This window comes from Cryptomeria japonica, chromosome 1, assembly GCF_030272615.1.
Source record: "Cryptomeria japonica chromosome 1, Sugi_1.0, whole genome shotgun sequence".
Classification (NCBI taxonomy): domain Eukaryota; kingdom Viridiplantae; phylum Streptophyta; class Pinopsida; order Cupressales; family Cupressaceae; genus Cryptomeria; species Cryptomeria japonica.
In genome coordinates, this window is record NC_081405.1 from 231,364,383 (window position 1) to 231,508,561 (window position 144,179).

At 35.1% G+C, this 144,179-nt stretch overlaps 3 protein-coding genes and 2 pseudogenes across 3 annotated transcripts; all 5 read left to right on the forward strand.

The window, feature by feature from the left end:
- The first annotated feature begins 52,577 nt into the window (after positions 1-52,577).
- Positions 52,578-54,794, forward strand: LOC131035363 (exocyst complex component EXO70A1). Its single transcript, XM_057967036.2, has one exon. It carries the CDS (start codon positions 52,684-52,686, stop codon positions 54,577-54,579), a length of 1,896 nt encoding a protein of 631 aa, XP_057823019.1. The 5' UTR covers positions 52,578-52,683; the 3' UTR covers positions 54,580-54,794.
- Positions 54,795-73,699: 18,905 nt separating this feature from the next.
- LOC131857143 (exocyst complex component EXO70B1-like) lies at positions 73,700-118,966 on the forward strand (annotated as a pseudogene).
- An 11,346-nt stretch (positions 118,967-130,312) lies between these two features.
- LOC131857145 (exocyst complex component EXO70H1-like) lies at positions 130,313-130,852 on the forward strand. Its single transcript, XM_059209291.1, has one exon. It carries the CDS (start codon positions 130,313-130,315, stop codon positions 130,850-130,852), a length of 540 nt encoding a protein of 179 aa, XP_059065274.1.
- A 26-nt stretch (positions 130,853-130,878) lies between these two features.
- LOC131856035 (exocyst complex component EXO70B1-like) lies at positions 130,879-132,009 on the forward strand. Its single transcript, XM_059207158.1, has one exon. It carries the CDS (start codon positions 130,898-130,900, stop codon positions 131,663-131,665), a length of 768 nt encoding a protein of 255 aa, XP_059063141.1. The 5' UTR covers positions 130,879-130,897; the 3' UTR covers positions 131,666-132,009.
- Positions 132,010-142,538: 10,529 nt separating this feature from the next.
- On the forward strand, positions 142,539-144,121 carry LOC131035347 (exocyst complex component EXO70B1-like; annotated as a pseudogene).
- Positions 144,122-144,179: the final 58 nt, after the last annotated feature.

The following is a 144,179-nucleotide window of genomic DNA, read 5'->3' on the forward strand; positions in this document are numbered from 1 at the left end:
CAAATGTTGGAACCTCACTCTATTAATGGAAGTTTAATCCTTAATGAACGAATCTCATCTTATTAGCCATACTTTTAATATTAAAGGATGATATCAATTGTGGATGGATACCTTAAACCCAAATGAATGAACTTCGTTATATTAATCGCATTGGACCTTTTGGGATGCCTCTTAAATTAATTATGATTTAAAGTGCATCGAGTAAATAACCTCACAATGGCCTCCTAACCACCCAAAGTAAATGAACGCTTCCTAAAATTCTAAGATGTCATATCATTGAACATATATATAACCATTTCTTATGCATTATCTCGTAATTAAGATATCCAACTTATCGAAACATTTGACGCAAGTTGAGTTAGGTGTAAGGTTACGTAATCGCGTTGGGAAAATCCTTAGGTTCATTTAGCCTTCCGCTATGTTATCTAAGTCTTAGATAACTCCAAATTATCTTAATGTTGTAACCTATGAGTAGCGCTCGTAATTATTATTATTATAAAAAAAAAAAATATTTACACTCTAATTGAGTGTTTTTTAACTTAAACGCTTTGGGGTTTCCTGGCGGGGCATTACAGATATATCAAACTAAATACCTTAGGTGGAACCCTAAAGAGGTAGATAAGTTAATTAAATATGTACAGGGAGAAACTTCTAAATCACAATCCACTAAACCATCATTGATCAATCTTGAGTCCTCACATGTTGAAAAGGTTGTTGAATGTATAGAGTCATCTAGTACTATTCCAGAGGTATTAGCTAATGAATCAGATGAACTACCTTTAGTCCCTGATCAAAATCCTGAGACATTTTATGTATCTTTATTTATTAATGGTTATAAACTTAATAATTGCATCATTGATTCCAAAGCCTTAGATAATATTATGCCTTCTACAGTTGCTAAAGCATTAGGTCTTTCTCTCACTAAAACCTTTGGTAAATGTTATTCAATGGACTCAAAGAAGATCCCTTTGCTAGGTCAAATCAAAGATTCTCAAGTTTCTCCGGGAGTACATCCTAGCAAAAGAGTGAAATTGACTATTTTGGTTGCTGATATTCTCGCAAGCTATGGAATGTTGCTAAGAAGAACTTTTCATAAAGATCTCAGAGGAGAGAATAAGATAGATTGGTCTAAGGCAATAATTCTTATTAGCAAGCAAAAACTTTCTCTCCAACCCGAACCAAAATCCAAATATATAGTTTTCCCCTCTAATGACCCAAAATCCCAAATATCATATCAAGAATGCGATTTTGGCAATTACTTTCTTTTCTCTGATGACATGAGAGAAACACCAGAAGATGTGTTAGACCCTACTGTAGGCCTATGGGTAATGGAATTTGATGGAAGTTATGCATCGACTGGATCTAGTGCTAGACTAGTGCTTATGTTTCCAAAAGGTGAAAAGATTCCTTTTTCATTTAAGTTAGAATTCAAAAACACTAATCCTATTGATAATGGGATGGACGACAACTAAAAACCGATACTATCATCCATTGGATGAGCATGGATCAATGACTTAAGGTGTATTTCAGGTCGAATGTGGGATCTCTAAATTATTTTGCAAACTTTCACCAGAAACACGTGTCATTGAACATCGACAACAAAGAAAGGTTATGGCCCATGGGACGATGAAGTGTTAGGTGATGTGGCATTTGGGTGGTAGAAATCCTATGTATAATGGGACCCATGACAATTGACAAAGGATATCATCGTTCGTTGGATGAGAACAGGTCAATAGCGTAAGGTGTATTTTGGGCCGAATGTGGAAATGATAAACTTTTTTTACAAACTTCTAACAGAAGACTTCCTTAAATGATAAACATTTAATTAGGTATAGTTAAATTCTAAATTTATAATTGTATACTTAATTAACTGTAAAAAGCTCTATTTCGAGTAGAAGTTGTAAAGGATTAAAAAGTCTTCAAAACCATTCCCGAAAAGTGACTCATGTCTGTTGGTGTGGCCGAAAAGTGGCAAAAGTCTCAGGACCCACGATAACTAACAACAGATACCATCATCCGTTGGATGAGCACAAATCAATAGCTTAGGGTGGATTTGGGCCCAAATGTGGGAAGTAAATGCATTTATGAGAACTTCGCCTGGACTTGAATGTTTTACATTTAATTAACTGTAATTAATTCTAAAAATCTCTATTTCGAGTGGAAGTTGAAAAGGATTAAAAAGACTTCAAAAACAATCCTAGAAAGTGACTCGAGTTTGATGACGTGGCCAAAAAATGGGAGAAGTCCTGGGACCCATGACAACTGACAACAGAAACCATCATCCATTGGATGAGCACATATCAATGTCTTAGGGTGGATTTCGATCCGAATGTGGGAAGTAAACACATTTTTGAGAACTTCACCCGAAATTGAATGTTTTACATTTAAATAACTATAATTAAGTCTAAAAAGCTCTATTTCAGGTGGAAGTTGAAAAGGATTAAAAAGACTTCAAAAACAATCTAAAAAAGTGACTTGAGTCTAGTGACGTGTCCACTATCCTTAGAATTTAGAATGAAGTAATGAACATTTTGTCCTTCGGCGACAACTAGATATTAATAATAATTTATAAAATTACAACAAGATTCTAGAAATTTTGCCCTTTAGGTATTACTTTTGAACTTTTTCAATGTTTTCAAAATAAGTGACTCATAATCATATTTCATTTCATGGACAAACCAGTAAATCCAGGGAGATTCAGAAATGGCTACTAGATTGAGGAATGCAATAGAGTCTGTCTGTGCCAATCTAGTGAAATAGAAATTTCGGGTAAAATCTAGAACACCTACATCCCATATTTTTTATTTTTTTGTATCTCGTGGTTCAATTTGAGGGTTAGCATTTTCAGGATTTTGTTTGTATCTAGCATTATTTTGAACCATTAATAGTAACAACGATGGGAAACTGGAAAGCAGTAGTTCAACAAAAAGCTAAGTTGAACTGAATAAAAAAATATACCTAACCGAACTGGTTAAAACCCCAGGTTTAATTGATGAATACCATGATATTTATGACCTTGCTATCCATAGTAAAAAGTGTATCATAGAAATTATATATGCATTGTCTAATAAGGTGGGAGATCCAGACATGACAAAATTTACTATTTTCAACACAATGTTAAAACAAAGAACAAATAAAATTGCATCGTGGGATGTTGGATTGGGAAGCATGGTGTTACCTGAAGTATTCCCTTGCCCTTAATTTGTCATGGTTTGTGTTGAAAATTATGATGAAGATAAAAAAGTAATTATCAATAAAAATATAAAAGAGGAAATTCTATCTATAATCGAGGGAGAATTTTCTCGTTTGTTGAACCTAGGGTTTGAAGCACAAAACTCAAACGTCTACAGTGACCTAGGAAAGCTGGCAGAGAAATATGAGAGTCTCGATCCAAGTCGCAGAGATTCATTTATCGAAGCTCTAATAATGTGTGGTACTCCATTGGATCGGAATCATAAGCCTCCTTATGATTATAACATTTTTGTTCCATGGGTTCAAGATACTATTTCCTTGCTGACGTTTTCCCTGGGATTAGAAAATGATAGGGAAGCGGGTGCTAGCCTTCTTGAAATGATTTATAATATCCATTGTGTAAGTTTACCAGTAAGATATAATTTTGTTGAGCACATTGTTCAATCCATGCAAAAACAATTACTAATGATAAAAAAAGGTTCCTATAAGACATTTAGGTTCTCATCCTACTTGTGCTATCTTCTTCTATCCAAGTATCCTGCAATATTCAAGACCAACAATCTTCATATTGTGAACTATAAGATTGATGACAAGACTCGGAACATAACAAAGTGTCCAATATATGAATGGACACCTAAGATAAAGATGCATGATAACAGAAAGAACTAGAACCATTTTGTAGACTTCTTTTTGGCACCAATGTATAATTAAATTACAAGCACTCCAATGACTAGATTGCCTATGTCTTGTAGAGATTGCATTCAACTCAGAAGTCAAATACAACTGGCTGACTGGTTCTTCATGGAAGAATACACTATGTTAAGGTTAGATACGGATCAGTAGTAAAACCCTACATACTTCCAATATATGTGATAGAGAGGGTATTTGAATTGGAATATGTATGATAGTTGGAGAGCACAAATAGGTACTTTCATGGCTAGCAAAGGAAGAGCATATTTCCTTCCTTGCCTTTCTCATGTGGAGGGTTCACATTTGAGAGAAAAGAATTCAATGTGGCACATAATTTTTTGACAGTTTTTAGCTTTGGTGATGAGGGTCTCTAGAAGTATGATCCAATCGGTGTAGTTCAAGTAAGGCTTAATAAATATGGGAACTCTTCAGCGTTATGTCAACATGAAAGTAAACCATTGCTAGAAAATCTTAGGAACATGGATACCTGGGATGAGGTAAAAAAAGAGATGGAGAAAATTATCGCTGACAATAACATTTCAACAAAAGAATTGTCATCACAAATTACGACATTGCACACATATAGGGCAACATAGCAGGGTGTCCGAAATAGGAGGTCCTACAATTTCTACTAAAAATATACTAATCCATCTAACAAATGTATTCCCAAAACAATTCTGCAAGAATGTAAAGACAGTTATTGGACTCAAACAAAAATAAATGATTTTTGGACTATGAGGAAGAATCTCGGTGAACCAAAGGCCAGTGCAGAATTTAAGTCCATCGACGAGGATGAAGAGTTTATCAAATTGTGGAATATGGAGCATACCACAATAGCATATGATAAGAGTGATGATAAAATTGAGTGTGAGGCTGAGCCCACTCCAACAACTACTACAGTCCTTAAAATATTAGGTGGAGTCAATGAGTCCATGACAAAAAAATATAGAAAAGGGGCAAACATTGTGGAAAAAATGGGATTTGAAGGTGGTGGTCTAGGTCCCAAAGGAGAAGGCATTTGGTTTCCACTTGAGGTACAACTTCCATCTGATTCAAAATCAAAAGCTCATGTTAAACTAGTCATTGGACTTGATTCATCAGATTCATCATGGAAAGGTACTACTCATTACCCTCCAACTCCACTTGCATTTGTTTTAGGTTCAAATCCACAACCACCACCACATCATGGTATTTTTATTAGTGGTGAATCAAGTGCCACTACCATTGGTGGGTAATCTTGAGATAATATTCCTATTAGTGTTTAGTCAAGTGCCACTGTGATTGGTGGGGTTGGCATGGGTACTACTACTGATACTAGTTGTCTTGGTGTTGGACAATTGCGACAACAAAATATCTCTTGCAAGAGGCCACTAGTGGTAGATACTCATACTATTCAGAATCCTATATGAAGTGCCACTGCCACTACAAACAATCATTTGCAGATTCAGATCAAACCCCTCAAAAGATTATAAAAATTACACATGAAAATGACAGTGGGGCAGGATTAGGAATGGTTGTTGGTATTCCTCATAATACATTAATTAAAACCATAGGCATAGGTAGAATTGGAGCCTCTGCTACTTCACCTTTCAAATAGTCAGCTGCTTCAGCAAGCCCAGATTTTCAATTTCATGATTACTATAAAAAATTTGAACACACAACAAATGAAAATAAAGAAAAAAGGAGAGAATTGCAGAGGGTTGCCTTGACTGAATTTTAAGAGGAATAACCTACAAGGAAAAGGGTATTTCCAACATATGACCCACACAAATATATGATGGAGTTCATGGTTGTTATTCCCCCAAATAAAGAAAAAAATCCACCACACAGTTAGATAGATCCCTCTAAATTTCAAGTTAGCACCCTCCAAATGGATTTTTCCAAAGTACAAAATGTGGGCCAAATTAGTGTGTCAAAAAAGACTAATGAATCGGTCTACACTTCACTACTAATGGTGGAGAGAGAAAAAAATAAGATGGAGAAACAAATAAAAAAGTTACAGGTAGACCTGGAAAACAAAAAAATCAAAGAGGAAAGCAACAAATAACAAGTGCAATGATTTACAGAAAAGGATAAAAAATTCGAGCTCTGTAGTAGAAATTGTAGAGCAAGAAAAGATGGAGGCAGAATTGAATGAACTAAGGGGGAAAATGGCTAAAAGTAATAAAAAATTTGATAATGAAAGAGCCAGTTTACAAAAATTATACAAAAGTTATGAGTCTGTTGCTATTGAAATAAAAAAATACAGGACCTATTGCTCATGAGAAGGAAAAAGAAAAATATTTGGAAGAGGAAGTAGAGGAAGAAAGAAAAAAATGTGTACAAATGAAAGAAGACCCACACAATACAAATGATAAAATTAAAACTTCAGAGGATAGATTGAAAGATAATATGAAAAATACAACAAAGTATATACAAGAAAACATTTGGGGGCAAATAATGCAGAAGAGTGACAAGTTGTGTGAATGGTTTGAATTGAATGAAAGTTTGAGATTAATTTATTTCAAGATCAAAGGACACATTGAGAAGAGCATACATGTTTATTCAAAAGAGGATATGGAAAAACAAATTTTGCAAGTAGTCTACAGTTCCATTGGTAGTTATTTGGCATCCAAGGGAACTAACAACCACATCGATGACACAGTTAAGACATCATCTATCCTTCAAAAATGCCAGAAACTAAGGGAAACATAAATAATTATGGATAAAGGTTGTAAAAAGATATTGAAGCTACAAGAAAAGACAACCTTTTTGATTAAACTTGGTTTGCCAAAGTCTGTTGACCCATCAAATAAATTCATTAGAAAAGAAGCTTACAAAAAAAGTATGGAGGAAAAAATGAAGTCTGATTTAGATTTGCTTCCTAAGGACACAACTCCCCAAAGCAATCTGGAATTCATCAAACCATTTACAAATTTGAATGTGGTATTGGGTGAAATAGTGATGTCAAGTCACTCTTCTACATATGGATTATGGAGTTGTATTTGACTTTCCATAGTTTAAAGAATAGCAACCTTCCATCAGAGGAAGAGTGGAGCACCTACAAAAACTGGCACAGTAATCTCAAGAATCATAATATGTATTGCACAGTTTTCTACTTTTACTCTTAATTTCAAGGTTTTATGATTTTTCTATTTAGAATTTGGAATCATTTGAAATAACTTTGTTTTATGAACAAGAAAAACTAGCACTCGCTATTGCTAATCTAACCTATGATGCACAATGCAAACCTTCAACCTTGTAAATTTGTATTCTCAAATTCTTCCAAGTTTTAACATTTATGCATTTCTCTATTTCTGATTTCTAGGTTTTGGGCACTGCTATTATCTATATTTAATTTGTCATTGCTTGAATTAATATTTAATTTTAAACTCTATTTTTTGAATAGGAGACATGTAGCAGTTGTTAAATTGCTAAATTGCTAATCCGGCCTGTGATGGCCATGCAAAATTGTGCTGAGTTTGTGATACTGATGGAATTTGAGACAATTTATTAACTGTTCAATGCCTTAGTAATTGATTTTGATGTTGAGTCTTCACATGTTGTAAATCGACCTAAAGTTGTTGTTGCTCCCTTGTTTCTATAAAAAGGAATTCAGGGTCATTTGCAAAGGGTTCTAAAACTTTGTATTGACTTTTGCATGGAGAATCACATAGAGTGGTGTATTGAATGAATTGTATCATATGGCTATATTTTGCAAGAATTAATGAAAATCTAAGTTCTCAACATGTTTAAATTAATATCTCTATATCAATAAACACATTATGGTATTTTATTATGATATTTTAAATCTGAAAATAGAAAGTTGAAAAATACAATTACAAATCAATATTAAATTCTAATTACAAAAAGTTGATAGACTCATAAAATATCATCAAGTTATCAACCATAATAATATGCTTTTGTAATATGAATGATGAGATGCAGTAATAAGATTAATAAATACCAATCTCTTATAGTTTCCATTCCTCAATAAATTCAGAGCTTTCTTGATTCTTGTTTGTGTTTTCTTCACTCTGAATCTTCATACCTTCATTGAATTGCATCTCAATGCTACCAGTAGGTCCAATACATGAGTCAATAGTTCCACTAGCACTTTGTTTTTAAGTGTTGCCCAAACTTATTCTTTCACATTTGGACCTCCAAATTTTCAGTACCCTATCATAAGGAAAAGTGTGGACATCATACCTAGATGTATAGAGCCTCAAGCAAGTTTCCAAATTTTTATCTAGTTTGTTTCTTAGCGTTGATTTTACGAATGCCAAAGCATTGAAAAATCTCTTATCTTCCACCGAACCCAATATCATGGTAAGACATAAATCAGCAAGCTTGAAATATTCTGGTATTGAATCACGCAATGCTAAGTACTTACCTAGGTTTTTCCAAAGCCTTGTTATTGATCCCTCTTCGCAGGGGTTCTCCATTCTACCATATTGTTCCCTCGTAGTGTAAGCAAAATGAGATGATTTCTCTCTAAAATGAGTTTCATCTAATATTCCATTTATAGTTACTCCATTCAATTCTTTGGATATGCAAAATTGTTTTATCAAAGTCAGTAGCTTACTTAAAAAATCAACTGCACTGTTGAGGCTCCAATATTGAGGAAACACAATAGACATGGCTTGGAGTAGGTTCTCAGGAGGGAATCTGCTTCTAATATGTGAGGAAAGATCATAGGCAATTTTCTTCACAGAAGTAGTTAGAGACTCAACAATCTTGTCAAAATATTCCCTTGTAACTCTTGCTAGTTGCTTCCTGGGATGCTTTCCTAGTTCCTCGGGGTCAACTGTGGCATAGAAGTGCATTGGTATATCAACTCCCCATACAATGGCACATACCTCCCCATTTGTACCAATTTGTAAAAAGATCAGGATTGTTCAAATATGTGAGTGCCCGCCACTTAACAAATTTTTCATCAAATAGTGTTGGTTGATTTCGATAGAGATTATCGAGGGCCATGCATGTCAAATTACCCAGCGTATCATATTCTGTGATATACATAGCTCTTTTTTGGTCAACCTTCATAATATTCCTCATTTCCTCTAGCATGGGCATAAGAGCTATTAAAGTTAAGAGTGTCTCTAGATTACTTAACCTTTAAAGAAGGTCGGGAAATTTTTGTTGCTCTGATTCATCATGAGTTGTGTGAAATAGTCCAATCAAGGATGGATATTCTAAAAACAATCGAGGCCTTGGACCATCCAAAGAGATCCATTTGGTATCATTATCCTTGAGAATCTTATTCCCATCATTTATCCCATCAGAAAAGTGTTGAAATTCCATAAATCGCTTTGGGCTTCGACAGAAATGTGAGTAGAGCTCTCTGATTAAAATTTCATTTTTTTTTACTAGAGCATACTTTCTCACAATTCCAAAATCTAGATTCATTCTATGAGCCATGCAGTGAATGACAATAATGTAGGGTACAAAATAATTTTCCATCTTTGTACAAAGAGCATTCCTATGACCTTGCATTACTAAAGCTCCATCCGCTCCAACACACACCAATTTTTTGGCAATCGTCATGTCATCCATACCTCCATATTCAATTAAACATCTCTTTACTAGTTGAAATAAATTATCCGTTGTCGCACTATCCTTTATTTTAGCAATAGATAGTTGATGAGGTTGGCAGACATGTTATGTACAATATAAACATGCATGTATACCCATGAAGTATTATCTACTGTTGTAACTTCGTCTAAAGAAAATGCAATAAAGTTTGACTCTTAGTTTTTCCTTTACATCTTCTTTTTCAACCTCAGCAAGACAACTTGCCCACTCCCATCCACTTTTTACTGACCAATGACTATAAGGATAGTTAGGAACTTTCAAAAAGCGTAATAAACCACTAATTGATGGGAAATTTGTCATAGCATGCCCTCTGCTCAAAATATAAAAAACAACACTTAACTGAACAACTTTTCCCAGTTGTTCTATTTGCATTGTTTTTCCAAAAATAGCTTCAATAGAACCTTTAACTTCAACAGGCTTCGTCTGTATTTCTCATGAAAATAATACTCTTTGACATTCCTCATATGCTTACATTCCTCCTTTGTTTTCCATCTTATCACTGATTTTTCAACTCCGTCTATCATTTGTTTTTCATAAAATTTACCCATATTCTTTTCTATGGTGTCAATTTTTAGCTACAACCTAATTTCCTTGTTATGTTTCCAAGTGTAAATCTTACACCTGCATTCTATTGGAGGCTCACCTTCAATTGGATTCTCCACTGGTTCAATGAATGGATACTTTGATGCCCAATTCTTGAAAATTCCTCACTGACATATCTCACTCCCGATCTTTTTTTATTTTGGTTGATCCTTTTTTGATCTAGCTTTTCTTTTCCCCTTCGGGCCCTTCAGTGCATTATCATTTATGGGATTATCACCCAAGTTGATTATATCATTTCAGCTAAGTTGGGTATATACCAGTTAATCTTTTTCAAGATCATCCTAATCTGAGATATTAAGTTTATCGGCATCTTCAACATGTGGTGTAGGTTTTGAATTTTGTACTTGTGCTTGTAATGATGTACCTTCCTGATTTTCACCACAATCTTTGCCAAAGCCAAAGTACGAAGACAACATTCTATATTTTGTTGGCCTCTCATGGCCTTCCCCACATTCAAGATTCCTACCCTTCTTCCTATTCGACATCTCCAACAAAATAAAGGTTGCAAAAAAAATATCATTTTGTTGAAGAAGTAATAATAGACTATAAAGTATAATATATATTTTATTGGCCCTATGACCTACAATCAATATGTCTAAAGTCTCTCGCTGACCACTTGGCACTGACATGTCCCTACTAAATAAGAATGAACTCAACAGTGCAAACATATATAGACAAATTCATAATAATATTATAACACTTCAAAAATATGATCGCTCACCTTTAGCTCACTAGCAGTCGCCAATGCAATCAACAACAATGATTTTCCTTGGTCTGAAACTTCTCTATTGATCCGAATTTAGAGCCTAGAACCCACCAGATTGTGTAGAGATAGATCTGATCTTTGAGTGTATTTATACCAATCCTTATATGGCAAATTCCGTGAGAATTTTATATGGTATACAAATATTTGGTGAATCCCGCTTAACTATAAAATGACATATAATTTTTGAGGCGATTATGGGTCGTCCAAATAATTGGCAAATATAATAGAGGTGGAAAAAATTGGGGTGAATGGAGACACACATCGACAAAATGCTAGTAAAATTGGGTCCTCCTAGCTAACAAATCTTCATATGCCTATAGGCGAATTATGGTCATCCATTAAGGCAACCTCAGAGAGTGTAGGTGAAAAAAATAAATTTACTGTGTGTCCACTGTATATTGTATAGCGAAATTCTTGCATAGAAAGAATTAACTACATAAAACATATTGCGATCAGGCCGTGAATTTGATGGAAATTGATAATGTTCTAGCAACATGGCCACCCCTAGTCGATACAATATATTCGCCATTTCCTAGGTCACCGACATGAAAAATTCACCATTGGTGAATATTCGCCACTAAAGTAATCTTTGCCTCATTGGCTAGACACTTCCCTGACCAACAAGAAGAGGAACTTAGTTCCGGTCTTAGTACCAATAGATGATATGGTCAGAAAAATTATGGGAAGGACTCCAAAGGAAAATAAATTGAAGACTATGTCAAAAATAGACTTTGATGAAGATATCAATAAGTCCTTCATCAAACTAATTTTTCATTGAAAAGGTGAACCTTGGAGCTGGAATGAGGGAAGCAGATCTCTATCATTTGGAGTCATCAACCAAAAGAATTGTCACTCAGACTTGGAAAGATGAAAACGATAAGAAAGAAGTAAAAGAGGCCTTGAGATATATGGCAGAATACATAGAGGCAATCCATAGATTAGATCCATAGCCTCTTTCTCAAATACCATCCTCCTTCGACCCTAAATCACCAGTGAATCAGAAAGGCCTTAAGAAGATTCAAAAATGCATAATGATAATTGATGTTTTCATGGATTGGCTTGAGGGAATTCGTAAGTCAGGAACAAAATATTTTATTAATCTAAGCAAGGTATATGAAAATGCTCAGTTAGTCATGAAGGAATTGGAGACAAAAATTACAGGTTGGAAAAAGGAGGAATCTAAATGGGTAGCGGTAGCAATGCAGATGCAGAAGGTGAAGACATATGGGGTGATGAAATTGTTGAACAAAAAACCTGTATCGATTCTTGATGATAATATTCTTTATGTCTACAAAAGGAATATAGACTGGAGAAACTCCATAATATAATAGGCATATGGTGAGTTGGCTAAATTGATGAATCACCTTGCTGAACTAATCACATCAATGCAGAATGACCTCAAATGCATAGGGATTAAGTGCCTAAAATAAGATAGAAAGACCATCAAGGTCTTGAAGCAATAACAAATTCATTTGAAGGTAAGATCAATTATATGAAGGAGGCTAAAGAATTGGTTTCAAGTGATCTATCAACCACAACCAAAATTGAATCCCTGTTACTCCTTTGCATTAAACACTTGGACAACCATTCTAATCAGGTGGAGCAGGTGCATAGAGAAAAGGAAGTGTGGAAATAAATGATTGCTCATATCGGTCTCCTACACTCTGTGCTTATCCAGGAGTTCTCCACAACTCATATAGATTGGAAGAAAGCCTTCATTACCATGTCTCCTAAATCCGATAAAAGTGCCTCTCAGCTCGGCCAAATTTCTTCTTAATATTTGTTCTTGGATTTTCCTGTTTAGAAAACTAGGTTTAGTTTTTTTGTTTTAAAAACTACTTTGAAACTGCGGAGTGGAAAGTAAAATTTTGTGTTTCCCTAATTAACTATTGGCCAGGTTGTGGCCATATATGCATCTTCATAAGACTTTGGAAGGGTTCGTAAAACTTTGAGATGAACTAGTAGACTTTATTTTCTTTTGGTATGCTATGGATTTTCTATGAAGATATTTTATCTATGAAAGAAATGATACAATTTCTGTCATTTTCAAATCTGTGTGTTTCAATGTGAAAAAAAAATATCTGTTGGGATTTATGTTTATGTGCAAAATTTGTTACTTCCTTGATTGTCCATTTATCATAAGTTTGTGAATGAATCTAATAAATAGAATATGTTGTTAGCTTTTTGTTTGGATATTTTGATCCCCCTTGTCCTTTAAGGCATGAGAGAGATTCGATCACAGTCCATAATATTTTGATTTCATTAGCAAAGGTAGTTCTATAAAATGGAATAGATCAAAGTGTAAGTCTGTGGACTTTGCATATATAAGTAGTTTTCTTTGCAACATTCATATTGTTTTGACGAATGAATGTGGAATGCCTTTCTCTCTTTCTGGTTAAAAGTGAAGTTAATGATTAGTTTGTGTTTAAAATAAATCATTGAATATGATATGGGAATCTGCACCCTTATGTAGAGGGAAAACTAATAATCGCTTCACCCAACTATTGGTTTCATTTTTCTTTCAATACATGAGTCATTCACTACAAAATTAAAGAAGGGTAAAATCTATTAACCAACAAACCTCCATAAAGATTACTCAAGATGCTAACACATGTCCAAATGACACAAAACCAAAGTAGGATGCATACATCATCATGTGAGGATATAACATACTCAAATATGAAATTCATGCCACTACCAAATGGGAATGAAACTTTTCCAATTGAAAACAAAAGCATAGAATAGAAAAAAGCAATATAGATAAAATGTGAATTACATGAACATTGGGACTATAAGATTGAGACATTTATCCTAAGGATTATGTTCCAAGCCTTAGTGAATCAATTTTATATGATAATCTTGATGATACTATAATTTATACTTTATTACATGTTAAATAACTTTTACATGCTAATTATTAGTATTTCCATGATGATTTTTTACTTACTAATTATTTTATATTATAATTAATTTATTAAAATTTATAATATTTGATGCATATTATTTTTTACTTTTGTAGTGTCATAAAATTATGACCCTAGCAATTTTTTACTGTATTAGGGTCCTCACGCATGCAAACTCAAATCCTCTAGCCTGATCGGAGATCAGAGAGTGCTCGGCTTGCAAAATTAGCTTCTTCCTTGGCCTCTACATCACCCCGACTACATTTTTTCTTGGAGAAATGGGTAGGACAGGGGCATCACACCACTGTCCCTCCTTGGATAGGGGCATGGTACCCTTTTCCTCCCAAGATAGGGGCGTGGTGCCCATGTCCCTACCCTATTTTAAGGTAGGATCCTTCCTAGAGCATGCCTTGTGGGTTGTGGCTCGAACAGGAAACCTCCCCGATGTCAGCCCAGGATGAAATTCAAATCCACCAACATTTATTTAAGGGGCATTTGTCCTCTTATTTTCATAAGTTGGATGAGTGGTAAAATCATAAGCGATCAAGTATTCAAGAGCATTCAAGCATTCTTTTCCAGCATTGAGCATTCTCAAGTCTCCCTTCAAGACTAGGTGTTGCATTCAAGTCAAGGAATCAACCATTGAAGAGGAGATTGATTCCAACATACAATTCCCTACAAGAATTTCTATCAACATTGCTACTACAACCTCCCTTGAGGTGATTTACAATTCAATCTTTCATTTACATCTACTTGCAAGTACTTTCTTTCATTAGTTGGTTCATCCCAAAATTGGGGTTTGACCTAAAGGCAAACCCCCAATCCCAACCCCTTTTCCTCTCTTTTCTATGTGTAGGTTGTAGGTGTGTAGCTATACTTTCGGATTTGGGCTTCATTTGCAGAGACAGAAAAACCCTTTTTGTTTCATGGATTATTTGGAGGACCATGTACATTCCCACCAAGGTCTAGACAAATTTTCATAAAATTTGCAGGGTGACTTCGTCTCGACATTTTATTGCTAGATCTAGGTGCACAGCTTCATCCCATATTTCGATCTCAAGTTATAATCGATTCTTTGTCACTTTTGCACTACATAATTCAATCAATTCCTTTTCAAATCAAACAAGGAAGAGGGGATCATCCTAACATTCTCAATTCATTTAAAATTCAGTCTATCATCTTTGTGTGGAGATTGAATCTAGTGAATTATCTCATCCCCTTCTTCCTAATGTAATGGTGAAAAGTGCATGATTTTTACCACTATTAGTCCTACCTATCTTATCCCCATTAGACGAAGCATTAGAATTAAGCCTTCCCAAGGTTTAATTCCTAAAGAGATGGAGCCTAGTTTGGGTGACTTCTTTAATGAGGATCATGCTAATTCTTCCCATCCTAATCATGTACCTATTGGGTAAGTGCAAGGTAATGGGTCACAAATTGGTAGGAGTTCGCGCATTGGAAAACATGCTCTTAGAAACGGGGGCCTATTTTTGCTTCGGGCCCCCAAGGCAAAAATTAACGGGGGTCCAAGGCGAAACTAAATGGGCCCTCGTTTTGTTCTCAAATGGGGGCCCTCTTGAAAATGAAACGGGGTCCCATTTTTAAAAAATGGGCCCCCATTTTAAAATTTGATTTTACCCATTTTTTTCGGCCTCATTTTTACCTACAATTGTAGTGAGAAAAGGAGATAAAAAATGGGCCCTCGTGTTGTGGACTCCATTTCAAGCATCCACAACTATCCCAGGTACACATTCAAACATCCATTTTCACATTTTTTTATTTTCTTGTATACTTTTCCTGTTTCTTGAGTATTATTTGAGTTTTTTTGGTATTGTTTAAGTTTTTTTTTAAAGTTGCCTATAAGTAATTTTTTTTTTTACATTTGTAAATTCTTAATTTTGATTTGAAAAATTCTTCAACAATTAACCCTAAACCCTAAACCAAAATCAACAAATTTAGAAATCAAAACCAAATCTAGATAGTTAACAAAACAAAATATTAAATTTACAAGATACAAGATATCTCACAAACATCAAAACTAGAACCAAATCGAAACAAAACCGAAACTAAATAGAAATCAAAACCAAAACCAAATCGAAACCAAACCAAAACTAAATGGATGTATCAAAACCAAAATGAAAACGAAATATCATGGCATGTGTCATGGCATAATAGGTCTTGGCATAATAGGACCTTTTATGCCATGACATGGCTTAATAGGACCAATTATGGACTTATTATGGCATGTCATGACATAATAGGACATATCATGTCATCATGGCATAATATATCCTATTATACCATGATATGGCATAATAAAGTCAAACTATGACCTCTCAAATGTGTGAAATAAAGAAAATGAACTATATGCTATTGAGCATAGATAATGTTAACTAACGTATGCGTAATCATGTCTATTACAGATTATGAAAGAGATGTTAGTGTATGAGTTATCATAAAGTTTCTTTCTCAATCTCATTAGTTTTTTTCTTTCTTTCTTTCACTTTGTAATGATTATCAACTTGTTTGACCTAGTGCTCTTCCTCTATGTTAAAAGTCCTAACATTGTAACTTCATTCACCCTAATGGTGTGAACTCAACATTAACACATATATTCTTACACTTGGAAGTGGTGGGCTACCAAGGTCAAGGTCATCCATAGCTCTAAGTGTAAACCTCAAGGGTCCTCATTCATGATGACCCTACTTAGATATTCCATTTGGTAAATCAAAGGCTTCATAGTTTATACACCAATATTAGAGGGATTTAATTCTCTCCTCTTGTATAATGTAGTACCCCTACCCTAATCAATTTCTAATCTCAGTTTAATCTTGGTTAGTTTATCATAATATAATGTTATAGTTAAATGTTTGATTTAATGCATAGCTGTCAATGTGGTTTTCGCACCAGTTTGTATGCAAGTTAGTAATTCTCCTATTTCGTGGTATTAATATCGGGCTAACGCTTTCATTAAGTTTATATATGTATGCATGTATGACTCTTGGTTGTAGGAGATTTCAGGTACAACGCCGCATGAGTGCGAGGTTTGTCTTCACCTGGATTTGTAGGTTTGAGTGTACCTCTTTAATCCTTAGAGTTGGATTAGGTGGTCGTAAGACCCTAGTTGACCATAGTCGTGCTCAAGTAAGTATCGTCAGTCATCGTCGGTATTCCCTTTTTGTTTGGGTTTGCGAGTTGTCTGTCTGGTTGACCTTCTTGGTTTGCGTGTTTGGTGTGTATGGTTAAATTGATTAATTAGTCCTTAGTATTTAATTTGATTAAATATGTGTTTGTGCATTAAAGATTAATGGACTAAATTAAACAGGATTTCTTTATGTGATTTATCATTAATCTGAATTGCTTGATTTAAATTGGGAGCAAGTTCAATTAAATGGTTAAATTTAAATATTAAATGTATTATGTTTATGTTGTCGAAAAAGAAAGATTTAATTTTAATTGAAATAGAATTAATTTTATCTTCTTGGCATTTTGGAAATAGAAAGGTTAAATTGAATTAATTGAGAAAATCAATTTAATTTGTTGATATAGTTGGAAAATAGTAATTTTTGGCGAATTATTTTAAATAAAAATTTTAAATCCAAAAATTAGATTTTTGGTCAAACTTTTCCATATAACCTAGACTTTTGGAAAATATGGGGGATGGAATTTTTTTGGAGAAAAAATATATTTTTGGAAAATATTTTGGAGGAAAGATTTGGGGATTTTGGAAGGAGAAGGATTTCTTGAGCTGCAGGTTGGGGCTCTTCATCAGATCCTTTCCAGGAATGCTTACTGAGGTAGGAACTCTAGTTATCAGTTAGTTATTGTTAAAATTTAAAAAAAAAAGGGGCATTGGATGTTCTTCATGCTATTTGGTTTTAATTTCTCCATTGATTGCCTCAAGGTTATGAATCATTGTGGAATTAGTTGGTATTGGTTTATTGTTTGCATCCTTGCATGGAAAATGAGCTTTCTTATGCCCAAAAGGATTATCCTTTCAATTTTGAAAACCTCTCATATTCTGGAAATTTCTGTGTTGTTTTAAAGATTAAAAAAAAAAAAAAAATTTATTTGTTTTAAGTCTCTGGGAGATTGACTGTGTTTTTTATTCACAGTAAATAAATTTAAAAAAAAAAAATATAAATCTTTTTAGTCTCTGGGAGACTGTTTTTTTTAGACTGTGTTTTTACACAGTAAACTATTTTAAAAAAAAAATGAAAAAAAAATAAAAAATGTTGAAACCCCAACCACGTGGGAGAGTTCCCCACCACGTGGAGGGGTGTTGCGTGTCCCTTTGGGCAACAACGCTTCCCATGGGGGCTACGTGCTCCCTTTGGGAACAACAGCGCTCCCTTGGGGGTTGCGTGCTCCCTTTGGGAACAACAGCGCTCCCATGGGGGTTGCGTGCTCCCATTGGGAAGCAGCGTGAGCTCCCAAGGGGGGGGGGCATGTGGGGGTCTACGTGGGTACCCTCCCCCATATCAATGCCTTTCTTTTTAGTTTTTAAAAATGATTTTTTTAATGTATTTTTTTATTCAAAATATATATATATATATACATATATATATAATATTTTAATATTATTTAATGTTAATTTTTAATTATGATTAATGTGGCATAAATTATAATTCATGATTTATTTGATATTAATTAATTGTATAATGGAATATATACGTTAATTAATATTCAAATTTCATTTTATGATTAGCACACTTTTTCTAATTAAATTCTAGAATTGCTAATTTCGCAATTAAATATTAATTGGTTATATTTTGATTAATCTTGGATTAATAAATATATACCTTAATTAATAGCTAATTTGGGTATTTGTCTAATTGAGGAAGTATTGTTTTTAAAAAAAATAGAATATTATTTTATTGGAAAATTGTTGAAATATGACATATTTACTAATTGATTATGTTAAATAATTTTTTTATTCAAGAACATATCATTTGAGTAATTGAGAAGTAAATGAAATATTTTATCATTGGATATTTTGATCATTTAAACAATATACTATTGGAAATTAATAATGTATTGTTTGGAATGTTGGTGAGTTAATGGTAATTTCAATTTGTAAAATAAATGGAATAGTTATAATCTTCCTTTGTTTTGAGACATAGGCGAATGGACCATTGAGATTGTGGTATTGTACTCACCTGATAACGGTGGTTTTTCCGTCAATGTTTTTTTTTTAAACTTAGATCAATTAGAGAATTGGATCAGCTTTTATGTTTAAATTAATATGGGAAAATATTGTCTTTTCCGGTTATTGCCTTTGTGAGTTTAATTTCTGTATTCGCTTTTGCTTAAGTAATGGCAAGTCGTGCTTTATTTGATTGGACTCGATCGTATGGTTGGTTTGGGTACCTATTTCAGTCCTCGGTTTCAAGTTGACTATTATTTTGTGGTAGTGTCGTAATTGGTCATATCCTTTGTGTGGGTGTCAAATGATGATTCGTGGTTGACCATAGTTGGTCAGGTCTCTGGTTAGAGTACCGTTAGTAGTGTACCTCTTTTGAGTCATGTTTGACCAGATGGTTATTCCCTCCTTTTTGAATTCTGTTGGCTTGACCATGTGTGTCCTTGATGTCTGAGGTTGCTTGAGAATAGTCTAGTGTCATATGGGAAAGTGGCTTTCGATTAGGGGTCGTGCCCAAAGTGGCTACTGGGTAACCCATCGAAAGTGAGTCTAATAAGTGATAACCTAACAATAGATTAGAATGTTAATCTCTAAGTAAGATAAATGTGCCTCACACATGGGACGAGTGCTAACACAGACTCTACATGCTGTGAGAAGGCCTGAAATGGCAAACCATCATCCTTGTCTTCACGAAAGGATGTGTGGGTCCACATGAGGCTTGGATGGGCCGGAGGTTCGGATTAGGTTGCCAGGGTAACCCAGTGTATGGGGCTGGAACCTATGAAGACCTGCCAGGGTAGCCATACCAGGTTGTGTGATGACACTTGTCCCTACGTTCTCTTGGGTGTTGTTGTATGGTCTTGATAGGAGCACCTTTTGTGGAGTCGTCCTGTGATTTATGCCCTTGTGAGTATCGGTTTCATGTTAGACCTTAGGTGGTGATGACTCAGTTTTGTGAATGCTCAAATGGGCCTTTGTATTAGCTTTGATTATGTTCAGCTGGATCCTTTTCTTTTCAGGGATCATTTATGTATTTATTGACCGATGCGGTCATTTGTATATTGATTATGTTTTGCCTTGATGGCCGGATTGTAATGGTGTAACCTCATGTATTCTTAACTTCATTAATTATCAGAGGGGTCTTGCAGTTGAGTAGACTCGGAGATGTAGCCCTTTAGGGGTGAACTCCGAGATCATTATGGTGTTATGTGATGTTATTCTCTTATGTTTCCCTTATTCAATTTATCATGTATGAATAGCTTATGTTAGAATGTATAAGTGGATAAGATGGAATTAACTTTAAATGCTTGTATGTAGTCCTTTCTTGAATGCAGTAAATTGGATCATGAATGAATGTAGCTTAGTATAATGGAATATATTCAATCATTATTAAGGAAATTAAGTGTGTATGGAAGATCTCATATGTTTATGATGAAATTCTAGTGTGTTAGAATATTAGATGCATGGCTTGTATTTTTATGAAAAGCTTGAATGAAGATTATGAATAGATCTTAATGGATGAACCTTATCTTGTGAATTATATATTTCCATCTTTTGAAAGAAATTATCCTGATTAAGAATTATCTCGTTATTAAGATAATCATCTTATTGTATTAATTGTGTGAGTTAAGTGAATTGTGAAATTTAAGTAATCTCGTTAGGAAACTCTTTAGGTGCTAGTTGATGTCTTCTGCTATGTAATCTGAATCTTTGATATCTTGTTGTATCTTAATGTGGTGTAACTTTAAAAAAAAAATTATTGCACTCCAATTGTGTGTTTTAGCTTTATCCCTTCGGGGTTTCCTGGTGGGGCATTACATATAATATCTCTAATTTCTTAATGAAACCTTCAAAACACAAATATTCATTAAGAATTAGCCAGTGACATAGTCAAATTATTATAGATTTGATAACTATTTTCATATTATTCCATGACATGACATAATAGGACCAATTATGGACCTATTATGGCATGTCATGGCATAATAGGACATATTATGCCATCATGTCATATTAAGGCATGTCATGGAATAATAGGAATATAGTAGGTCATGGCATAATAGGACACATTATGCCATGATGTAAAACTATGTTCCTATTATGCTATGTCATGCTATGATAGGACCAACTATGGACCTATTATGCACATTATGTCATGATGGCATAATATGTCCTATTATGCCATGACATTGCATAATAGGTCCATAGTTGGTCCTTTCATACCATGACATGGCATAATAGGACCTATTATGCCTTGAAATGGCACAATAGGACCATTTATATCATGTCATGGCATAAAGGACCGTTTATACCATGTCATGGTATAAAGGTCCTATTATGGTCCTATTATGCCATGTCATGGTATGATAGGACCAATTATGAACCTACTATGCCATTATAAAAAATGTTGCATGTTGCACCATGTTGTCTCAAAAATGTAATCCTGACATCAAAAACCATACTAGAACTATCAAGATCTTTCCATTAAGATATTCTAGTTTTCTCACCAATCACATCACCATCTACATGCAAGATAGTCAATGAATTCATGAAATCCATAGTGAAAACTACTGAGACATCAAGAGACTTTACTTCTTGTAATATTTGATCCACTATAGTAAATTTCAAATGGACTTTGAATCTTTCGATATTGAATTTGTGAGACTTGGGTTAAATGTTTCTAGGAATTATTTTTTTTAGGTATTGGGCCTTTCAACCAATAAATGAAAAAAATTTAACCACTTCTAGCAAGCCACCATTCCAATTCCTTAAATCACATATGTACCAAAATTGTTCTTAATCCTCATTAGGCAATACAAAAGATACCACTATTAGTTATTGGTACCTTTCTAGTGCCTTGGATCATTTTTAGGTGACCATGTGGCCTTTTGGGCTATTCTAGTGGGTTATGGGCAGTCAAAAAAATAGGCGAGATGTTTTAAATTTCATGGATTAGACAAAATCCATAATTAAAACCACAATTTGAGCTACTAGACATTGGGGTAACAAAAAAATTATTTTAGAAGAGGGAAATCCAAATGTATAACCTTAAGTAATTAACATTACTCTTCAAATTTTAGATATCAAAGTTTAAAAGGAAATTCTAATTCTCAAACTTTGATGGGAAATATTTAGCAAGTTATCAGGTGAAAATATTTAGAAGGAATCAAGGAAAGATAAATAAGGTGGGAGGATGGATGAAAGTTTGACTTAAAAATATAATGAAAGAATCAATAGAGCTAGAGAATTAAGCATAACTTGAATAAGTGTTAGATGAAGAGAAGTTTGACAACTCAAAAAAGAAGCAAGGATGACAATTTTTAGAAGGTGGGTTATTGAAATGACAAGGACGACAAGGATGATAAGGAACAAGTAGCTAGGTTAAGGGATGATTATGGCATAATAGGTCCTATTATGCCATGACATGCCATAATAGGTACTGTTTATGCCATGTCATGGCATAAAGGTCCTATTATGGTCCTATTATTCCATGTCATGGTATGATAGAACCAATTATGGACCTATTATGCCATGACATGGCATAATAGGATATGTTATGCCATAAAATTGCATAATAGGTCCATAGTTGGTCCTATTATATCATGTCATGGCATAATAGGACCTATTATGCCATCGTGGCATAATAGGTCCTATTATGCCATGACATTCCATTATAGGTCCTATTATGCCATGAAATGGCACAATAGGACCATTTATGCCATGCCATGGCATAAAGGTCCTATTATGCCATGGTATGACATGACATGATTTTCTCGAATTTCCAACTTCATCATCTAATTCATCTCCAACATTGAAGTACTAATTCAACATTTTTACTTAGTAAATGACCACTTAGAGAGGTTACCATCTAATATATTAGTACACTATTCCAACACAAAGTACTAATTCAACATGTTTACCAGAATTGTGACTAATTATTTATTATATTAATTTATATATGTTGATCTTATTTTACTTTTTTTACAAGTTCATGTATGAAATATTTTATATGGATTTTAATAGTTGATGCATTTTACAAGAAATGAATGCATTAAATTAAATATATAATAGATTTATGAAGTTTCAATGAAATTTTTTATTTTTTGTGTGCATATTTTATATTTAAAGATTCAATAGTATGTGCATGCATATATTTTTAAGTTCAATATTATATTATATTTCATGTGTATCTCATTCAATAACATAGAAATCTTACTATTTATAAATGCTTTTTTAAAAACTAAAATAGATTCTTCTTTGACATAGAGTTGTATATAATTCATGTATATCTTTATATATGCAGGAGCTCTTTGTTATGATGGATGTGTTTGACATAGATTAATTGTTAGGTGAACATCCCCCACCACAACCCCCTCCACCTCCACCTCCACCTCCACCTCCACCACCACCACCACCACCGCCACCACCACCACCACCACCTCCACCTCCACCTCCACAACCACCACCCCCACCGCCGCCACTACCACCACCTCCACCTCCACCTCCACCTCCACCCCCTAGATTAGATGAAATTAGTTTAAGAGAAAGAATTAATAAAAACATACAAGTTATTGAACAAAATCTTCAATCCAAAATGAGCCAATCACCCCACCCCCCCTGTCCCCCCGTCCCCCCCCCCGCCCCACCCCCCCCCCCCCCCCCCCCCCCCCCCCCAAATCTTCTAGAGTTTGCAAAATCAATGCAAACTACTGTCAAGTCAGTTAGATCAGTTGATTCTCAATTAGATCAATTTCATAGACATCGACAATAGTTGTGTGATTTTTATGCTGATGGATTAAGTTATAGGCAAATCACTGATCTTAGAATAACCAAACCTCATTTATGTCCATATTTTACTAATCCAAAAACAAAAGAACCAATGCAACCTACCCAGAAAAGAATTTCAATTAGGTGGTGTGATCATCCAGAAATGGCTAGATGCTTCTGAAATAGATGGTGGATGGTTTTTTATTATCCACCACATCGTAATTATGAGGTACCTTTATATTTTTTGAAGAAATTATACTGTGAGTTTTTATTAGCCAAAAAACCAAATTATTTTGATATTAAGTCATTCCAGGGTGTTGGTGGTGGAATGCCATAGCATAGATTAGGAGCACACACTAATAATCCCCTACCAGATCCACCCATGGTTCCACCTGTTTCTCCATCGATTCCTGTAGATGTGCAGAATACATCATTCATTTCCACATTAGATACTTTGACTTCCCTCACAGGTAACCTGAGTGAGCAAGCTGCACACATGGTATCCACTCCTCGATCGATGTCACATATATGTACAAGCTATCATCAGATGTGTGTAGGTCCTACTACTGATCTAGGATTTAGTTCAATTGCAGCTGAGCATGATGCAAGAGATGATACTATGATGACATCATATATGGATTTTCTTTGCTCTGATGATCATCTTGAGCAGGTATAGATATATATACATTTACATGTCAATATATAAATTAAGTGCATGTCTTTTTTTTATACAATCTAATACTTCATTAAATAAATTTGGTTTATGTAGATAAGGACTACACCAAATGTTCGAGTCAATATTGTGTCTACTCCTACACATCTTGGTACAACTTTTGGGGTATAGTATTAATTTCTATCTAGACATTGTACTAGCTTTTTAAGTTAATATGTTATCATCGTATACTATATAAATTTTCATATTGATACATTAAATGCTTCTTTATCCAGGCTTCAAGTCATGAGGGACCCTCTACATCACATCAAGAAGAGGGTGTGAAAACTGTGACAATATCTATTGTATGTATCTTAGAATTCATAAATTAAATATGTTCTTACAACATTGTAACTTAACTTGAAATTATTTAATACACATATATATATGTTCAATAAATATGATTTCATTAAATGCATGTTTGTAGGTGGACACTACTATCAGGATAGGTTATCCTCATCATTTTTATCAGAGCCAAATTGAACGTCCATCGACATCCTTTGAGGTCTTAATATTTAATACTTAATTTGACCTTATTTTGACTCTTAATTTGACATTTAATTGGACACTTTGAATTTGACCTTGTATAGGACTTAGCTAGCACTACATTTGGCATTGATTTCAATGCACATACATGTCAAGGTGCACAAGATACTTCTAGAGGAGATGAGCAACCTTATGTACGATATTTTATTATATGATTATTTAATCAAATTATAAATGTTCATTTTAATCTAATAAATAAATAAAAATATGTGTATGTGCTCATGTTCATTATATCACGTTTCTTATCTTGTATACAAGATGGCACAACTCCTGAGCATATAATACATGCATAACAAGTTACTAGAGTTGATGTGCACATGCATGCGGTAAGTTTGTAACTTAATTTATGAATTCCAACTATATTTGATAAATGATTATCTTTTAATAGTTAATCAGGTATTATAATATTATTTTTTCCTTGTACAACATGAGACGGGTCGATCTAGTCCACGTCCCGGGGAGAAGAGACCATGAGATGTTATTGATGATAGCACTTAGATTTTACTGTTTGTTTGGCTCTAATATGATGTACATGTACTAATTTATATGATATGTACTTTTTTATGGACTTTACACATTTGTTTACGCATGTACTTATTTTTTAACGTTGTATATATTGTCTTGGATGTGCACATACTTTATATATATGGATAGTTGTGTAATAGGATTAGATCATATATATTTTTTGGACTACATATATATATATATATATATATATGCACATTAGATATTATGTGGAGTTCATCATGTTACCATGCAGATATATATGGATTAGATATTATATGGATTATGTGGACTTGAAATTTTATTTATGGAACTTGTGCTTAAATAACTTTATATGGATTATGTGGACTTGAAGTTTTTTTTATGGAATTTTATTTAAATAACTTGTGATCAAATAAAATAAAGGTGTACATCATGAACTAACAATGATGATAAGACCAAAGTATCAAAACATATCCTATAATTATAACATATTTTAAACTAAATTAAAAAGTATTAATCATCATAGATATGCAAAATATATATTCAAATATATAATTACCATTACAATAATAATGATGATAAGAGAAAAGTATCAAAACATAGGTTTAGATATATAATTATCATTTCAATAACAATGATGATAAGAGCAAAGTGTGAAGAACAAAGTAGGTGGTTTGGTGGGGTCCAACAAGTATAACCAGTGTGCTATGTATGAAATTAAATTTACCCCATAGAATATATAATATATTGAGTAGAACTTGATTGAAACATAATTATATCATTCATAAATTTGACCAATAGTCTATCATTTATATATATTACATAAAGTGTAATCAAGCAGACCTATCTAAAATCTTCAACTTCATCTCCTAGGGGACCTACAAAAAAAAACATCGTATAAAATACACAATCATAATTCAACATTCAAGTGCAAGAATATTACTTTACTCAAGTGAAGTTTAAAAATTTAACCTTAAACATATTTGTAAATGCACAAATAATAGTATTCATTGATGCCATGTACATGTGGAAGACCTGAAATAAAATAAAAAAGTCTATTTAAATTATAATAATAAATATATATCTCTCAAAATACAACATAAAGTATGCACAAACAATAGTAGTCATTGAGGCCAATTCTACTCTGAGAGACCTGGAAAAAAAAATATACATATGATTAGTTTTTATAATGAGGATGCATTCAATTTTAAATACAACATAAAGCATACATCATGACTCTTAAAAGGGAGTTGCCTTGAGGGTACAAAAATCTAACTTACATGTAATTATTCAAAATGAAACATAAAGTATGCACAAATAACTTGGTTTTCATTGATGCCTTCTACTTGTGGTAGACCTGAAACAAAATTACTAGATTAGATTTTATAATTAGGATGCATGATTAAAAATGATATATAAAATATACATCACAACTTTTAAAAGGGAGGTAGATTAAGGGTTCAAATTATAACTTACTTGTATATATTCATTCTGTTATACCATCTGCATCCTCTCTCTTTTGCAAAGCATATATAATTGCCTCGTGCTCTTCCATAGAGAGAGTCCATAATTGTTTATTAGCAGGTCTTCCATGATATCTATCCAATTTTATATTAGTTGTTGTTAGGTCCCGAAGACAACTGAGAAGGGGGGGGGGGATTGAATCAGTTGTCAAATAAATTCAAACCAAAAATCACTTAACCAAGTTTAATACTTAATACTGATAAACCAAACTTTATGCCAGTAGATAATTTATCAGTTAATTACGATACCGGTAAAGATTCATGCATGTAACAGAAAGACAATAATGCCCACAACACATACCACCAATATTTGTATGTGGAAACCCTGTAAGGAGAAAAACCACGGTGGGAAACCTTACCCACAATCAGATGATACTACTGCAGATAGTATGTGTATACAAATGGGGTCTGCACATACAGAAAGACCAACTACCTAGAGCACACTGCTCAAACACAAATAGGATTCACATTGACTACAATTGGATGGTTAAATCCAATAAGAATATACTACTCAAAATAGCATCTTCATATGTTGGATTCAGTATCGGTGTGGTTCTGATTGTCTTTACAAATACCTTGCTTCACCTTCAAATGATGCTGCATGTATAGCTCTGCTTATTATCGCATATACCTTCTTACAATTCCTTATCCTTATCGCTTATTGATCTTACAAATAAGATCTTACATATATACCATAACCTAAGACCAATTTTAGTAGGTCGGCTCTAAAAGATATTACAATAAAACAATTACAAATAAATCAATAGCCGATGCAATATCCGATTCAACATGTCGGCTTAATGCATTTACAATAACAAAAAAATCACCTCCAAAGTGTGTCGTGCTAATCTGGAATAGATAAGCATGTCGGTGCATAACCTGGACCTATTTGCCAGTAACAACAAATATGTAAATACGAATATGCCAATGAACAAATATCCAAGACAAAGTGTCCAAACGATGTCTTCTACATAACCAGGTGTTTTCCATATCATTCCAAGTGTCGATGAACATTATATCCTGCCGGTGTACCAGATACTGGTGACTGTGCATAAGTCACTTGCTTGCCGGTGAACATTGCCGATTTTTCAAAGTGCCAGAGTTGATAAGTGTTAGTAGGTGTTGACATCAATGACAAAACCATACCAAAATACCAACAATCTCCCCCTTTAGCATTGATCGCAACACAAAATGGAAAAACCATCAAAGTGCCAAAACAGAAATGCCAAATACCAAAAACCAATAATCTCTTAAAATCAAAATTCAGATACAGAGAGTAATCAATCTCAAAGTAACAATCTCTCCCAATGAATAATCTCTCCCCAAAAGATAATGTGTTTTTCCATAGATATCTCTCCCCCTTTGACATCAAATGCCAAAGCCAATATAAAACTAGATGTAAACACAAAATACCAACCAATTCAGTATGCCAACTACTCCCCCTGAGAAGTAGCTCTCCCCATCAAAGTCGAAGTAAAAGATTTCTCTATTAATTCTGCCGGTTGATGACAAAGATCAACTATCTAAGTCTCTATCGGTGGGGGTATGATCCCAAGCTGATCTCTAAGATATTCAAAGGTCTCTTTAGGTAGAGGTTTTAGTGAAAATATTTGCAATCTGCTCTTTAGTATTCACATAAACCAGTTTTACTTCTTTTGCTTCAACATTCTCTTTCAAAAAATTCAGTTTGATAGAAACATGTTTAGTTTTAGAATGTAATACCGAATTCTTAGATATATCAATTGTTGCAGTGTTATCACAATCAATAGTTATAGGTTCCTTGCATTTTACCTTTATGTCCTTCAACATTTGCTTAAGCCATACCTGTGTATAGTTAGTTGCTGCTGCAACATTTTCTGATTCTGCAGTTGATAAAGATGTGCAACTTTGTTTCTTATTCAACCAAGAAATTAATCTGCTTCTAAGAAAAAATGCTCTGCTAGTGGTGCTTTTTCTTTCATCCACATCTCCTGCCCAATTTGCATCTATGTATGCACATAATTCAAAGTTTTCATCTCTAGGATACCATAAACCAAGATTTGTAGTGCCTTGTAAGTACCAGAATATCCTTTTTACTGTTGATTCATGATTTTCTCTAGGATTACTCTGAAATATTGAAACAATACATACTACATTCATAATATCAGGTCTTGTTTGTGTCAAATATAGTAGGCCTCCTATCATAGATTTGTACCTAGTCGGATTAACAGGTGTAGATTCATCCCTTAGAGATAATTTGTCATTTGTAGTCATAGGTGTGTTTACCAGTTTAGAGTTCTCCATCCCAAATTTCTTTAGTAACTCTTTCAAGTATTTGGATTGACTCAAGAATATACCTTTATCAGTTTGTGAAATCTACAATCCTAAAAAGAATTTTATCTCTCCAATCATAGACATTTCAAATTCTTGTTGCATTTCAATAGAAAAGTCTTTACATAATCCATCTTCTCCTCCAAAGATTATATCATCAACAAAATATTTTATAACCAAGATGTCATCATTAGTCACTTTGTAGTATAAGTTGTTGTCAGCATTACCTTTAGAAAATCCAATCTTCAAAAGATACTTATCCAATCTAGCATACCAAGCTCTTGGAGCTTGCTTCAACCCATACAAATCTTTCCTTAACCTGCAAACCATAGCTTTGTTATCTATCAAATAAAATCCATCAGGTTGCTCAATGTAAACTTCCTTTTCAAGATCTCCATTCAAAAATGCACATTTAATATCCATTTGATATACTTTGAAGTTCTTATGTAAGAAGAATCTGACTACCTCAATTCTAGCTACCGGTGCAAAGGTTTCATTATAATCAATTCCTTCTTTCTGAGAATATCCCTTACACACTAGTCTTGCTTTATTGCTGATTACCTTACCATCTTCATTAAGTTTGTTTCTGAATACCCATTTTGTTCCAATCACATTTTTGTCTTTAGGCCGGGGAACTAATGTCCATGTGTTATTTTTCTCAATTTGTTCTAGTTCCTCTTTCATAGCTTTAATCCAATGTTTATCTTCACATGCCTCATTAATTGATGATGTTTCAATTTGAGAAACAAGACATACCTCTTCATTTGCCAATCTTCCTCTTGTCATAACTCCTTGATACTTGTTCCCAATTATCTGATTTTTAGAGTGATTCAGTCTTACATACCAGGGTGTCTTTATTTGCTATTGTTCCTCAGTTACAGTGGAATTTTCAGATGATACCGGTGTAACTGGATCTTCATTCTGTACCGGTGAATTCAATGTAGGTTCATTTGTCAGTATCTTTGTTGCCGATTCAGAGTCTATATACCTTGAAGTTCCTCTAAATTGTTCATCAATCTTCACATTTGTACTCTCAACAATTTTCAGCAATCTCTTGTTAAAACATCTATATACCTTGCTCTTAGATGAATAACCAAGAAATATTCCTTCATCACTTCTAGGATCAAATTTGCCAATATACTCATCTCTTCTAATATAGCATTTACTTCCAAATATTCTGAAATATTTAAGAGTAAGAGTAATACCAAACCATAGTTCATGAGGGGTCTTACCGGTTTCTCCTTTGATGTGAACTTTGTTGAATGTGTAGACTGCTGTGCTTATTGCCTCTCTCCAATATACATGTGGTAGATTTGCTTCAAATAACATACTTCTAGCTACATCCAAGATAGTTCTATTTTTCCTTTCTACAACTCCATTCTATCGTGGTGTCCAGGGTGTTGATAACTATCTTCTAATTCCATTCACTTCACAGAATGTATTGAATTCTCCTCCTTGATCTGATCTCAGACATTTGATTTTCTTACTAGTTTCATTCTCTTCCATTTCTTTGAATAGTTTGAACTTTCCAAGTGCTTCTGATTTTTCTTTGAGAAAAGTAACCCAACACATTCTAGAATAGTCATCAATGATTAGCATGAAATATCTATCACCTTGTAAGCTTTTAGTTCTAGCTAGACCACATAAATCAGTATGAATTAAGTCAAGAGCATTATTTGATTTTTCTGGAATACTTTTAAAAGATGCTCTAACTTTTTTTCCAAATTGACATTCCTTACATACCGGATTGTGAGGTTCGACAATCTTAGGTAAATCTCTAACTGCCTTAGTAGTACTATTTTTTACCATGCAATCAAAATTTACATGACAGAGTCTCTTATGCCATAGCCAACTTTCATCAATATGTGAAATCAAGCATGTCTTTTCACTGTTATTCAAATGAAAGATATTACCTCTAGTTTGATTATCGGTTGCAATTTCCAAACCAGTTCTGTTCATAATTTTGCATTTACCATTCTTGAATTGTAACTGAAATCCCTTTTCAACTAATTGACCAACACTCAAAAGATTATACTTTAAACCTTCTACATAGTAAACATTGTCAGTATTATGCTTACCATCAAGAGATATTGTACCTTTTCCTTTGATTGAACAAGCTTTGTCATCTCCAAATCTTACCAAACCTCCATTATATTCCTGAAAGTTCAAGAATTTACCTTTATCACCAGTCATGTGATGTGAACATCCTGAATCAATGATCCATTCATCCTTAACTTCAACTTTAGCTGCCAGGGCCCAGTTGAACAGTAGGTGCCGATTGATCTTTTGTTATAGCAACAAAAATCCATCCATTGTCTGTCGGATCTTCATCAGAATCATTAGTGACTCCTTCATCAGCGAGATAACAAGATTTATCTTTATTCTTCTTAAATCTATATCTCTGATATTCAGGGTTAGGCTTGTATGTTCTTCTAGCTTCTTCTCTTAGTCTAGCATGTCTATCAGGGCATCTAGAAGCCATATGACCAATCTTATTATAGTTAAAACATTTAAAGGGTGCTTTACCTTCATACTTACTTCCAATTGGACCTTTAGGCATTTTCCTTGCAAATAGTGCTTCAAGTTCTTCATTTTCTCTCCTACTTTCCTCAAGTTCTCTTTCATAAAAGGCTTTCCAATCAGACTTGTCAAATGATGGTGCAGATGATGTTGATGCCTTAAAAGCTAAATATGTCTTTATAGTAGCAACATGACCAAATTCCTCAATTTCAAAAGTTGAAAGTTTTCCGATCAATGTATCCCTAGTTACTGATGTATTAGGCATTGTTCTCAACTCATTTATAGCAGTAAATTTCATTTTATATGCCGGTGGCAATCCTCTTAAAACTTTTGAAATAATTTCATCTTCACTTAAGGTTCCTCCACAACATTTAATACCCAAAACAATTTCATTTACTCTTTCCATAAAAGCAGAAATCCTTTCATCTTCTTCCATTTTCAGATTTTCATACTTGACCCGGAAGCTTTCAAGTTTTGCCATTTTGACTGTGGAATCTCCTTCATTCAATGTTTATAAATGATCCCAAATAGCTTTAGCAGTAGACCTATCTGATAATCCCATGACTTGTTGATCTGTTATTACACTCAAAAGTGCTTCTCTTGCTTTGCAATCATTTTCCTCATCTTTAGCCAAGTTTGGTGGATTAGGCTGACTGGTTGTAGGAGTTGTATAGTCATTAACATCCCAGATGTCCTTTCCAATACAATTTAGATGTCTCTCTATTCCGACCTTCCATATTCCATAGTTGGTTCCATCAAGTTTAGGACTGTCCTTCCTGAAATAGTTAGTAGACATCAGATCTCCTCAAGTTAAACTTCTGCAAAAAGAGGACTCAGCTTTGATACCAATTGTTAGGTCCCGAAAACAACTGAGAGGTGGGGGGGTGAATCAGTTGTCAAATAAATTCAAACCAAAAATAACTTAACCAACCTTAATGCTTAATACAGGTAAACCAAACTTTATGTCGGTAGACAGTTTATCAGTTAATTACAGTACTGGTAAAGATTAATGCATGTAACAAAAAGACAATAACATCCACAACACATAACACCAACATTTGTACGTGGAAACCCTGTAAGGGGAAAAACCACGGTGGGAAACCTTACCCACAATCAGATGATACTACTGTAGATAATATGTGTATACAAATGGGGTCTGCACATGCAGAAAGACCAAGCGCCTAGAGCTCACTGCTCAAACACAAATAGGAGTCACACTGACTACAATTGGATGGTTAAATCCAATAAGAACATACTGCTCAAAATAGCATCTTCATATGCTAGATTCAGTACCGATGTAGTTCTGATTGTCTTTACAAATACCTTACTTCACCTTCAAATGATGTCTGCATGTATAGCTCTTCTTATTCTCGCATATACCTTCTTACAATTCCTTATCCTTATCACTTATTGATCTTACAAATAAGATCTTACATATATACCATAACCTAAGACCAATTTTAGTAGGTCGGTTGTAAAAGATATTACAATAAAACAATTACAATTAAATCAATAGCCGATGCAATATCCAATTCAACATGTTGGCTTAATGCATTTACAATAACAACAAAATCATCTCCAAAGCGTGTCGTGCTGATCTGGAATAGATAACCCTGCCAGTGCATAACCTAGACCTATTTGCCGGTAACAACAAATATGTAAATACGAATATGCCAATGAACAAATCTCCAAGACAAAGTGTCCAAACGATGTCTTTGACATAACCAGGTGTTTTCCATATCATTCCAAGTGTCGGTGAACATTATATCCTGCCGGTGTACTAGATACTGGTGACTGTGCATAAGTCACTTGCTTGCTGGTGAACATTGCCGATTCTTCAAAGTGTCAGAGTTGATAAGTGTTAGTAGGTGTTGACATCAATGACAAAACCATACCAAAATACCAATAGTTGCCACTACCAAATGTGACTAATGTATAATCTTCTTCTCTAATTCATAATCTTCAAACGCAGGCAATCCATTCTTTCTTGTTAGATATTTCTATAGCCAGGTGCCAACAACAACCACAGATCTCGTTGGATAGTCATAACCATCATCATCTACTCGAGGAGTGGTTAGCTTATGTTTTGGATCTACACATCGAGGCAACCAACACTCTATCCCCTCTTCATTATCCTCTGGTGCAACAACAACATAGACATGTCCTGTCCACAAAACAATTTTATTTTAATATTTAATGAGATATAAAAAAAAAATTATACACTGTAAGATTTCATATATGTACTATTTAATAAATCAAAATAAATTTCAAAAATAATTTTACCTTGTTGTATAAGATCTGAAATGCGATCATAGTCATTTGATGCAAACATTTGATCCATACCTTCATCAGTTCTTTCATGCAGGTCATTTGCATCTATGGGTTCCAATGATCTTTTTTGCCATTCTTCAACCCATTCTTTATTCTCACAAAATTCCCAATCTTCGGAAACACAAAACTGACAAAAGCAAGTAAGCTCCCTTGTGAATATAGTACATGTGTTTGAATTAGAAATATTAAATGAATGCCATTTAGCTGATCCAATGATGGTATTACAATCATGTCAAATAGGAATACTATCTTCCTCTACCAACCAGAAGAAACGTCGAATTGCAGAGTTCTCAATTGATCCTTTTGACAACTTTGAATTGCACCAATCTACAACTGCATGAGCATCTCTGAATTTCACTACATCCTCGAATTTCAATTGTTCTCTAGCAAGAGCTCTTTTTACATAGGCACTAGCTCCATCGTGTTCCCCCTTACCATGTCCCGCTTCAAAATAAGTCCATAAATGTTGGACATTGGTTTTCTTGTGAACTCTGGATAGCCAATAAAACATTCTTGCTTTTTTGAATTGTCCAGTGCAGTTATCTGACCATATCATATGTTGTTTCATGTCAATTTATCTTTCCTTAAGATTATCATGAAATACCTCAAAGCAATGCTAAACAAACTCTAACGAGTGTAATCGATTATCAATAACATAGAAATGATACTCCCTCAAAAATTTTATGTTATCTTCTGTACTGCCATGGTCATGTCTATATATAATGTGCACTGAGTTGTAGCATTGTGATTGAGTTTCCTCTTGTGGTTTTAGAGTAAAGTTTTATGCAAAATACACAACTGATACTATTGTTCCAACTGGAAATGTGTTCTTGCATATGTGAAACTATCCATCAAGCCATCGGGCATGTTGGGAATGTTTCACATATTTTGGAACAATATGACTTTTAAACTCACTGATAAATGCATTCACACTATTTTGTTTTGTAATCAATTCTAAATGTTTCCCCATCTTTCCATCCTTTAGAGGGTATTCTATATTTTTAAATCTCTTAACATCAACCATTTTTTGTCCAAAATCAAATGAAACATGTTCATGCAAACATTCACCTATCAAAGAATAGTTCCCACATAAATTGTAAAGGCCATAAATGCATGAACTGGAAAGAAATAATTGCTCATCAGGTGGTTTACAAAATAAACTTGCAATAAAATCTTTTATAGTTTCAGGTGGAACACAAACACCACAATCCTACACAAGATCATTACCATGCAACATACAACATATATATCGAAAAAATTATAATAGTAATGAAATTGAACATGAGTTTTACAACAACAAGATATTCTTTGTTTATTGATTTTAACATACCAGGGTTTGCATTTTTTAAATGATCTTTGACTAATTCATAAATTCATTAACACATATTCATCACTAATTTTTTTAAAGAATTTAGTTTGAGTCATCTCAAGAAGATGTTTTGGATGAGGATCACAAATTTTTGATCCCATCCTTAACTTTAAAATATCTCTAGCATTTGATGAAACTCTAGTGTTATCATGCCAAAATTTTATGATTAATAGTTTAGTTTCATCATTTAATTTCATGTTCGACCTTTGAAGTCTACCACTAAAACTCCAACAATGGTTTAGTAGATCAATTTCAATTGTGTCTCTTCTTTTGGCCACTCTTGACAAGGTTCTACAATGTAAGTTTAAATAGCCACTTATATCACTTAACATTATTTTACTAACAATTGTTTTATCAACTATAGCAGTTGTTATAACTCTACATGTCATATTCTTATCTTTAGATCGACTTGTTTTTCTAATAGAATCGATGGCACTGGCAACAGTAGATACAACTTTCTTATATGATTCATCTTTTCTTTTTGGTTTTGCATAAATACCTATTTTCTTTTATGACTTTACGCATTTTTAACATTTCTATGAATTGTAGCATTAATTGACATTGGAATCCTAACTTTTTATTATAGAAAAGTTGTTTATATAATTTGTTCGCATGTTCTCTAATTTTTCTCCAAGAAACTAACCCATTAAGATTATCTAGCACATTGCTATCAATAGTAAACAAATTACATTCATTTTCTTTCAAGAGGGTGGTGTAATATTTTTAATTTTTATTTCTTTTCGTATTGGTGTATTAAATTTATATCCAGCTTCATTTAAATCAGCAATTTGATTGACATCATAGTCTTGGGGATTTAAAAACATACCAGGATTCGCATCCACATGAACATTTGCATCAACAGTCATACCCGTGTTTGGTTCTACATTGCTTGCGTCAATCATGATCTTGTCAATGGGCTCATCTACAATGGGCATTGAACTAGATGCTCCAGTGTTCGTCAATTGTCATTGTTGTGATCTTTGATCTCTTTGACATTTTGCCTCCTCTCTTTGTGCTTGAATTTCATCCACTATCATTGTCTTCCTTTGTTTCTTTGATGTTGCTTTGAACCCATCTTTACAAAATCCTCTTCAAAAATTAATATTTCTTTTTACCGAGTTCTTCTGAAATTTATGTAAAAAAGATATAAAAAAGTAGTGCCAAATGTTGAAAAAAATGTTTGTCAGTACATATTCCAATGATAATCTGGTAAATTGATACAATCTGTCCTTTTTTTGGACAGTAACGGTAATTTTAGGAATGAGGGTCCATTCCGAAAACCAACGGTTAAAAAAGGAATGGGCCCCCGTTTCATAAACGAGGGCCCATTCTATGGAAGTTGGTTCCACAACCTATCACTTGCCTCAAGATTAGGTCCAGGATAGGCCTGGGATGACCACACCTGAGACATGTACCTGCAAATTCAAATCTCCATGAACAAAAGCACAAATATGAACTTTTGAAATAGTTTACATTCATCTAATTAGAGAATTATTATACGAAATTAAAACCCATTTCAGATTATACTGTCTAGATTCTAAATATGTAATTTTTTTAAAAAAATTTGATTATTTTAACTATTTTTCTTTTAATTTATATTAAATTGGGTCCATAAACTTGAAATATTAGCTAATTTTGTTAATTTAATAAATTTTTTATTTTAATGAATTTTGAAAAAAAATTATATGTCATCAATCTACACAAAATTCTTTTCCATTTAAAAAATAAACAATAAAAAAATGTTAATTTTATGTAAAATTATGTGGGCTGTACACGTCAAATTTTTAAAAAGATAATTACGGTCATTAAAAAATTAATTAAAATATATATTTTAAAAAAAAAACCAAAAAATATGCTCATCAATATTCAGTGTGTTACAAACCATTTCCCAAAATGGTTTGAGAAAATAATTTTAATTGTGTCAAAAAGTGTGGGTCGTACACATGCATGGTATGGTCCTGAAACAAAAAATTTTAAAACATAGTTTTTTGAACTCCATTCAAAAAGTTATTTTTTATTATGTGGGTTTAAAAAAAAATTACATATTTGGAAAGTAAACTTAGAGGGGTATCTTTTATATTACTGAGTTTTTCTAAGATTCAATCTCCAAGTGTTTCAAAATTTAAGCTCAAATGAGACAAAGCCTAAAAATCAGGGAAACGTTTTGGCCAAAAAGTTGACTCAGCTTCTTGCATTGACCTTATTGATGGATCTCATGATGAAGATGAATCTTTAACTAGGGTTTCTTTAGATCAAATTTCTACATTGGACAATCAATTTGATAGCTTTCAATAATGGATGTCTCAAGAGTACCCTAATAGTGAAGGTCTTAAGCACATGCTTCAAAGTGATAAGAATGAAATTGATATATTGCGTGGCATTGCACATATTTTTTATTCTAATGTCATTCCTATCAAGAGTTGTGTCAAAACCCTAGGTTACTCACAACCTTCAACACAAGTCAATTCCTCTATTCCTTTGACCAATCCTATGACTAGTATTCTTACTTTCACATCTAACATCATGGCTACTTCAACTCAAAATGTCATTCCTACAACCATGGGTAATGGGGGCAATCCCTCTTCTTCATTTAATCCTCCATCGTTACCCATGCCTTCCATGAGTATTCCTACTATTCCTCAATCAATCTGTGTGACACAAGGGGGCAATTCCTTCAACAACTTTATTCTTCCTTTAAGTGTCCATTTTCCTACCCAATCATCACCTATGTGTGCTTATCATAATGTCCCACCACCTTATTCTCAGTCCATACCTTCTTTCAACAAAATCACACTACATTCTCAATCACCTATGTCTAACATCAATTCTTCTACCGAAATGATAATCAATAATCTTGCTCAAACTGTCTTCCTTACAACAACAAATTGCTTCCATGAGTCAATCCAAGTTTAGTGTGCCCACCTTTGATGTTGTGAGCCCACTTTCTCTTGATATTGTTAAAGTTGTGCCACCTAAACATGTTGAGATCCCTCAATTGGAACTCTATAATGGAAAAGGTGATCCTCTTATGCATGTCAAAACTTTCCAAACCTTGTGTACTGATTTTGCTTATGATCAACAATTGCTTACAAAACTGTTTACAAGAACACTAAGAGATAAGGCCTTATAATGGTATTTCTCTTTGCCTTCTTATTCTATCACTTCATTTCAACAACTAGCAAATGTTTTCATCCAACAATTTCAAAACAACATTGGTCCTAAAATCACTTTGACTAATTTAATGCATTGTAAACAAGGTGTTAAAGGAAAAGTGACTTATTTCATTGGTAGATATAAACATTTGTGTGCTCAAATTTCTTTTCATGTGCCTAATAATGATATTCAAAGAATTTTTATTTCTAATTTATAAAAAGATATCAAGTAAAATCTTCTTTTGTCTGAGTTTACTTCCTTTCCACAGTTGTGCGCAACACTCCATAATTATCAACTGGTTATGAGTCAAATGGAGCAATCCACTCCTATGGCTCCGAGTGATAAGGGGGAGAGTGTTCAACAACCATTTGCGAAGTTAAAACCAAAAAAAAGCTTCATCAAGTTCAATGGTCCAATCAACAACAACCATGCGAATGCTACAATAGGTGTGCGTTCGATTTCTAAATTTTTTCAAAGGGAGAGACTATTTACTCCTTTGAATGAATCTTTACATAGTATTATGTTGCAATTGTTGCACATAAATATTATCAAACTTCCTCCTATAAAACAAATTGATCCTTCCAAACTTGCATCTCCTTATTTTGATAACAATTCCTTTTTCTAATTTCATCATCAACCTGGTCATGATACTAAGAAATGTTTTACATTGAAAAATAAGGTTCAAGACTTGATTGATAATAATACTATATCTTTGGCAGGTGTGAATGATAAAGGGAATAAATTAGTAGCTTATCCTAATCAAATTCTTAAGATTTTCACTGATCCCTTTCCATCTCATACCTCTAACATTATTGAGATTGTGCCTAATTCTCTTACTTCTAAAGAATTCACCTATATGGCTCCAAACTTGGTTAATATGGTAGAGACACAACATACGCCTAAGGATCCTTGTATTACATTTGACCCTAGCGAGACAATTAGAGAACTCGATTGCCCTTTATACATAGCTGCAAAGGTTAAGGATATCCCTTGCTATGGTGCCCTGATTGATCCTTCTTGCATCGTTAATGTCATAACTAAGGAGTATCTTTTCACTTTACAATTGCATAAACTACTATATGATACTTGTAATGTGGTTGTGAAGTTATTTGATGGCTTCTCTTGTCCTACCATTGGTTCTATCACCCTTCCTGTTGAAGTTCATACTAAATCCATGGATGTTGACTTTGTTATCATACCTTCTTCTAAGAAATTTTGTGTGAAGTTGGGCTATCCTTGGCTATCTTCCATGAAGGCTATCGATTCTCCAATCCACAAGTGTCTAAAATTTCCTCACAATGGAGAAAACATAACCATGAACCATAGATTATTTCATCCATCCGAAAGAAGCCCGGGTGTTCCTATTGATCACTTTTGGCCTAAACAATTTCAATCTCTTCCATCAAGGAGTGATGCTCTTTTTCAATCTTATAAAAAAAGGAAGAATGATATGATTTTATCCTTAAGTAAACCTAGATCGCCAACACTTGAAATTCCTATTATTCTTCAAGATGAGGTTCTTCCCCTCTCAGATAGAACTAATCTCCCTCCTAAGGAAAATTGTCCACCTACTCATATGGATGTGACTTTACCCTCTCTAAAGGAGAACAACAATATTCCTCCTAAGTTTAGACCTATACCTCCTCCTCATGATGGACCTGGTCTCCTTCTTACACCTAATATTCCCCCTTTCTATGGCATAGTTCCACCTCCTTCCTCTTATCGAGAGAAGAGGCTTGCTTCTCCTATTGTTCAGCCAAAAAAACCTCAACCTAAACCTTCCATTATTAAGGCGAGAAATATTCCTACTTTTTCAAGTGCTCCTCCTCCTTCTCAGCCTTCCACTAAGACTTGATGAAATATTTGTGCGAGAGAACGTCGACGAAGATGGCGTGTACCTCGTGAAGCCATCCCTCGAACTACTCAATCTCCTAAGACTCCAATAGTTGACATGATTCCCTTTTCTCCTAAACAATATGTTCAACCAACATCTCCATATCATAAGTTGCACAAAACATGTGATGGTTTTACTTCTAATCATGTTCTTTCTTCTCTTTCTCTAAACTTTGATTAAGAAATGGGTGAAAATGTTATTCATAGTGGTATTACAACTTCTAATACGTTTGACAGTGAGTATGCGTATGTTGATGTGGACAAACATTTATCAGATGAGTTTTCACAAACCCTAATCCTAGCTCCTAGAATCAAACAAAGTGACTTACAACATGAGCATAGTCCTTGTTTGGATCTTGTGATAGCTCCATCTGTTGTGCTTGATATCGCTCCTCTGGCGTGTTGCTTGCCTTCCTAAAATAGTGATCAACAAGATCAGGAGGTGGATGTTGTGCTAGATTAGCAATATTAGCACTGCATATCTTTCTCCCTCTCATTTCTTTCTTCTTTGTGACCATTCTTCTATGTGTATCCCTATTCTTCTATTGTTCCCTTAATGTCTACTTGGGGATGATGCAAAACATTGAGATCTTTTCTTGGTCTCTTTCATGTTGACTCAAAAGACATCCTCTCTTCCCTTTCTTCTAATGTAATGTCCTTGTTTGGGGAATGAAAATTATTATATGTATATACATACATGATATACATGAGTTATCATACAAGCATACTGACCCTGAGGAAAGCAACACTACCTCGTGTTTCTTGCTTATTATCCTTGGGTTTATACCTTGATTGGGGGCTAAATCCTTGTGATAATATGCTCGATGTCTTCTCTCTCTTGGGTGTATCTTACCTTAAAGCAATCTCTCCCGATAAGGCACGTGCGATCATTTTAATGTGGGGGCATACACTCCGCTCATACTTTCCTTCTTGTGATACTTACAATTACTTAGCTAACTTTTCTTTTCTTTGTAGTCTTTTTATCCTTGCTTTCATTACTCATAGTGAAGGGAACTTTGCTACTTGCAGTCATGGTTCTCCCCTTCTCAATCTTCCCTTTTACTTTGTCAATCAAGGTTGTAAGATCCTAAGTTCACTAGGGGATTGGTGCATCTTTCCTCCTTGATGTGGTAAAATTCTTTCAATCTTGTTTCCTTGAACTTTACCGATAGTATTGGCATATGCTTATACTCCCGCTAAAGTGGGGGCTAAATGTAGTGTCATAAAATTTCAACCCTAGCAATTTTTTACTGCATTAGGGTCCTCACGCATGCGAACTAAAATCCTCTAGCCTTATTGGAGATTGGAGAGTGCTCGACTTGCAAAATTAGCTTCTTCCTTGGCCTTTGCATCACCCCGTCTGCATTCTTCCCTAGAGAAATGGGTAGGATAGAGGCATGGCACCACTGTCCCCCCTTGGATAGGGGCATGGCACCCTTCTCCTCTTAGGATAGGGGCATGGTGCCTTTGTCCCTGCCCTATTTTAGGGCAAGACCCTTCCTAGAGAATGCCTTGTGGGTTGTGCCTCGAGCAGTAAATCTCCTCGATGTCAGTCCATGATGAAATTCAAAATCCACCAACATGTATTTAAGGGGGAATTTTTCCTCTCATTTTCATAAGTTGGATGAGTGGGAAATTCCCAAGTGATCAAGCATTCAAGAGAATTCAAGCATTCTTTTCCAGCATTGGGCATTCTCAAGTCTCCCTTCAAGACTAGGTGTTGCATTCAAGTCAAGGATTCAACCATTGAAGAGGAGATTGATTCCAACATAAAATTCCCTACAAACATTTGTATCAACATTTATACTACAACCTCCCTTGAGGTGATTTACAATTTAGTCTTTCATTTACATCTACTTGCAAGTACTTTCTTTCATTACTTGGTTAATTCCAAAATTGGGATTTGATCTAAAGGCAAACCACTAATCCCAACTCATTTTCCTCTCTTTTCTGTGTGTAGGTTGTAGGTGCACAGTTGTACTTTCAGATTCAGGCTTCATTTGAAGAGGCGAACAAACCCTTTTCGTTTCACAGATTTTTCGGAGGATCGTGTACATTCCTGCCACGGTCCAGACAACTTTTTATCAAATTTGAAGGGTGACTTTGTCTCGACATTTTACTACCAGATCCAGGTGCACAACTTCATCCCATATTCCGATCTTAAGTTATAATTGATTCTTTGTCAATTTTGCACTACATAATTCAATCAATTCTTTTTCAAATCAAACAAGGAAGAGGGGATCATCCTAACATTCTCAATTCATTCAAAAATCAATCTATCATCTTTGTGTAGAGATTGAATCTAGTGAATTATCTCATCTCCTTCTTCCTAATGTAATGGTGCAAAGTGCTTGAAGGATAATCAATAGTGAAACTCTCATCTCTCTTTGAGGGAAAGGGTAGTTTTCCTCTTGATTCATCACTCCTCATTTTCCCACCATTACAACTTCCTTAACAAATTTTATTTGAACATTATTTTATTTACCATTCTAACTTAAAAATTATTTATTTTGACTTATCTTTTTATATTTATTCTTCTAATATCCACATGATATACATCTACTAAAATTATCTTCTATCCTATGGCATCCTTTCCTAAGCTAACTAAAGTCCAATATTTTTTCTTACAATGATTTAATGGACCTTCTAAGTCTACATGTGGATATTATACTGATAGAAGGATTACACACACATTTATTTTAAAAATTATAGAAAAAGGGAAGACAAGCAATCAACATATTCGCAAGCACTGAAATACATTACTCCATATGATGAATTGGTGGAAAACTAGTAGTTGCTTAGAAATTAAAAATAAAAATAAACTTAAAATAGGTTACTAAAATAACATTGTATCTACTTCAAGTATTATCCATGCAAAACACAAATTTGTAAGACACATGCCCTAACTTGACTATCATATAGATTTAGGCAAGGTAGCCTAGTGGTTGAGAAAGTTCTAAATGTTGTCAATGTATTTGGACATTTAGACGACCATTTTGACACTATTGGTTGTGAATTTAAATTTGTTAGTGAAGGATTTTAGATACTTAAGAGTAAATGAGGTCTCTTCAAAATAAGTCATATAGAAATACCAACAAATCATGTAATGTCACACAGATACACCAAAAATAAAATAATGTACAAATACTAGACTAACATTTTTACTTGTATTTTATTATTACTCAAAAAATAATGTTTTTATAAGATAAACCTCAAACATTTAGTTAAGAAAGAGCTTCACAAATAAACCTATATATAAATTTGACTCGTTTAAATCATCATGTAAGCATCTTGAATTTCTACTAAATAAATATTTTAAATAAACACAACTGAGTTAATATATATATACAAAAAAAAATAACATACTAAATTTGAAGCTATAAAAAAATTATACTTGTATATTCATGAAATTCCTAAAATATAATTGAGGTGAGATGTTATACTTTGTTATATTCATAATTCATTCAATACAAAACACCCTTAGACATGATTAGTTTGAAACAAAAATATACAATGCTTGTGAATATTTACTTTGTTGAATATAAATATTCGGGCAACTAAGAAGGGCAGTTGAATCGGTTAACAACAATTTAAACGATTTTAACTTTAATGCACAGATCTAGAATATTGAGCAAAATTTAAAAATTTAAAAATCGCATGCAAAAGTCAGATCATACACAAGAGACACCAAAATTTACATGGAAACCTCGAAAAGGGAAAAACCATGGAGAATGATAATTCTCAATATTTGAACACCAGTTAAGGTGATACTGGTTAAGGTGATTTTGGACAATGGGTGGCTCACTACCAATGTGCTCACTGTGGATGGGCTCATTGCTCTGAAAGAATCATTGTTGAAGAAGAAATAAAGACAAAAAAGAATCCACCACAAAACAATCTGTACTGCTAGATCTCCCTCCAGTAACTACCTTATGCAATCTTTGGATTCCTTCAATCTTGCATATCCTCAACACAAAAGACACACGTATGAAAACATCAAATCAAACCCCTATATATATAATCTCTAGAAATTATAATGCTTAATGTCGACTCAGACATGGATCTAAAATAGGTCTCCACTAAACATTCTAGTGGTGGTAAGAAATGAAAAGTGAACCATATCACACTGCTCCTCCTCAAATGAATCAACATGATACATCTAATACCAAAGCCAGACCTAAAACATATTGCACATTATATCCTCAATATCCAGTCTAATGCCTCGAGCTTCGGATCCAGTCGGACCCAAAGATAATACATAAAACATCTTCTGAGATACCAAATACATTTAATGAAACCGGGAAACCTTCAACTGCATAATCATGCCTATAATGAGCACTCCTTCTCAACATACCACATCTGGACTTAATGTGGACCTATTGATTTGACATCAATGACAACACATGACTGTAATGCTAACAATCTCCACCTTTGTCATTTATGGCAACATCCATCGACAATAATCAATGAAATATCATCATTGAGTGCACAACCATATCTGTCCTCTCTCTCCCCCTTTGACAATAATGAAAAAGGTGGTCAAAACTCCCCCTAAGAAACTCAATCCTAATCCCCCTAAGAGGAAGCACATCAACATCAGTCTAGGAAAGAATGTACATGTTGTTCGTTGGACCAATGCACACCTGGAATGCACATTAGTTGAAACTGGTAGGGGGTAATACCCCTAAATTTTGTCGAAGATACTCAAAAGTATCCTTTCATAACACCTTTGTGAAGATATCTACAATATGTTCCTTTGTGGGCACATACTCAAGTCTAACCTCATTATCTAGAACTTTATTCCTCAAGACGTGATACCTAATAGATATATGCTTTGTTTTGGAATGTTGTACCAAATACTTGGAAATTTTATTGCACTAGTGTTGTCACACATGATTGGAATAGGATCATCAAAATTCACACCAATGTCCTTCAAAGTCTGCTTCATCCATAAAATTTGAGTGCAACAAGAAGATGTTGCAATGTACTCTTCTTCTATCGTGGATAGGCACATTGAATCTTGGTTTTTTGTTGACCTAGCGACTAACTAGGAGCTAAGAAAGAACACTCCTCCACTTATGCTTTTTTTGTCATCAATATTGCTAGCCTAGTCTACATTTGTGTAAGCTATGAGATTAAAATTTGAATTTTTGGGATACCACAAACCAAACTCTTTTGTACCTTTAAGATATTTGAAAATCCTTTTCACTACCACAACATGTGATTCTTTTGGTTCTTGTTGAAACCTTGCTACCAAACATACTGCATACATGATATCTAGTCTAGTAACAGTCAAATATAACTGTCCTCCAATCATTGACCAATACTGACTTGCATTTGCCTTGGGATATTTATCATCCTTAGTTAACTTACGTCCAATAGTCATGGGTGTACAGATCGGTTTGGAGTTCACTAGTCCAAACTTCTTCAACAGTTCTTTGACATGATTAGATCGAGAAATGAAAATTCCTTTATCATTCTCCGGTTGTTCAATGTAAAATTATTTTAATTCTCCATTCAGAAATGTTGACTTTGCATCCATCTGATAAACCTTGAAATCCTTGAATGTTGCAAATGCCAGAAATATTTGGGTAGCCTCCATTCTTGCAACCAAGGCATAAGTTTCAACAAATTCAATGCCTTCAATTTGAGTGTATCCTTTGTAGACTAACCTTGCCTTATTCCTCAGAACCTTTTCATATTTATCTAGCTTGTTCTAGAATACCCATTTAGTACCGATTACATTCTTCTCTTTCGGTCTGCTGACTAATTCCCACGTCTAATTTTTCTCAATTTGCTCTAGTTCCTCTTTCATTGCCTTCATCCAGCTCTGATCTTTGCAGGCTTCCTAAATAGATTTTGGTTTAGTCTTAGTTAGCAGACATAGTAATACATGTTATTGTGCTACTTTTCTTCTTGTGATATCTCCCTTTCTCTTGTCTCCAATGATCTGATCTTCTGAGTGATCCTTCTTGACATACCTTGGAGTCTTGGATGCAGATGCCAGAGCATCTTGATCATTCTTTTCTTCATTCTTGATTTCTTCCTTCTTTTCTTTTTCTTCGGACTCATCTAAGTCATATCCTGCAACTATTTTTAAATCCTGTGAAATGATCTCATCAACTTTTACATTTTCACTTTCAACAATCTTGTTCAATCTTTTGTTAAAGCATTGATATGCCTTGCTCTTTGTTGAGTAACCTAGAAATATTCCTTCATCCGCTTTGTTGTTAATAACACTTGCTTCCAAAAACTTTGAAATATCTTACTATTATAATTTATAAGATGTCTTACCATACTTCCTCTGGTATAGAATTTTGTTGAGTGTCTACACTTCGGTATGAATTACTTCTTTGCAATAGAGGTAACTATGCACCTTTAATCATGGTTCTAGCTACTTCCTATATAGTATGGTTCATTCTTTCTATCACTCTATTTTGCTGATGTATTCAGGGAGCTAATGTCTTTTGATGCCATGCTTTTCACAAAAGTCATTAAAGTCATCTGATATGAATTCTCCTCCTCTGTTAGACCTCAAACACTGGATTTTCCTACCAACTTCATTCTCAACTTTTGCCTTGAATATCTTGAACTTTTTTAATGCTTCAAATTTTTCTTTGAGAAATGCAACCCAAGTCATTCTAGAATAATCATCAATTAGTAACATGAAATACCTCTCACCTTGCAAGCTTCTTTTTTGGGTCAAACCACAAATATCAATGCAAACCAAATCTATTAATCCAATGGACAAGTACACCTTTCCTCTAAATGTGCTTCTGATATATTTTCCTATTTGACGTTCCCTGCAAATGTTGTTATTTCGGTTTAGACAATCTAGGAAAATCTCTTACTACACTCTTTGAGCTGATCTATACTAAATTATCAAAGTTGATGTGACACATCCTCCAATTCCATAGCCAACTATCATCGAGTTGTAATAACAAACAATGCTTTGTAGCTCCTTCCAACTAGTACATATTTCCATTTTTCCTCATGCCAGTTGTAATAATGGTTCTGAAATCCTTCAAATCTCACATCCATTGTCCTAAAAGACAATATTGTATCCATTTTTAGCAAATTTGTCCAACACTTAAGAGATTGTGATGCAAACCCTTCACATAATAAACATTGTTAGTGTTATGCTTTCCATTAGAGGTAATTGAGCCAATACAAATAATTTGTGTTGTCTGATCATCTCCAAATCTAACAGACCCTCCATCATACTTTTCAAGTTTTATGAATTTGCTTCTATCACTAGTCATATAATTTGAGCATCCACTATCAATCAACCATTCATTCTTATCTCTTTTAGCATGAAATCAATTAGCAACAATTTTAGAGATATCATAATTAAGAACATCCTCTTCTATCAAGAACAAACAATCACCTTTCTCATAGTCCGATTCAACATCTGAAATGGCAGCATCATTTTTAACATAATATGCCTTTGTATTGAAATTCCCCTTGTTTTCCTTATACTTTTGTCTATTTCCCTTTTTTTGGACATCTAGTTGCAATATGAGCAATCTTATCACATCTAAAACATTTAAAGGGTAACATACCTTTGTATTTATCGGTGCCTTCAATTTCCTTACAAAGTTCACTTCTACCTCATCCGGGATTTCTTTATCATTCAAACTATATTAAGATGCCTTAAATGCGGTTTCTCACTTGTCTTTATCCTTTTTGAATTTCCTTACTTCAAATGCAGTCAGGTACTGAATAGTTGCTCTCTGGTTAACTTCTTTGGATCATAAGTTTCTTCAATTGCAGAGATCTTGTCACTATAGCTTACCAGTAGTTTCATTAGAATCTTGTCAATCACATCTTCATCACTTAAAGTGCCTCCGAGTTCTCTAATCTTGTTCACTATAGTATCAACCTTCTCAAAGTAGCTCACAATATCCTATCCTTCTTCCATCCTTAGTTTTTCATATCTTCTCTTAGCAGTTAATCTATAGTTTTTCATATCTTCTCTTAGCAGTTAATCTATTTGTTAGATTGACTCTCTCATTTCCTTCATAGATGTATTTTAACTTCTGCCAAACTTCATAAGCAGTATTTAAAGAAATAACTTTGGTCTATTAGTTTCAGGTAATGCACTAGAAATATAGAATACCTTACTTTTTCATTCTCTTCATATGTTTGAATCTCATCTAGAGTATGAAGTCCATTTTCTGGAAGAACATACTTAGTCTCTACTGCCTTCCAAGTATTATAACCTAGAGAAACCAAGTAACCTCTCATCTTCACTTTCCAAAAACTGTAATCAGATCATTCAAAGATAAGAATGGATAACTTGTGTGCCATCGGATTAGGATCTACCTCAAGCAGTTAAGTTCTATACCAAGGAACTACAACTCTCATACCAATTGTTGAATATACATATTTGGGAAATTGAGAGGGGGGCGAATCAGTTAACAACAATTAAAATGATTTTAACTTTAACGCATATATCCAAAATATTGAACAAAATTAACAGATTTAAGAAGCAGATTTAAGAAGCACATGCAAAATTCAAATCATACACAAGAGACACCAGAATTTATGTGGAAAACTCGAGAAGGGAAAAACCATGGAGAATGCTAATTCTCAATATTTGAACATCGGTTAAGGTGACACTAGTTAAGGTGATTTTGTACAATGGGTGGTCACTGCCAATTATAGATGGACTCATTGCCCTGAAAGGCTCACTATCGAAGAAGAAGGAAAGACAAAATAATCCACCACAAAAATAGTTTGTACTGTCGGATCTGCCTCCAATAACTACCTCTTGCAATCTTTGGATTCCTTCAATATCGCATGCCTTCAACACAAAAGACACACATATGAAAACATCAAATCAAACCCCTATATACTATCTCTGGAAATTATAATTCTTAATGTTGGTTGAGACAGGGATCTAAAATAGGTCTACACTAAACATTTTGGTGGTGGTAAGGAATGAAAAGTGAACCATATCACACCACTCCTCCTCAAATGAATCAATACACTACATCTAATACCAAAGATGAATCTAAAACATATACGGATGTTATGTCCTCAATATCTAGTAAGGCCTCGAGCTTCAAATCCTACCAAACCCACAGATAATACAGAAAAACTCTTCTGAGATGCCAAACGCATCCAATGAAACTGGGAAACCTTCAACTGCACAATCATGCCTAAAATGCATACTCCTGCTCAACATACCACATCCAGAATTAATCCGGACCTAAGGATTTGACATCAATAACAACACATGACTGCAATGCTAACATACTTCTCATGATCACATCTAACCATATCTTATTAGCAAAGACATTTATTCTAGCAATGCTCCAAAAATTATAAATGAATATCAAAGTTGGTATCCACAACGATACTTAAATTACTCTATATTTATCTCAACAAAGAAAAATAAATTGTTTAATGTCTAACAATAATAGATGACATCTTCTAAAGTTAAGGATAAGTAGTCAATATAGTAGCACCAATAAATTCCTCTTATTGTACAAAATCAATGACTCAGAATTAGAAGAAAATATATGTTTATATGATTTTCTTGAATGAGCTAGAAATATTTTAATATTGAGCTGAAGTATTTTGAATATCTTTTTGTTGCAAGAAGATAATAAATAAGAACACCAATTTTTTTTTTTGAAAAATTATTAACACTTGCATCCTATTGAAATATGAGAATGGAAATAAATGGACACAATATTCAACAATTTTTTTTTATCATCAAATAGATATAAATCTCATGGCTTTCAAATCGATTCAATTTGATATTAAATAAGAAATTACATAAATATTTTGCTAAAAACGTCAAGTGTAAATTGATGAAATAAAGAAAAATAAAACTACATAAATTTGTATAATCTAAAAATAAATAAAAAATTATCCAACAGTCAATGTGTCATGCATGATATGATAATTGACAAGAATATTAAGTTAATAGTATAGTACACTAAAAGAGTGTATAAATAGGAAAAAAATTAAAACATATACATGTTGGCATGCTACTACATTCATAGATGAATCATAAACCTACATATACGCTCTCTAAGAGAACAAAGATAAAAATGTATCATATTAAAATAATTTTGAATTACAAGGCTACTAAATATTCATGTGAGTTATTTAATGTATTTTGTACATTAAAATGATGAATTTTATGTAAGGGTCCACATTTTTAGAGACTAGAAATGTGTCCACTTAACACACAACTTAACACACACCATGCACTTGTGCATGGAGAGACCAAAGAGACTCCTTTTCATGTTAGGATGATTTTAGACATGTTTAAAAAGAAGAGTAATGTGGAGTGGATTTCTTGATTTGTCCATTTTAGCAAAACTTCTTTTGAAGTGGATGTTGCTTAATTGTCTCTTTGACCTTTTGGTTAAGAGCCTATATTTAAGAATTTGAAGTTATGAATTCCATTGTATGGAAGATAGCTATACGATTAAAATCTTTCTCATGTTATTTTCTCTTAGAAGAAAAAGGGTGTAGTTCTCATGTTGATTCTATTGCAATCAAAGCTACTTTAAATTGTGAGGACTCCAATTCCTTTTAAGAATTATTATCAGAGTTCGTTAAATTTTAGAGTATATTTTTATGAAATTGATTTTCTAACTTGTAATGTATTTTGTTATTTAATTTTTTTTAAACATTGGAAATGATGATTGGTCTCATCAGCTTTTATTTTTATGGTCAAATGAAAATATTATGTAAATTAAAAATGGGAAAGGAACAAAAGATGCACTTGCAAATTATAGAGTATTCTCTATGCTACAACATGCACAAAATGAGAAGGATTAAAGTCTCATTAAGAACATCATTCCATGCCACCCCATATGGACAATACATTTATTAAATAATTCTTGTGTATTCTCCGTGCTACTATATTTTGCATACATGTCTATTAGGGTGGTCACAACAACATGTGAAAAAATTAGTTTCCATACACATTATGATGTATTTTCGTACTCAATTTCAAAACTTCCATTTTGGAACAAGAAGAAGGAATGCTTACAAAAGTTTGCGAATTTGAATTTATTTCTATCAATTACATATGTTTAAAAGTTATCAAATTTTTATCTTGACAACCTTGTGGCTATCCATGGTCATCATGTTCTCCGATACCAATTTGATGGGGCATTTTATCAAGCAATTTTTCTAGCTTTATATGTTTCCAAATATTGAAACTACAACATAAAAATATAAATATAACAATATAGAATAACCCAATTTGAATCTATTAATCGTGTTATAACAAGAATTCACATATGTACATGCCATAATAGAAAAATAAATACTCATCTATTAAAATAAGAACTATAAAACAACCATCCCCCTAGATCACTCCATATATATTTTTGTAATTGTCCACCATTATTATTTTACCTTATTAAAAAAAAAAATCTACAACAAATCACAAAAAAAGCAATTCTAAATATAAATATACATCCATCATCTACGACTAAACATCAACAAGCTATAAGTTCATTAAAAACTATGGGAACTACAATAGAAATGATATTTCTATTTAGTTGAGGGACATGCTATAGTATCTATAGATGAAGTCAACAAATTTCTTAGAAACAATTATAATTTCTAGCTTTGTACTATTCTTACAATGGATCGCAAAATGTGATTTGAAAGTCTGATTCATAAAACTAACCAACAATCTAATCTAGAAACTTAACACTATTAAAATTACGGCTTGTGAAAATCTGATATCATCGAGCAATTATACCTCTTATGACTTGTACAAATCTGATATCATCGAATAATTATACCTCTTATGACTTGTGAAAATCTGATATCATTAAGCAATTATTACTCCCTTAGAAGGCCACGGACGGATAAATCACAATATACTCAATTTTTCAATTTCTTAATGCTCACGTGTTGCATGTAGAATCTAGTTTGAGCATACCCCACGCAATTAGTAAAATAAAATAAAGGTCAATATCAGTGGGCCTGAACGACAGTCAAAATAAACTTGCATAGTGGACAACGTCAAGCTTAATTATCATCGTTGACAAACGCATAAACTTTTACCACGTTAAATATGGGCGTCCCTCCCTCCATACGTGCATCTCCCAAGCATTCATTTGAGAGTTTGAGCATTTTCTCTCTTTGTTCGGAGATACAGAGGGCATCCTAATTCAAATTCTCTCCTGCTATTGAATTGCTGAACAATCGAGAAATCTCAATGGAGATTGAAGAAGTAGCAGATGATAGAGTTGCAGAAACGGCACAGCAAATTGTAAGATCTCTTGGTACCTCCGAAAACGAGACCAATGATATGCTCAGAATCCTCTCCAACTTCGACAGCCGCTTATCTTTCATGAGCCCAACCGCGCATGGAAGGAAGGATTTGTTTTCACTCAGTTTTTCCGCAGCAGAGAATCTGATTTCCAAATGGGACATCAATTCTACAAACAAAATTCTGTTCCAGAGCGGTGCAGAAGAAGTCCTTGTGTACATGGACATAGTCGAAAATCTGCAACACTTGATGCAGCATTTGTCCGCCGGCGGCAACGCCTCTGCAGATCTCATCCGTGCTCAGCGACTGATGAAAATGGCGATGGCCCGTCTGGAGAAAGAGTTTCACAAAATTCTGTTATCTAACAGCGAGGCGATCAATCCAGAGCGATGGTTGTCGACATGCCCGTCGGTCCATTCGAGCATAGAGGACAGCGTCTCTAGATCTATCCGCTCCTCCGAAGACGGCAGCGGCCAATTTACGGACAACAGTTCGTTAATTGACAGAATTCTCGAATTCGACACGGTGCCGTTGGACGCCGTGGCGGATTTGAGAAGCATAGCGGAGATCATGGCGAAGACAGGGTACGGGAGGGAATGCGTTCGAGTCTTCGTTCTCAACAGAAAGTCCGTGGTGGAAGAAAGTCTGTACAATCTTGGCGTTGAGAAGGTGAAATTGAGCGATGTGCGGAAAATGAAGTGGGAATTGCTGGATGAAAAGATCAAGAAATGGATTTACACTGCCAAAATCAGCATCCGAGTTGTGTTTTGTAGGGAGAAGCAGCTTTGTGATGATGTGTTTGAGGGGATGAATAAGATGAGAGATGCTTGTTTTGCAGAAATCGCCAAGGAGGCCACAACCAGGCTTCTCGCCTTCGCAGAAGCCGTGGCCGCCACCAGCCGGACGCCCGAAAGGATCTTCAGGGTTCTTGATCTGTATGAAACCCTAACCGATCTGAAACCTGAGCTGGAGGCCATTTACTGTCAAGATATTTTCAGAAGCGTGCATGAATTGGCCGGCGGGATTCTTTTCCGGCTGCGAGAGGCGGCGAAGGGGATGTTAGCAGAATTTGAGAAGGCGCTTGAGAAAGATTATTCCAAGACCCGAATTGCTGGCGGGACTATTCATCCTCTCACCAGATACACAATGAATTATCTCTCTTTTCTATCTGAATACAGGGAAACTTTGATAAATATAACGGCAGATGCGCCGGAGAAGATTACAAAGGATCTCCCTGAGGAATTCGCCATTGATGATGAGCTTCTCGGTCCCTCCGCCCCTTTGTCCATCCGTCTGGGATGGAAGATTTTCCTCCTCTTCTGTAAGCTCGACACAAGATCCGATCTTTACAAAGATGTGGCACTGTCGTATCTGTTTCTCATGAATAATCTTCACTACATAGTCCAGAAAGTGAATGACTCGGAGCTCAAATATATGCTGGGGAAGGAGTGGGTGAGAAAACAGTGGAATAAGGTGAGGCATTATGCAGTGAATTATGAGAGGGCTGTTTGGGGGAAAGTGATGTCGTGTCTAGCAGACCAGGGATCTCTTGCTAATGGCGGCTCTGTCGGCGGGGAGGATTTGAAAGAGAGATTAAAGGATTTCAATTTGGCAATGGAGGAGGTGAAGAAAAGGCATGGCGGATGGGTGGTGCCTGATGTCAGCCTGCGAGAGAAGCTCGTGGCTGCAATCATGGAGCAGTTGATACCAGACTACGCTTCTTTCCTTGAGAGATACAGGACTCGATTTCAAAGCGACTTGTACGTCAAATACACAGCTGAAGAACTGCAAGATTTTGTGTTGGACATGTTCAAAGGCAGTCCGTCGGCCAGATCCATGTGACTGGTTTATTTAAAGTCCTATATTTGTCCCTTTCACAGGCGAGGCCAAAAACCTACAGTGTGAAAAGTTTTTTTAACTAAATATGTTGTAAATTATGACTGGTTAGATGTAAGAAGAGAAAATGTCAATTAAAACTGCCTAAGGTCCATAGGATGACTTGTGGTCCCTAAAAATGGACATTGCACGGTTGACTTTGAAGTAATTTGAAATTATAAATGTTAATATATATAGATAATGTATATTAATGATGGTATTGTTTCATATGTAGAAATAGAGAATTATAAAATATTTTTAATGTAAGAAGTTTAATATTGTCTATTAATGATGAAATTGTTTCATTTCTAGAAATAGAGAACTTGATAAAATATCTTTTATGTAAGAAATTGAATGTTGTCTATTAATAATGAAATTGTTTCATGTATGGACATAGAGAATTGATAAGATATTTTTAATGTAAAAATCAATTGTTATAAATAATATATTAAAGTATTATATTAATATTTGGAGAGTATGTATGTATAATGTGATATAATGATCGGTAGTCTTTAATTTAATGGAACTAAATTAAAAAGTCTATTTTTCTATATGAACTTTTTTTTAATAAAGGGGTAAAAACTTTATTAATAATTAGAAACAAGCATTACATAAGAAACCCAGAACCCCAAGGCTCCAAGAGAGAACTACAAGCAATTAAAGTCATCAACTAGCTTCATAACTATCCATATCCTCAACAATGATTCTATGCAAATCCTGACAGTAATAAGAGGAAAGATGCCCCCAACCCTCAACTTTTCAATCATCACCATGTTCTGAAGCCCACTTAACCAAACAATCACCTGCTCTATTCCATTCACGAGGAATGTGGATGAAAGACACCTTCTCCATCATAACACAAATCTGCACAATCTGGTGAACAACACCTGCTAGCTACCAATTAATCCCACTCACCTTCTGCTCAATCAACAGATTAACAATAATCTGTGAGTCTGACTCGCAAATAACCTTACGCCACCCCAACGCATATGCACGTTCTAGGGCATAGACAAATGATAATCCCTCCATTAAATTATTAGTCTGTTGTCCTTTATGCACTGAAAAGAAGAAAACCACCTCCCCCATATGGTCCCTACCAATACCCCCAATCCCAACAGGACTCAGATTACCACGAGAGGAGCCATCTGTGTTGATGTTTATGAAATCATCTTGAGGGGGCAACCATCTTCCCATCCTTTGAACCTTATTCATAGCATGTCTACCTCTCCTGACATAAGCAGAGATAGGAGACAGCTCCTGCAAACCCAGCCTACTCACAATTTCAACCTCTACTCTATCCAGAGGAAAATTCACCTCACATTTAGCTTCCACTGTCTCTAGGATCATTCCAATTATTCTATTCCACACTTGCTGAGCTATCAGCCTGACTTCCTGAAAGATCCTCCTATTCCTTTCTAACCAGATCTACCAAAGTATGAAAATGGGCCCAATCTGCCACACAATCTCGAGAAAAGAGGAAAAAGTAGGAAGCCTACCCATACTGCTCCAAAACTCCACCAAAGAATCCACATGAACACAAGAGTGTTTCCACACACCCCACCAGTAATGCTAGATTTGCATCGAGAAGGGGCATCTGAATAACAAGTGTGAAGAATCCTCCTCCCCCTTATCACACAGAACACGGATGGAGGGACCATGGAACCCACACTTACAAATATTGTCCCAGGTCAGACATCTATTCAAAGCCAAAGTCCAAGAAAAGCAATTACACTTCGGCAAAGAGAAATTGTTCCAGACATATTTCCACCAATGGACTTCCCTCCCCTCCAATCTACATGACAACAACTCTTGGTACCCACTAACACCATCTCCAACTGCCCACACCTATAAACCGATTTAAAGTTTCTCTCTAGACCACCCTACCTCAAGGAACCTCTAGTAGAGATTCATTAAATTAGGAAACTGATTAATAATGGGAGGGTAGCCATCCCAAGAACCTGACCAAAAAAGCGCCTCTTCCCCCCTCTTACAAATCCAAAAAAGTCCTTCCTTTATCAATGCAACACCTTTCTTAAGAGTACTCCAAATCGTAGAGCCTTTTCCCACAAGTAGATATCTAGGGATTTCCTCCTTCAAAATCCTCTGCATATACTTGTAAGGCAAAATCCTAGCCCAACCTTGATCCTGTTCTACTCACCACCTCCAGTATAATTTTGCCACCAAAGCCACCCCAAATAAAGTAGACTGCCTTAAGCCAATCCCACCCAATAGTTTCAGGCTACACACCAAGTCCCACTTGAGAAGACTCCATTTAGAGGAGGACAAGTTTCTTGCCCATAAGAGTTGCCTTGGCAAAGAATCCAGTTCCTTCATAAACCACATTGGGGCTACTTGGAGCATACACCAATAAATCAGGAGAGCATGAACCACCGACTAGATCAGTTGAACCCACCCCACAAGGGATAGCCATCTGTGTGTCCAAAGTTCAACCTTCCTCTGAAATTTGTTCATAATAAACTACCAAGAGTCCCTAGGAGGATTACCAGCAGAGATAGGAATACTCGGGTAAGTCAAAGGAAGAGAGCTGACTTAGAATCTCAAAATATGAGCAATCCTCAAATGAATAGTTCTAGGTGTGTTGAAGAAGAAGATGGAAGATTTATCCTCATTGATCAATTGGCCAGAAGAAGCAAGATAGATATCCAAGACTTTACACAAATCTATAGCTTCTATGATCCTAGCCAGTCCTATTAGGGCTATATCATCCACAAACTACAAATGAGACTAAGGAGGTATATCATTGCCCCAGGTCCAACCATGAATAATACCCATCCCCACATTGTACTTAATCAATCTCCCCAGACCCTCAACTAGAAGAATAAATAAGTACGGGGAAAGAGGGTCTGCCTAACGAAGACCCATGGAAACACCAAACAACTCAGTATGATCTTCATTAATTAGCACAAAGAATGAGGTAGACGAAACACAACTCATTACCCATTGGATCCATTCAGCAACAAAACCAAAGTCCCTAAGAATCTTCTGGAGGAAGGACCATTGGACTCTATCATAAGCCTTTGCCATATCCAACTTGATAAACATAGATTTTTCTTTAGAAGATACCATAGAATGAATGGTCTCAGTAACTATAACCACCCCATCCAAGATTTGATGACCCTCCAAAAAACCACTTTGCTCCTCAAAAATGAGACTCCCAAGCCATTTCTTCAACCTTTCTGCTATCAGCTTACAAATAATCTTATAAATCACATTACAGAGAGAAATAGGGCGAAATTAACCTAACCGATCAACCCCATCACACTTGGGGATGAGAGAAATGAAAGTCACGTTCAAAGCCTGAAGCATCTGTTTATTCCTCTGGAACTCTTGGACCACCTCCACTAAGTCCAATTTGATAATATCCCATAATTCTTGATAGAATTCAATTGGAAACCCATCCGGTCTAGGAGCTTTCCCCTTCTTCATATGGAAAATAATCTTCTCAAGTTCATCCAAAAAAATAGGTCCCATAAGCTGCTCATTCATCTCCTTAGTAACTAGAGATGGAATACATACAAGAACTTGAGTTTCCTCTTTAGATTCTCCCTGAGATTCCTTAATAAAAAGGGATTGGAAATACTTCATAGACTCCCTATAAATCTCATGCAAAGATAAACATTGCTCACCTCTGTCATTAACAAGAACAGGGATGGAATTACCATGTCTTCTTGCTTTCATTGAATTGAAGAAGAACGCAATATTCTTATCCCTAACTTGAAGCCAATCAATCCAAGCTCTCTGTTTCCAGTATATTTCCTCCCTAAGATCCCACTCTTCTAAATCCTTAACTTCCCTATCTTCCTCCCTAAGCAAGGCTTATGACATTCCATGATCTCTTATCTCTCTTGTAATGCCATTCAGCTCTACTTGAGTAGCTGCCTTAGCATGAAAAATATTACCAAAGCAGTGACAATTCCACCATTTCAGTTGAAACTTAACAAATTATAGTTGTTTGGAAAAAGTGTACATAGCAGTGCCATAGGCTGGCCTCCCTTTCGTTCACCACTCTGCAACATGTACCTACAAAGAAGAGTCTCACAACCACATAAGATAGAATTTGAAAGAAGGAGCGTGAGCAACTCGAGCAGAAGAATACACTAATTTAATGGGCCAGTGGTCCGATCCTCTCCAATCTAAAATTTAAGAGCATGTGGCTCACCCCCCACCAACCCAAAAACTAGAAACTAGAAAGAGATCCAGGCTCTCTGCAATCTAATACTCCCCTATCCTCCAGTTGTTCCAAGTGAATAAACCAAAACTGGGCTTGATGTCAACAAGATTCAAGGCCGATATGCTATCCCGAAGAAGGATGGGAGAAGGCTCCAACCTCATAACACCACCCTTTCTCACACAGCTCTAAGATAGCATTGAAATCACCCGCCATGATCCACGGATGGAAAGGAAATAACCCACACATAAAAGTAATATGAGACCACAATGTCTTCTTACCATGAAGATCAGTGGGGGCATAGATATTAGTAAGCAAGATATATTCCCCAGTCTCAAGACTAGAAGCAATCCTAGATAAAGATGATCTAGAAGAAACCCACCATATAGGACGAATCCTGAAGGGGTTCAAAAGGCAATCCACACCTCCAGACCAAACATACTTTCCACAGATAATTTAGTTTCCTACAAGAAAATGACATCAGGTGAATGAATTCTTATCAATTCCTGAACAACTTTTTATCGAGGGCCATTGTTCAAGCCCCTAACATTTCATGATAGCACAATCATTTCGGGGGATTAGAAAAATGAGAATCCAGAGTCTTAACTGACCTTGACTCAACCAAATTCTTCCCCATCAATTTGATCTTATCTAAGTCCTTCTTTCTGCCAGCCTTTGATAGATTCTGCAATGTTCCTTTTTTAATGTCCTTCTGAAGAAGACCCAGATGCAAAGAAATATTATTAATTTTAAACCCAATAAAGTCTAATTTATGTGCTATAGGAGAAACATCCCCAACAACCATCTTCGCTTTAGCACAAGAGATGGATCCCTCTTGAGCCACTATCTACTAATCCATATCCATTTGTTGACTCTCAACCTCCTGCTGAGCTTGGGTAGTATCCAAGTTCACACTATTAGGTACCAACCCCACTGCACTTTGATCCAAAAGAAGCATCCCCAGATCCACCTCCTACATGCTAATATCATCCAAGGATTCAAATCTGTTAAAGGTATCCTCCTCTTATCTCTCCTACAAAGTCCTCTTTTGACCCTAGTTCCTATTCCTTGTCTTAACTGGGATGAAACCATCATCACCCACAACCTCACTAGATAAGGAATATTTTCCTTTATCATCTCCATCAAGGTTACGGGAGGGCTATTGAGGCTGATGTTCAACTGGTTTAGACCTAGGCCACTTGCACTACATACTCATGACATAGACGACATCAAAAGGGTAAAGTCTCATAATCAGGTTGTTGGACCTAAGAATAAGGCCCACACACATATCTGTAGCATTCGAAAAAGGCTTACTAAGATAAATTTCAACACATATACGAGAAAAAGTCATTACCTTTCTCCCCAAGGTTTGCGTTGAAGATCCAATAGGTTTCCCAAGCAACAAAGCTAGCATTCGCAACACATCCTCCCAACAATATTCCACTAGAAATTGAGGTAATCGAACCCACACCAGGACATGATATGGGAGCTCCTCTGAAGGGTTAAAACCTACGTGCTAGGGTTTAATGAACAACCCCACCTAGTTATAAAAATACGGGCCTCCCTCAAAGATCCTATTATGATCATCCATGCAATTAAAAGTGACCATGAAGTAATTGTTTGCCAATAACATAATATCCATTTCCCCTTCAGGTGCCCAAGTCCTCTGAGCCCACTTCTCCAAAAAATGCAAGGAAATCCTCATCCCCCAAAATATACAGTATAACAAATTCTTTGAAAAATATTCAACATCCTCAGCTATCAACTCTGGTGGAGTAACCAATTTTGGCCTCTCTTTGCACCTCTCAAGATAGCCATTAACCTTCAAAATTTGATATCTATTGGACATGCCAGCTCTAGCAAGCTTCGAATCCAAAGCAAAAAGATTATTATCAAATATCTTAACACCTTGATTCATGGATCTCAAGCCCAAAGATTCTCAAAAATCCAAGCCAGGAGACACCCCCGAGGCCTCCTCTCGAGAACTAGCCATCATGATCGCTTACAAAACCCACTCCTTAAATAAATGTGGAGAGGGAACCCAACTCCCCCAAAACACCTGCTACACTCTCCTCTCTAACTCCTCCCAAACAAGGGCATGGGCCCAAGCCCACCACACCCCACGAAGACCACACACATGCTGCAGCTAAAACAACACAAAACACACTCCACGAAAGCACTCCATCCTTGGGCCACCTCCTTCACCAAATGAGCCAACAAACAACGACACCCCTCCCAACAAGACCAGACGCGACCCTCCCCCCTGCACACAACAAGCATAAGCTTCTTATGGGATAGGCCTCAGATGCCTTAGCTCGACACCTGCAAGCCCCGCACACGCCATCAAAAATCCCCCTGGATCTTGATTCATGTTCCATGTTGTTGAAGACTTCATGAAACCCTAATTCCATGTGGCTTTCTATATGATTTAAGAAATAATAATTACTCAAATTAATTAATTAAATTTGTATTTGATGATTCAATAGATAAATTTGGTAAGTCTTTAGTATGTTTAATATGTATGCATAAAAAAATATGGATTTTTTTTAAGATTGTAAATTCTTTACTGTGACCAATGACATTGGTGCAACACATCAAGTCAGGTCCCCAACTCCCAAAAAATATGGATTATCTATTTGATGTAAAATGTCTAGATTAATTTTAAATAAGATAAAAATATATCAATTATTTGTTATAAAAGATATAATTATCTAGTTTTCAATTATTAAAGTGATAAGTATTGGTGTGTAAAGGTACTTTAACAAATTGCTTAAGTTTTATCTAGTTGACCTATTCATGCTACACTTAAACTCATATAGAGGTTATTTAGATTTTTGTCTCACCCCACATGTACATAAAATGTGTCCTCACACTTATCTCAACGGAATCCACATATGTCACATCTTGGAAGGGTAGTCAAAATTATAGTCCTACCATCTCACCTTCTCATCCTTTCCTTTCTATACAAGGTATCTATTGCATTTTTGTATACAAAATATTTTGATTATTGTATGCTAGTTATTTGAATTTTTTATTTATGCAATTCAGTTTGTGAAAGTTCTTGTCTTCTTGCAAGTGGTCTTGACTACTTCAACATTAAGTTCATTCAAGCATTTACTATCATTTAAGTTTTTTTAAAGAAATATACATATATTGATTGGACCATTACAAATTCATGTTTTAGAATTGTAAAAATGCTTCTTTAGTTGAGTGTTAGAATGAAACTAAATATATTTTCAAAGGCAGGTGAAAAAACATTTTAGAAGCATTGTAGTAGTCCACTTTTTTTTTTTGAGACATGAACCTAGAGAAAATGACTTGTGATTCATATTATTCCTAGTTGACATAAGGAGATTTAGTTCCAATTTGTTTGATTCTTTTCACATTGAATTTGTTTAGTGTACATAATAGCTACCTATTTTTTTGTATATGTATATTTAGATACTTATTTAATTATATCATTTATCAAAAAATTACAGATTTTAAAAATATAGGTAAATTCCAAAATATGTTAAAATATATTTTAAATTAAAAATTATCTAACTTAAACTTAATAGATAATATTAAACTTAAGTAGGATATTGTCTTTCTTTTAATGAGTTAAGGTTATATATGCATCCAAATATGTATATATTTCAATACAAAATATGTTTTGTGCTTTCAGCCTATTCATGATCATTTATGAAGGACTATATATAGTTTTCATTACCGACTAAATTTAATGCCAATTAATACCCATAATCTTAAACACATTATCTTGAACGGAATATGAAATATATATTTATGTTTGAATGCATAAATACAATGATATGAAGATATGATCACCATCTCATAAAAGTGATATTATTAGCTTCTTTCTTTCACATATCTTTCTAATTAGCATTTTTATAACCGACCTTAAAATTATAAATAATCACAAGTTTAAGCACATTATCTTATGATAGGCGAGAAATGTTTTTCAATTCATAAAATTTATTGAAACCTGAAATCTATAATATTAATAATATTTCTCTGATTGTAAATAAATTGTTAAAAAAATCAAATAAATATTTTAATATATTGAAAAATTAGATCTCAATTTTTTATTTTTTTTAATAATTTATCATCAAAACTATTTTTTATAATAATTTCAAAGATTATATAAAATTCTAAAATATTTGTAGTATCCATTCACATGCATCATGTTCTATTTTATATAAATAGAATAATATACACTTTAATATCATACTAATTTTAAAGATCATATAAAATCTAATATAATTTACTATTTCCTTTCACAATGAATCATGTTCATTAATTTAATATAAAAATGTATCATTAATTGAAATTTAAAATAAATGACGAATCATGTTCTGTTTTATATTAAATTTTTGACATTAAAAACAATTTAAACAATATATCAAGTATAGTGATTGCACATTTGTTTTCATCTTCTGTCATAGCGTAGGAAAATAAAACAATTGTTGGATGCGTGTCAAAGTGAAAAGATAAAGAAAGCAATGGATAACAGAATTGCTGACAATGACAGTGACAGAATTGCTGACAATGACAGTGACAGAATTGCTGACAATGACAATGACAGAATTGCTGACAATGAATCTTCTGTCATAGTGTAGAAAAAGCTCAACTCAAGCTTGAAAATTTGTTGGATGCGTGTCAAAGTGAAAGATAGAGAAAGCAATGTATAACAGAGTTACTAACAATGAGAATGACATGAATGTCTCCTACATTTGTTCCATCACATTAATTTCCTGAAATCCATCTATATATTTTTAAGAAAAAATATAAAATATAAAATTGTTTCACGTGCGGAAAAGGTAAATGCAGATGCGCTTTTGTTGGGTTGACTTCACATTTGTTTGAATCTCCAATCGAATTTTTTTAATAGCTATTTCGTTTACTTTTTAAATTGTGACATAGTGTGATCGATACTATATTCGAAGGATGATTTCTTGGGGAAGCCGTGTATAATATTGGAATTTTGTATATTTCCATGAAACATTTCAATTTTGTAATGAAATATTATTTAAATGGATTAAGATTACTAGGTTCAATGAAAAAGGTTATTAGATATTAATTAATTATTAATTTTTTAAAATATTATCAATATTTTTTTTAAGTCGAGAAAATTTAGTAGATGGGTGTATTTTAATAGTTATTATGAGATTGTTTATTATTTGTTGTTATGAAAATAGATATTATTTATAAAGTAAAATATTTGTAATCATTATGTTTATAGCAACTTATATTAAAGAAACAATAAATTGTATGTTTATACATAAGGTGATTCATAATACATTTTCATGTACATATATTTCAATTTTAATTTTTTAAGGGTCTATTATTGAACAATTCAACAAGGATCTAGTCAATGTGATCGTATCATTGATGATCATAACTACAAACAACAACTTTGAGCTCTTAATCCACTTAAAAATGTGTGCTAAACTTTTCATTAATATTTTATCTTGAGGGATGCAAATTTAGGATGCATAACTGCTAGTTCTTCACCCCTATCTCAATAAATTTGTGAAATTAAAATATTCTTATTTATAGTTGTGAAGGAAAATAAATATTTTTTTAAGATTAATCTAGGATAATCAAATGAAATGCACATACAAATAATTAAGAGTAACATGCATTATTTTGAGATGAAGTGTGCTATATTTGTAGTTGAGATTTTTTAAAATGATGTAAACTAGTGGTTTTTGAGATTTCATGTGCAGATTATATGTATATATATGCACAAGCACAAGCACATGCACATGCACATGCACATGCACATACACATACACATACACATATCTTATTTTTCTATAATTAACAATATTCTTTTAATAGGTGATATTTATTTAATAATGTATTTTTTTTTTTCAAAAATGATAAAATCATAAATTCTTGAATATAGATTGATAGCAAAAATATCTAACTTGAAAATTTTCATTATTTTTTTTGTTGTATATTTATATCTATTATAAGTCTATATAAGAAAAAAAAATGACCATTGATACTTATAGATTATGTAGTACTTTGGAAAAATGAGAACTATCAATCGAAATCAATGAAACTAATCACCAATAATAAATATAAATTTTGCAAATTAAAGTTTCTTTATATGACATTTTTTGGGAAAGTGTGTTGAATATGCAAAAGAGTGAAAAAATATTTTTTAATATAGATTATATTGTATCAATTGAAATAAGTTGACAATATATATATGCATAGTGTTATACAATAGTTGGTAGCACATAAACTTATTAATCCAATATTCACATTTAAATGTCTCTAAGTTTAATAGTAATTGTTGTTGCACTTTTATATTTTGTTCTACTTTCTATTATCTTTTATTCTACTTCTCTTTGTGATATTTGAAATGCATAAAATAACAAGATTGATACAATATGCACACAAATACATATACATATATTTGTAGTTGAGATTTTTTAAAATGATGTGAACTAGTGATTTTTGAGATTTCATGTGCAGATTATATGTATATGTATACACATACACATGCACATGCACATGCACATACACATACACATACACATATCTTATTTTTCTATAATTAACAATATTCTTTTAAACGGTGACATTTATTGAATAATGTATTTTTTTTTCAAAAATGATAAAATCATAAACTCTTGAATATAGATTGATAACACAAATGTCTAACTTGAGAATTTTCATTATTTTTTGTTGTTGTATATTTATATCTATTTTAAGTCTATATAAGAAAAAAAAATGACCATTGATACTTATAGATTTTGTAGTACTTGTGAAAAATGAGAACTATCAATCAAAATTAATGAAACTAATCATCAATAATAAATATAAATTTTGCAAATTAAAGTTTCTTTATATGACATTTTTTGGGAAAGTGTGTTGAATATGCAAAAGAGTGAAGAAATATTTTTTAATATAGATTATATTGTATCAATTGAAATAAGTTGACAATATAAATATGCATAGTGTTATATAGCAGTTGGTAGCACATAAACTTATTAATCAAATATTCACATTTAAATGTCTCTAAGTATTATAATAACTGTTGTTGCACTTTTATATTTTCTTCTACTTTCTATTATCTTTTATTCTAATTCTCTTTGTGATATTTGAAATGCATAAAATAACAAGATAGAAAATTAATATCTAATAAATTCAAAAACATTTAAACCATCTCTATCATTTTGATTACAATTTGGTTACACTAGAAATGACAAACTATATAGAGATGTTTTAGTCAACAATTATTGAATAAAAAATATTCTTTTTATATCAATCTATTAAAATTAGACAAACTAAGAAAATGTATTTTTTTCATTTTGAACTGTGTAAGACATAAATATAGACATATGAATTCAAAATAAGAAAATGTATTTTTTTCATTTTGAACTCATCCATTAAAACATATTCAGACAAATAAGGAATGATCCAGATAGGATATAAGACCACAGTCAACCGAAAACCAAACTAGTTGACAATACTGAACTTAGAATATCATAACTTCACTTGCCAGTCAAAGCATCACTAGAAAATAGAATTGGAACACTAAACAAACCAAATGAAATGTCCTCCAAGCCACAATACTTGAATCCACAAACTAGACAACTACCAAGCATTCTTTGGACTATTTCTAATAGAGAACTAGATGAGGTGAAAAATGATGATGATAAACTATTGCAAAACCATAAAGATCCAACCACAAACAATCCTAGTTCTACAATAAAACATTCACCATACACCAATGAAGAAACCTAAGAACATGCAAATTAACAAATTGAAACAATAATACCATTCACATGCCAAGTAGGGTTTGATCTCCATTGTCTCCTATCTCCATTGATCTTGTTTGATATATTTTCTCTCACATTTTGCATTGTACCCAAGAGCCCAAAAAAGAATGGATTGTGGTTGTGAAGTCACTTGATTGCTTGAAAGTGTTAGGTTATTGATTAGACACATTAGGATTAGAAAGAGAGAAATAATCCTCTTATATAAAAGACACTTTAGAAAATGGAGGGATAGGGTTAAGAGGTTAAAAGATAAATGGTCAATAAATCTAGTATGGTGAGAGGTATGCCACAACTTGTTAAACCAGACAATGTGTTATGTAAAGAATTTCACTTGGGTAAGATGACTACTACTTCTTTTAAGAGAAAATCTTTTTCTTTGGAGCATATTCTTGATTTGGTGCACACTAACTTATGTGGTCCTATGAGGACTAGAAGTTTTTATGGTGACAAGTATTTCATGATATTTACTGATGATTTTTTTAGAATGATGTGGGTTAATTTTCTAAAGGAAAAGTCAGAAGCTTTCAACAAGTTCAAGGAATTCAAGGCCTTAGTTGAAAAGGAAACCAGTGAGAATATTAAGTGCTTGAGATATGACCGGGGTGGAGAGTTTACACAAGATGATTTTGTTAGATATCGTGATGAAAATGAAATAAAGAGGTAGTTATCTAGTCCAAGGACACCACAACAAAATTGTATTCCAGAAAGGGGAAACAAAACCATTGTTGAAGCAATTAGGACTATGCTAATACATGGAGATGTACCTAAGATGTTTTGGAGAGAAGCTATCAGTACTGTTGTTTACATATTGAACTGGGTACTGATGAAGAAAGGTAATGATAAAATGCCTTATGAGCTATGGTATGGTAAAAATTCTAATGTCAATTACTTCAAAGTTTTTGGTAGTAGTTGTTTTATAAAAAGGGATGATTATACTGGTAAATTTGATGCTAAAAGTGATGAGGGAACATTTCTTGGCTACTCTACCAAGAGTAAAGCTTTCAAGTGTTACAAAAAAAGGACAAAGAAGATTGTGGAGAGTGTAAATGTTAAAGCTAATGATACTGGTAAATCTGATCCAACAGATGATGAACAAAAACTTGTGTTTATTGAACCAGATGTGCAGAAAGATGTTGAGTAGAATAGTGGAGATGAAGATGCTCAACTAGTAGATGAAGAAAATGAAGAACAAGAAGAGGCTATTGCACTAGAATAGGTAATTCCTAGATATGTAAGGTTAAATCATTTTGAAGACCAGATCATAGGTGACAAGAATGCTGGAGTACACACAAGAATAAAAATCAGAGAAACCTCTTGTCTGATTTCTATAGTTGAACCGAAGACAGTTAGAGAAACTCTTAAGGATGATTAATGGTTAAATGCAATGGATGAAGAACTTGATCAGATTGAGAAAAACAACACATGGTCACTTGTTCCTAGACCTGATGATAAAAATATAATTGGTACAAAGTGGGTATTTAGAAAAAAGTTGGATGGAGATGGAGAAGTTGTTAGAAACAAAGCAAGACTAGTATACAAAGGGTATCCACAAGAAGAAGGTGAAGACTATGGAGAGACCTTTGCACTGATCGCTAAGCTTGAAGGAGTTAGGATGCTACTTGCATTTGCAACATTTAAAGGTTTTAAAGTTTATCAAATGGATGTTAAGTTAGCATTGGTATTCTTGAAGAAGAGGTGTATATTGAACAATCAGATGGGTTTGCATTGTCATAAGATAAGGATATAGTATGCAAACTACATAAGGCATTATATGGATTGAAGCAAGCACCAAGGATATGGTTTGAAAGAATTCATGCACATCTAATAAAGATAGAATTCCAGAGAACCAATGAGGATAGCAATATTTATTTGAAGACTGGAGGAGACAAGATGTTGATTGCAGAAGTATTTGTTGACGACATTATATTTGGAGGAAATGATGATATGAGTATGACTTTTGCAAATGAGATGAAATAATTTTAGATGTGTCTTATAGGTGAGATAAAAAATTTCATTGGATTGTAGGTCCAACAACTAAAAGGTGGTATTTTTATCTGTCAGTCTAAGTATGTTAAAGAAGTGTTAAAGAAATTTGGAATGGAGGACTCTAAACTGGTTGGAACACCTATGGTTATTGGCTACGGATTGTTAAAAGAGGATGATTCACCCTCTGTAGATGAGAAGGAATACATGTCCATGATTGGGAAATTGCATTATGTTGTTCATAGTAGACTAGATATTGCCTATGCAATTGGTTTAGTAGCAAGATTTTAGAAGAGCCCTAAGGAGACACATATGATAGTAGTAAAGAGGATATTCAGATATATTAGAGGGACAGTTGATTATGGAATATGGTATCCATACATAGGCAATTTTTCTTTGCAGGTATTCACTGATTCTAATTGGGAAGGGAATATGGATGACCGGAAGAGCACAACCGGTGGCACATTCTTTCTAGGTAGTAGACTAGTAGCTTGAACCAGTAAGAAAAAAACTCATATTTCTTAGTCTGCAGCAGAAGCAAAATATGTAGCTGCATCAATGAATTGTACACAAGCTATATGGATGAGACATGTCTTGGAAGATTTCAAGAAGGATATGACATAACTGATGATCATACATTGTGATAACACTAGTGCTATAAACATATCCAAGAATCCGATACTGCATGCAAGGACTAAACATATTGAGTTGAAGTATCACTTTCTAAGAGAAAGAGTTCAGGAAAAGAAAGTGAGATTGGCACATGTGTCAAGTAAAGAGCAGTTGGCAGATATATTCACTAATTTGTTACCTAAGGCTACCTTTGAATATATCAAAGGTAAGTTAGGGGTTATACACCTACCCAAGATCAACTAGGATGGTGGTGAAGCATTAATCTAGTGGAATTCTTGAATATCTTTCTTTATGGATTGATGACAAGTGAGCTACTCCACAAGGGGAGCAACTAAGATGTGACAAGCAGAATTGACGATAGAAGATGCCTTTGCACCTTTGGCATTGCTATCAAAGGGAGAGAAGAAATATAGTAGGGGGAGAAGAGCAATAAAGAGAAAATGAGTAGAACTGATGTCTGGGACAGTGATGACCAACAAACATGACAAGTTTCATGATGAGATTTTGATGTTGTATTTTTTGGTGTTTCCATCAATGCTTAAGGGGGAGATTGTTGGCATGTTGGCATAACTGATGGAGATGATGGTGTACCAGTAAATGATTGTTGGTGATGATATATTAAAGGACTGTTGGTGATGATATATTGATGGACTGTTTGTGATGATATATTTATGATATGATGCTTGATGATCAGTTATTTGTGTTGACATTAAAGGGAACCATATTTGTCCATGTGTGTTTATGTCTTTAAGTCTATCAGTTAAGTCTAACTTGTAATGGATTGAAATGATTTGAGTTGGAAAGCAAAATTGTCAAGTGACAGTGAACCGATAAGAAGGAACAAAGAAGGTGATGGTTGCGGTAGTGATCCGTATTGAGTCAGGTGTTGTGGTTTGGAATGCATGCTTATGACATCATAGTGAGTCTATAATATGAACCACATCATGTTTGGAAAACTGAAATTCATGTTTGCATTTAATTATTGTATAATTAGCCAGGGTTTTAGAACTGGTATCAAGATCTTTTCACCAGTGATGTTATATGGTTTGGTGGTGATTCTTTTCATGTTCATAAGTTGATGATGATGTTTCAAAATCTGTATGAAGAGATAAGATGTTGGTTTGGCACGTTTAAGGATAAAATTTCTTGGGAAGTAGTGAAGTGCTTAGTAGAATGTGATAAGGGTTTGACAACTTATCAAATCGATGTGCGATGATGAGTTATGATCATTCAATGGTTGTAATTATCTTGAAAATTATTTTAATGATCAGTATAATAAATTGTAATGATTTATAATGATCTGATATGATCTATGAGGTAGATTCATTGTAGATTAGGGTTTTGTAACTAAACTAATTGTAAAGGTTATTTAGGTCAAGTTTTAGAAGGTTTATCATGTCAGTGATTAGAGAAGTGTGTGTGTGCCGAACTAGATAGAGATGTCTGCATGAGTGAAGCAGATTGGAGCTAAAGTGGATCTCTATTAGCAAGCAGAGAGTGCATTGATCAGATCATTTATCTGTTGTTTCCTAACAGTTGTAGCAACATTTAAATCCCTTAACTAGGTAGGTCTTAATAGGCCTAATCTTGTAAATCCCTTCATCGAGTGGCCCATTAAGCTGGGTTTAAATCCTTCAGAGAGGTTACTCCTAACATGGTAAAGCTCCTAACATACCTTGACTGGGTGACTCCTAATAGGGTCTGCTCCTAACCAGGAATTTTTGTAAAGCTCCTAACCGGGCTAGGCTCCTAATAGGGCACATTCCGAAAGAGTGCAAATTTTGTGGCTACCAATTCCCATCGTGGTTTTTCCCATTTGGGTTTCCACGTGAAAAATCCTTGTGTTCATGTTGTGGATGGATTGTTAAGTTGTTCATTTGATGTCTTTACTATATTTTCTTTATGATGAACACTTAAGTTGCTACAAGTAATTTTTTGGTAAATCTGCATTAAGTGATTGATTAAGTTGATGCTAGTATTGGTTATGAATTGTTTTGTGAAGTATTGTGCAAATTGGACAAAAGTTTCAGTTTATCCTTATTACTGATTCACCCCCCCCCCCTCTCTCAGTAATAATCGGATTCTCACAATAACAATTAGCATTCATCCTCTTGCACCAAAATATCCTCACAAGTAGAAGGAATCTTGGGAGAGGGATCGACAAAGAAAGAACTCACTTTCACATGCTTGTACAAGAGCTTCTTGAAGCTTCTTAACAAAGTTGGAAAGGGGTAGAATAAAGGAAAATAAAAAAGTTTAGTTTGAATTAGAGATATAGACAAGTTGTCCAAAGGATGCGTATATCTCTTTTGATGGCATAGAATGGGGTTCGAGACAACACCGCATAATTTTTTTTGGGAAGAAGGGGAAAGATTAGAAACTATCCTTTTTTTTAGGGGTATATCGAGTGCTTGAAGGAATGATAAAGAATGATTTAAAAATAATGCAAAAGTAGTGTTCATGTTGGGTTCACCAAAATGTAGAGGATAAGATTTGTTACTCTTGAAGTGATTTCCATGTGGTGTACTAGTGTCTAGGCAAATCATTCTAAAACATGACAAGTAGCAGGAGAAACACGTGGTTAACATGAAACAAAAGATGAAGGATAGCTACTGAAAAGATGTCTTGAGCATCTTGAGAGGAAAAAGGGCTGATGCAAGGGCTAAAATGAGCCTACTTAAATGCTAGGGGAATGGACACACAAAATTGTTTATGGAATTGCATAGGGCTATGCAATTTTCTACTCTACACACATTTTCTCCTTTAATCATTGAAATGCTCTGACCAACAATACTGGGGGTATCAAATTTTCGTTTGACATTTTCCAAAGTAGTGGAGACCTCCCCGTATGGCTCCATTCTTAGAAAAAAGTTGGAAAGAGGACTGCAATAACGTATGGGTGTTAATGGTTTTTTTTCTTGTTTTTTTAGCTTTTATGTGTGGATGCTTGTAGAAAAAGTTGTCGTAGCATTTAGAGGTGCAGATTTTGAATTTGCAGAGGTTTTTTTTTTGGTTTTGGGATAGGATTTGGTTTTTGGGGATATTATTTTTGGTTGGGAGTTCAAGGTTCCAGTAGAGGGGGAAAACTCCAAATTTAAATAAAAGAGAAGACTAGAAGCAATTTTGCTTTGTTGCTGATAAAACAATATGTTTGTAAGTCTGAGATTAGATTACATTAGATTTGGGGACTATATTCATCAGTCCATAGGTTGCAACCTCACCTATTGTAGATTTGTAGAGATAGCGTCTCATTGTTGAGAATGTTGAATGAAGATATTGAATTCTAATTTGCAGATTTATATTTATATTTACTTAGCCATTTCAATTGCATTGAGTTTTGTCTCTATGTGAAGATTTGTCATTGAATTCTCTGCATCATTTCTTAGCTACAAACTCCTATGGTAGTGGCTTAACTAAACTATGGCAATTGGGTTGTTGCATCTTTTCTAAGATCTATCTCTTTTGGATCTTCAACAATAACTTTAACCCAAGTTCCATGATCTTTTTCTCTGATATCACTTTTTAGAATCTAAATTAGACAATAAATAATATTGTAGTATTAAAATATAAATTAGACAATAAACAATTATGATTAACATATAAACATAAATTTTTTTATTCAACTTAAAAAGTAAAATAGATTACATTTTGCCTCAATATAAAGATCTTATATATCAGTTGCTGAATACAAATCAGTCTTACTCTTTGAATTGGCAAAATAACTTTTCATAGAGATCCTACCATCTAAAAATGGATAGTATATTAGAATTATTTTTCCCAATTTTTTAATTTATTTGTAAAGCAAAAAAACTGTCTTAAAGAGAATAGAAACTAGGCATGGCATTTGTTATCCTGTTATCTTCCATTACATGCTATCCTCCATTATATGTTATCATGTTATCTTGTTATCCTGGCATATGTTATCTTGTTATTTTTTGCGTGACGTCTTATTAAATGATCGGAGCTTCGAGACAATTACATCAATTGTAGTTCTTGCATTTTTCACGTGATATCTTCATACTTGATCGGAGCTTCCACACAATTGCATCAAATATTATATTTAATATCGTACGCCTTAAACTTACTTTAAATTCCAAGTATTTCCTGGGTTATCAGTAAAGAAGCGGTCGAACACAATTTAGGTTTGGGTTGCAAGATTTCCTTGCGTTTCTTCACTCGTCCGATTTGTTGAACCACTGTTAGTTTATTTGTGTTCATTAAGTGTAAACTTGAAGAAGTAGTAGGAAGGAAAAGTTGTGATCACAGCATAGTATATTATAGAGATGACCAGAGACATCCTTAGAATTTTCCCAATGTTTGGCAACCCTGTTACTACAAACACATTAGATAGGAATAATTTGGAAGAAATGGAAAAAAAGTTAGCTGCAGCAGAGATATTGATTTCCATATAAGACCCAAATACAACAAGAAAAATGCTCTTTCAGAGCAATGCAGAAGAATTCCGAATGTACATCTCCAACGCCTCATGGAATATTTGTCTGTCCGCGGCACCAACATTGCTCAATTCATCCGTGCGCAGCGGCTCATAAAAATGTCAATGGCCCGTCTGCAGAACGAGTTTCAGCCAGCCCATCGTCTGTTTCAAGCACATAGGACAACATCATTACTTCCAGATGCTCTAACGGCGAAGATGATCGCAGTAGCCACTACAGCTCCAACTGTTCGTCAACAGACAAAACATGCAAATTTAACATGGTTCTGTTGGACGCCGTGCTGAATGTGCGGAATATAGCGCAACGCATGGCGAAGAGTGGGTACGTGAAGGAATGTGTTCGAGTCTTCGCTCTGACCAGAAAGTCCATGGTTGAAGAGAGTTTATACAATCTGGGCGTGGACAAGGTGAGTTTGAACAATGTTTAGAAAATGGATTGGCAACTCCTGGATGATAAGATCAGGAAATGGATATGCGCCGCCAAAATCAGCATCCGAACTCTGTTTGCCAGAGAGAAGCAGCTGTGCGCCCATGTGTTTGAGGGGTTTGATGATAAGACGAGAGATTATTGTTTTTCTTTAATCGCCAGGGAGCCCACAGACAGGCTTCTCGCCTTCGTAGAGGTCGTTGCCACCACGAACCGGACGCCTGAAAGAATGTTCAGGGTGCTCGATCTCTAGGAAGCACTCACCGATCTTATGCCCGACATAGAGGAGACATATACTCAAGCAGTCTGTCACAGCGTGCACGCGCAGGCCAAGAAGATCCAGGTGCAACTAAGCGACTCGACCAGGGGAATTTTGATGGAATTTCAGAAGGCAATTCAGAAGGTGAAATCTAAGGTTCCCATTCCCGGCGGCACCGTTCACCCTCTCATTAGATACGTTTTGAATTATCTCTCTTTTCTCTCCGATTACAATGAGACTCTAGTAAACATTATCACAAATGCTCCAGGAGACCTAGCGAAAGTCCTACCTGACAGTGAGCTGAACTATCCCTCTGCTCCGCTGTCTGTCCACCTCGGATGGACCATCTTCATCCTGCTGTGCAAGCTCGACAAAAAATCTGATCTGTATAAAGATGTGTCTTTGTCGTATCTCTTTCTCATGAACAACCTTCACTACGTTGTACAGAAAGTGAATGGCTCCCAGCTCAAATATAATCTGGGGGAGGAGTGGCTGAGAAAACAGTGGAAAAAAGTTGGGCAGTACGCGGTGAAATATGAGAGGTCAGCATGGGTGAAAGTACTGTCGTGTGTTACAGACGAGGAAGTTCTTGCGAATGGCGAAGCTTTGAAAGAGAGATTAAAGGAGTTCGATTCAGCGATGGAAGAGGTGAAGAAAAGGCATGGTGGATGGGTGGCTCCTGACTTCAGCCTGCGAGAGAAGTTGGTTTCGATTACTGAGAAGTTGATACCGCCCTACACTTCCTTAGTTGCTAGTTTGAAAGCAATTCCTACATAAAATACACACCGAAGGAGTTGCAAAAATTTGTGTCGGACATGTTTAGAGGCAGCCCCTCATCCGTGAGCACGAAGAGATCCCGTTGACTGGTTTGTTCACATTTATACATTATGTTAAGTTGTGTGGATATACAATACAACAAATCGACAGTTGATAACCTGCTTACAGTTTTCTATGTTAAAAAAGTAGAATCACGTGTAAATGTAAGCTAAACCATAGAATGGTAGCTAGGTTTACGCATAGCCACGTGTAAATTAATATTGTTTAATTTGACTTGCAAGTGTGCCGGCGATTTGCACTAAAATAATTGAGATATTCCCTTCCTCGAGCCCCCAAACAAACAAGAATAGAAAATAGAAAAGATTGTTTTAATTATCTTATTTAATTACTTCTCGATCAAAGATATATTTGTATTATAGGCTGTTCTTAATATTAATAAATTTTTACTGTATCTCATCAAAATCATAAATTGTTTAGTTAAGGGGAACACAAAGACATGAATGATGAATAGCCTATAATCGCTAGAACCGTCAAAAAAGCACAACACATTGACAAGTGAACAATGAAGATTTCTAACACATCAACACCAAAAAGTTTAGAATGTGATGGAGATCATAGGGATGCTTAGAATAAAAATTAAAAAAAGGATAAAATGAACATAAAAGCATCCAAATAATAATAAAAGCCAAAAAAAAAGTCATTAATGCACGTGGGTGTTGATATTAGGTGGAGGATAGGTCATATTTCATGTCATAGATTGGCGTGTTAAATTTTTTTCTATCAACATGTTGGTATGGAAAATTATGAAAGTTTGTTGGGGTGATTCATTAGTTCAATCTAACTCTTGAATATTGTGGATTAAAATAATTCTTTTATAGTTATGTCATGAAGACTAAAATTGAAATCTTGATAAGTTACTAAGCACATGAGGTAGGGAAGGAGGGTAAGTCGGAGGGCATGTAGGATGATTTAACTATCATGCTTAGATGATAACCCTTGAAGGTTTGATAGAACAAAAGAAAAAGGGAAGAAACAAGATGAGAAAGATAAGAAAAATAAAAGAAGCAAATGAAAAAAGGAAAAAGAAAAGGGGCCCTATTGAGAATTATGGATTAAGAGAATTCTTTATACTCATGCCATGATGACTAAAATTGAAATCCTGATAAGTTACTAGGCACATGAGAAAGGGAAAGAAGGTAAGTGTTAGGGCATAGGGGATGATTCCACTATCATATTCTTGTAGAACTACTTAGTAAACTTCTTGTAGAAGTTAAGTACCCATTTACTTATTTCTCTCCTTCATGATAGATCACTAGGTTTTCTCTTCCTTTGTATAACATAGGGAAGAATCATATGCTTTGAAACTATATAGAATCTTTCATTGTTCTAGTTATTAGTAGCAATCATCAAGAATTTGACAACAACTTTTTACATGCAAAAATTTAGGATTGTACAACCTTTTAAACATATTCATAACCTTTTTCCACTTGGATACATCCACCCATCCATAATTAATTTTTATGCAATTTTTCATATATTGCACATTCCACTCTCTATTCCAACATGTTTTTCACAGTGATTCTTTAATCCAAAAATACAAGGATGAAGATCCCAACACTTTTCCTTTTTATGACCTTCCTTATGACAATGAATAATCTGCATACATTTCATTAGTTAAGTTGATCAATTTCAACATGCGACACTTATAACATTTTTCTATCTATTTTACCATATCCAAGGCCTTTATTCTTTGGCCTCACCATTGGTTAATTGGGACCTCTAACTCATTCTTTCCTAAACCTTTTTTTTCATAAATTATTTTCTTAATGATCTTAAAACCAACGTTATTTTCAAACCATCCTTTTTTATTAACACCATAACTCCCATTTTTTCTTGATTCAAACACATCCTTATTTTCAACCTTACTCTCTTCATCCAAATCAACATCATTTATATCACAGAAATTAATTTTTTGTTCAAAGAAAGAACACAAATATTTTGTGCCACATGAGGCATCACAAAAAAATTGCTTTAATTTCAAACACTCAATTTTTTTCAATAATTTTATCTTTTCTTCTAAATCTTTTCTCTTGCTTTTTTTTCCTTTTCTTTTTGATAGTTAAACTACTGGTAAGGGCCAATCCCCTTCATTGAAATAAACTCAAAATTACATCATTGTTTAAGCCCCTATGGGGTGGAGCATTCCATATGAAGTTAACATCTAGCAGATAACTACCTTATCTACTACTTTAAAGTATCCTTATATTCTTACAAAATTTCCTATTGGATCATGAAGTTCATATACCTTAAAATTTATAGACTTTTATTCACCATATAATACTGCCTTCTAAAATGGCAGCCTTCTATTTTTTGTCTAATACTGCCTATCTTCTAATAATATACCCTACATTCTTTTATACAACTTGCTAATCCTACAAGTCTGTAAGATATATTATACTAAAATTCAAAATAGAGAGGTAATGATATTATCTCTAACATTTTATCTCGATCTTCATATCTTCTTCAAGCCTAGGCCCTCCTTGTTCCATCTCTTTTCCTTGTTTCTGTAGCTCCAAACCTTCTGGCTCGATGAACTTTTCTATCTAGTTGGGCTCTGGGTTTATCACCACATTCGTCCAATTTAGAAGGAAATTTAGGCTCCTCACTGCTCTTTCCTTAATTTCCTGATATTCCATTTCATTGTCTAGAAGAATAATTGGCAATTTTTCAATTTCCTCTCCCTTTTTGTCAAAGTCCTTGGGTAGGAGAATCCAATAATCCTCACAATTTCTTAGTATATCTTCAATTCCTCCTAAAAATTGGTCTTTAAAAATAACCTTACTGAGATTCTTATTCATCTCCTTGCTTAATCCTTTGTCCATAACGAAATCTAGAAACATTGATAATATATCTATATTGATACCACACTTGTGGTCTACCTTTATGAATTCTTAACACATAACTGATTTTATCACATAAACCACTAATGGATGCTCATATTTTAGAATTGATCTCAACCTTTTATCTATGATTCTTCCTGAAAAGGCCATTTGTCTTTTCCTAATAGTCAAGCAAAATGGAGTCTTGATTAGACAAATAAAAGAAATCTAAGCAATATTTCCTGAATATAGGAAAATATTGAACTTTATAGAAACTTTTTCCTCTTCCTGCCCTCTTCTATATTTAATTAAAATTGAAGTCTGGCTTAATATTTCATAATTTTGAGCTACTCAGAAATACCACTTTGTCCTTTCACAATTTTCTAACATTATTAATTTAATAAATTCCCGAGAAGCCCATTTGAAATTATTTCGGTAATATTTTTCTTTTATCTCGCTAGAATAGGTCAACATCCTCCCTTTTCCAAGGGTCTTCTTATATTTAATACTTGGCTATTTTTTCTTTGATGTTTGTTTTCTTTTTAACACCCGCCTATTATTGAAAGTGCTTTTGCTCACATATCTTGGGTTTCTCTCTCATTTATTGATCTGTCTCAAATAAAATACCCCGCTTAAAGTAATAATGATCACTTCAATAATTGGAGTATTTGAAATTGGCATCTTCCTTCTTCTATTTGAGGTGAGAATGGATAGAGGGCCTTTCTATTCAATTTATCCTCTGTCCTTGGCATTAATTGTTATTAGCAGCATTGTTTGCTACTCTATCTGCTTCACAATTTACTTCACTATATATGTGAGTTTTAATAAAGTCTTCCAAATTTGCAAGAGATTCTTGAATTTGGGTTAACCATTTGGCCATCAACCAATTTGGTGATCTATTATTTCAGATAGCATTGCTATCTATTAGGGAGTCACAAGTTCAAGATGAATCCACTCTGCTCCAATTGTGATGCCCATTCTCAAGCCTAATAAAGTCGTTCTTATCTTTGCAAAATTATTGGTTGTCACTCCTATAAACTCTGCCCCATCAAAGTTAATTTTAATCCACCCTAGATGTGGAGGAGACCACTTTGTATTTTCTCTACCTCCTCTTGGGTTCTTGTTGTTTTAGGAATAACTAAACACTTAAATCTCTTGATCATGTCTTCATCCCACAAGCTAAACATTGAGCCCTTTTCCATCTTTTCCTTGGCTGCTAAATTGACCAATTCTACCGTTTGGTCTTCTATTTTGCTTATTAAGATTTTCATTGGAATTTTCTTATTCTAGAAAATCATTCTATTTCTTTCTTTCCATATCTCTCATGTTACCATCGAGGGAGTGACCTACCATATGGTTCAAAAAAATCTCATTTCCCCATACCTTTCCACATTTGGAACTAGTTTAACAAGTGTAGCATAGGAAATAGGGAATCATCACAAGAAAATATAAAAACTAATTATTGTCTAATCACAAAAAACTAGAATGCAATGAATCTATCCTAAGCACACTCAATAGAGACATGAAATCAAAACATTCAAAATTAAAGACATATGCAAACCAATGGTAGATTTGAATGCTTCTTCATGCGGCTCCATTGTCCTTCTTTCTTCTCCAAATAGCCTTTGTTTGTGGATCTCACCTTCAAGTGCACAAACCTAATGTGAAAGCAAGATTGATATTGGCACAAGAATACTAGAAGAAGTGATTATTTCTCATTATTTGATTCTGTGATTATGTGATTGCAAAAGTGATTACCAATTAGCTTTGATTGATGAAGATCATCCAATTTATAGATAAATTGGAGAAAAGATCAAATTAGCATGAAATGGATATTAGAAGCAATTAATTTCAAAAATGGCACAATTGAGTGGAAAGAAGAAGGTTATGACACCTTCTATGTCATGAACTATGACATATTGCCAATGCAAAGACTAGAGAACTAGAACCTTATGACATCTTACTATGCCAAGAGTATGACGCATGAGAAATTCATGCTTCCACCGAAGCACAAAAATAGGGAGAAACTAGAGACAAGTTAATTAGGTGGAAATTAAAATTAGGAAATTAGAAAATAGGTGGAAATTAGGAATTAGGAAATTTAGAAAATTAGAAAAATTAGAAAATAGGAAAATTAGAAATGAAGAAATTAGGAATTTAGTGAATTAATTAATAATTTCTCATTTATTAATTAATTCACAAAGAGGGAATTTAGAAATTGATGAAAAATTAGGAAATTAGGTAAATCAATTAATAATTTGTCATTTATTAATTAATTCACAAAAAGAGGAATAATTAGTTAGCCAATTAAATTAAACATTTAATTGTGACACGAAGACCTAGGATAAATAAATACATTATTTAACCTAGAGGGAGAAAATGACAAACAAGATTAAATGAATAAATCATAAAACCTTGAAAGATGAATTAGAAATGCAAAGACGACAATTAGGTCTTGACAAAGGATAGTTGATATTGATTCGATCATGATTTTGAATTGATAAATGACCAGTGTTGATAAATGATTTGATTGAGATTGGTTGACAAAAATCAATGAAAAATTGACCAAATTGACATGATTGAAAAGGACAAGGATCGATGACGAATCGATCGCAATATGACAAGATTGACAAGGACAAAGATCGACCAAAATCATGATTGAAGATTGTTGTCGACAAGACCAAATTCGAAAGCGAGACAGATGAAGAATGCAGAAGAAGGACTCGATGCTCGCAAATGATAAAGACCAAGTGCGTGACATAGGAGAAATGTTAATGCGACGCAAAAAAACCTAAAATAAGGCAATGCGCAAATGTTAAAGTATGACTCCGCAAGCGTTGACCATTTTTAGGTGTCTACATTTTGCCCCTCTTTGAGACAATGCGATTTTAAGCATTGTTTCAAAGAACAATAATGAAAATGCCCCAGACAATAATAATGACATATGCATGCCCCCTCGAGGAATTGGCTGGAAAAATTCAGAAAAGAGGCCAATTGATCGATAAGAATGATAGAAAATGATAGGATCAAACGGACTGCCAAGACTGACCGAAGAAATGTTAGTAAGCAGAAATTAGACAGAGGACAGGTAGAGATGAAGAAATACTTTCTTTCACCAATGCATAGAAGTAGGTGAGAACCTTTATTTGATATGGCAAAATGGATGCGGCGCTACATGGCAATGAAGGCCATGAAATGCAACCCTTTTTGCAAAAGACAGACACATCGTAGACAAACAACAATTGCAATCAAAAAAGAAAGGGACCATGAACCATCCCGGTCACTCTAAATCACTCAGTGACATCATCGAGTAACATAGGAACATGATCGAAGCCAAAGATAAATCAATAATAAAATAAGATGCACAAAGTCAAGCAAATCAAACAAACATCTTGATCTTCATTGTCAAAAATTGAAAGTGCTGATAAGATGATCATGCTGTCTGGTTTCAGGACATGTGGTACCCCGTCTAAGACAGGACACAGTCTGGTTTCGAGTATACCACACCCTGTATAAGACCCATGATAATAGGAACAAGGACAAATGATTTTGATGCTGATTGATTGATATGACAATTTGGATCAGTTTGAATGTCTGGTTTTGATTGAAAAAGTTCATCTGTTAATGCATGATTTCATTAAAGCGCAGTGTTGAATTGATTGTCATTGGAGGTATACTCAGTGATTTGTCAATGCTCAAAGGGGATTATTTATTGCAAAATGCTTGTTTTTAATTTTGTTTTGCTTTTTCAAGTTTTACAACAATTTTTGTTCTTTTTTCAGGACTTTATATGACTTTTTTGGATTACTTCAGGACGTTTTTCAATTTTTTTGAATTATTTCAGGACATTTTGCCATTTTTTTGATTTATTTCAGGACATTTTTCATTTTTTATGATTTTGCCCCCAGTGTCTAGCAAGGCAAGGAATATGACAGGTGAATAAATAGGCTTATTGAAATGATGGTGGATAGAGGGAAGACAAAGGACTTTTATTATGGAGACAATATAGATGCAATTTTCAAGGGCTATTGCATGATGGGAGAAAAGATTGGATATGACAATGTAAAGTAGGAACATGGCATGAGGGACATGTCAAGAGGTTTTTGCAACCATGTTTAAATTTTGCGTCCTTATGTCAGATCAAGATCAAGGAATGAAAAAGAGTGTATGGATAGTGATAAGATATGGATAGGATAAGCAAGACCAAGAATGGATAAGGGACATGGACTGAAGGTCGAGGTAGGATACGGGATAGTGGCAGAAGCTAGGGAATATGGATAAAAAGTTATAATAAGCAAATGGATAAATGACCAAAAGCTATGATAGACTGAAAGCTGCAAACAAGATGCATGATGCTCATGAAGATCGTCAGCCTTGTCAAGATCAAAAGGTGGAAAGGGAAACTGGACATGAGGGACAATAAGATAATGGAGGAGTAGTGACATGGTATGATAGGATAATGAAGGGCAATAGGATATGAAGGAGGAAATTTGCCCCCAAGTGTGGTGTGCAAGAAGTTCATAGATTACGCATGACGCCTGTTTGCCAGGTTTTCATCACGGTACTTGCCCAAGGTGCCTGTTTGCCAGGTTTTCACCAGTGGATGAATTATTTTTCTTTCTTTCTTTTTTTTCTTTTGATTTTTTGACTTTTTTTTGTATTTTGACTTTTTCAATAGAAGATGGACACATGATAGGGGATGGAAGAAGAACTCAAGCGTCTTTTTGTTTGGATAGTAGCCTTGAAAAAAAATGGACCATGACCTTTAAAAGTATGCTCAAAGACGTTGGTAGGATAAGGACATGGAAAAAGAGATGAAATTAGGGCAAGGATTTATGCAAAGGACTGGACCAGAGGGATCAAAGGATGGAAAATATGCATTGGATAATGGATAGGGTATTGGAAGAATTGGGCTTGAGTGGATAGAAATGTTGGCAAGATCGACATTGGCACACACCTTGAGGGGTGATGGACTGATGGAGGAAAGACGTATTTTGGATATTGAGATTTTGACAAAGAAAAGGCTATGGATTTTGGGACATAAGGGCCCAAAATGGATAAAGAAGGTGATGGAGGAATAGACTTGGAATGTTTGGATGGAGGAATAGCAATTGTAGATGCCAATTTTGATGTTTCTTTAGGCTTTTGTGCTTCAAGGAGCCGCTTAGGGATCCACATGGTTTTTGATTTTTCATGCTTTTGTGGTTCCTTGGAGTGCATTGCTTGCACTAGGGATTTAGGAACCCATATATATTTTGACTTTGCTTTATTTTGCTCAGTGGGCCTTTGTGGCCTTTTGGATATATTTTTTTCTTTATAGATCATGTTTTTCTTTGCTTTGACATGTTGATTAGATTGGACATGTTGATCCTTGAATACATGTGGATTGCTAGACTTATGACTTGTATACTTGGCATCCAAATTGCTTGGAGGAGGAAAGGAGTGTCGGTGTGGATGGGAATGATATGGAGGCCTGTGGGATGGATGGAAGGTTCTCCAAGATGTGTGCCTTTGCTGATGTTGCATAGGGGACGAAGGAATATAAGGACCTAAGATGGATGGAAGGTATGATGGGGAAGGTGTATGTTTGGATTGTGATGGAGGGATACCAACGTCTTGAGAGTGAGTTGTGTAGACATGACCCTTAAGATCTTCTTTGACATGAAGGGATTCTTTCTTATGGAGATCTACTCCTTTGCCTTTATGAATATCTTGACTTGTAGGATACTCTTTTCTTTGGGAAGAAGACGCGAGTCCATTATGAGGTGGATATGATATGAGAGAAATAATGAGATCTTGAAGTGGATCGGATTGCACCAAAGTGGAAGAACCCATTATGCATGTCGAGGGTTCATGAACATCTTGCACTAACACGTTAGAATCATGAAGGGGATTAGGATCATGAGGGGGACTAGGATTGTGTAGTGGAGATGGTTCAATGACGGGCTCTTCAAGAGATGGAATGAGAGAAATAATGGGATCATCAAAAGAAATGCGATCTTGGAGTGGATATGGAGCATTAGGACAAGGAGATAGAGGAACAAGTGGATCTTGTGGAGGATCTGAAGGAATAATTTGATCTTGACAAGGAGGAAGATCATTGGAATCCTCTTTAAAGGTGCTTTGCTCTTGACTTTTAATGGTATAATCGGAAAGGATGGAAGGGATATCTTGATCTTTCTTAGAAAGTGGAATGTCAATGGGATTTGAAAGGACATTGTGTTCTTGGAATGGAAGGGGATCATTTGGGATTGGATGGACTAGGATATCTTGATCTTGCTCGGGGAATGGAGTGTCAATAGGACTTTGGATGGGATGGACAAGAATAGGGGAATCATCATGAGTGTCTAGGAACATGGGGTCCTAGTTAACAATTGGATGGGATGATAAGGTTTCGGGATCTTGATCTTGATCTGTTTTAAGACATGCTTCTTCATGCTCTAAATTATCCTCTTGACATGGGGTTGGACTTTGGATAGGCATGGGGGATTCTGACAAGGAATCAATGATTTGGCATGAAGGAAATGCACTTTGAACATTTGTGATGGATTCTGACAAGGAATCAATGCTTGAACATGAGGAAGAGGGACTTTGAATGGGGTCCTCCAAAATAGGTAATGGCAATAAAGTGCATGGTGGCATTGGGTCTAGCATTTCTGAAACATGACAAGGATGTGCATCATGAACTGGATTATCTTGGCAATCAATTATGGATAGCCCTTGGCTAATTGCATCCTTGGGTGTATTGTTTGTTGAGGACAATATAGAAGGTTCTTGTGAAACTTCTAGAGGTGTAGGAATAGATGCCACTGGAGAGTCAATTTTCTTGTGAGGGGATGAGGCATTGCTAGACATAAGTGTATTATCTTGATCTTCCTCAAAGAACTCACTTGGTAATTTCCTTAAGATCATTGCAATAAAGCCACCTTTCTTTCGAGGTTTTGACATAGTTGAATCTGGAATTTGAACTTGTTTGGCAAGGAGTTGGTTCTGATCTAATGTCATGTTTTGATATTGGACTTGGTTCAATTGTTCTGACATGTTTGAAACTTGGGTTGGTGTGTGCTGCAACCTTTGTTTTTGAATGTTTGGTTGGTGTTGTTGATATTGATATGTTGATTGAACTTGAACTTGTTGATATTCCACCATTGGTTGGACTATTTGTTGACATTGTATAGTTGGTTGGACATATTGTTGAAATTGGACCATTGGTTGTGTTGGTTGTATATGTTGGACCATTGGTTGTGTCATTGGTTGTGATGGTTGAAAATGTGATTGATAGTAAACACCTTCTTGTTCTTGTTGTGAAGGCACATAATGTTGTTGTCTCTCTTCTTGAAATTGTTTCATCATCTCTATTTGTGAGAGGAGAGCTGGTATGTCTGATCGTTCAAGAAGAGATCTTACATCAATTGGCTCGATATTTGGATTTTGACCTGGAAATTTTTGAAACATTTTGGACACTTGTGATCTATTCTTCACAATGTTTTTCACTTTTTGTTTCAATATCTCATTTTCTTGAGCTAGTTTCTCCTCTAGTTTTTGTATTTGGACATTTACATCATCATGATAAGTTTGATCAATGTTGCTTTGTTGTTGGGTTGGATAGAATTGTGATTGCCTTGGATTAAAATCTAATTGCATTGTCGGTTGATATGTCAAACTTTGTTGCATCATTGGTGCTTGGAACCTTGTTTCAATAGACATGTCACTATGCAAATGCAATATTTTTGGAATTTTTCAAGGATAATGTATGATATGCAACTAAATGCAAACTAAATAAATGAAAATGCAATCTATGTTTTTGGTTGTTTTTCAAGATTTTGACAAACTTTTTGGAATGCAAATCTAAAAGAGACCCTTAGGAAATTGAAATGATGTCTAGACCTCAAAGGACAAAAGGACCAAGTGACAAAAGGACAAGATGACAATGTCTCCCCTATATGCTTGGATACTAAGCTAGGTTTGATGAAATGACATTGATGACAAAAGGACAAAAGGTTTGATAAGGTCTAGACTTCCTAACAATGACTTAGGGTTTATCAAAGATTTGGATTACTCAAGTATGACAAAACCTAGTTTTGACACTATATGCAAAGGGACAATTAATATGCAAATGACCCTAATATGATATGATAATGACTTAAGCTTAATGAAGAGACCTAAGGTATGCAAATATGAATGTATGACAATGGTATGACTTTAATGTAAGAGGACACATGCAAATGGATGACTTTTATTGATATGCAAAAGAAGTATGACCTAGGTGAAACTTAACCTTGATAGTCAACAATGACTTTGCAAAATGCAAACCTAAGATGAACCTAAATCTAAGTGACATGCATGTTAAGACAAGATTTTGAACAATGTTTGACAACCATGTTTGAAGATGTTTTGAATTTGAACTTTGTTGGATGAAATACTCTTGTGTTTAACCTTGTTCTTAATCAATTTGTCTTGTTTTTGAAATGAGATGCAATTCAACTTTTGACAAGCAAAGAATACAAGATATTTCAACTTAGATTCAAGACAATCATGCTCATTCCCACATTTCTTATGGTAGGCAAGGACATTAGGTACTTGAGAGGTAGACTCATTATGGGATTCAAGGAGAATACATAGATGCTTGACCCCACGGGCTCCCCTCCACGGCACTCACTTCTCAGGGCAGCCAAGCATCAGTCCCCATGGAAATCTCCCCATGGCGAACTTAGTATCTCTTCCAAGTATCCGAACTTGTCCTTCTCAAGCAACTAGAAGGGTTTTTGGCCTCTAAAAACAAGGTGTTTAGTAAGGATTTCTGTTAAGCGTTACTCCTTGATGTCACACAACCGTGATTGAGACATTAAGCCCATCAAGATACCAAACAAATGTAGTCGCGCAAGAACGATTTAGACCATGAGGCCCTACTTAGATGTTGATATGAGAAAGAGTTCAAGGGTCATCACTTCCCAAGTAACTACAATTCCCATGTAACCATTCCTTCAAAGCTTTTGCTCATCAGGCATTTTTTTATAGTGAGTTAGAATGCCAAGGTATTCTAGCCGTACTCACTTTGGGTCGTTCCCTTCTCACGATTATCACTTTCTTGCAAAAACAAATGGTCGGGAAGGCAGGCCCTCTAAAGGTGACACACAATCAAGACAATGAGCATGATATCGAAGATCTGGATTTCTGATCACCCTAAGAAGGATGAGAGCATACTCTCCTACTCCAATGTCAAACTCAACAATAAAAGAAAAAATACATTCATTCCAACCTATTTAGAAATCATACTAGGTGCCTAATTAAAAATAACAAACACAAAATTTGGTTGGAATATAAGGCAACCTGCAAAATCACTAAGTTAGGAGTTTGATTCATTTGGTCTTTGACTAGCAAACCTGCAAACAATTCATTATTAGTTTGTGAAATAATTCTTTGTCAAGCGTTTCACCACAAAGCTACCAACAATGTTAGAGAATCAAGAGAAATGAATCACCATCAAAATTAATCCATAAAAGTTGTGATTCTTTGTCCTCTTAGATTAATCTATGTAAAATTTATCAAATTTACCACCCTAGATTAATCTAGATAAAATTTGCATGAATGCATGATTAATTTGCCAAGCTAAATTAATCTAGATGAAGGTTGCATGATTTTGTTTTTTTGAAAATTTTGACCATTTACAACAGAATAATTAAAAATATCATAACTTCCTCAATATTTATCCAAATTACAAACCGTAAAATGATCTGGAAAGGTAAAAACGTGATCTAATATACCCAGAAATCGTTTATTTTAATTCTGCACGAAATATTTTACGTGATCAATTGAGTATGACTGGTTTTTTTCTTAGACGAAAAATCTGCAATTTCTCCACAAAAAAATCTGTAACTTCACAAAACATTCAAAAAAAAATTAGATCCAAACATGTTCACGTCAGGTTCACCAATTAATGTAGCATAGGAAATAGGGAATCATCACAAGAAAATATAAAAACTAATTATTGTCTAATCACAAAAAGCTAGAATGCAATGAATCTATCCTAAGCACACTCAATAGAGACATGAAATCAAAACATTCAAAATTAAAGACATATGCAAACCAATGGTAGATTTGAATGCTTCTTCATGCGGCTCCATTGTCCTTCTTTCTTCTCCAAATAGCCTTTGTTTGTGGATCTCACCTTCAAGTGCACAAACCTAATGTGAAAGCAAGATTGATATTGGCACAAGAATACTATAAGAAGTGATTATTTCTCATTATCTGATTCTGTGATTATGTGATTGCAAAAGTGATTACCAATTAGCTTTGATTGATGAAGATCATCCAATTTATAAATAAATTGGAGAAAAGATCAAATTAGCATGAAATGGATATTAGAAGCAATTAATTTCAAAAATGGCACAATTGAGTGGAAAGAAGAAAGTTATGACACCTTCTATGTCATGAACTATGACATATTGCTAATGCAAAGACTAGAGAACTAGAACCTAATGACATCTTACTATGCCAAGAGTATGACGCATGAGAAATTCATGCTTCCACCGAAGCACAAAAATAGGGAGAAACTAGAGACAAGTTAATTAGGTGGAAATTAAAATTAGGAAATTAGAAAATAGGTGGAAATTAGGAATTAGGAAATTTAGAAAATTAGAAAAATTAGAAAATAGGAAAATTAGAAATGAAGAAATTAGGAATTTAGTGAATTAATTAATAATTTCTCATTTATTAATTAATTCACAAAGAGGGAATTTAGAAATTGATGAAAAATTAGGAAATTAGGTAAATCAATTAATAATTTGTCATTTATTAATTAATTCACAAAAAGAGGAATAATTAGTTAGCCAATTAAATTAAACATTTAATTGTGACACGAAGACCTAGGATAAATAAATACATTATTTAACCTAGAGGGAGAAAATGACAAACAAGATTAAATGAATAAATCATAAAACCTTGGAAGATGAATTAGAAATGCAAAGACGACAATTAGGTCTTGACAAAGGATAGTTGATATTGATTCGATCATGATTTTGAATTGATAAATGACCAGTGGTGATAAATGATTTGATTGAGATTGGTTGACAAAAATCAATGACAAATTGACCAAATTGACATGATTGAAAAGGACAAGGATCGATGACGAATCGATCGCAATATGACAAGATTGACAAGGACAAAGATCGACCAAAATCATGATTGAAGATTGTTGTCGACAAGACCAAATTCGAAAGCGAGACAGATGAAGAATGCAGAAGAAGGACTCGATGCTCGCAAATGATAAAGACCAAGTGCGTGACATAGGAGAAATGTTAATGCGACGCAAAAAAACCTAAAATAAGGCAATGCGCAAATGTTAAAGTATGACTCCGCAAGCGTTGACCATTTTTAGGTGTCTACAACAAGTATTGTGGTTTGGGACTATAAAATTCAAGCTTCTCCAAGATTGAATTCAGACATTTACTTGAGTATTGGCAGTTTAACAGTAGGTGATCGACTAATTCTACATTCCCCTTGCACATTACACACCTACTTGCTCCTTGATATCCCGTTTTGGCCAGTCGATCTTGAGTTAGCACATTTCCTTGTTTTTCTAGCCATGCAAAGACTCCATCTTTGGGAAGGAAAGATTTTCTCCATAATAACTTACATGGCCACTCGTTTTTAGCTAAGGACATCTCCTTAATTTTATATCCTAGACTTACCTTATAAAAACCTTCTCTTGGCCCACTCCATGTCTTATTCTATCTGATTCATCTAAAAGGACGACCCATATTTCTCTAAGTAAGGTCTATAGAGTATTTTTTTATTCTTCTCATGCTTGAAGGATTTCCATTGGCGTCCATTTTTAACATTTTAGACCATTATTTTTTATGATTTCTCCATAATCCTTCACCTTTGCTCCCCATTTCACTAAACTCTCTCTTTTTATGTCCTCCAGATTTGGGTAGTCAACCATCAATTTAATTTTGTTCTAAGAGTTTGTCTAGAAGGATTCTTTCTTTCCATTTCTTATCTACCATGTGACATGTCTTGTTACGATATCCCTGCTTTGTAATATGTAATTCCAAACTGTAGAGCCCCTAGGAGGATCTCTTACATTCAAAATTTTGATCGGGTTATTAGAGTTTAGGTACTGCCTTCTTAATATTTTAACCCATTTCTAATAATTATTTGTGTATACATTCCATACAAGTTTCGGTCCCATTGCTAGATTCATTATCATCAAGTTTCTCAGTCTTGTTCCATCTGCATTTTTTGGTCTACATATTTTATCCCATGCCAGTAGAGCTATTTTGTATTGATCATTAGTGCCATTCCAAAAAAACCTTTTCATAATTTTATTCAATTCTGCATCAATTCCATTTGAAATTTTTAATCATGACATCAAATATACAGGGAGTGTTGATAGCACTTATATTAACATTTGCAATCTTCCTAGTGATGAAAACCATTTACTCTTCCATGCACTCATTTTGTCAGTATACCTTGAAAATAAATTTTCCCAATAATCCTTTTTATTCATCCCTTTAAAGAGTGGATTTCCTAAGAATTTACCTAGAAAATTAGCCACCTTGAGTTTTAGGAACTTTGTCAAGTATCTCTAAAGGCTCAACTGTGTATTGACAAAGAAAACCCCTGACTTCAATTAATTTGTTGCCATGAGGAATCACAATATTTAGTAAGTAGTGATTTGATATTCCTAGCTTCAGTCCTATCTGACTGACCAAACAACATTGTATCATCTATAAATTATTGATGGGTCATCGGATCTAAACCTATTGCTACCTTGATTCCATTCTAATCTCCTTCCTCCCTTATCTTTTTTATTCTTCTTTCCAATGCTCCGACCATTATTATGAACAAAAGGGGGGACAATAGGTCTCCCTTCCTTATGCCTCTACTTGAGCTAAAGAAACCATGGGCTCCACCATTCATTAACACCGAAAAGGTTGGGGTTGATATGGATCAATCTACCTATTGAATCTAGTCCTTTGTAAATGCAAACTTGTCTAGAATTTATTTCAAGAAACCTCTATCCATCGAATCATATGCTTTTATAATATTTAGTTTTATAATCATTCCTTATTGCTTTGACTTCCTAGCTTAGTGGATTGCTTCATCAACTATTATTATCCCTTCCATAATTGATCTCCCAAGAGCAAAAGCATTGTTCTTTTGATATCAACACATTCAAGACTCATTTGAGTCAGTTAGCTATAACGTTGGATATTATTTTATAAGTGGTATTTCATAAAGCTATTGGTCTAAAATCCCCAATTATGTTTATCATCTTCTTCTTTGGGATCAATGCTAAAAACCTGTGATTTAATGCTTTTAATATTGTTTTCTTTTTCCTTGATTCCTCCACCGATTTATGAATATCTTGACCCACTATCTCCCTGAAACATTGAAAAAAACTAGCTAGAAAACCATTTGGGCCAGCAGCCTTATTCATCTGGAACACTACTGTTTTTACCTCTTCCTTTGTTATTGCTTTAAACAGTTCCTGATTATTTTTGTCTGATATAATTTTGGGAATTATTTCCAAAAAATCTTCCCTTCTTACCTTATTCCCCTATGAATTTTCGTTAAGTATTGTTTCAAAGAAATTTGTGGCATCCTTGTTAACTTCTTCCCAAAATAGAGTTCTTGTTCCATCTATTCTATTACTCTCTATAAATCTATTTCTCTGTTTCCTTGTTGTCCATGCCCTATGAAGGAATTTTGTATTTTTGTCCCCTTCCTGAAGCTAGGCCTCCCTTGATTTTTGATAGCATTCCTCTCTCACTAAAATTTCCAAAAGCTCTTTCTTTAGTAATATCTCTCTTTCATAATCCTTTGGTCCCATTCCATCCTTGATGGTTTTATCATTGAGATTTGCTAATTCCTTTTCTATTCTCATTTTCTCTTGAAAGATATTTTTGAATTGGCTTTTATTCCATTCTTTCAATTTCAACTTAACATACTTTAATTTATTGTTAAGTTGAAACATGCATGTGTGTTCGTTGAAATTGGCATCTTCTACCATTTTGAGATTATAGTTTCTAGATTTGGATCTCTAAGCAACATGTATTTTAAAACTTGAATGGAATACGAAATGGGAGATGATTTTGGGACTAGGACAATTGAACTAGAAAGTGATTTGAGCTAACGAGGGGAGGGATAGTGACATCATAGAACTATTTTAAGTTATCCCAATTACCAACCATCAAGAATCTGTCTAGCCTTTCTGCAATGTTGGTAAAGTCCCTCCTCCTATTGGTCCATGTATAGATGCCATTTTTTGCCTGCAATTCTTTAAGGTTATTTATGTCAATTAAAATTGCTGGAAATATTGTTGGACAATTTTTATTTTCCTTAGCCCTCCTTTTTTTTCCAACTTATTTCTAGTAGCATTAAAATCCCCTGCCATTAGTATTCTTTCCCCTATTAGTGCTTCCACCCTGTTTCATAATGCTGACCATAACTCCTTTTTTTATAAAAAAATGACTAAGGTAAAACGATATCAGATTTCTACCTTGGCCTAATTCTTTTAGGGCCTTTCTGATTGAATTTTTTGGCGAATGAAAACCCATTAGAGTTTTCAGCATCCTAATTTCAAAAATGTAAATTTCATAGTGATAAGATTATTTTTACTATTTTTGTATTATTTATTAATCAAAAGTGGAACCTAAACCTAAAATACCAAGGTTCACTAAAACTTTACTAACTTTTTTGTTTTTAGGATTTTAGAAAAATAAATTATATGACATCAATCTACATACAATTCTTTTGAATATTAAAAAAAAAATTTAAAAATGAAATTTTCATCAAATTATGGTGGTCATACACCTGATGTTTTGAAAATATATTTTATTGTCAGTTAAAAATTAATTAAAAAAAATATATTCAATGAAAAGATAATAAAAAATATTCTCATCAATATTTGGTGTCTTAGGTATCAATTCCCAGAAGGATTTGAAAAAATTCATTTATTTGCATCAAAAAAGGATGGTTGTACACGTGTGGTATGGTCCTGAAACAAACATTTTGAAAAACTAGTTTTTAAACTTGCCTACTAAAAAGGGATTTCTAGCATATAGGTATTAAAATAAATTACATATTTAAAAAGTAGACTCCGAGCACTACATTTTCTATTACTGAAGTTTTTTGAGATTCAATCTCTAAGTGCAACAAATTTTGACATCAATCGACAAACAATTTGAAAAATAGAGAAAACACTTCCACTTTTTGCCCAAAAGTGGGACTCAACTTCTTGCAGCCACCTGTTATGCCTAGCATATTTGTTTCCCCATTTGGTTTCCTTGAGTCAAAATATGGACCCCCTTTTTAGTTTCTTTCTTCCCTTTTTAGTGTCGACCTTGGAACCCCGGATTCCCAGAGTCCCGAGGTCCCTTTTGGGTTTTACCTCGGAACTCCGGAATCCCGGAGTCCCGAGGTTCTTTTTTTGTTTTTTACCTCGGAACTCCGGATTCCCGGAGTCCTGAGGTCCCTTTTGGGTTTTACCTCGGAACTCCGGAATCCCAAAGTCCCAAGGTTCTTTTTTTGTTTTTTACCTCGGAACTCCTGATTCCCAGAGTCCCGAGGTCCCTTTTGGGTTTTACCTTGGAACTCCGGAATCCCGGAGTCCTGAGGTTCTTTTTTTGTTTTTTTACTCTAGAACTCCGGAGTTCTAGAGTCTTGAGGTCCCTTTTGGGTTTTACCTCGGAACTCCGGAATCTCAGAGTCCCGAGGTTTTTTTTTTGGTTTTTACCTCGAAACTCTAGAGTTCTAGAGTCCTGAGGTCCCTTTTGGGTTTTACCTCGGAACTCCGGAGTCTTGGAGTCCCGAGGTTCCTTGTTGTTTAGACCTCGGAACTCTAGAATCCCGGAGTTCCGAGGTCTTGGGTCTTTTGGCCTCGGAACTTTGGAGTCCCGAAGTCCTGAGGTGTTTGTTTTGTTTTCCACTCTCTTGACCTCAGAACCCCGGAACCCCGAAGTCCTGGGGTTGTGTTTATGGTTTTCGTACGGAAGGGTTTTGGGAGGCTATATATAGGAGGTAATGAACTTTTTGAGTTCATTTGTACATTCAGAGTTTCTCCTCCCTAGCTCCAAGTCGTGAACCTCTGGACTCCCGAGCTCTCTTTCTTGGCATCCGTTCGATTTTTGATTCACCAGGTTGGTGAATTAGTTTTCTCTCCTTGCATTTTTGTAGATTGAGTGTCTTTTCGTGTTTTTGTTCCTTTTTGTTCTTTTATGTTTGTTGTTTTTGGGCATGCCATAGCTTTCCACCCCAGAACCCTGGATCCCTAGAGTTCCGAGTTTCATTTAGCTTTCCACCTCGGAACCTCGGAGTTCCAGGTTCCGCTTTGCTTTCCACCCTGGAACCCCGAATCCCCAGAGTTCTGGGTTTCGCTTTACTTTCCACCCCAAAACCCTGGATCCCCAAAGTTTCAGGTTTTGCCTTTCATTCCACCCCGGAACCCCGGATCCCTGGAGTTCCGGATCGTCCCAAATTTGGGGCCCGGAACCTCAAAACCCCAAAGTTTCGAGCCCTTTTTCTTTGTGCTTACCCTGGGACCCCGAAGTCCCAAAGTGGATCAAAATTTATGTTTAATATTGAGGACTAAAATTTATGTTTTGACTGTAGGTTACAGTGGTTAGATGGACTCATCCACCAACAAGAGAGGTAAAGAAATTGAAAGACATTCAGCCACCATGAAGTACCACTATCAAGGACAGGTCCATGTTTCGAAGCTGGATGATCAAATTAAATGGGTCATGGACACTGAAGTGGGACAGATAGAGATTGGGGATATTGCAACCCAATTGGATAAACCTAACCTAGATGCTCTCCACCGAAGGATAAAGAGGTCGGGTCTTATGGAAGCTACTATATTCCCACAGTCACTTCAAGCACCAAAGTTTATAATGACCATCGCTCCATTCTACAATCCAAGGACTAGAAAGTGCATGGATGCACATGGAAAGATTGTTATTGACTTGTCACCGGATATGCTAGGGTTCATCTTTAGAATCCCAACTAGGGAAGAGGCATTCTTATTAAAAGAAGAAGAGGCCTTGAAAGCGTGGAACAAGAAGGTGTCAGCCAACAAATGACATATGAATACCAACTGGTTGGAAGAGGAGAGGAAAAAATAGCTCAAAGCTATAGAGGTCCGGAGGGCTGACTTCAAAGAGCCTCAAAGGGACTTAATTATTATGCTCAGCAAGGCCTTCGGCAAGCATGACTACAAGCATTTCCACCCTTGGATGTTCCAATTTATGAGTACCATATTGGTAGGAAAGAAATACTTTGATTGGCCACAAATCCTTTCTGATAACATTTGTAAGCAGATGAAGGAGGTGCAACATACCCAGAAGTTCTTTTTCACATCCTATGTCATTTGGGTAGCTGCTAGAGCCGGAAAGTTTCCAGGCCTACAAGTAAAAGGGCAGTTAGGAGAGAAGGAGGGACAAAAGAAGATATGGGAATATTATTCCCAACTCACTCTAACAAATGAAAAGACACACTTCAAGAGGGTTAATGATGCCTTCATCTTCACTATAATCATTAAGTAGACTGGAGATGCAGGATATCAGATAAGCTCAGAAGCCATGGCTATTATCCAAGAGTGGGCATGTTGGTTCATCCAAAACCCACGTTCCACTTACATCAGAGTTAGTGAATTCATAGGGAATCCAATGCTACTGCCCCGTTATTGCAACGATAGGGTTATCCTGCTCGAGTATGTGAGACAACTTCTTGGTCTCTAGTCACTGTTGTCTTCTAAACACAAAACAAGTATTGACTTCTCGGTGTCCATTGGGTACTTCGCCTGTTCTAAAATATAGGTGGCAAAATTGGCTAAGCAAGAGCTTCAGGATTTGAACCTGAAAGAATATAGTCATACTAGGGAATTTTATAATCCCTACGGGAAACTTAAGCAAGCTATGCCTAAGGCATATGAGGGGCATAGGCCCAGCTTGGAAGACTTTTGGGCCAATTTGCATGACAGTTTAGAAGTCAGGGAGAAGAATTATAATAGGTTGTTCGTGCCACAGGTTAGAGACTTTAGTATCGAGACTAACCTCCCTAAAGAAATAAGGGATGATGGAGAGTTACTCGATCCAATTTATAAAGAATCAGGAATAGACAAGAGGCCCCTCTCCCCAATAAAATGGTCTGCAAACGAAGATACAGATATGGAGAAGGTCTCCCAGGTGGTCATCAATAGGACTAAGCAATGGTTAAGCCAGAGGGTCAGACTCAGTGCAACAAAAACAAAGCAAAGGGAATCCACCTCAGGGGTGCCGCAATCAAGAGGCCATAAAGAGAATGCCCGAAAAACAATGTCGGCTTCAAGACAAAATACCTCCATTGATCCAGGTGAGGAAGACAAGCCTCAAGAAAGCACTAAGGACTTGCTAAAGAAACTCCAAGAAAAGATGAAGGAGTGTGAACTATTGAAGAAGGCTGGAGACCTAGGAGTGACCAATGGGCTAGGGGTCGTTCCACTTGCTATAGTTCTCCCACCAAGGACTGCTATAGGCCACACTGAAGAAAAAGATACTCAAGAATAAGAAGAGAACCTAGAGGCTACCAAGGAGGTACCTATTCAACCACCTTCCACAGGTACAACAAGTGCTTCGGGCACCGCTGCTCCCGCACCACCATTTGTTGATTTATCCACACGGCAGCCCAGAGTGCAAGGTTTTACACCCACTACTAAGAAAGTGAAAATTAGAAATGTCGAGTCTGACTCTGACTAGGAGGAAGAGGATCTCGACCAACAACAACCTCTGGGTAGTGAGCAACAAGGAGGTGAAGTAGAGGATATCCTGAATGAAAGGTTGATTCTAACTCCTCAAGACCAAGGAGACTTGCTTAAGGATATAGAAGTCGGGAAAGCAGAGATAGGGCTAGGGAATGAAGAAATGGCATTCAATGAGGAAGTTAGTGGTAAGCTAGGAGAGTTACACAAACAACAAGATCTCCAAGATAACTTAGTCCGCCAAATTTCATCATTCTAGGTCCATGGCCAAACGGGAGCTGAAGCAAAGGTGCATGTTATAACTGCTGAGATTGTATCACATCAAGGTGATAAAGCTGAAGATATACCAGAATGGTTAGAGTTTACCTTTGAGAAGAAAAAGAGAAAAGCAGAGCTTTCTAAGGTTACTTTACAACAAGCAATCACCAAGGAACCACCAAAGATTAAGAAGTTGAAGATGGTTCACCACCTATCAAAAACTAGTTCTAGTGAAGTGATTGTAGATGTGGCAGTTCCATCGCAGGCCGAGGGACAAGCTTCTCCCAAATACCAAGAATCACAAGTAAACCTAGGTAAGTAGACCAAGTGGGGAGAGTTAGATACCTTGGAACTAGCCACAGGAGTTGTCAGAGGGCGTGTGGAAAAGGAGCATAGTTCAAATGTAGAACTTAAAGCGCAGCTTGCACAGTATAAACATCTCTTGGTAGAAATGTGCAAACCTTTGGACTCCTGTAGGACAGATGGCCTACCTTCAACCACATCCTTGCTAGAAGGAGATGTAAAGGCACTATTGGAGGTGAGACAAGTAGCTGCGGCTGCTAAGTCCTAGACTCAAATGAATGCAGCCAAAATTAGGTTGTTTCTATAGGACACGATGGAAATATAGCGTAAAGTGGTACAAGCAGGTGGAGCTTTGGCAATCTGTTCCACACACTGGAAATGGAAGGAGAACACCTTTAATAAACAACTCTAAATTTTGAAAAGGATACTATGGTTAGGAGAAGAGCTGATAATAAAAGAAGACCTCTTAGGAGGAGATAGTTGTGAGAATTTACAGTCCTACGTATACATTTTCGAGTTGAAATTAGAGATGTATCAGCAATATGTCAAGGAGATGACTAATATTCAGGACCCTCTTTTCAAAGAGATTTTGTCATATGAAGATTTTGTAATGAATATACTAGGGCCTTTTGGCCTCAGAATAGCTGATATTGGAATAATGGACTAGCAGCAAGTTTTGAATCAATGGGATGCATATGAGGCACAAAACTTAGGACCTGCTGCCCAGTTCGATGCTGCCCTTATGGATGGATACACACAGTTGATTACTCAGTGTCAAGAGGTGGCGGATATGGTAAAGGAGTTAGAGGAACAATGAGTACATGTAGAGGAGACTTTGAAGAAGTATAAATTTAGAATTAAGCATGTAGCCAATCCGCCAGTCCAAGCAGTTGCATGCATAATTGAAAATGATAAGGCATTTACCAGGAAATGAAAAAAGCTAGGTACACAATTGCTAAAGATAGCAAATCTTTTTTTGATTTTAAAACTGCTCCTCTTACTCAAGTCCCAATTTTGAAAGAAATCTTGCATGGTTACGAAAACATGGCTCACCCAGCATGGTCTTCATAGTGCTCATGCAACATCCGTTTCGTTGTTGTTAAGTGGAGTGTCTAGGCAGAAACTTGCAAGTTAACTGCGACTCCTAATTTTAGTTCTTAATTTAGGATAGAGCTATTTCCTAAATAATAGGGTGAAAAACTTCTATTAATTGAGAAGTTGAATTCATTTGTAAAGGGTCCCCAAATTGATGATTTGTGGCCCACTTAGAGATTTTTAGAGATTTTTTGCAGATTGTTAAGAAGTTTGAGTTTTTTTTTGCTATACATTCATGGAGATTAATATGAAAACCAGCTTGTAAATTCACTGATTTAATCTATATTCTACCAAATTGTTCTATGTAATCAGTAACGTCTAATATTTTGAGTTAGCAACGTGGTAAATCTTTTTGTCTATTATGATATGAACCATATTGCGCACGTTAGTGGTGTACTGTGATAGGCCATATTGTTGATGATTCTATGTCCATAGATTTGTGAAATTGATGATTTTGCAGGTTTTATGGAAGTCCATTGTTGAATGCTAACTTGGATAATATCTAATAATTGCTCAAATTGTAGGGAACTAATTGAATAGTGTATTAAGTTGTCATTGTATTGATCTTTATTGTTATTTTCTTGTTTCCCTTATGCTTTGCATTTTATTTCCCCGGAGAGTCTTAAATCATAAATTACAAAAAAAGGAAGTGCAATTGTTCGTAAACCATGGAGATTTAGCTCTAACCAGTAGGCCCCTTTACAGGTATAACCACATTAGCTATTGAGTTATCCATCACTATCGAGACCCGACTACAGAGACCTTGGGGTAGTGAGTTCTTTTGAACCCGTTACTTTTCAGGAGAGGTGGTGAGTGTTTGCATAAACTACCTGACTGTTGGTGGGTGTGTCAAAATGCACGTCTACAAAAACTGGTGCTAGAAGGAGGGCCATAGACTAAACCCCTCGTAGGTGAACCACATTTGGTATTTCTAGGTAATTAAGGTACTAAGCTGGATTGTATTTCATCTTTTTCTCTTGAGAGATTCCATTGAGTCCTGAGGAGTGGTTCTTCACCATCTAACTTAGTTGAGTTAGGACCTGCCACTAGGAGGAAGAAGAACAAAGCTAAGAAACAACCCTCAACATCCTCACCAGTACAATCATCCATACCCCACGTAAGAGACCAACTGATCCCCAGTCCTCAGCCTATCGTTGCACCTTTCGTAAATCAATGTTCACCATTATTACCTTCGATGGCTTACTTCAACCAAGACACTACACCACTAGGAACCATACTAGGGGGTATACATGACCTACCTAGAAACCCTGACAAATTTTGCATTAAATTTTACTATCTATGCGGATGAATGACTGATGAACATATTGAAGCATTCAAAGATGCCATTGTTCATAATCATATTGAACACCAGGATGTAGTATGTAGACTCTTCTCATATTCACTCGGGGAGAATGAATACAATTGGTACTTAACCCTACCTGCAAACTCCATCACAGGTTGGGATCTTTTGGAGAAGGCCTTCATTAATCAATTCCGAGTGTACGTAGACCCTGGGTCATTATACCATCAGTTTGCTTCTCTTAAGAAATTGCCAAATGAGCCGTTAACGACTTTTAATACTAACTTCCAAAGGGCATTCAAGAGGCTGCAAGCCCCTTACCAAGTAGCACCTAACGTAGCCATCAACTCATATCTGAGAGCTATTTTTTTTTTTTTTTAAACTATGCTTGGTAAACTTTTTAACGTGACTGGTGATGCTGGCACGACACGCCCTCCGGCTCCACGTGAACGCTTTTGACTTGGAGCTATGAACCAGTGAGGCCACAAATGGGGGACCTCATCCCCACACTTCACTTGTTCAAATCCACGAGCACAACGACCCAACGAAGGCACAAGGCCTTGCGAGCATAGTGGTGTAGCATGGATTTGAACCTTGGTGGCCACTTCACCAATGAAGTGTTTTAACTACGACACTACATGTCCGAAGACATATCTGAGAGCTATTGACCCTTGGACTGCTATGTTCATTAAAAAGAGTGTTCCTCAAGATCAAAGGGATACTTTAGCAAAAGTCTTCACATTAGCAATTAGCATGAACCAGGAGTTGAATCAAACCCTGGGAGGAATTGGATATAATTTACCCACAGGGGTGAATCAAGAAAATTACAATCAACTCCCAGGTGTACCCCATCTCTACCTATAGGTGCCCCAACAATGAACCCCGTGCTAATTTATGCACCCCAACCATAGGCAAGTCAACAGTTCATAGCTCAAGCATCGACTTGGCAAAATGGTACCAATACCATTCCCACTCAAACACAGTATGCTGGTCAGCCGCAAGTCAGAAATCAACAATTTGACATTATGCATTCAACAAACCAACTTCCAACTACAACAACTGAGAATCAAGGATCCCATATATCTGCTGAAGTATAGGCCTTGAAGAAAATGATCTCACAGGTTACTTCAGACTTGAGCCAGCTAAATATGAATCCACCAGGAGGGTATAATCAATCTCAATCATATAATAATCAGCCAAACTACAATAACCAGAACCAAAATCAAAGGTACAATAATAAACCTTATAATAGGCAGTGGAATACGGGTCCAAATAATGGTGGGGTAAACCTTGACCACCCGGATGCACGAGATAACCCAAACCACACACAAAGTGTTAACCTTGCTGATATGAATCTACTAACAAATTGGTGCGGGTTGCATGACATGGCTTCCCATTCTGAGGTTAATTCTGCATAGTTCGAGAAAATCATAAGAATTGCTCAAGCTGACTCTCAGCCCAAAGATTGTTCCAATGATGAACCGGATAAGGTTAATATTGCCATGCTGGTTGATACTTTCCTATGTAAAGAGTTTCAGGCTGAAGCTGATGGTGAACCATGCATATATGATGCTTAGGCCTTTCAGACTAGAAACAACTATAATCTTAGAAATCAAGGCAAGGCTCCGTTAACAGAACCACCTCCCCCAATGGGTGGGTTTGTACCTCCGGACGCTAATGCGAGCAACAATCCTCGTCCACCTCAAGCTTTCCAAGGAACACGTCCTAAACAAGTTCAAGGGCAAGATTATATTCTGAAAGGATCATTTGATGTTACTAAAGAGATGGAAAGGACTGCCACTACTATGTCCTTAATGGAAGTATTGAGATATTGCCCCAAACAGAAGAAGGCTCTCCTTAGGAAGTTGGTGATGTTAGAATCACAGAGTAATGAGGTTAAGATGGCGTATTTTAATGAAGTTAACGCTAATGTTAGTAATGATGCAATAGAAAATCCACCATTTTTACTAAGTTTGAAGATATGTGGGAAAAATTTACATAATTGTTTGGTGGACTCAGGAGCTTCAGGAAACGTGATGCCTTACTCTATATGCCAACAACTTGGACTTCAACCAGTACGTGCGAATAGTAAGGTAGTACAATTAGACAAAACAGAGGTTAATGTCATTGGAGAATTGAAAGATGTATATATCCAGTTAGGCATTGATCCTTGAATATCTCGCTATATTGACATTCAAGTGGTGGATATTCCAGAAGTATATGGGATGCTTCTCAGTAGAGATTGGTCTAAGACATTGGGAGGATATTTCTCAACTTGTTTTACATATTTATGGCTTCCTTGGAAAGGGGTGAGAAACTAGATCTGAATTGATAGTGAACCTAAATTGAAGAAATTGGTCATGGATTATGGTGCTCTTAATGAAGTGGCATTTGCTAAGGTAAGCCCAGGGGTTTACAGAGTCAATGAGATTCTTACTTTCTCTGCACCAACCCCGCTTCAACCATCTCAAACCAACAAGACTGCATATAAAGGGTGGGTGAATGAGTTCATTACAATAGTACAACAAGGAATGTACTTATTAGGAAATACTATGAAGATACAAGAGTTGTTGCTACCAAAGTGGTGTCGGATACATCATGAGGAACACTAAGAAGTTTCATGTATCCCATGTCAGAATGAGATCACAAAGTTGATGAATCAGGTTCCATTCGAAGAAGATGATCATACCAACAATATGGGGGAAGTTCAAGGTGTCGAATTAGAGTCTCAGACAATCAAGACCCTAGACAAGATTACCTTACCTAAAGAATACAACCATGAAGTTCTTGCAGTTAAGGTTGTTAAAAATCAAGAGGGAGATGTTCCTCTGGAGCTTAAGAAGGAAGAAGCACAATCCAAATTTCATCCTCAATCTGAATAGGAGGCTGTTTCGAATATAATTGAAGTGCTTATACAACCAGGGATTGAACAAACTCAATTGTCACAAAGTCTTGAGCTTGAGAAACAACAATTCTCTCTGAGATCTAACCTCAGCATTGACCCAAAGGTGACAAATATGAAGAAACCAAAAGATGAAATATGGTTTTTAAAGTTTGATGGGTCAAGATCCAAACAAGGTAGTGGAGCAGGCGTAGAGTTAACCAACCCAAAAGAGAAAACCCTTCTAGCTTCTTACCGACTTCAATTCCCTTGTACTAATAATGTAACAGAGTACGAAGCTTTAATTAGAGGATTACTTTTCACTCATAAGAAAGGAGAAAAGTGTTTAAAGGTGCAAGGAGATTCAGAGTTGGTGGTTAAACAAGTGCGAAGCCAATACGCATGCCATGACAAGAGATTAGTGGCATATCAGAATAGAGTGTGGGATCTGATTGAAGATTTTGAGGATTTTGACATTCAACTAGTACCTAGGAAAGTAAATGGAATACCCGATGCGCTGGTTGTAGCTGCTAGTACATTAGAACCAGTAAGCCAATCCCCTTTAAAGAAGTTTTCGGTGGAATTAATCTCTGCACCTGCGGTGCTTGATAATATCAAACATTTCCAAGTTTTCCTAGATGATGCCCATATCTTATCTTTTCTCGCCAATTCGGGGGCTTTTGAAGATCAAATTATTGATGAGGAAGATAAGTCGGATGATTTCAATAATGAAGGTAACGTGGATATTTTGGATTTACCAACCAATATTATTCCTAAAGGAATGGTCACCTTGGAGAGACTTTTTGATTCAGACCCAAGAGTAAAAGAGAGATTAACAACCAACTCAGATGCTGGAAAATACGAGCCTCATAATATTGGTCCTAAAGGACAAGAGAAATTGTTTATATTGGGAAGATTTGCACTCAAGGCGAAAGAGAAAAGCTAATACAGATCTTGAAAGAATTCATTGATGTAATAGCATAGGGGTATGAAGATTTAAAGACATTCGATACAACGATTATCACCCATGTGATTCCCCTAAAACCTAACATAAAACCATTCAGGCAAAAACAACGTCCGATCAATGCACTAATAGAACCCTTGATCTTCAAGGAAGTGCAAAAGTTACTTTCCGCTAAGATAATTTTTCCAGTACGACATTCTACTTGGGTCGCTAATTTGGTACCAGTGCAGAAAAAGAATGGAGAAATACGGCTTTGCGTGGATTTTTGCAATCTCAACAAAGCCTCTAAGAAAGATAATTACCCACTCCCTTCTTTGGATGAAGTATTACAAATTGTGAATGGTTCACAAATGATGTTGTTTTTAGATGGTTATTCAGGATATAACCAGGTGTTGGTAAATTATGAAGATCGAATGAAGATGACATTTACAATGAAGTGGGGAACATATGCGTATAAAAGAATGCCATTTGGATTGATTAATGTTGCGGCAACCTTTTAGCGAGTGATGGATACAACATTCAAAGAACTGATTGGAAAATGCATTATTATTTATATGGATGATTTGACGATATTTTCTAAGATCAGAGAAGATCACCCAAACCACCTCATAAAAGTGTTAGAGAGGTGTAGGAGATATGGGATTTCCCTTAATCCCAAGAAATGTGTGTTTGGAGTGGTTGAAGGAAAGCTACTTAGCCACGTAATTTCTAAGAGGGGGATCTCTATAGACCTAGATCGGGTAGAAGCATTATTAAAAATACAAATGCCCAGTAGTAAAAAAGAGATGAGATCTTTCTTTGGAAAGATCAATTTTATGAGAAAATTTATTACTGGGTTTGCAGAAATAGTCAAGCCTTTGAATGAAATGATGAAGAAGGATGCTAAGGTCGAGTGGACAACTGAAGCAAAAGAGGCTTTCGCCCAGATCAAGAAATCCATCGCTGAAGTGCCTGTACTAACTAGCCCAGATTACACACTGCCATTTTACATATATTCTTTTGCTTTGCTACACTCAGGAGCAGTTGTTTTGATGCAGAGGCAAGCAGGAGATGAGAAGCCTATTGCATTTATGAGTTCTCCTTTCAAAAGTGTTGAGGTTAGATATTCTGCTCTTGAAAAATAGGCCTTTGCATTAGTAAGAGCGGTCAAGAAGTTTAGACATTACATCCTGAGGAGTAAAATCTATGCGATCATTCCTGACCAAGCAGTAAAGTCACTACTCATGCAGTCTGAACTTGGAGAACGACGAGGGAAATGGATGGCAACATTACAAGAATTTGACTTAGAGATGCATCCAATCAAATTAGTCCGAGGCCAAGGATTATCTCAGGTCATGGCGATTGACATCCCTCAAATCTAGTGCCAACAATATACATTGAAGTCATTTACTCAGGACCCTTGGTACACAAATTTGGTATTTTTATTATTGAATAATAGGTGTCCTAAGGGATTGACAACTACGCAAAGACGAGCATTATGGCTCAAGAGTGCTAATTATATGATCAAGAATTCGACACTCTATATAAAAAATTATGAGGGTATTTACCTTCGGTGCCTTGATCATCAAGAAGCTCATAATATGATTGAGGAATTTCACGGGAAATATGGTACAGGTCATGCATCAGCTGATGCCACTGCACATCAAATTTTGAAGGCTGGATATTATTGGCCTAGCATATTTAAGGATACTCATGAACATGTCCAACATTGCCATACATGTCAAACTGCAACCTCAAGAGAAAGAAATCTTGCTATGCCTCTCCAACCAGTGTTTGAGGTAAGACCTTTTGCTCAATGGGCCCTGGATTTTGTAGGAGTTATTAACCCTAATTCATCTATAGGACATAAGTTTTTTCTTACAACAATAGATTATTGTACCCAGTGGACGGAAGCCATAGCCTACTGCAATGCTATTGCTGAGCTAGTCCTAAAATTCATTGAGGAGCATATCATCACCATGTTTGGTATGTCGTTCACTCTAGTATGTGATAATGGTCCTGCTTTTACTTCTGCATAGTTGATGCAATGGTCATACCAATATAAAGTGATATTGAAATTTTAATCCAACTATTACTCGCAAGGTAATGGGGTAGCTGAATCCACAAACAAGAACATCTTAGATGTCATCAAGAAGCTACTCGAGAAAAACCCCAGGGATTGGCATAATCAACTGAGATATGCCTTGTGGGCTGATCAAACAAGAATAAAAGCTGGCCTGGGAACTTCTCCATACTACCTTGTCTATGGCTAGACTCCTATTTTCCCAATTAACTTGCAAATACCGGTCCTCCAATTAATGAAAGAACTTGACATTGAGGATGAGGTAGAGGTTCTCCTTTTAAACTTGTTAAGACTTGATGAAAAAAGAATTAATATGCTACAACACTTTGCCAACCACCAAGCTGTTGTTAAGTGATGGTTTGATAAAAGAGCTAAGGTGAAAGCTTTTCGGATCTTTGAACTAGTCTTGTTATGGGACAAGGCCAAGGACAATAAAGGTGATCATCACAAGTTTGAAAGGTTGAGGTTAGGTCCTTACCAAATAGCTGAAATTCTAGGCGAGAACACTTTTAGGTTGAGCTCATTGATTGGAGAAATGGTACCATTTCCCGTCAATGGTCAGTTCCTCAAGCACTACTTTGATTAAATCCTTAATAAAGCTGGACCTATTGTATATAATAGTTAGTTGTTTTTCTTTTTGGTTGTGCTTCATTGGGCCTTGTGGTGTGTTTTCCCTTTTTGTTTTTGTTTTCCTTGCTTGTTTTTTCTTTTGTTTGTTGAGTCGGGGTATATGTTTTGTTCTTGAAGATTCTGAAGGGAAGTAGGTATCCTTTGTATAACATCTTGCCAAATTCTGAGAGATTTCAACTCTCTGCTATTTATATTTCATTGTCATTTGGTTGGGTTCAAAACCTTTGTCTATACTCGTTCAAAGTGGTATATAATTGTTTGAATATGATACGAGTTTTTGAATTTCAATTTGGAAAAGGCTAACCTGATAAACTCAGCACTAACGTCACATTAAGATACATCAAAAAGGTTTTGTGAGATAACAGGTAAACTGGGTATCAAGTGAAAAATCTAAAGTCAAGGTGTTTCATGTTATCCACTGTGGCTTCCAACCTAGTCATCAAACTTCAATGTTTGGAAGTTGCTTGAGAGATTATTGAAGAAAGAAGTCATTCTCTATATCCTATAAATATCTACTAAAAAAGAAAAAGAGAGAAAAAAAAATGAAATAAATGATCTTCTTAAGCAACTCAAACGGGTGTTTCAAGTAATCTCCACCGAGGCTATGGATGCCTGGCTGGCAGTGGAGCATTGCTTGACGGAGGCTAGAGGTATCTCTGTCGAGGCTATAGACGCCTGGCTAGCAGTAGAGCTATGCCCAGGATAACCTTGCATGAAACACGATTAAAAACTTCACCTATGTAACTTGCGCCTAGTTTATTCTGCCTATCTACATTATTGAAATGATGGAGTAATAAATCATATGCACACACATAAGATTTGATCATGTCTATTTCTCATCTTGGTTGTTTGTTCAAATCACTTATTCATCTTAAAATTCTTATACATCCTTTTGAGTGATAATAGCCTTACGTATCGAGTTAACTAGAGATTCTGAAATTCTAAATTGCCTATAGTCATTTTTCCCAGATAGTCGCCATTTGTTATGCCTAGCATGTCTGTTTCCCCATTTGGTTTCCTTGAGTCAAAATATGGACCCCCTTTTTACTTTCTTTCTTCCCTTTTTAGTGTCGACCTCAGAACCCTGGATTCCCGGAGTCCTGAGGTCCCTTTTGGGTTTTACCTCGGAACTCTAGAATCTCGAGGTTCTTTTTTTGTTTTTTACCTCAGAACTCTGGATTCCCGGAGTCCCGAGGTCCCTTTTGGGTTTTACCTTGAAACTCCGGAATCCAAGAGTCCTGAGGTTCTGTTTTTTTTTTTTACCTCAGAACTCTGGATTCCCAAAGTCCCGAGGTCCCTTTGGGGTTTTACCTTGGAACTTCAAAATCTTGGAGTCCCGAGGTTCTTTTTTTGTTTTTTACCTTGGAACTCCAGAGTTTCGGAGTCCCGAGGTCCCTTTTGGGTTTTACCTTGGAACTCCAGAATCCCGGAGTCTTGAGGTTCTTTTTTTGTTTTTTACCTCAGAACTCTAGAGTTTTGGAGTCCTATAAGGTCCCTTTTGGGTTTTACCTCGGAACTTCAGAGTCTTGGAGTCCGGAGGTTCCTTGTTGTTCAGACCTCGGAACTCCAGAGTCCTATAGTCCCGAGGTCTTGGGTCTTTTGGCCTCGGAACTCTAGAGTCTCGGAGTGCCGAGGTGGTTTGTTTTGTTTTCCTCTTTGTCGACCTCGGAAGCTCGGAACCCCGGAGTCCCGGGGTTGTGTTTATGGTTTTCGTACGGAAGGGTTTTGGGAGGCTATATATAGGAGATAATGAAATTTTTGAGTTCATTTGTACATTTAGAGTTTCTCCTCCCTATCTCCAAGTCGTGAACCTTTGGACTCTCGAGCTCTCTTTCTTGGCATCCATTCGATTTTTGATTCACCAAGTTGGTGAATTAGTTTTCTCTCCTTGTGTTTTTGTAGATTGAGTATCCTTTTGCATTTTTGTTCCTTTTTATTCTTTTATGTTTGTTGTTTTGGGCATGCCCTACCTTTCCACCTTGGAACCGCGGATCCTTGGAGTTCCGGGTTTCATTTAGCTTTCCACCCCGGAACCCTAGAGTTTCGGGTTCCACTTTGCTTTCCACCCCGGAACCCCGGATCCCCGGAGTTCCGAGTTCCTCTTTGCTTTCCACCTCGAATCCCTGGAGTTTCGGGTTTTGCCTTTCATTCCACCCCGGAACTCCAAATCCCTAGAGTTCTGGATCATCCCAAATTTGGGGCCTGAAACCCTAGAGTTCCGAGCCCTTTTCTTTGTGCTTACCCCGGGACCCCGAAGTCCCGAAGTGGATCAAAATTTATGTTTAATATTAAGGACTAAAATTTGTGTTTTGCCTACAGGTTACAGTGGTTAGATGGACTCATCTGCCAACAAGAGAGGTAAAGAAATTGACAGACTTCCAACCACCATGAAGTACTAATATCAAGGACAGGTCCATGTTTCGAAGCTCGACGATCAAATTGAATGGGTCATGGACACCGAAGTGGGACACATAGAGAGTGGGGATATTGCAACCCAATTGGATAAAACTAACCTAGATTCTCTCCACCAAAGGATAAAGAGGTCGGGTCTTCTGTTAGCTACTGTATTCCCATAGTCGCTTCAAGCACCATAGTTTATAATGACCATCGCTCCATTCTACAATCTAGGGAGCAGAAAGTGCATGGATGCACATGGAAAGACTGTTATTGACTTGTCACCGGATATGCTAGGGTTCATCTTGGGAATCCAAACTAGGGAAGAGGCATTCTTATTAATAGAAGAAGAGGCCTTGAAAGCGTGGAACGAGAAGGTGTCAGCCAGCAAACGACATATGAATACCAACTGGTTGGAAGAGGAAAGGAAAACAGGGCTCAAAGCTATAGAGGTCCTGAGGGTTGACTTCAAAGAGCCTCAAAGGGACTTGATTATTATGCTCAGCAAGGCCTTCGGCAAGCCTGACTGCAAGCATTTCCACCCTTGGATGTTCCAATTTATGAGTACCATATTGGTAGGAAAGCAATACTTTGATTGGCCGCAAATCCTTTATGATAACATTTGTAAGCAGATGAAGGAGGTGCAACATACCCAGTAGTTCTTTTGCAAATCCTATGTCATTTGGGTAGTTGCTAGAGACAGAAAGTTTCCAGGCCTATAAGTAGAAGGGCAGTTAGGAGAGAAGGAGGGACAAAAGAAGATATGGGAATATTAGTCCCAACTCACTCTAACAAATGCAAAGACACACTTCAAGAGGGTTAATGATGCCTTCATCTTCCCTATAATCATTAAGTTGATTGAGGACACAGGATATCAGATAAGCCTAGAAGCCATGGCTATTATCCAGGAGTGGGCATGTTGGTTCATCCAAAACCCACGTTCCACTTACATCAGAGTTAGTGGATTCACAGAGAATCCAATGCTGCTGCCTTGTTATTGCAATGATAGGGTAATCCTGTTGGAGTATGTGAGATAACTTCTTGGTTTCCAGTCATTGCTGTCTTCTAAACACAAAATAGGTATTGACTTCTCGATGTCCATTGGGTACTTCACCTGTTCTCAAATACAGGTGGCAAAATTGGCCGAGCAAGAGCTTCAGGATTTGAACCTGAAAGAATATAGTCATACTAGGGAATTTTATGATCCCTATGGGAAACTTAAGCAAGCTATGCCTAAGGCATATGAGGGGCATAGGCCCAGCTTGGAAGTCTTTTGGGCCAATTTGCAGGACAGTTTTGAAGTCAGGGAGAAGAATTATAATAGGTTGTCTGTGCCATAGGTTAGAGACTTTGGTATCAAGACTAACCTCCCTAAAGACTTGAGGGATGATGGAGAGTTACTCGATCCAATTTATAAAGAATCAGGAATAGACAAGAGGCCCCTCTCCCCAATAAAATGGTTTGCAAACGAAGATACAAATATGGAGAAGGTCTCCCAGGTGGTCATCAATAGGACTAAGCAATGGTTAAGCCAGAGGGTCAAGCCCAGTGCATAAAAAACAAAGCAAAAGGAATCCACCTCAGGGGTGCCGCAATCAAGAGGCCATAAAGAGTATGCCCAGAAAACAAGGTTGGATTCAAGACATAATACCTCCACTGATCCAGGTGAGGAAGACAAGCCTCAAGAAAGAACTAAGGACTTGTTGAAGAAATTCCAAGAAAAGATGAAGGAGTCTGAACTACTGAAGAAGGCTGCAGACCTAGGAGTGACTGATGGGCTAGGCATCATTCCACTTGCTAGAGTTCTCCCACCAAGGAATGCTATAGGCCACACTGAAGGAAAAGATACTCAAGAACAGGAAGAGAACCTAGAGGCTACCAAGGAGGTACCTTTAGATCCACCTTCCACAGGTACAACAAGTGCTTCGGGCACCGCTGCTCCCGCACCACCATTTGTTGATTTATCCACATGGCAGACCAGAGTGCAAGGTTTTACACCCACTACTAAGAAAGTGAAAATTAGAAATGTCGAGTCTAACTTTGACTAGGAGGAAGAGGATCTCGACCAACAACAACCTCTAGGTAGTGAGCAACAAGGAGGTGAAGTAGAGGATATCCTGAATGAAAGGTTGATTCTAACTCCTCAAGACCAAGAAGACTTGCTTAAGGATATAGAAGTCGGGCAAGTAGAGATGGAGCTAGGGAATGAAGAAATGGCATTCAATGAGGAAGTTAGTGGTAGGCTGAGAGTTACACAAACAACAAGCTCTCCAAGCTAACTTAGCCTGCCAAAATTCATCATTCCAGGTCCCTAGCCAAACGGGAGCTGAAGCAGAGGAGCAGGCAGAGGTGCATGTTATAACTGCTAAGATTGTATCACATCAAGGTGATAAAGCTGAAGATATACCAGAATGGTTAGAGTTTACCTTTGAGAAGAAAAGGATAAAAGCAGAGGTTCCCAAGGTTACTCTACAACAAGAAATCACCGAGGAACCACCAAAGATTAAGAAGTTGAAGATGGTTCACCACCTGTCAAAAACTAGTTCTGGTGGAGTGATTGCACATGTGGCGGTTCCATCGCAGGCCGAGGGACAAGCTTCTCCCAAATACCAAGTATCACAAGTAAACCTAGGTAAGCAGACCAAGTGGGGAGAGTTAGATACCTTGGAACTAGCCACAAGCATTGTCAGAGGGCATGTGGAAAAGGAGCATAGTTAAAATGTAGAACTTAAAGCGCATCTTGCGTAGTATAAACATCTCTTGGTAGAAATGTGCAAACCTTTGGACTCCTGTAGGATAGATGACCTACCTTCAACCTCATCCTTTCCAGAAGGAGATGTAAAGGCACTATTGGAGGTGAGATGAGTAGCTGCGGCCACTAAGTCTTGGACTCAAATGAATGTAGCCAAAATTAGGTTGTTTCTACAAGACACGATGGAAATAGCGTAAAGAGGTATAGGCAGGTGGAGCTTTGGCAACCTATTCCACACACTAGGAAAAGAAGGAGAACACCTTTAATAAATAGCTCTAAATTTTGAAAAGGATACTATGTTTAGGAGAAGAGCTGATAATAAAAGAATACCTCTTAGGAGGAGATAGTTGTGAGAATTTATAGTCCTATGTATACATTTTGGAGTTGAAAGTAGAGATGTATCAGTAGTATGTCAAGGAGATGATTAATATTCAGGACCCTCTTCTCAGAGAGATTTTGTCATATGAAGATTTTGTAATGAATATACTAGGGCCTTTTGGCCTCGGAATAGCTGATACTAGAATAATGGACCAGCAACAAGTTTTGAATCAATGGGATGCATATGAACAAAACTTAGGACCTGCTGCCCAGTTCGATGCTGCCCTTATGGATGGATACACACAGTTGATTACTCAGTGTCAGGAGGTGGTAGATACGGTAAAGGAGTTAGAGGAACAAGGAGTACATGCAGAGGAGACTTTGAAGAAGTATAAATTTAGAATTAAGCATGTAGCCAATCCGCCAGTCCAAGCAGTTGCATGTATAATAAAAAAATTATAAGGCATTTCCCAAGAAATAAAAAAAGCTAGGTACACAATTACTAAAGATAGCAAAGCTTTTTTTGATTTAAAAACTGCTCCTCCTACTCAAGTCCCAATTTTGAAAGAAATCCTAGATGGTTACGAAAACGTGGCTCACCCAGCATGGTCTTTGTAGTGCTCATGCAACATCCGTTTCGTAGTTGTTAAGTGGAGTGTCCAGGCAGAAACTTGCAAATTAACCGTGACTCCTAATTTTAGTTCTTAATTTAGGATAGAGTTATTTCCTAAATAATAGGGTGAAAAACTTCTATAAATTGAGAAGTTGAATTCATTTGTAAAGGGTCCCCAAATTGATGATTTGTGGCCCACTTGGAGATTTTTTGTAGATTGTTAAGAAGTTTGAGTTATTTTTTGCTATACATTCATGGAGATTAATATGAAAAGTAGCTTGTAAATTGCCTGATTTACATCTATATTCTACCAAATTGTTCTGTGTAATCGGTAACGTCTAATATTTTTTAGTTAGCAACGTGGTAAATCTTTTTGTCTATTATGATATGAACCATATTGCGCACATCAGTGGTGTATGGGAATTACTGTGATAGGTCATATTGTTGATGATTCTATGTCCACAAATTTGTGAAATTGATGATTTTGCAGGTTTATGGAAGTTCGTTGTTGAATGCTAACTTGGATAATATCTGATAATTGCTCAAATTGCAGGGAACTAATTGAATAGTGTATTAAGTTTTCATTGTATTGATCTTTATTGTTATTTTCTTGTTTCCCTTACGCTTCGCATTTTATTTCCCCAGAGAGTCTTAAATCATAAATTACAAAAAAAAGGAAGTGCAATTGTTCGTAAACTTGGGAGATTTAGTTCTAACCAACAGGCCCCTTTACAGGTATAACCACATCAGCCATTGAGTTATCCATCACCGTCGAGACCCGACTATAGAGACCTTGGGGTAGTGAGTTCTTCCGAACCCGTTACTTTTCAGGAGAGGTGGTGAGTGTTTGCATAAAATACCTGATTGTTGGTGGGTGTGTCAAAATGCACATCAACACCACCCACTAGGCACATGAGGAAGGGAAAGAAGGTAAGTGTGAGGGCATCGAGGATGATTCCACTATCATGTGTAGATGACAAATCTTGAAGGTTTGATAGATAGAAAGAAAAAGGGAAGAAACAAGATGAGAAAGAGAAGAAAAATAAAAGAAACAAATGAATTAAGGAAAAGAAAAGGGAGCCCAAATTTTGAAATGGATTTAGAAAACAACACTTATAAAATACCTAAACCTAGTCTTAATGCATGGAAAAGACCTCTAAAAATATCACTAAATATCTATGCAAATTTGTACTAGAAAATTCTATTAAACAAAAGCAAAAATGTGCGAATAAATTAGTGTATTTAGGACTTTCCGCTTATAACTTGGTGTAGACCACGAGCTTCCCTTATACATAATTTAAAAATGTAAATATGCATACAACTAGCCTATCTATATTTAGAGTAATATAGGTAAACTACACTCAAAGATATCATATTTATTCATTTTTCCATTTAGAAAATAATTATATTATTATTACTTTTTTTGATAAAAGTGGCATAGCCATTGAACTTTATTTTATTAATTAATAAAATTATTTACAATCTTGGTTCAAAAAAGGCATACCGGCAAGAAAGAACCAAGAGAATAAAACCTCCGGTTGTAGCCTAGAAAAAAACCTTACTAAAATTACCCATGAACCTTAATATAAGATCATCCACCCATGCACCCAAAAAAGAAAACCCATTACATTTGATATCAAGAAGGAAGAAGAATCAACCCAAACCTAACCAAACCACTACCCAACAAAAAACCCCATTACATATGTGAAAAATTACAAAAAAGAGCCAATCCAATTATAAATCCATACAACTCATGAGTTTGAAAACTAATTGCTACAAATCTCATTTGGAGGATCACCAAGAGGATGAGGTGCCACACCATCCAAAGGAGGAGGAACCACTTGTAATGGCTGAACAACCTAGGGAGCAACCAACATAGACGCCTGAAGATCAAGAAGAAAATGAATTCTCATGAAGACCTTAAGTGCAGGAGCCAAGATAGAAGGTGGCACATAATCAATCAGCCTTTCTAGAGCCAACAAAAATTCATCATAATTTCCACTAATAAGACCACATTTGATCACAAAAAGAAGTTCTCCAGAACATCGATTAGCTAGTAACTCATTAAGAGGTAGGAACCCACCATAAGGGAAATCACCATAATCAAAATGGTAAGAAGACAAAATATTAACCAAATTAGCCAAATTAACACATGATCACACGAGGAACATGTCTGCAATAATACTCACCATAGAAGAGTCCAAAAGAAAACCCGTACAAACATTAATAAAATGAGATACCACCTCATGCATTCAATAATTTGCATTTTTCAAAAGCGAAACTCTTCTTACCACCTTTTTGACTGCATAAGATACCTCAGGAGAGCAAAGATTAAAAATTTTACCCATTTTTTCATCATCATAAGCATGTTCATCCTAAAAATCACCAAGAATCGAAGGAGCCAAAATTCTATATTGATCTAACATAATTGAAAATGACATGGAATGCTAAGAGAACTCCCAAAGCAACACAAAACAAATGTATGTTCGAAATGGGGAGAAAAACCAAATAAATACAACTAGGAACAAAAGGCTAATAAAACCTCACACAGATTGACATATGCAATCATCATAACAACAACAAATTCATATCTACACAAATATATCTTTTGCAATATAAACATCCTCAGCAAGCCACCTCAGTACCTTAACAGAAATGAAGCATATAAAACAATGATCAAAGTAGAGCTTCGCACGTACCAAAATCCCATATCATAAGTTAATTTACACACTTGACAACACATTATACCTTTCCAATTAAATCATTAATTGTTTAGAGTGTCAAATAAAAAATGAAGCCATCATCATATTATAAGAAGGAGGAATGAACTATAATTGCCAAGTACTCCCATGTGAACCAACAACACAAATTATATTGTAATTAATATTAAATTATTATTATATTATAATATTGTAAGTAATATTAAATTATATTAAGAAATGATTATATTTAAATTATATTTCTATTAAGTTTTTAACAAACGTACATTATTATTATATTATCATATCATTATATTTTTATTTTATATTCTTGTTCTTATCCTTCTTTTTTTGGCAAATTTCTACCAAGGGGGTAGCACCCATTTCATTGATAATAGAGAAAAAAGATACATTCAATAGAAATAAAATAGAGTCCTAATAGCTTCTATAACCTCTTGAGCTTTGCTCAACTACTAAGGAGGGAACAAATCCCCATTTAGACTCATCATATGTACTCATATGTCTCAAGATTATTTTTGCACAAACCACATCTTAGAGACATTATAGCATCATGGATATCCTTATTTTCTAGAACCATTTCTATGTCAAAAGCATCAACAACTAGACCATTAAAGGCTTCAAACTTAAGCCTCTTTACGCCCTAATTGTTGGACCTTGAAGATGGGGGACAACCACGCATCTAATATCTTTCTTTGCTACCTCATGTTCCCCAGTAGTCCATGCCAGAATATAGAAAAAGCTCTCAAGGAGCTTAGCACTATGAACATGACCGTGGGCTAGACATGCATCTCCCAAGCTTTTCTTCACCACTTCCTCCACTGATGTCTTCTTACAATTACACTCACGCTCCATAATCATTATTGTGTCTAGGTCCTCTAGGGTGGCCCCTCCATACTCTATTCTTTATTGTGTTATCCATATGCATACTCAACTTTATAGTAGGGAGAGAAGTTGGCAATTTCACTGTAGGTCATTTTTCATCTAATAATCCTAAATGAATCATCTTGGAGATATGGATGGATTCACCAAACATCTCTACATGTTCCACCTATGCTATGCATATCCCAATGAAGGTATTCACAAAGTTACCTTCTGCAGTCAAAGTCAAAAGGGAGGTTGTCATTGAGACTTAAGCCAGTCAAGGCCCTTGTGTCATCTAAAATGATTGCATCATTGTCCTGATCAATGACATAATTGGAGAGAAAATATGCTTTCTGGTTTGATTCATGGAAAATATATTTTATCGATAAATCCATTCCTTCCAATATTTCTCGTATACCATTAATCTACATTCTAGATTTCCAACTAAGAGCAACTCCTCAACTTATAGTTTGAATTACATTTAAGGAATCATCCTCAATATCAATACTAAGGAGATTTCACTCCTTGGGCATTCTTAGCCCACTGAAGAGGGCCACATATTTAGCATCATTGTTGGTGATTCTTGTTCTTATCCTTATTCATGAGTAAAAAGTTGATTTTATGTAGGGACACGTTTAGTTCCCTTATAATTAATAATAGTATTTCTTATCTATTAAATATATTATGCTATTTCAGTATATTATATATTAAAAGAATGTAGTTTTTTCTTTTTTTTGTTTTTCTTTATATTTAATAAAACCTTAAATTTTTTTAAAAATACTTGAATGTTTTGTTGTTTATCCTACATTTAATTGTACAAAAACATCAAATTAAATGCTTCTATTTTTTAATTGAAAGAAATGTTTGCATCCATGTGTGAGTGTAATATGCCTTTGGCATAATGATGAATTAGTTTTATGCTTTCCTAAATATGATCTTTAATACAAAAATTATCTTGAAATTTTATGAGATGAATTCTTGTATGAAATTTAATGATGTGATTAAAAGCTTTTAGGTAAGGGATGCTATCTATTCTAAAGAGTGAGAGATTCAAATTAACAACCAAGAAATAAGTGCATATGAAACTAAAAAAATTAATAAATTATCATATTTGAAATAGAAACCTTCTTTAATAATCCACAAATAAATAGATATATTTCCTATGCAACACAATTAAATAAAAAAAAAAAAGATTCTTGAAAAAGAAAACCATTGAGTTGATAAAATAATCTATTTAAATACTCATGTGAAGAAATATCACAAGGATAAGATAATAAATATTTGTAAGATTGATAAAAACAAAACCCCAAAAAAGAGATAATTTCTATTAAATAAACATTGAAAAGAGTGCAAGTAATGTAGTCTATATAGATATGAAATTCAATTTATCATAGAAAAAGAATAGATAAACATTATAAAACTTATTAGAACATATATGGTAGAGTTTTCAATATAGAACTAGATTAAAGTATTCACTTGACATTGAAAAGTGAGATGATTGGTAATGAATACAATGTTTATGTATGTGAATTACATTTATATTAAATTATAAACATATAAATCAATGAAATGAGATTTCATACAATGTCATGATTTGCATGATATGAAATTATTAAAAAAATTGTTAAAAAAATCAAATAAATTGGATATTTCTTCGATTGTAAATAAATTTTTAAAAAAATAAAATAAATATTTTAATATATTGAAAAAATAGATCTCAATTTTTTTTAAAAATAATTTATCATCAAAACTATTTTTTATAATAATTTCAAAGATTATATAAAATTCTCAAATATTTTTTAGTATCCATTCACATACATCATGTTCTATTTTATATAAAAATAATAATATACATTTTAATATTATACTAATTTTAAAGATCATATAAAATCTAATATAATTTACTATTTCCATTCACAATGAATCATGTTCTGTTTTATTTGAATATAATAATTTACATTCTGAAATCTAAAACATTTAGATCTACTATCAAACACATCATTTATTTTAAATTTCAATTAATGATACATTTTTGTATTAAATTTTTGACATTAAAAACAATTTAAACAATATATCAATTATAGTGATTGCACATTTGTTTTCATCTTCTCTCAGCGTAGGAAAATAAAAAAATTGGTGGGTGCGTGTCAAAGTGAAAAATAAAGAAAGCAATGCATAACAGACTTGCTGACAATGACAGTGACATGAATGTCTCGTGCATTTGTTCCATCACATTAATTCCCTGCATTTCATATTTTTAAGAAAAAATAAAAGGTTGTGCCACGTGCGGAAAACAAAAATATAGTTGCGCTTTTGTTGGGTTTCACATTTGTATGCTTTTTGGCTATTTCGGCCTCTTAACAGATACACAATGAATTATCTCGCTTTTCTGTCCGATTACAGGGAAACTCTGATAAATATAACGGCAGATGCGCCGGAGAAGATTACAAAGGATCTCCCTGAGGAATTCGCCATTGATGATGAGCTTCTCGGTCCTTCCGCCCCTTTGTCCATCCGTCTGGGGTGGAACATTTTCCTTCTCCTCTGCAAGCTCGACAGAAGATCCGATTTTTACAAAGATGCGGCACTGTCGTATCTGTTTCGCATGAATAAACTACATTACATAGTCCAGAAAGCGAATGACTCGGAGCTGAGATACATGCTGGGTTAGGAGTGGGTGAGAAAACAGTGGAATAAGGTGAGGCATTATACAGTGAATTATGAGAGGGCTGTTTGGGGGAAAGTGATGTGTCTAACAGAGCAGGAATCTCCTCCTAATGGCGGCTCTGGCGGTGGGGAGGGTTTGAAAGAGAGATTAAAGGATTTCAATTTGGCGATGGGGGAACTGAAGAAAAGGCATGGCGGATGGGTGGTGCCTGACGCCAGCCTGCGAGAGAAGCTCGTGGCTGCAATAATGGAGCAGTTGATACCGGACTACGCTTCTTTTCTTGAGAGATACAGAACCCGGTTTCAAAACGACGTGTACATCAAATATACACCTGAATAACTGCAGGATTTTGTGTTGGACATGTTCAAAGGCAGTCCCTCGGCCAGATCCCTGTGACTGGTTTATTCAAAGTCTTATATTTGTCCCATTCACAGGAGAGGCCAAAAACATACAGTGTGCAAAGTTTGGTTAATAAATATGTTGTCAATTATGACTGGTTAAATATAACGAAGGAAAAATGTCAATTAAAACTGCGCAAGGTCCATGGGATGACTTGTGGCCCCTACAAATGGACATTGAACGGTTGAATTTAAAGTAATGTGAAATTATTTCTAGAAATATAATTGATAAAAAGATGCAAGAAGTTCAATATTGTCTATTAATGATGAAATTGTTTCATATCTAGAAATAGAGAATTTGACAAAATATTTTTTTATGTAGGAAGTTGAATGTTGTCTATTAATGATAAAATTGTTTCTTATGTAGATATAAAGAAGTGACAAAATATATTTTATGTAAAAATTGAATGTTATACATTTATAAATAATATAAAAGTATTTTATTAATTTTTGGGGAGTAATGTGTATAAGGTGATATAATGATTAGTAGGTTTTAATTTATTAGAGTCAAAAGTTTTAAAAGGTCTATAAATTTTCTATATGATTAAAATGGCAATAATAATTCAATTTAATTAATTAAATCTATATTATAACGATTAATAGATAAATTTGGTAAGTCATTAGTTTGTTTAATATGTGTGCATAAAAAATATGGATTTTTTATTTGATGTAAAATATCTAGATTATTTTTAAATAAGATAAAAAATAAATAAATAATTTGTTATGAACGATATAATTATCTAGTTTTCAATTATTAAGGGGATACATATAAGTGTGAAAATATACTTTAACAAATTGGTTAACTTTTATCTAGTTGACCTATTCATACTACACTTAAAGTCATATAGAGGTTATTTAGACTTTTGTCTCACCTCATATGCACACAACATGTGTCCTCACACTTGCCTCAAGTGAATCCACATATGTCACATCTTCCAGAGGGGTAGTCAAAATTTTAGTCCTACCATCTCATATCTCATCCTTTACTTTATATGTAAGGTATCTATTGCATTTTTGTATACTTAATATTTTGATTATTGTATCCTAGTATTTTTTACTTTTTATTTATGCAATTTAGTTTTTGAAAGTTCTTGTCTTCTCGCAAGTGGTCTTGACTACTCCAAGATTAAGGTCATTCAAGTAATTTATTATCATTTAAGTTTTTTTGAAAGATTTATACATATATTGATTGGACCATTACAAACTAATGTTTTAGAATAGTAAGAATATTTATTTAGTTGAGTGTCGAGTGAAAATTAATAAATTTTCCAAGGTAGGTGACCACCTTTTTTTGAGACATAAAACTAAAGAAAATGACTTGCTATTCATATTATTCCTAATTGACATAAGGAAATTAAGTTCCAATTTGTTTAGTGTACATAATAGCTACCTATTCCTTTTTGTTTTACATGTATATTTAGATACTTATTTAATTTAATCATTTATTAAAAATTTCTAGATTTTAAAAATAGATGTAAATTATAATTTTATATTAAAATATGTTTTAAATAAATAATTATCTAACTTAAACTTAATCGATAATATTAAAATTAAGTAGGATATTGTCTTTCTTTTAATAATTTGATGATATGTTTGTATCTAAATATGTGTATATTTTAGTAGAAAATATATTTTTTGCTTTCACCTTGTTCATAATCATTTATGAAGGTGTGTGTGTATTTCATAACTAACTAAATATAGCACCAGTTAATACCCATAATCTCAAACACATTATCTTGAGGGCAATGTGAAATATATATTTACATTTGAATGCATAAATACAATGGTAAAAGATGTGGTCATCATATCATGAAACAAATATTATTAGCTTCTTTCTATCATATATCCTCCTAATTGTCATTTTGATAATCAAACTTAAAATTATAAATAATCATAAGTTTAAGAACATTATTTTACGATAGACAATTTTTTTTTTTATTCATAAAATTTATGGAAATCTTATATCAATAATATTAGTAATATTTATTTAATTGTAAATAAATTGTTCAAAATTAGATATATTTTAATATATTGAAAGGAATGGATCTCAAACTTTCTTTTTTTATTTATCATCAAAACTATTTTCTATACTAATTTCAAGAATTGATATCCATCATGCTCTATCTTATATAAATATAATAACATACATTTTAATATTATACTAATTTTAAAGATCATATAAAATCTAGTATAATTTACTATTTCTATTCATAATAAATCATGTTCTATTTTATTTGAATATAATAATATACATTTTGAAATCTAAAACATTCACATCTACAATCAAACCCGTCATTTATTTAAAATTTCAATTAATAATACATTTTAATATTAATTTTTAATTAAATTTGTTTAGATTAAAACAATATATATTTGCACATTTGTTTTAATCTTCTGTCATAGTGTAGAAAAAGCTCTTCTCAAGCTTGGAAATTTGTTGGATGCGTGTCAAAGTGAAAGATAGAGAAAGCAATGTATAACAGAGTTACTAACAATGAGGATGACATGAATGTCTCTTGCATTTGTTCCATCACATTAATTTCCTGAAATCCATCTATATATTTTTAAGAAAAAATATAAAATATAAAATTGTTTCACGTGCGGAAAAGGTAAATGCAGATGCGCTTTTGTTGGGTTGAATTCACATTTGTATGAATCTCCAATCGAATTTTTTTAATAGCTATTTCGTTTACTTTTTGAATTGTGACATAGTGTGAAAGGTAATTACTTTTTAAGGATGATTTCTTGGGGAAGCCGTGTATAATATTGGAATTTTAAGGACACATATAAAGTAAGATTACGTGACGATAAGGAGGATGACTTGGATGATAGTCAAAGGTTCATCAACCATTTCTATTTCTGAGCAGTTTTTTACATTCAAGTTTCCGACCAGTCAAAGTTGTTGTGTGGACAAAGTCAGACAGCTATATTTTATTCAATCAAGTACGCGTTAAACTTTATTTAAATTCCCCAGCTATTTCTTCAGTTTTGAATAATAAGCTTATCTGGGCAAAAACGGCCGCCCAAAGCAAACGCAAAGCTCTGGTCGAACATCATTTAGTTTTCTTTTCTGTTCTTGTTTCCCATATATGTGCTTGCCTTGCAACATATCCTTTCAATTCTTCACCGCTCCCTAATTGCTGAACTACTCTCACTTTATTTTTGTTAATTTAGTTTGAACTTCGAATATCAATCAAGATTGAAGTAGAAGGCAAAATTGTGGTCAGTGCACCGCTTGTTGTAGAAAATCTGAATACTTCCAACATGACCAGAGATATGCATACAATCATCCCGACGTTTGGCTGTTAACTATTTACATTCTCTGTCATCCGGCAAATACATGGCATGCGTTGTTGGCAAAATGTTACATGTGGCATTGACGTGACAAGGAATATATAATGGTATTTGTGTAAAGTGAAAAGTTGAAAAGTCTGAATGGTTTGTCGGCAGTTTTATTTGAGACCAATGTAAACTGACAAGTTTATTAATTATTGTCAGTCCTTTCTCGCCAAGTATTGACTTTGCATGGCGGATTCCAAATTTTTGTTAAACCTAATTGAGGTTGTGGGTATCGAATTACTCTGAGCAAACAGTTTTGTTGCATTTTGAAAGATTGTATTCATTTTGTAAATCAGACAGGTAATAATTTGGGTCAAGATATCTTTGTGCGAAACAAGGAATTGATCGATGGATTCACGCAGGTTCATTATTTGTTGTCTATTTCACATAGAGTTTCAGGTTTATGCATTTATCTTACTCAGTGAAAATACAAGTTTGCTTATATGTTCGTTTTGCTCTGTATGAGAATCTGGAGCGCATGAAAGAAGGAAGAAACTTCCTAAGGCCAGACAGAATCTTGTGTCTCAGGTATGCGGTTTCTTGGGCAGAATCGTAAAATTCACAGGTATGAAGGTTATGTTCTTGATTCACTTCTAAAGAGGGTTTCGAAATCGATATATGGCTATGCAGTGTTTTATAAATCTTTTGGGGTTTTAAACCCAGGGCACTATTTAAAAGTTTGTTGTTTCAAAGCAAAAGGAAATATGTAAATGTTTCAGTCAGTTATGCCGTTATGAAAACTGTCTTCGAATATCTCTCAAACGAAGATTAATGTTTATCAGCTTCGCCTAAAACAGATTCGTAATCTGAAACAGATCTTTTGAAGTTTTTTAAGAGGAAGATTGTTAAACAAATTCTAACTGGTTCAGTTAGAAATATGTAACTGTTTTGTTTCGAAGTTCATATATAACTTGTAATCTTTAGATGCATGTACGTATGTGTGTGTAAAAAACATATATATATATATGTATCTAAAGATTAGCGGGTCTGAAAGTTTTATCATAAACTTGTGTACATGTACAAGTGATATATGCACATTTGTATATGTATATGAGTTGTGTTAAATTGTGTTAAATTTCTGAGCAGTAGTGACTGCCGATTGTAAAGAATTGGAATGAATAAAAGATACAGGTTCATGGAGTGGTTTTTCTCCCTATGACAAAATCATGAGATTTTGGAGGGTTTTCCACTCGGCACAAATTTGGTGTTTCTTCATGTTTGTGAATTTCATTTCCTTATGCTTATGATGAATGCTTACACTTCTCCTGCATAAACTGTAAATATTCTGTTTTAAACTGCTTAGTGAAAAATTTAAGAAGGAGTTTCTTATTAGAACAATACAGTTTTGATTCACCCCCCCCTCTCAGAACTGTGATACTTCCAACAAGTGGTATCAGAGCGTAGGATTCCTTTAGGAATTGATCTCTGGTTATTGGAAGTTATGGCACATTCTGAAGGAGCTTTCCTTAATAGGGCACCTTTGTTTGATGGAAATGATTATGTTTTCTGGAAAGTTAAAATGGAAGCATTTATACATTCTCTAGATGTAAGGATGTGGGATGTAGTAACAACAAAATACAATGTTCCAGCGTCAGTTCCTACTGATGCAGATGAGAAACTAAAATTTGAATTAGATAAGAAGGCTAGATATGCTCTTCTTTGTGGTCTTGCTAGAGATGTCTTTGCCAAAGTCATTTATTGTAAATCTGCAAATGATATATGGGTAAAACTTGAAACTATCTATCAAGGAGATGACAAGGTTAAAGAATCTAAACTGATTACTCTTAAAACTCAGTTTGACAATCTGAAAATGAGTGATGATGAAACCATTGCTGCATATTTTTTAAGAATTGAGGAAGTTGTGAATGCCAGGAAGGGTTTAGGTGAAGACATAGAAGAACATGATGTTGTTTCAAAGGTTATTAGGTCAGTCCTACCTAAATTTGAAACAAAAATTTCTACATTAGAAGAAAAGAAAAGCTTTTCAAAAATGACCTTACATCAACTTCAAGGAACTCTAACTCCGTATGAAATGAGAATCAACAGTCAAGCTAGTTCTTCATCAAAAGAATCAGCCTTTAAGGTTGAAAAGAATGATGAGAGTGATTCAGATCTAACTGATGCTTTAGAAGCATTATTGGTTAAAAGAATGGCAAAGAAATATAAAAGCAAACCTAAATGCTTCAGTTGTGGTCAATTAGGACATTTTGCTGCTAGATGTCCAAATATTGAACTTGATGAGTGTGATGAGAAATCTGAGAAATTTTCTAGGAAGAAGCCTTGGAATCAGAATAAAAGGTTTAAGGATTTCAAAAAGAAAAGTCTTTTTTCAAAAGAGGATCCAAATGAAGAATCTAGTGATGCAGATGAAGAAGGGGAAACATTATTTATGGCGGAAATAGTTCATACTCCTAAATTTGAATCAAATGAGCCTGAATCCTCATCTGATTTAGAGATAGAAGTAGATCTTGAAGAAGAACTTCTAAAATCCCTGCAAGAAATTAAAAGGTTAAAAAAATCAGTTGCAAATTATGAGACTGAAAATCAAAAACTTCAAGATGAATTAATAAAAGCAAATTCAATTATAGAAGGTCAAAAATTCTCACTTGAAGAAAAGGATAAAAAACTGAAAATCTTGCAATGTTCTTTTGAAGAATCTACTAATCAGAAAACAAAGTTGTTTTTCAATGGATATTGTTTCAACTGCAATATCTTTGGGCACAAAGCAATCTTTTGTAAAAATAGCACTGGTCAAGGCAAAAGAAAAGTTATTAGGTGCTTCAAATGTTTTTACTATGGTCACTATGCAAATTAGTGTAAATTAAATCTGAGACCTAAACAGATGTGGAAACAAGTAAAGACAAATGAAAAGTCCTTAATTGTTGAAACAGTCTTATTTGCTCAAAATTCTGCAACATGGGTGTTGGATAGTGGCTGTTCTCATCATATGACTGGGTGCAAGAACAAATTCAAAACCTTAGAAAACTTTGATGGAGGTTTTGTACGTTTTGGTGATAACTCAGGAGCTTATATAATAGGAAAAGGCTCAATAATCTTAAATAATGATACACCAATACATGATGTGTACCTTGTCGAAGGGTTGAAACATAATCTTTTAAGTGCCAGTCAGATATGTGATAGTGGATATTTTGTCTCTTTCAATGCAAAAGAATGTCATATTAAAAATGGGAAAGATAGAGTCATTGCCAGTGGGTTAAGAACAAATGGTAATTTGTATAATCTGATAGATTCAACTATTCAAGAAACATCATTGGTCAATACCTGCTTTATGAGTCAAGTGGAAGAGAATTGTCTATGGCACAAAAGACTGGGACATTTGAATTTTTATAATCTTGCTAGAATCAGCAAGAACAAAAAGGTCAGGGGTCTACCACAAATAACTAAACCTGCATCTGTTTGTGAAAAGTGTATAAAAGGTAAACAAACAAGAGTTTCTTTTAAAACAAAAGAATATCTGACAAACAGACCACTTGAACTAGTACATACTGATTTATGTGGTCCAACCAAAACAGCCTCTTTAAATGATGAAAAATATTTCATGCTGTTTATAGATGATTATTCAAGAATGGTTTGGGTAACATTTTTGAAACATAAATCAGAAGCCTTTGAACGTTTCAAAATTTTCAAGAAGATGGTAGAAAGAGAAACTGATTTAAAACTGAAATGCTTAAGATCAGATAGAGGAGGAGAGTTTACCTCTCAAGAATTTATTGAGTATTGTGAAAGACGAGGTATAAAAAGACAATACTCTACTGCTAGAACACCTCAACAAAATGGGGTTGTAGAGAGAAAAAATAGAACTGTCAAGGAAATGGCCAGGACTATGTTAAATGAAGCAAAGCTGCCTGACAAGTTCTGGAAAGAAGCTGTTCATACAGCTGTCTATATTTTAAATAGAGCTCAAATCAGAATTAGGACAGCTTATACACCATATGAATTATGGTATGGGAAAACAGCAAATGTTAAGAATTTTAAAATATTTGGTTGCAAATGTTTTATCAGAAAAAATGATGATTCTCTAGAAAACTTTAACTCAAGATCTGATGAAGGGATTTTTCTTGGGTATTCTACACATAGCAAAGCATATAAATGCTATAATAAAAGGCTGAACAAAATTGTAGAAGCCATAAATGTTATGTTTGATGAAACATCTGTATGCTGTAATGACAAAGAAGAATATGAAAGTTTATCTTTTCAAGAATCAGAGAGTTTTCATAATGAAAATCATGAACAAGATAAAGTTGAAACTGATGATGAAGATGAACTTGCAGGAAGAATAGAATCAGAAAAATAGTCCCAATTCTAAAATCACTAGTGATGGATCAAAGATAAAAACATCTTCTAGAATAATAGCTAAGAGACATCCCGAGTCTCAAGTTATTGGTGATATTGATAAAGGAATTTTGACTAGAAGAAAAGCCAAAATAGGAGAACAAGTAAATATTGCTGAACAGTTTTGTTTGATAGCAGATTTTGAACCAAAGAATGTAACTGAAGCTCTATCAAATTCTAGTTGGCAAAATGCTATGCTAGATGAAATAAATCAGATAGAGAAAAACAAGACTTGGGAACTTGTTCCCAGACCTGATGATAAAAATATTATTGGTGGAAAATGGATATTCCGCAATAAACTAAATGAGGAAGGTGTAGTGATCAGAAATAAAGCCAGATTTGTTTGCAAAGGATATGCACAACAAGAAGGAGTTGATTTTGGTGAAACCTTTGCACCAGTTGCAAGGATGGAGTCAATCAGAATCTTTCTTGCATATGCCACTCATAAAAATTTTACTGTTTACCAAATGGATGTCAAAACTGCTTTCCTAAATGGATATCTTGAGGAGGAAGTTTATATGGAACAGCCAGAAGGTTTCAAATCTTCTGACAAGCCTGATTATGTTCTGCGTCTCAAAAAGGCCTTATATGGTTTAAAACAAGCTCCTCAAGCTTGGTATTCCAGATTAGATAAACATCTAATTGCAAATGGATTCATTAAAGGAAATGTGGATAGCACTTTGTATACAAAAATGGACAATGAAAATTTATTGGCTGTTGAAATATATGTTGATGATATTATTTTTGGTTCTACTAATGATCATTTAGCACAAACTTTTTCAGGAATCATGGAGTCAGAATTTGAAATGTCTATGTTAGGACCTTTGACATTTTTCTTGGGAATTCAAGTCTCTCAGCGTGAACATGGTTTGTTTATCTCTCAACTGAAATATGCTAAGGAAATGCTTAAAAGGTTTCAAATGGATACTTGTAATCCAGTTGGTACACCAATGGAAATTGGATGTAAGTTGATGAAAATTGATGAATCTCCTCTTGTTGATCAAAGAGAGTATCGATCTATGATAGGAAGTCTTTTATATCTTACTGCTTCTAGACCAGATATAATGTACTCTGTATGTCAAGTTGCTAGATATCAAGCAGCTCCTCGTCAATCTCATCTCAATGCTGTTCACCGTATCTTTAAATATTTACAAGGTACTTTGGATTATGGTTTGTGGTATCCAAAAAATGATGATTTTGCTCTCATTGGTTATACAGATGCTAATTGGGGTGGATGTAAAGATGATTAACGAAGTACTAGTGGTGCTGCATTTTTCTTAGGTGATCGGTTAGTTGCTTGGCACAGTAAAAAACAAGATTGTGTCACTCTTTCTACTGCTGAGTCTGAAGTTATTGCTGCAACAGCATGTTGTACTCAGTTAATTTGGATGTCTTATCAGCTTTCAGATTTGGGTATTCATGTTCAAAAACCTCTCAAAATCCTTTGTGACAATACCAGTGCTATTCAGATTTCTAAAAATCCTGTTATGCATTCTAGAACTAAGCATGTTGCCATCAAATTGCAGTATATTCGCGAACATGTGTCATCCAATGAGGTCATTCTTATTCATGTACCTTCTAAATTACAAGTTGCTGATATTTTTACCAAAGCTCTTCCTAGAGAATTGTTTGAACAGTTCAGAATTCGCTTGGGAGTCTTCTCCCAATCCATGCTGGGATAAGTTTTACAGCAGATGGTTAGATTTTTGATGCATAAATTTTGGGGGAGTAAGTTCAGTGGTGTTTTGAGTGGTGTTTTGATTTGGCACAGGTTCAGTGGTGTTTTGAGTGGTGTTTTGATTTGGCACAGGTTCAGTGGTGTTTTGAGTGGTGTTTTGATTTGGTACAGGTTCATACAGTTTCAGTTCAGTGGTGTTTTGATTGGCACAGGTTCATACAGTTTCAGTTCAGTGGTGTTTTGATTGGCACAGGTTCATACAGGCTCATTTGGCACAGGTTCACAGATACAGGTTCAGTTTTGATTTGATCTTTTGGCACAGCAGTTTTGGTTTGTTCAGGTTTGGTTCTTGTATTTGGATGCACTTGGGTCATAGGTTAATCATGTTTTCATGATAAATCTGTTTGGTATTTCAGTTCATTATCTTATTTATGATCAACGGTATTTCAGTTCATTTTATGTAATGGTGAAAATTTTTGCATCAAAAATGGGGGAGATTGTTAACTATTTACATTATCTGTCATCCGGCAAATACGTGGCATGCGTTGTTGGCAAAATGTTACATGTGGCATTGACGTGACAAGGAATATATAATGGTATTTGTGTAAAGTGAAAAGTTGAAAAGTCTAAATGGTTTGTTGGCAGTTTTATTTGAGACCAATGTAAACTGACAAGTTTATTAATTATTGTCAGTCCTTTCTCGCCAAGTATTGACTTTGCATGGCGGACTCCAAATTTTTGTTAAACCTAATTGAGGTTGTGGGTATCGAATTACTCTGAGCAAACAGTTTTGTTGCATTTTGAAAGATTGTATTCATTTTGTAAATCAGACAGGTAATAATTTGGGTCAAGATATCTTTGTGCGAAATAGGGAATTGATCGATGGATTCACGCAGGTTCATTATTTGTTGTCTATTTCACATAGAGTTTCAGGTTTATGCATTTATCTTACTCAGTGAAAATACAAGTTTGCTTATATGTTCGTTTTGCTCTGTATGAGAATTTGGAGCGCATGAAAGAAGGAAGAAACTTCCTAAGGCCAGACAGAATCTTGTGTCTCAGGTATGCGGTTTCTTGGGCAGAATCGTAAAATTCACAGGTATGAAGGTTATGTTCTTGATTCACTTCTAAAGAGGGTTTCGAAATCGATATATGGCTATGCAGTGTTTTATAAATCTTTTGGGGTTTTAAATCCAGGGCACTATTTAAAAGTTTGTTGTTTCAAAGCAAAAGGAAATATGTAAATGTTTCAGTCAGTTATGCCGTTATGAAAACTGTCTTCGAATATCTCTCAAACGAAGATTAATGTTTATCAGCTTCGCCTAAAACAGATTCGTAATCTGAAACAGATCTTTTGAAGTTTTTTAAGAGGAAGATTGTTAAACAAATTCTAACTGGTTCAGTTAGAAATATGTAACTGTTTTGTTTCGAAGTTCATATATAACTTGTAATCTTTAGATGCATGTACGTATGTGTGTGTAAAAAACATATATATATATATATGTATCTGAAGATTAGCGGGTCTGAAAGTTTCATCATAAACTTGTGTACATGTACAAGTGATATATGCACATTTGTATATGTATATGAGTTGTGTTAAATTGTGTTAAATTTCTGAGCAGTAGTGACTGCCGATTGTAAAGAATTGGAATGAATAAAAGATACAGGTTCATGGAGTGGTTTTTCTCCCTATGACAAAATCATGAGATTTTGGAGGGTTTTCCACTCGGCACAAATTTGGTGTTTCTTCATGTTTGTGAATTTCATTTCCTTATGCTTATGATGAATGCTTACACTTCTCCTGCATAAACTGTAAATATTCTGTTTTAAACTGCTTAGTGAAAAATTTAAGAAGGAGTTTCTTATTAGAACAATACAGTTCTGATTCACCCCCCCCTCTCAGAACTGTGATACTTCCAACATTGGCAACCCTGTTACTACAAATACATCAGATAGGAGTAATAATTTAGGAGATATGGAAGAAAAGTTAGCCGCAGCAGAGATATTGATTTCCAAATGGGACACAAATAAAAGCAGCAAAATGCTCTTTCAGAGCAACGCAGAAGAAGTCCGTGTGTACATGGACTCAGTCGAAAATCTCCAACGGCTCATGGAACATTTGTCCGCCGGCGGAACCAAAGCTGCCGAACTCGTCCGTGCGCAGCGGCTGATGAAACTATCGATGTCACGTCTGCAGAACGAGTTTCACAAAATTCTGTTATCTAACAGCGAACCCATCGATCCAGATCGGGAGTCATCGGCCCGACCGTCCTCCTGTTCGAGCACAGAGGACAGCATCACTACTTCCACATGCTCTGACGGCGACGGCGACAGCAGCAGCCAATCCAGCCCCAATTGTTTGTCAGCAGACAGAGTCTGTGAATTCGACATGGTTCCGTTGGACGCCGTGGTGGATCTCCGGAATATAGCCCAGCGTATGGCGAAGAGTGGGTACGCGAGGGAATGTGTTCGAATCTTCGCTCTCACCAGAAAGTCCGTGGTGGAAGAGAGTTGATACAATCTGGGCGTGGAGAAGGTGAAATTGAACGATGTTCGGAAAATGGGGTGGAAAGTCCTGGATGAAAAGATTAAGAAATGGATATACGCCGCCAAAATCAGCATCCGAATTCTGTTTGCCCGAGAGAAGCGGCTGTGCGTCGATGTGTTTGAGGGGCTCGACAAGATGAGAGATGCTTGTTTTGCTGAAATCGCCACGGACTGCACAGCCAGGCTTCTCGCCTTCGCAGAGGCGGTGGCCGCCACGAGCCGGGCGCCTGAAAGAATGTTCAGGGTCCTTGACCTCTACGAAGCGCTTACGGATCTTATGCCCGACATAGAAGACATATATTCTGAAGAAGCCTGCCGAAGCGTGCACGAGCAAGCCAACAGGATCCTGGCCCGGCTAGGTGAGGCGGCGAGGAGGATTTTGACGGAATTTGAGAAGGCCATCGAGAAGGAGAAATCTAAGGCCCCCGTTGCGGGCGGCACCGTTCATCCTCTCACCAGATACGTCATGAATTATCTCTCTTTTCTCTCCGATTACACAGAAACTTTTGTAAACGTAATCATAGACGCGCCTGGAGAGCTACCCGACAAGGATCTGAACGATCCCTCTGCCCCGCTGTCCATCCGCCTAGGGTGGACTGTTTTCCACCTGCTGTGCAAGCTCGACAAAATATCTGATCTGTATAAAGACGCCTCTCTGTCCCATCTCTTTCTCATGAACAATCGTCACTACGTGTTACACAAAGTGAATGGCTCAGAACTCAAATATATACTGGGGGAGGAATGGCTGAGAAACATTGGAAAGGCAGTACGCCGTGAGTAATGAGAGAAGCGCGTGGATGAAAGTGATGTCGAGTTTAACAAACGATTAAGTTCTTGTGATGAGGTTTTGAAAGAGAGATTAAAGGGTGTGTTCAAGTAAGCGATGGAAGGTACGCATAGTAGCTGACGTCAGCCTGCGAGAGAAATTCACAGAGAACTTGGTAGCGTCATGCGGTCGCTTTCTTAGCAGATTCAGAAGGCGGTTTGAAAGCGATGCGTACATCATATAACGCCTGAACCTGTTGCCTGTATTTTGGACTTGGTGTTGTTAGACTTTGTGGCATATATAATAAAGTAATAAAAATATCCAGTTAAACTTTTTTTTAAAGAGGTGTAAGATTTTGTGTTAGACACGTTTCCTCTTACAGTTAATAATTGTTGTCCAAATAAAACAACAAGAAATGTCTGTCAGACTATCCCTTTGTTGAATACAAGTGTCCCAAGTTTTCGGATATATGCATGCAGCAATTCATGGACGATCAAATTTTTCAATGTGTCCCATTTTCCTATTTTCACATACATATAAGTTTATAACCATTCAAACAATTGTATACTATTTGTTTCTAATTTATCCATGCGAAAGAAAATAGACTTTAGATCTGTTTCTATTGGACGTTGCTAATAAACACACAACATCTTATTTGCTGTCGTGCATTTTCTCTTTCACTTATGGTGATGTTTTATTATTTTATTTAAGAAGTATTTTATAATTTATTATTGTATTTATTATGATTCAATAAATTTGGTATACTTTGTTTATAGATTTTTATATTTTATTTTTAAAATTTTGTAAATTATAAATTGGATTTATCATTCTTATATTGTCGTTGAAAATGATACAATCAAAAAAAAATTTGTATCTTTTTTTTATAAATATTATTTAATTGAATAATATTTGAGAAATATATCATATTTCTAAAAGATATTTTTTTACTTTTTCAATATTTACTATAAGTAAATATTGAATTATTTTATAAGTGTTTTATATTAACATTTGGATGTGCTATCATTTCCTTGTTTCTTTTTACACATGTAAAATGACAATATAATTTCATAGACTAGAAGTATATTGTTATTATTCCATCACAATAGAATAGTGATATAGTAGTAGACTTGGTTTAGTATTACTCAGAACACTTTAGCTTAGACCTAGACACACTTAGGTTAATTGTACACATCTTCTATTTTATTTTGACTTCTTGTGAAGGTTGGAAAGACTAAAATAAGGCTCTAATCACTTTGATAAACTCCTAGGTAGTCGTCCCCTTCCTCCATATCCCAAACACAAATGTCATGATTACACTTCTTTAAAGATTTGATTAATTATTCATTAGTTTTATATATCTAACTCCTCATGCACAAAAAAGTATTTAATTATTATAAGATTTTACATATATATCAAATTAGTCTTCTTGAATTTTATCTATTTATTTCATTAGCATAATACATATATTTTTATGAACCCACGTACACTAAAACAATCTTGATTTAGTCTTAATTACAATTTCATCATCATTTTTATTTCAATTAATCCTTTTTTATTTTAAATCCTTGTCACATATATTTCAAGCACATCTCTTTTTTCTAATCAGACCTAAACATATTAATAAATCATTTGTGTATCATTTCCTAGCTCTTATGTGTATGGTTAAATTAATCTAACTTCATATGTTTTATTAATTTAATTAATGCATTTGCATGACAAGGATAATTTAATCCACCTTAAGACAAAGGTAATTTGATATTTATATTGCAATATATTTTTCATCTTTAGGTAATTTGATTGTTAGGAAAATTAGAACAAGTTGTGGTTTAATGGTGCATTAGTCATATTCCATTAAATACTAATTGGTAAATGAAATACTAGATGGGAACCCTCTATATTTATATATGTATTCATGTGAATTAATAAAAATGCAAGTTACAATTTTATGAAAATTTAATTATATATGTTCTAGATAAGTAAATTGTGAAATGGCCCAAACCCTTACATAGTAGTGCAATGATAGAGAAGAGGGGTCTTATGAGTTGTGAGAAAACCCAAAATTATGAAACAACACCAGCAAAAAAACCTAGAACTAGATAGAAACAAAAATAAAAAATGAGACAAAAAACCAAAACACCAAGAAAACAAATTCCAGGAGACACAAATAGATGGTGTTCTAGGTTGGGGAGTCTAACAACCTACCACTTGTGACTAAATTCATTCATCTTCTCCTAAAAGGAGATCCTTTTGATTTTTTTCCTTGGTGGGAGAAGCAACTACAAACTCAACATTGATATTAGCTATTTTACTAGACAACACCAAATCACTAGCAGTAGTAACTTATCCAAATCTATTTTGTTTGGCATGTTTTCTTTCTAATTCATCCTATAGTTCCTTCATCAATTCTAGTATTTTTATTGCCATCTCCCTAGTAAAGGTAAAAATTTCTTCCAAGTTTTTCTTCAATATTTCCTAGTTACCTTGAATCACAAAGATAGACCTCTCCAAATTCTTCCTTTCCTTCTTTGAGATCCCATTAGCTTTCAGAGACTTCATATCTTCTTCCAAATTTTCCCATCTACTAAGTCTCTTAGCTAGATCATTAGCTTTATCCAACACTCTATAATCCTTTTCCTTCGAGGACCAACTCATAGCCCTCACATCCACCTCAAATAGAGCATCCAACCTATTAATATTTATTTAAGCATTTTTTAGTTGAGCCAAAATCCATCTAATGACCTCATTTTTTTAATTATAGGAAATTTGAATAATTCATTGACCTTATCGGTGACCACTTATAAACCAATCTCACTAGGAGAAGAAACAGGGGATGGAGGAGGGGAGTGTTGAGCACACCACATGACTGAGAGGTTGGGGGTGAATCAGTCCAGACCTCAAAACACTTTTACTTCTTGATCTATTAAACTTCAAACCACAGTTAACTTATTACTATAATTATGAAACATGAAAGGACCAATCACAACACACACATGAATGCCATATTTATGTGGAAATCCCGAAACAAGAAAAAACCATAGTGATAATCACACTCACAATATGAAAAATTGATTACAATGTTTAGACTTAAGGATAAGGAGATCACTACTCCTGAAAAGACTTGCAAGAGTAAGGCATACAATCTCAAGGCAAGATACAAAGGACTTGCAATAATGAATCTCATTATGTCAGGAAAACATACAAATGAATGCATTGACTGCCAAAAGGAACACACCTTCTTTCGGCAGGTGTAGAGATCAATAAATTGAAATGAATAAGATCTCCTAGTCGTGAAATTATTGAAATGTGGGGACTGATCAACAAATTATTGTACACTCAGCACGTATCCTTGTTGGGGTCTAGGGTCAGGTCGGGCCCCGGGCAGGGGTTTGGGGGTGGGAGCCCCCGAGAAAATGTTTTTTGGGTTTTTTTTTTAATGAAAACCGACATTGTAATAAAACCCTAAAAAGGCCGACTTTGTTTTTGCCCTAAAAATGCATGTTATAAGTGGCTGGGACGCTTAAGGCATTGTAAGGTCGATGTACTATTTTTGCTAGATAATAAGAAAGATTGGACGGCTATGTATGGTGGACGTAAGCCATTCTGGGTGAACCATGTTAAATCTCTGTGTTATCTGTGTCCTGTTTTATTTCTTTATCTTTTGTATTTAAATCTGCATATAATTGTTAGTTCGTATTTGCTTCGGATCTGCTTGAAACCCTAACAGAAATTGTCCTTGAACCACTATGTCAAGCTACCGATATTATGGCAAACACATATGACATCAAACACTATCCCAAAGCTCTCCTCAATTGTCTTCCACACTTCTTCTATACCAAATCTACTTGTGCATAATTCCAATCCACTTAACATCAATTCAGATACATCCCATATACAACTAATACATCCACACTCCTATATATAAAAGATAATCATTGAAACCCTTAACTAGGTTGGCCACAAACAAAATATACAAAATTACATGAATTTGACCACCTGGACCTATAATATCCACCACAGTCTACTCTAGGAGATAGAGGGGACCTAAACACATCACAAAAAACCACTACAAATTATTCCAATGAATCACATATGTTAACATATCTTCCAAGGTTGACAATAAATGAAATGTGTAGATAAGCAATATAGCATGCCAACTAGTTGGTTCAAAAAAGTCTTTCAATGCACAAAACTCGATGTAGATCTAAACACGCCATAATGAGACACATATCAAAATCATTACTCATCCACCAAAACATATTCAAACAAAAAAGGAATGATCCGAATAAGATATAAGACCACAATCAACCAAAAATTAAACTAGTTGACAATACTGAACTTAGAATATCATAACTTCACTTGCCAATCAAACCATCACTAGAAAATTGAATTGGAACACTACACAAACCAAATGAAAATGTCCTCCAAGCCACAACACTTGAATCCACAAACTAGACAACTGCCAAGAATTCTTTGGAGTATTTCTAATAGAGAACTATGTGAGGTGAAAAATGATGATGAAAAACTATTGCAAAACCACAAAGATCCAACCACAAACAATCCTAGTTCTACAATAAAACATTCACCATACACCAATAAAGAAACCTAAGAACATGGAAATTAACAAATTGAAACAATAATACCATTCACATGCCAAGTAGGGTTTGATCTCCATTGTCTCCTATCTCCATTGATCTTGTTTGATATATTTTCTCTCAGATTTTGTATTGTGCACAAGAGACCAACAAAGAACAGATTGTGGTTGTGAAGTTACTTGATTGCCTGAAAGTGTTAGGTTGTTGATTAGACACATTAGGATTAGAAAGAGAGAAATAATCCTCTTATATAGAAGACACTTTAGAAAAAGGAGGGATAGGGTCAAGAGGTTAAAAGATAAATGGTCAGCAAATCTAGTATGGTGAGAGGTATGCCACAACTTGTTAAACTAGACAATGTATTATGTAAAGAATGTCACTTGGGTAAGATGACTATTACTTCTTTTAAGAGAATCTTTTTCTTCTGAGCATATTCTGGATTTGGTGCACACTAAATTATGTGGTCCTATGAGGACTAGAAGTTTTTATGGTGAAAAGTATTTCATGATGATTTTTCTAGAAAGATGTGGGTTAATTTTCTGAAGCAAATGTCAGAAGCTTTCAACAAGTTCAAGGCATTCAAGGCCTTAGTTGAAAAGGAAACTGGTGAGAATCTTAAGTGCCTGAGATCTGACCGGGGTGGAGAGTTTACATAAGATGAGTTTGTTAGATATTGTGATGAAAATGGAATAAAGAGGTAGTTATCTGCTCCAAGGACACCACAACAAAATGGTATTGCAGAAAGGAGAAACAAAACCATTGTTGAAGCAGCTAGGACTATGTTGATACATGAAGATGTACCTAAGATGTTTTGGAGAGAAGCGATCAGTACTGTTGTTTACACATTGAACTGGGTACTAGTGAAGAAAGGTAATGATAAAACACCCTATGAGCTATGGTATGGTAAAACTTCTAATGTCAATTACTTCAAAGTTTTTGGCAGTAGATGTTTCATAAAAAGAGATGATTATACTAGTAAATTTGATTCTAAAAGTGATGAGGAAACAATTCCTGGCTACTCTACCAAGAGTAAAGCTTTCAAGTGTTACAAAAAAAGGACAAAGAAGATTGTGGAGAGTTTGAATGTTAAAGCTGGTGAATTTTTTAATAAAACTAATGATACTAGTAAATTTGATCCAATAGATGATGAATAAAAACTTTTGTTTATTGAACCAGATGTGTAGAAAGATGTTGCACAGAATAGTGCAGACGAAGATGCTCAACCGATAGATGAAGAAAAAGGAGAACAAGAAGAGGCTATTGCACCGGAATGGGTAATTCCTAGATATGTAGGGTTAAATAATTTTCAAGACCACATCATAGGTGACAAGAATGCTAGAGTACAGACAAGAAGAAAAATCAGAGAAAACTCTTGTCTGAAACTGCATGCAAGGACTAAACATATTGAGTTGAAGTATCACTTTTTGAGAGAAAGAGTTCATGAAAAGAAAGTGAGATTGGAGCACGTGTCAAGTAAAGAGCAGTTGGCAGACATATTCACTAAGCCATTACCTAAGGCTACCTTTGAATATCTCAAAGGTAAGTTAGGGGTTATACACCTACCCAAGATCAATTAGGATGGTGGTGAAGCATCAATCTAGTGGAATTCTTGAATATCTTTCTTTGTGGATTGATGAGATGTTAGCTACTCCTCAGGGGGAGCAGCTAAGATGTGACAAGCAGAATTGATTACAGAAGATGCCTTTACACCTTTGGCATTGCTTTCAAAGGGAGAGAATAAATATGATAGGGGGAGAAGAGCAATAAAGAGAAAAGGAGTAGAACTGATGACCAAGACAGTGATGAACAACATACATAACAGGTTTCATGATGAGATTTTGATGTTGTAGTTTTTGGTGTTGTCATCAATGCCAAAGGGGGAGATTGTTGGCATGTTGGCATAACTGATGGAGATGATGGTGTACCGATAAAGGACTATTGGTGATGATATATTAAGGGACTGTTGGTGATGATATATTGATGGATTGTTGGTAATGATATATTTACGATATGATGCTTGATGATGAGTTATTTGTGTTGTCATTAAAGGGAACCTTATTTGTCCATGTGTGTTTATGTTTTTAAATGTATCAATTAAGTCTAACCGGTAATGGATTGAAATGAGTTGACTTGGAAAGTAAAACTATCAAGTGACAGTGATCTGATAAGCATGAACAAAGAAGGAGATGGTTGCGGTAGTGATCCGTGTTGAGTCAGGTGTTGCGGTTTGGAATGTATGCTTATGACATCATAATGAGTCTATGACATGAACCACATCATGTTTGGAAAATTGGAAGCCATGTGTTGCATTTAATTGTTTTATAATTAGCCAGGGTTTTAGAACCGGTATCAAGATCTTTTCACTGCTGATGTTATATGGTTTGGTGGTGATTTTTTTCATGTTCATAAATTGGTGATGATGTCTCAGAATCCGTGTGAAGAGATAAGATATTATTTTGGCATGTTTAAGGATCAAATTTCTGGGGAAGCAACAAAGTACTTAGCAGAATATGATAAGGGTTTGACAGCTTATCAGATCGATGTGCGATGATGAGTTATGATCATTCAATGACTGTAATTATCTTGAAATTTTTTGTAATGATTAGTATGATTAATTGTAATGATTTGTAATAATATGATATCATCTATGATGTAGATTCATTATAGATTAGGGTTTTGTAACTGACCTAATTGTAAAGGTTATTTAGGTCAAGTTTTAGAAGGTTTATCTTATCGGTGATCAGAGAAGTGTGTGTGTGTCGAACCAGATAGAGATATCTATATGAGTGAAGAAGATTAGAGATGAAGTGGATTTGTATTAGCAAATAGAGAGTGCATTGATCAAATCATTTATCTATTGTTTCCTAACAATTGCAAGAACATTAAAATCCCTTAACTAGATAGGTCCTAATAGGCTTGATCTTGTAAATCCCTTCATCGAGTGGCTCATTAAGTTGGGTTTAAATCCTCCATAGTGGTTACTCCTAACAGGGTAAAGCTTCTAACAGAGCTAAGTTGTAAAATCCCTTGACTAGGTGACTCCTAATAGGTTGTGCTCCTAACTGGGCATTGTTGTAAAGCTCCTAATCGGGCTAGGCTCCTAACAGGGCACACTCCGAAAGAGTGCAAATTTTGTATCTACCAATTCCCATCGTGGTTTTTCCCATTTGGGTTTCCACATGAAAAATCCTTGTGTTCATGTTGTGGATGGATTGTTAAGTTGTTCATTTGATGTCTTTACTATATTTTCTTTATGGTGAACACTTAAGTTTATATCGGTAATTTTTTCGTAAATCTACATTAAGTGATTGATTAAGTTGATATCAGTACTGGTTATGAACTATTTTGTGAAGTATTGTGTAGATTGGACAAAAGTTTCAGTTTATCCTTATTACTGATTCACCCCCCCTCCTCTTAGTAATAATCAGATTCTCACAATAACAATTAACATTCATCCTCTTGCACCAAAATATCCTCACAAGTAGAAGGAATCTTGGGAGAGGGATCAACAAAGAAATAACTCACTTTCACATGCTTGTGCAAGAGCTTCTTGAAGCTTCTTAACAAAGTTGGAAAGGGATAGAATAAAGGAAAATAAAAAAAGTTTAGTTTGAATGAGAGATATAGACAAGCCGACCAAAGGATGACGTATATCTCTTTTGATGACATGGAATGGGATTCGAGACAATGCCCCAAATTTTTTTTTGGGAAGAAGGGGAAATATTAGAAACTATCCATTTTTTTAGGGGTATATTGAGTGCTTGAAGGAATGATAAACAATGATTTGAAAATAATGCAAAACTATGGTTCACGTTGGGTTCACCACAATGTAGAGGATGGGATTTGTTACCCTTGAAGTGATATCCATGTGGCATGCTAGTGTCTAGACAAAACACGCTAAAAAATGACAAGTGGAAGGAGAAACACACGGTTAACATGAAACAAAAGATGAAGGATAGTTACTAAAAAGGTGTCTTGAGCATCTTGAGAGGGAAAAGGGCTAATGCAAGGGCTAAAATGAGTCTACTCAAATGCTAGGGGAATGGACACACAAAATTGTATATGGAATTGCATAGGGCTATGCAATTTTCTACTCTACACAAATTTTCTCCTTTAATCATTGATATGCTCTGACTAGCAATAATGGGGGTTTCAAATTTTAGTCTGACATTTTCCAAAGTAGTGGAGACCTCCTCGTAAGGCTCCATTCTTAGAAAAAAGTTTGAAAGAGGACTGCAAATTAACGTATGGGAGTTAATGGTTTTTTTTTTTTTAGCTTTTATGTGTGGATGCTTCTAGAAAAAGTAGTCGTAGCATTTAGAGGTGCGAATTTTGAATTTGCAGAGGTTTTTTTGTTTGTTTTGGGATAGGATTTGGTTTTTGGGGACATTTTTTTTGGTTGGGAGTTCATAGTTCCGGTTAAGGGGGAAAACTCCAAATTTAAATAAAAGAGAAGACTAGAAGCAATTTTGTTTTGTTGCCAATAAAACAATATGTTTGTAAGTCTGTGATTAGATTACACTAGATTTGGGGACTGTATTCATGAGTCCATAGGTTGCAACCTCACCTATTGTAGATTTGTAGAGACAGAGTCTCATTGTTGGGAATGTTGAATGAAGATATTGACTTCTAATTTGCAGATTTTTATTTCTATTTACTTAGCATTTTCAATTGCATTTGAGTTTTGTCTCTATGTGAAGATTTTTCATTGAATTCTCTACATCATTTCTTGGCTACAAACTCCTATGGTAGTGGCTTAACTAAACTATGGCAATTGGGCTGTCGCATCTTTTCTATGATCTCTCTTTTGGATCTTCTACAATAACTTTAACCCAAGTTCCATGATCTTTTGCTCTAATACCTATTTAGAATCTAAATTAGACAATAAATAATATTGTAGTATTAAATCTAAATTAGACAATAAACAATATTGATTAACACATAAACATAAACTTTTTTATTCAACTTAAAAAGTAAAATAGATTACATTTTGCCTCAATATAAAGATCTTATATATCAGTTGTTGAATACAAATCAGACTTTTTGAATTAGCAAAATAACTTTTTATAGAGAGATCCTACCATTTAAAAATGTATAGTATATTAGAATTGATTTTCCCAATTTTTTAATTTATTTGTAAAGCAAAAAAACTGTCAAAAAAAGATTAGAAACTAGGGGAAGAGTACCAGTAGCTGTCATAGCTAACTTCGTGCACCCACAGATCCTAAACAGTACATCGGATTTTGATTTTTTTTTTTAGTTGTCTTCGTATGCGACTTAACTGCTTATAGCTATTGATCTGGCTTCTGGGTAGTAACGATGCGCGCTGTAGAATCAATTATGCGCACAAACGTCAAAAAGTACACATTTCAAAGTGTTGCCTGATACCTAACTAAAGATGTTCCAATAACCGTCAACTCAAAATCGCTAGTACTTGTTGATAAGTGTCCCAATAGTGGTGCACAAATGGGACAAATGTTCCAATAGTTGTGCAAAAATGGGCCAATTAATTACAAAAAATGATCGGCTATTGGTACAAAACAAATTTATTAATGGTGTTTTCACTATGACGGCTATTGGGGGGTCAACATGACAATAAGGTGACGGTTATTGGAACTATGTTATCTATTAGTGCTCTTCCCCTGAGCATGGCATATGTTATCCTGTCTTCGTGTCTCCAATTAAAAATTCCTTCTTCAAAAAGCTCGTGATTCAATTGTAGCACTTGTATTTTTTGCGTGATGTCTTATTAAATGATCGGACATCAAATGTAGTACTTGCATTTTTCACGTGCCGTCTTCCTACTTGATCGGAGCTTCCACACAATTGCATCAAATATTATATTTAATATCGTATGCCTTAAACTTAATTTAAATTCCAAGTATTTCCTGGGTGATCAGTAAAGAAACAGTTGAACACAATTTAGGTTTGGGCTGTAAGATTTCCTTGCGTTTCTTCACTGGTCCGATTTGCTGAACCAGTGTTAGTTTATTTGTGTTCATTAAGTGTAAAGTTGAACAAGTAGGAGGCAAAAGTTGTGATTAGAGCATAGTATATTATAGAATACATCTGATAACATGACCAGAGACATCCTTAGAATTTTTCCCACGTTTGGCAACCCTGTTACTACAAACACATTAGATAGAAATAATTTGGAAAAAATGGAAACAAAGTTGGCTGCAACAGATATATTGATTTCCAAATGGGACGTAAATACAACAAGCAAAATGCTCTTTCAGAGCAACGTAGAAGAAATCGGTATGTACATGGACACAGTCGAAAATCTCTAACGCCTCATGGAATATTTGTCTGTCCGCGGCACCAACATTGCTCAATTCATCCGTGCGCAACGGCTCATGAATATGTAAATGGCCCGTCTGCAGAACGAGTTTCGAAAGATTCTGTTAATTAACAGTGAACCCATCGATCAGGAACAAGAGTCATCAGCCAGCCCGTCGCCTGTTTCAAGCACAGAGGACAAAATCATTACTTCCAGATGGTCTAAGGGGGAAGATGATTGCAGTAGCCACTGCGTCTCCAACTGTTCGTCAACAGATTGAACATGCAAATTTAAGATGGTTTCGTTGGACGCCATGCTAGATCTGTGGAATATAGCGCAGCGCATGGCGAAGAGTGGGTACGTGAAGGAATGTGTTTGAGTCTTTGCTCTGACCAGAAAGTCCATGGTTGAAGAGAGTTTATACAATCTGGGCGTGGACAAGGTGAGTTTGAATGATGTTCTGAAAATGGATTGGCAACTCCTGGATGATAAGATCAGGAAATCGATAAGTGCCGCCAAAATCAGCAGCCGAACTCTGTTTGCCAGAGAGAAGCAGCTGTGCGCCCATGCTTTTGAGGGGTTTGATGATAAGACGAGAGATTATTGTTTTGTCAAAATCACCAAGGAGCCCACGGACAGGCTTCTCACCTTCGCAGAGGCCGTGGCCACCACGAGCCGGACACCCAAAATAATGTTCAGGGTGCTCGATCTTTACGAAGCGCTCATAGATCTTATTCCCGACATAGAAGACATATATTCTCAAGATTCATGCCGAAGCGTGCACGAGAAAGCCAACAAGATCTAGTTGCAACTAAGCGAGGCGAGCCGAGGGATTTTGATGGAATTTGAGAAGCCGTTAAGAAGGAGAAATCTAAGGTTCCCATTCCCGACGGCACTGTTCACCCTCTTACCAGATACGTTATGAATTATCTCTCTTTTCTCTCCGATTACAATGAGACTCTTGTAAACATTATCACAGATGCTCCAGTAGAGCTAGCGAAAGCCCTACCTGACAGTGAGCTGAACTATCCCTCTGCTCCGCTGTCTGTCCACCTCGGATGGACCATCTTCATCCTGCTGTACAAGCTCGACAAAAAATCTGATCTCTATAAAGACGTGTCTTTGTCGTATCTCTTTCTCATGAACAACCTTCACTACGTTGTACAGAAAGTGAATGGCTCCCAGCTCAAATATACTATGGGGGAGGAGTGGCTGAGAAAAGAGTGGAAAAAAGTTGGGCAGTACGCGGTGAAATATAAGAGGTCAGCATGGGTGAAAGTGTTGTCGTGTGTTATAGACGAGGAAGTTCCTGCGAATGGCGGAGCTTTGAAAGAAATAATAAAGGAGTTCAATTCAGCGATGGAAGAGGTGAAGAAAAGGCGTGGTGGATGGGTGGTTCCCGACTTCAGCCTACGAGAGAAGTTAAGGGTTTCGATTACTGAGAAGTTGATACCGCCCTACACTTCCTTAGTTTCCAGATTGAGGGGCCGGTTTGAAAGCATTTCGTACATAAAGTACACACCGGAGGAGTTGCAAATTTTTGTGTTGGACATGTTTAGAGGCAACCCCTCATCCGTGAACACGAAGAGATCCCGTTGACTGGTTTGTTCACATTTATACATTCTGTTAAGTTGTGTGGATGCACAAATACAACAAA

What these genes read in the sequence shown, in the direction of transcription:
- LOC131035363 (XM_057967036.2), top strand. Translation starts at nt 52,684, where the DNA reads ATGGAGATTGAAGAAGTAGCAGATGATAGAGTTGCAGAAACGGCACAG.
- LOC131857145 (XM_059209291.1), top strand. Translation starts at nt 130,313, where the DNA reads ATGGAAGAAAAGTTAGCCGCAGCAGAGATATTGATTTCCAAATGGGAC.
- LOC131856035 (XM_059207158.1), top strand. Translation starts at nt 130,898, where the DNA reads ATGGGGTGGAAAGTCCTGGATGAAAAGATTAAGAAATGGATATACGCC.